We start from the raw sequence: 143,348 nt of genomic DNA, 5'->3' as shown, positions 1-143,348 counted from the left end.
TTTAAAGCAGCATACACTGGCTTGAGGATTGGCTTGTGTAATATGAGCTTGAGACAAAAGGTGGCACTGAGTGCTCATTTGCATGTCATTTCCCAGAATCCCTTGCTGCAGTGGAAGCGCTGTATGCTGGGTGACAATGGGGAAAGACAGGGTTGCAGACCTGTCTAAGACATGCAAATGAACATACAGTAATATTTACAGTTGCTATATATATATATATATATATATATATATATATATATATATATATATATATATATTTTTTTTTTAAGTTATGGTGGGTGACAAAGGCGTCAAAAAACCTCCACCGTTGGCATATAGCCAATAAAGAATATCACTTGTGAGCACATTCACATGTCTTAGACAGGTCTGCAACCCTGCCTTTCCCCATTATCACCTAGCATACCGTGCTGCCACTGCAGCAAGGGATTCTGGGAAATAGTGCCACCTTTTGCCTGAAATCAATTTTTACATCGAACCCTTATAAGCAAATGCTGTGCTGTTCACACAGCTTTTAAGTACAGCGTGGGATGAGATGCAAAGCCAGTAAACCTACTCACAGGCAGCTTCTTTTAAAAAAAAAATGTATTCCCTCCCCTGTGAACTCAAGCCGCTTTAGCATCTGTCCTCCCGAAGTCAAACAAGTCCTGTTACTCCTCCCAAGGATCTTCAGCCTGATGGCCAGGAATCTCCTCGGGCTCTTTGACGACGTCCACCTCTTCCTTCGGCCAGAAGGCCAGCAAGAAAGTCCAATACTTAGGTTTTCGGCCGGAGCTCACTCACCCAGGTCGTTTTGTCACCGAAGAGAGACGGTGACAAGCCGTGCATCACTGCATCTCCTCCGCACACACACACACAAAGTAAGTGCTGTGTAAAGTGGGTGCACTGCTACAGTGACCATAGCAGGACACCAAGTGCAGCGTGCCTGTCCCGGAGCACCCCGGCCAAAGGCCGGGCAGGTACAAAGATATTCAGCTTCCTCCCGGCCAAAAGGCCCAGGGAGGTGCAAGTGCAGGAAACGTAAAAGTCTCCCCCAATCTGGCGTGCGGGTGCCAGGTGCTCTGGTGATGCCAGTACAATATCACAACCCAAAGGTGCAGCGGCATGGACCTCCCTCCGCCAGACTTACAACACCTGGGGTGCCACAGACTTCAAAAGCTCCAGCTTCCCTGTGTCCGCCTTCCCAGCCGTGGCCATCACCTACCACAGACGGAGATCAGCGTGAGAGGCAGTTTCAAACATTTCAAACATGATCCTGGTAGCTACACGGGGCACGAGCTGCCGGCCTGATCTGCCTGATCTGCCGACATCGCAAACAGTGCGGACTTAACCTACGATCCAGCCCCATCTGGGAAGCCCGTTCCTGGGGCTGCTTCGGGCTGCTGCCGGTGGTCTGCCTCCGATGCGCCGGGGTTGGGACCGTTCTCCGTTCTTTAGTGACGGCAAGCAGAGATTTGTCTCTCAAACGCGAGTTACCCGTCCCCCCTCGTGAGTGCAGGTCCTGGTGACTTTCTCCTGTGTGCATTACATTATTTTAACTTTGTTACGTGATGGAGCTTGTGCTTCTCTCTCTCTCTCTTTTTAAATATGTATAAAGTATATAACAGCAAAACAGGACAGGCACTCCTACTGTATGTTCAAAATAGTGCGATTTATTAGCTCAACGTTTGTGTCCTCACTCCATTCTTTCTCCAGAGCTCTTGGGAAAGGATTCAGTGGGAACCGAAACATTGCGCTAATAAATCTCACTATTTTGACAATAGGCGTGCCTGTCCTGTTTTGCTTTTTCGCGTACTTTTTACACGGTGTGCACGGGCTCCACGCGAGAGACGCTCCCTCGGAGGGAAAGGAATAGTGGCGTTCGTGGTATTAGTGCTCCCTCTGCTGGCCGGCACAGGAATGAACCATTGTTAATTTTTGACACGACTGGAAGCTAAAAATATCACTGTAGCGTGTGACGTCACTCGTGCTCACTGCAGCTTGCAGGCTTCAGACACCCGGGGCTTCTCATTACAGGCGGGACTGAGGGCAGACACCCGGGGCTTCTCATTACAGGCGGGACTGAGGGCAGACACCCGGGGCTTCTCATTACAGGGGGACTGAGGGCAGACACCCGGGGCTTCTCATTACAGGCTGGACTGAGGGCAGACACCCGGGGCTTCTCATTACAGGCGGGACTGAGGGCAGACACCCGGGGCTTCTCATTACAGGCGGGGCTGCAGACACCCGGGGCTTCTCATTACAGGCGGGACTGAGGGCAGACACCCGGGGCTTCTCATTACAGGCTGGACTGAGGGCAGACACCCAGGGCTTCTCATTACAGGCGGGACTGAGGGCAGACACCCGGGGCTTCTCATTACAGGCGGGGCTGAGGGCAGACACCCGGGGCTTCTCATTACAGGCTGGGCTGAGGGCAAACACCCGGGGCTTCTCATTACAGGCTGGGCTGAGGGCAGACACCCGGGGCTTCTCATTACAGGCGGGACTGAGGGCAGACACCCGGGGCTTCTCATTACAGGTGGGACTGAGGGCAGACACCCGGGGCTTCTCATTACAGGCGGGACTGAGAGCAGACACCCGGGGCTTCTCATTACAGGCGGGACTGAAGGCAGACACCCGGGGCTTCTCATTACAGGCGGGACTGAGGGCAGACACCCGGGGCTTCTCATTACAGGCGGGACTGAAGGCAGACACCCGGGGCTTCTCATTACAGGTGGGACTGAGGGCAGACACCCGGGGCTTCTCATTACAGGCGGGACTGAGGGCAGACACCCGGGGCTTCTCATTACAGGCTGGGCTGAGGGCAGACACCCGGGGCTTCTCATTACAGCGGGACTGAGGGCAGACACCCGGGGCTTCTCATTACAGGCTGGGCTGAGGGCAGACACCCGGGGCTTCTCATTACAGGCGGGACTGAGGGCAGACACCCGGGGCTTCTCATTACAGGCGGGACTGAGGGCAGACACCCGGGGCTTCTCATTACAGGCTGGGCTGAGGGCAGACACCCGGGGCTTCTCATTACAGGCGGGACTGAGGGCAGACACCCGGGGCTTCTCATTACAGGCGGGACTGAGGTCAGACACCCGGGGCTTCTCATTACAGGCTGGGCTGAGGGCAGACACCCGGGGCTTCTCATTACAGGCGGGGCTGAAGGCAGACACCCGGGGCTTCTCATTACAGGCGGGACTGAGGGCAGACACCCGGGGCTTCTCATTACAGGCGGGACTGAGGGCAGACACCCGGGGCTTCTCATTACAGGGGGACTGAACACCCGGGGCTTCTCATTACAGGCGGGACTGAAGGCAGACACCCGGGGCTTCTCATTACAGGCGGGACTGAGGGCAGACACCCGGGGCTTCTCATTACAGGCGGGACTGAAGGCAGACACCCGGGGCTTCTCATTACAGGTGGGACTGAGGGCAGACACCCGGGGCTTCTCATTACAGGCGGGACTGAGGGCAGACACCCGGGGCTTCTCATTACAGGCTGGGCTGAGGGCAGACACCCGGGGCTTCTCATTACAGCGGGACTGAGGGCAGACACCCGGGGCTTCTCATTACAGGCTGGGCTGAGGGCAGACACCCGGGGCTTCTCATTACAGGCGGGACTGAGGGCAGACACCCGGGGCTTCTCATTACAGGCGGGACTGAGGGCAGACACCCGGGGCTTCTCATTACAGGCTGGGCTGAGGGCAGACACCCGGGGCTTCTCATTACAGGCGGGACTGAGGGCAGACACCCGGGGCTTCTCATTACAGGCGGGACTGAGGTCAGACACCCGGGGCTTCTCATTACAGGCTGGGCTGAGGGCAGACACCCGGGGCTTCTCATTACAGGCGGGGCTGAAGGCAGACACCCGGGGCTTCTCATTACAGGCGGGACTGAGGGCAGACACCCGGGGCTTCTCATTACAGGCGGGACTGAGGGCAGACACCCGGGGCTTCTCATTACAGGGGGACTGAACACCCGGGGCTTCTCATTACAGGCGGGACTGAAGGCAGACACCCGGGGCTTCTCATTACAGGCGGGACTGAGGGCAGACACCCGGGGCTTCTCATTACAGGCGGGACTGAGGGCAGACACCCGGGGCTTCTCATTACAGGCTGGGCTGAGGGCAGACACCCGGGGCTTCTCATTACAGGCGGGACTGAGGGCAGACACCCGGGGCTTCTCATTACAGGCTGGGCTGAGGGCAGACACCCGGGGCTTCTCATTACAGCGGGACTGAGGGCAGACACCCGGGGCTTCTCATTACAGGCGGGACTGAGGGCAGACACCCGGGGCTTCTCATTACAGGCGGGACTGAGGGCAGACACCCGGGGCTTCTCATTACAGGCTGGGCTGAGGGCAGACACCCGGGGCTTCTCATTACAGGCGGGACTGAGGGCAGACACCCGGGGCTTCTCATTACAGGCGGGACTGAGGTCAGACACCCGGGGCTTCTCATTACAGGCTGGGCTGAGGGCAGACACCCGGGGCTTCTCATTACAGGCGGGACTGAGGGCAGACACCCGGGGCTTCTCATTACAGGCTGGGCTGAGGGCAAACACCCGGGGCTTCTCATTACAGGCTGGGCTGAGGGCAGACACCCGGGGCTTCTCATTACAGGCGGGACTGAGGGCAGACACCCGGGGCTTCTCATTACAGGTGGGACTGAGGGCAGACACCCGGGGCTTCTCATTACAGGCGGGACTGAGAGCAGACACCCGGGGCTTCTCATTACAGGCGGGACTGAAGGCAGACACCCGGGGCTTCTCATTACAGGCGGGACTGAGGGCAGACACCCGGGGCTTCTCATTACAGGCGGGACTGAAGGCAGACACCCGGGGCTTCTCATTACAGGTGGGACTGAGGGCAGACACCCGGGGCTTCTCATTACAGGCGGGACTGAGGGCAGACACCCGGGGCTTCTCATTACAGGCTGGGCTGAGGGCAGACACCCGGGGCTTCTCATTACAGCGGGACTGAGGGCAGACACCCGGGGCTTCTCATTACAGGCTGGGCTGAGGGCAGACACCCGGGGCTTCTCATTACAGGCGGGACTGAGGGCAGACACCCGGGGCTTCTCATTACAGGCGGGACTGAGGGCAGACACCCGGGGCTTCTCATTACAGGCTGGGCTGAGGGCAGACACCCGGGGCTTCTCATTACAGGCGGGACTGAGGGCAGACACCCGGGGCTTCTCATTACAGGCGGGACTGAGGTCAGACACCCGGGGCTTCTCATTACAGGCTGGGCTGAGGGCAGACACCCGGGGCTTCTCATTACAGGCGGGGCTGAAGGCAGACACCCGGGGCTTCTCATTACAGGCGGGACTGAGGGCAGACACCCGGGGCTTCTCATTACAGGCGGGACTGAGGGCAGACACCCGGGGCTTCTCATTACAGGGGGACTGAACACCCGGGGCTTCTCATTACAGGCGGGACTGAAGGCAGACACCCGGGGCTTCTCATTACAGGCGGGACTGAGGGCAGACACCCGGGGCTTCTCATTACAGGCGGGACTGAAGGCAGACACCCGGGGCTTCTCATTACAGGTGGGACTGAGGGCAGACACCCGGGGCTTCTCATTACAGGCGGGACTGAGGGCAGACACCCGGGGCTTCTCATTACAGGCTGGGCTGAGGGCAGACACCCGGGGCTTCTCATTACAGCGGGACTGAGGGCAGACACCCGGGGCTTCTCATTACAGGCTGGGCTGAGGGCAGACACCCGGGGCTTCTCATTACAGGCGGGACTGAGGGCAGACACCCGGGGCTTCTCATTATAGGCGGGACTGAGGGCAGACACCCGGGGCTTCTCATTACAGGCTGGGCTGAGGGCAGACACCCGGGGCTTCTCATTACAGGCGGGACTGAGGGCAGACACCCGGGGCTTCTCATTACAGGCGGGACTGAGGTCAGACACCCGGGGCTTCTCATTACAGGCTGGGCTGAGGGCAGACACCCGGGGCTTCTCATTACAGGCGGGGCTGAAGGCAGACACCCGGGGCTTCTCATTACAGGCGGGACTGAGGGCAGACACCCGGGGCTTCTCATTACAGGCGGGACTGAGGGCAGACACCCGGGGCTTCTCATTACAGGGGGACTGAACACCCGGGGCTTCTCATTACAGGCGGGACTGAAGGCAGACACCCGGGGCTTCTCATTACAGGCGGGACTGAGGGCAGACACCCGGGGCTTCTCATTACAGGCGGGACTGAGGGCAGACACCCGGGGCTTCTCATTACAGGCTGGGCTGAGGGCAGACACCCGGGGCTTCTCATTACAGGCGGGACTGAGGGCAGACACCCGGGGCTTCTCATTACAGGCTGGGCTGAGGGCAGACACCCGGGGCTTCTCATTACAGCGGGACTGAGGGCAGACACCCGGGGCTTCTCATTACAGGCGGGACTGAGGGCAGACACCCGGGGCTTCTCATTACAGGCGGGACTGAGGGCAGACACCCGGGGCTTCTCATTACAGGCTGGGCTGAGGGCAGACACCCGGGGCTTCTCATTACAGGCGGGACTGAGGGCAGACACCCGGGGCTTCTCATTACAGGCGGGACTGAGGTCAGACACCCGGGGCTTCTCATTACAGGCTGGGCTGAGGGCAGACACCCGGGGCTTCTCATTACAGGCGGGGCTGAAGGCAGACACCCGGGGCTTCTCATTACAGGCGGGACTGAGGGCAGACACCCGGGGCTTCTCATTACAGGCGGGACTGAGGGCAGACACCCGGGGCTTCTCATTACAGGGGGACTGAACACCCGGGGCTTCTCATTACAGGCGGGACTGAAGGCAGACACCCGGGGCTTCTCATTACAGGCGGGACTGAGGGCAGACACCCGGGGCTTCTCATTACAGGCGGGACTGAGGGCAGACACCCGGGGCTTCTCATTACAGGGGGACTGAACACCCGGGGTTTCTCATTACAGGTGGGACTGAAGGCAGACACCCGGGGCTTCTCATTACAGGCGGGACTGAGGTCAGACACCCGGGGCTTCTCATTACAGGCGGGGCTGCAGACACCCGGGGCTTCTCATTACAGGCGGGACTGAGGGCAGACACCCGGGGCTTCTCATTACAGGTGAGACTGAGGGCAGACACCCGGGGCTTCTCATTACAGGGGGACTGAACACCCGGGGCTTCTCATTACAGGCGGGACTGAGGGCAGACACCCGGGGCTTCTCATTACAGGGGGACTGCAGACACCCGGGGCTTCCCATTACAGGCGGGACTGAGGGCAGACACCCGGGGCTTCTCATTACAGGTGGGACTGAGGGCAGACACCCGGGGCTTCTCATTACAGGCGGGACTGAGGGCAGACACCCGGGGCTTCTCATTACAGGTGGGACTGAGGGCAGACACCCGGGGCTTCTCATTACAGGCGGGGCTGAGGGCAGACACCCGGGGCTTCTCATTACAGACGGGACTGAAGGCAGACACCCGGGGCTTCTCATTACAGGCGGGACTGAGGGCAGACACCCGGGGCTTCTCATTACAGGCGGGACTGAAGGCAGACACCCGGGGCTTCTCATTACAGGCGGGACTGGGGGCAGACACCCGGGGCTTCTCATTACAGGCGGGACTGAGGGCAGACACCCGGGGCTTTTCATTACAGGGGGACTGAGGGCAGACACCCGGGGCTTCTCATTACAGGCGGGACTGAGGGCAGACACCCGGGGCTTCTCATTACAGGCGGGACTGAGGGCAGACACCCGGGGCTTCTCATTACAGGCGGGACTGAGAGCAGACACCCGGGGCTTCTCATTACAGGCGGGACTGAGGGCAGACACCCGGGGCTTCTCATTACAGGCGGGACTGAGGGCAGACACCCGGGGCTTCTCATTACAGGCGGGACTGAGGGCAGACACCCGGGGCTTCTCATTACAGGCGGGGCTGCAGACACCCGGGGCTTCTCATTACAGGCGGGACTGAGGGCAGACACCCGGGGCTTCTCATTACAGGCGGGACTGAGAGCAGACACCCGGGGCTTCTCATTACAGGCGGGACTGAGGGCAGACACCCGGGGCTTCTCATTACAGACGGGACTGAGGGCAGACACCCGGGGCTTCTCATTACAGGCGGGGCTGCAGACACCCGGGGCTTCTCATTACAGGCTGGGCTGAGGGCAGACACCCGGGGCTTCTCATTACAGGCGGGACTGAGGGCAGACACCCGGGGCTTCTCATTACAGGCGGGACTGAGGTCAGACACCCGGGGCTTCTCATTACAGGCTGGGCTGAGGGCAGACACCCGGGGCTTCTCATTACAGGCGGGGCTGAAGGCAGACACCCGGGGCTTCTCATTACAGGCGGGACTGAGGGCAGACACCCGGGGCTTCTCATTACAGGCGGGACTGAGGGCAGACACCCGGGGCTTCTCATTACAGGGGGACTGAACACCCGGGGCTTCTCATTACAGGCGGGACTGAAGGCAGACACCCGGGGCTTCTCATTACAGGCGGGACTGAGGGCAGACACCCGGGGCTTCTCATTACAGGCGGGACTGAGGGCAGACACCCGGGGCTTCTCATTACAGGGGGACTGAACACCCGGGGTTTCTCATTACAGGTGGGACTGAAGGCAGACACCCGGGGCTTCTCATTACAGGCGGGACTGAGGTCAGACACCCGGGGCTTCTCATTACAGGCGGGGCTGCAGACACCCGGGGCTTCTCATTACAGGCGGGACTGAGGGCAGACACCCGGGGCTTCTCATTACAGGTGAGACTGAGGGCAGACACCCGGGGCTTCTCATTACAGGGGGACTGAACACCCGGGGCTTCTCATTACAGGCGGGACTGAGGGCAGACACCCGGGGCTTCTCATTACAGGGGGACTGCAGACACCCGGGGCATCCCATTACAGGCGGGACTGAGGGCAGACACCCGGGGCTTCTCATTACAGGTGGGACTGAGGGCAGACACCCGGGGCTTCTCATTACAGGCGGGACTGAGGGCAGACACCCGGGGCTTCTCATTACAGGTGGGACTGAGGGCAGACACCCGGGGCTTCTCATTACAGGCGGGGCTGAGGGCAGACACCCGGGGCTTCTCATTACAGACGGGACTGAAGGCAGACACCCGGGGCTTCTCATTACAGGCGGGACTGAGGGCAGACACCCGGGGCTTCTCATTACAGGCGGGACTGAAGGCAGACACCCGGGGCTTCTCATTACAGGCGGGACTGGGGGCAGACACCCGGGGCTTCTCATTACAGGCGGGACTGAGGGCAGACACCCGGGGCTTTTCATTACAGGGGGACTGAGGGCAGACACCCGGGGCTTCTCATTACAGGCGGGACTGAGGGCAGACACCCGGGGCTTCTCATTACAGGCGGGACTGAGGGCAGACACCCGGGGCTTCTCATTACAGGCGGGACTGAGAGCAGACACCCGGGGCTTCTCATTACAGGCGGGACTGAGGGCAGACACCCGGGGCTTCTCATTACAGGCGGGACTGAGGGCAGACACCCGGGGCTTCTCATTACAGGCGGGACTGAGGGCAGACACCCGGGGCTTCTCATTACAGGCGGGGCTGCAGACACCCGGGGCTTCTCATTACAGGCGGGACTGAGGGCAGACACCCGGGGCTTCTCATTACAGGCGGGACTGAGAGCAGACACCCGGGGCTTCTCATTACAGGCGGGACTGAGGGCAGACACCCGGGGCTTCTCATTACAGACGGGACTGAGGGCAGACACCCGGGGCTTCTCATTACAGGCGGGGCTGCAGACACCCGGGGCTTCTCATTACAGGGGGACTGAAGGCAGACACCCGGGGCTTCTCATTACAGGCGGGACTGAGGGCAGACACCCGGGGCTTCTAATTACAGGGGGACTGAGGGCAGACACCCGAGCATTTTCATTACAGGCGGGGCTGCAGACACCCGGGGCTTCTCATTACAGGCGGGACTGAGGGCAGACACCCGGGGCTTCTCATTACAGGCGGGACTGAGGGCAGACACCCGGGGCTTCTCATTACAGGCGGGACTGAAGGCAGACACCCGGGGCTTCTCATTACAGGCGGGACTGAGGGCAGACACCCGGGGCTTCTCATTACAGGCGGGACTGAGGGCAGACACCCGGGGCTTCTCATTACAGGCGGTACTGAGGGCAGACACCCGGGGCTTCTCATTACAGGGGGACTGAGGGCAGACACCCGGGGCTTCTCATTACAGGCGGAGCTGCAGACACCCGGGGCTTCTCAATACAGGCGGGACTGAGGGCAGACACCCGGGGCTTCTTATTACAGGCGGGACTGAGGGCAGACACCCGGGGCTTCTCATTACAGGCGGGACTAAGGGCAGACACCCGGGGCTTCTCATTACAGGGGGACTGAGGGCAGACACCCGGGGCTTCTCATTACAGGCGGGACTGAGGGCAGACACCCGAGGCTTCTCATTACAGGCGGGACTGAAGGCAGACACCCGGGGCTTCTCATTACAGGCGGGACTGAGGGCAGACACCCGGGGCTTCTCATTACAGGCGGGACTGAGAGCAGACACCCGGGGCGTCTCATTACAGGCGGGACTGAGGGCAGACACCCGGGGCTTCTCATTACAGGCGGGACTGAGGGCAGACACCCGGGGCTTCTCATTACAGGCGGGACTGAGGGCAGACACCCGGGGCTTCTCATTACAGGCGGGACTGAGGGCAGACACCCGGGGCTTCTCATTACAGGCGGGACTGAGGGCAGACACCCGGGGCTTCACATTACAGGCGGGGCTGCATTCACCCGGGGCTTCTCATTACAGGCGGGGCTGCAGACACCCGGGGCTTCTCATTACAGGCGGGACTGAAGGCAGACCCCCGGGGCTTCTCATTACAGGCGGGACTGAGGGCAGACACCCGGGGCTTCTCATTACAGGCGGGGCTGCAGACACCCGGGGCTTCTCATTACAGGGGGACTGAAGGCAGACACCCGGGGCTTCTCATTACAGGCGGGACTGAGGGCAGACACCCGGGGCTTCTAATTACAGGGGGACTGAGGGCAGACACCCGGGGCTTCTCATTACAGGCGGGGCTGCAGACACCCGGGGCTTCTCATTACAGGCGGGACTGAGGGCAGACACCCGGGGCTTCTCATTACAGGCGGGACTGAGGGCAGACACCCGGGGCTTCTCATTACAGGCGGGACTGAAGGCAGACACCCGGGGCTTCTCATTACAGGCGGGACTGAGGGCAGACACCCGGGGCTTCTCATTACAGGCGGGACTGAAGGCAGACACCCGGGGCTTCTCATTACAGGCGGTACTGAGGGCAGACACCCGGGGCTTCTAATTACAGGGGGACTGAGGGCAGACACCCGGGGCTTCTCATTACAGGCGGAGCTGCAGACACCCGGGGCTTCTCAATACAGGCGGGACTGAGGGCAGACACCCGGGGCTTCTTATTACAGGCGGGACTGAGGGCAGACACCCGGGGCTTCTCATTACAGGCGGGACTAAGGGCAGACACCCGGGGCTTCTCATTACAGGGGGACTGAGGGCAGACACCCGGGGCTTCTCATTACAGGCGGGACTGAGGGCAGACACCCGAGGCTTCTCATTACAGGCGGGACTGAAGGCAGACACCCGGGGCTTCTCATTACAGGCGGGACTGAGGGCAGACACCCGGGGCTTCTCATTACAGGCGGGACTGAGAGCAGACACCCGGGGCGTCTCATTACAGGCGGGACTGAGGGCAGACACCCGGGGCTTCTCATTACAGGCGGGACTGAGGGCAGACACCCGGGGCTTCTCATTACAGGCGGGACTGAGGGCAGACACCCGGGGCTTCTCATTACAGGCGGGACTGAGGGCAGACACCCGGGGCTTCTCATTACAGGCGGGACTGAGGGCAGACACCCGGGGCTTCACATTACAGGCGGGGCTGCATTCACCCGGGGCTTCTCATTACAGGCGGGGCTGCAGACACCCGGGGCTTCTCATTACAGGCGGGACTGAAGGCAGACCCCCGGGGCTTCTCATTACAGGCGGGACTGAGGGCAGACACCCGGGGCTTCTCATTACAGGCGGGGCTGAAGGCAGACACCCGGGGCTTCTCATTACAGGCTGGGCTGAGGGCAGACACCCAGGGCTTCTCATTACAGGCGGGACTGAGGGCAAACACCCGGGGCTTCTAATTACAGGGGGACTGAGGGCAGACACCCGGGGCTTCTCATTACAGGCGGGGCTGCAGACACCCGGGGCTTCTCATTACAGGCGGGACTGAGGGCAGACACCCGGGGCTTCTCATTACAGGCGGGACTGAGGGCAGACACCCGGGGCTTCTCATTACAGGCGGGACTGAGGGCAGACACCCGGGGCTTCTCATTACAGGGGGACTGAGGGCAGACACCCGGGGCTTCTCATTACAGGCGGGACTGAGGGCAGACACCCGAGGCTTCTCATTACAGGCGGGACTGAAGGCAGACACCCGGGGCTTCTCATTACAGGCGGGACTGAGGGCAGACACCCGGGGCTTCTCATTACAGGCGGGACTGAGAGCAGACATCCGGGGCGTCTCATTACAGGCGGGACTGAGGGCAGACACCCGGGGCTTCTCATTACAGGCGGGACTGAGGGCAGACACCCGGGGCTTCTCATTACAGGCGGGACTGAGGGCAGACACCCGGGGCTTCTCATTACAGGCGGGACTGAGGGCAGACACCCGGGGCTTCTCATTACAGGCGGGACTGAGGGCAGACACCCGGGGCTTCACATTACTGGCGGGGCTGCATTCACCCGGGGCTTCTCATTACAGGCGGGGCTGCAGACACCCGGGGCTTCTCATTACAGGCGGGACTGAAGGCAGACCCCCGGGGCTTCTCATTACAGGCGGGACTGAGGGCAGACACCCGGGGCTTCTCATTACAGGCGGGGCTGAAGGCAGACACCCGGGGCTTCTCATTACAGGCTGGGCTGAGGGCAGACACCCGGGGCTTCTCATTACAGGCGGGACTGAGGGCAGACACCCGGGGCTTCTCATTACAGGCGGGACTGAGGGCAGACACCCGGGGCTTCTCATTACAGGCGGGACTGAGGGCAGACACCCGGGGCTTCTCATTACAGGCAGTACTGAGGGCAGACACCCGGGACTTCTCATTACAGGCGGGACTGAGGGCAGACACCCGGGGCTTCTCATTACAGGTGGGACTGAGGGCAGACACCCAGGGCTTCTCATTACAGGCGGGACTGAGGGCAGACACCCAGGGCTTCTCATTACAGGGGGACTGAAGGCAGACACCCGGGGCTTCTCATTACAGGCTGGGCTGAGGGCAGACACCCGGGGCTTCTCATTACAGGGGGACTGAGGGCAGACACCCGGGGCTTCTCATTACAGGCGGGACTGAGGGCAGACACCCGGGGCTTCTCATTACAGGCGGGACTGAGAGCAGACACCCGGGGCTTCTCATTACAGGCGGGACTGAGGGCAGACACCCGGGGCTTCTCATTACAGGCGGGACTGAGGGCAGACACGGGCTTCTCATTACAGGCGGGACTGAAGGCAGACACCCGGGGCTTCTCATTACAGGCGGGACTGAGGGCAGACACCCGGGGCTTCTCATTACAGGCGGGACTGAGGGCAGACACCCGGGGCTTCTCATTACAGGCGGGGCTGCAGACACCCGGGGCTTCTCATTACAGGCGGGACTGAGGGCAGACACGGGCTTCTCATTACAGGCGGGACTGAGAGCAGACACCCGGGGCTTCTCATTACAGGCGGGACTGAGGGCAGACACCCGGGGCTTCTCATTACAGGCGGGACTGAGGGCAGACACCCGGGGCTTCTCATTACAGGCGGGACTGAGAGCAGACACCCGGGGCTTCTCATTACAGGCGGGACTGAGGGCAGACACCCGGGGCTTCTCATTACAGGCGGGACTGAGGGCAGACACGGGCTTCTCATTACAGGCGGGACTGAGAGCAGACACCCGGGGCTTCTCATTACAGGCGGGACTGAGGGCAGACACCCGGGGCTTCTCATTACAGGCTGGGCTGAGGGCAGACACCCAGGGCTTCTCATTACAGGCGGGACTGAAGGTAGACACCCGGGGCTTCTCATTACAGGCGGGGCTGCAGACACCCGGGGCTTCTCATTACAGGCGGGACTGAGGGCAGACACCCGGGGCTTCTAATTACAGGTGGTACTGAGGGCAGACACCCGGGGCTTCTCATTACAGGCGGGACTGAGGGCAGACACCCGGGGCTTCTCATTACAGGCGGGGCTGCAGACACCCGGGGCTTCTCATTACAGGCGGGACTGAGGGCAGACACGGGCTTCTCATTACAGGCGGGACTGAGAGCAGACACCCGGGGCTTCTCATTACAGGCGGGACTGAGGGCTGACACCCGGGGCTTCTCATTACAGGCGGGACTGAGGGCAGACACCCGGGGCTTCTCATTACAGGCGGGACTGAGAGCAGACACCCGGGGCTTCTCATTACAGGCGGGACTGAGGGCAGACACCCGGGGCTTCTCATTACAGGCGGGACTGAGGGCAGACACGGGCTTCTCATTACAGGCGGGACTGAAGGCAGACACCCGGGGCTTCTCATTACAGGCGGGACTGAGGGCAGACACCCGGGGCTTTTCATTACAGGTGGGACTGAGGGCAGACACCCGGGGCTACTCATTACAGGCGGGACTGAGGGCAGACACCCGGGGCTTCTCATTACAGGCGGTGCTGCAGACACCCGGGGCTTCTCATTACAGGCGGGACTGAGGGCAGACACGGGCTTCTCATTACAGGCGGGACTGAGAGCAGACACCCGGGGCTTCTCATTACAGGCGGGACTGAGGGCAGACACCCGGGGCTTCTCATTACAGGCGGGGCTGCAGACACCCGGGGCTTCTCATTACAGGTGGGACTGAGGGCAGACACCCGGGGCTTCTCATTACAGGCGGGACTGAGGGCAGACACCCGGGGCTTCTCATTACAGGCGGGACTGAAGGCAGACACCCGGGGCTTCTCATTACAGGCGGGACTGAGGGCAGACACCCGGGGCTTCTCATTACAGGGGGACTGAGGGCAGACACCCGGGGCTTCTCATTACAGGCGGGGCTGCAGACACCCGGGGCTTCTCATTACAGGCGGGACTGAGGGCAGACACCCGGGGCTTCTCATTACAGGCGGGACTGAGGGCAGACACCCGGGGCTTCTCATTACAGGCGGGGCTGCAGACACCCGGGGCTTCTCATTACAGGGGGACTGAAGGCAGACACCCGGGGCTTCTCATTACAGGCGGGACTGAGGGCAGACACGCGGGGCTTCTCATTACAGGCGGGACTGAGGGCAGACACCCGGGGCTTCTCATTACAGGCTGGGCTGAGGGCAGACACCCAGGTCTTCTCATTACAGGGGGACTGAAGGCAGACACCCGGGGCTTCTCATTACAGGCGGGACTGAGGGCAGACATGCGGGGCTTCTCATTACAGGCGGGACTGAGGGCAGACACCCGGGGCTTCTCATTACAGGCTGGGCTGAGGGCAGACACCCAGGGCTTCTCATTACAGGCGGGACTGAAGGTAGACACCCGGGGCTTCTCATTACAGGCGGGGCTGCAGACACCCGGGGCTTCTCATTACAGGCGGGACTGAGGGCAGACACCCGGGGCTTCTAATTACAGGTGGTACTGAGGGCAGACACCCGGGGCTTCTCATTACAGGCGGGACTGAGGGCAGACACCCGGGGCTTCTCATTACAGGCGGGGCTGCAGACACCCGGGGCTTCTCATTACAGGCGGGACTGAGGGCAGACACGGGCTTCTCATTACAGGCGGGACTGAGAGCAGACACCCGGGGCTTCTCATTACAGGCGGGACTGAGGGCAGACACCCGGGGCTTCTCATTACAGGCGGGACTGAGGGCAGACACCCGGGGCTTCTCATTACAGGCGGGACTGAGAGCAGACACCCGGGGCTTCTCATTACAGGCGGGACTGAGGGCAGACACCCGGGGCTTCTCATTACAGGCGGGACTGAGGGCAGACACGGGCTTCTCATTACAGGCGGGACTGAAGGCAGACACCCGGGGCTTCTCATTACAGGCGGGACTGAAGGTAGACACCCGGGGCTTCTCATTACAGGCGGGGCTGCAGACACCCGGGGCTTCTCATTACAGGCGGGACTGAGGGCAGACACCCGGGGCTTCTAATTACAGGTGGTACTGAGGGCAGACACCCGGGGCTTCTCATTACAGGCGGGACTGAGGGCAGACACCCGGGGCTTCTCATTACAGGCGGGGCTGCAGACACCCGGGGCTTCTCATTACAGGCGGGACTGAGGGCAGACACGGGCTTCTCATTACAGGCGGGACTGAGAGCAGACACCCGGGGCTTCTCATTACAGGCGGGACTGAGGGCAGACACCCGGGGCTTCTCATTACAGGCGGGACTGAGGGCAGACACCCGGGGCTTCTCATTACAGGCGGGGCTGCAGACACCCGGGGCTTCTCATTACAGGGGGACTGAACGCAGACACCCGGGGCTTCTCATTACAGGCGGGACTGAGGGCAGACACCCGGGGCTTCTAATTACAGGGGGACTGAGGGCAGACACCCGGGGCTTCTCATTACAGGCGGGGCTGCAGACACCCGGGGCTTCTCATTACAGGTGGGACTGAGAGCAGACACCCGGGGCTTCTCATTACAGGCGGGACTGAGGGCAGACACCCGGGGCTTCTCATTACAGGCGGGACTGAAGGCAGACACCCGGGGCTTCTCATTACAGGCGGGACTGAGGGCAGACACCCGGGGCTTCTAATTACAGGGGGACTGAGGGCAGACACCCGGGGCTTCTCATTACAGGCGGGGCTGCAGACACCCGGGGCTTCTCATTACAGGCGGGACTGAGGGCAGACACCCGGGGCTTCTCATTACAGGCGGGACTGAGGGCAGACACCCGGGGCTTCTCATTACAAGCGGGGCTGCAGACACCCGGGGCTTCTCATTACAGGGGGACTGAAGGCAGACACCCGGGGCTTCTCATTACAGGCGGGACTGAAGGCAGACACCCGGGGCTTCTCATTACAGGCGGGACTGAGGGCAGACACCCGGGGCTTCTCATTACAGGCGGGACTGAGAGCAGACACCCGGGGCGTCTCATTACAGGCGGGACTGAGGGCAGACACCCGGGGCTACTCGTTACAGACGGGACTGAGGGCAGACACCCGGGGCTTCTCATTACAGGTGGGACTGAGGGCAGACACCCAGGGCTTCTCATTACAGGCGGGACTGAGGGCAGACACCCAGGGCTTCTCATTACAGGCGGGACTGAGGGCAGACACCCGGGGCTTCTCATTACAGGCGGGACTGAGGGCAGACACCCGGGGCTTCTCATTAGAGGCGGGACTGAAGGCAGACACCCGGGGCTTCTCATTACAGGCGGGACTGAGGGCAGACACCCGGGGCTTCTCATTACAGGCGGGACTGAAGGTAGACACCCGGGGCTTCTCATTACAGGCGGGGCTGCAGACACCCGGGGCTTCTCATTACAGGCGGGACTGAGGGCAGACACCCGGGGCTTCTCATTACAGGCGGGGCTGCAGACACCCGGGGCTTCTAATTACAGGTGGTACTGAGGGCAGACACCCGGGGCTTCTCATTACAGGCTGGGCTGAAGGCAGACACCCGGGGCTTCTCATTACAGGCGGGACTGAGGGCAGACACCCGGGGCTTCTCATTACAGGCGGGGCTGCAGACACCCGGGGCTTCTCATTACAGGCGGGACTGAGGGCAGACACCATGGGCTTCTCATTACAGGCGGGACTGAGGGCAGACACCCGGGGCTTCTCATTACAGGCGGGGCTGCAGACACCCGGGGCTTCTAATTAGAGGTGGGACTGAGGGCAGACACCTGGGGCTTCTCATTACAGGGGGACTGAGGGCAGACACCCGGGGCTTCTCATTACAGGCGGGGCTGAAGGCAGACACCCGGGGCTTCTCATTACAGGCGGGACTGAGGGCAGACACCTGGGGCTTCTCATTACAGGCGGGACTGGGGGCAGACACCCGGGGCTTCTCATTACAGGCGGGGCTGCAGACACCCGGGGCTTCTCATTACAGGCGGGACTGAAGGCAGACACCCGGGGCTTCTCATTACAGGCGGGACTGAAGGCAGACACCCAGGGCTTCTCATTACAGGCGGGGCTGAAGGCAGACACCCGGGGCTTCTAATTACAGGCGGGGCTGAAGGCAGACACCCGGGGCTTCTCATTACAGGGGGACTGAAGGCAGACACCCGGGGCTTCTCATTACAGGCGGGACTGAGGGCAGACACCCGGGGCTTCTCATTACAGGGGGACTGAGGGCAGACACCCGGGGCTTCTCATTACAGGCGGGACTGAGGTCAGACACCCGGGGCTTCTCATTACAGGCGGGACTGAGGGCAGACACCCGGGGCTTCTCATTACAGGCGGGACTGAGGGCAGACACCCGGGGCTTCTCATTACAGGTGGGACTGAAGGCAGACACCCGGGACTTCTCATTACAGGCGGGACTGAGGGCAGACACCCGGGGCTTCTCATTACAGGCGGGACTGAGGGCAGACACCCGGGGCTTCTCATTACAGGTGGGACTGAAGGCAGACACCCGGGGCTTCTCATTACAGGCAGGACTGAGGGCAGACACCCGGGGCTTCTCATTACAGGTGGGACTGAGGGCAGACACCCGGGGCTTCTCATTACAGGGGGACTGAGGGCAGACACCCGGGGCTTCTCATTACAGGCGGGACAATAACATGCAGAGATCCCAACGCCTGCTACCTACCCTAATCTCCTGCACATGACGTGGCCATTTACACCTTCTAGGGACCAATTCCTCGTGCCAGCGTGCTGTGCTTGCTATGTACTTGTGGAACTTTGTATATTATCCCCCAACACAAAACCATTCTGCATATGAATTGGGAACTGTTTTGTGGGTGGTGTGCTGTACAGTACATACAAAATCAGTAACATATATACATTACCATCATGTCAAAATGTATAAGCGTTCGGGGGCTAGAGAACCCCCCTCACCCCCCTAGTACTAAACCCAAACCTAGCTTGTTCTTATTGGAAAACAGAAAACATTACGGGAGTCCTCTTCAAAAATGGTATTTGGAGACTCGGACGACGGCTCTCACCTTCTCGCAGATAGAATAACCAGTGTTATGCAGAAGGTCTCTGGTGTTATCCTCCTCAAATACATTCCATATTATCTACAAACTACACCTGCCTGTTTTTACGGGGTGCCAGCAGGGGGGGGGGGCTGAGCCTGGCGTGTCGTACCCAAGCTTGGCCTGCCGGGTTCACCCATGCATGCTCCGAACAAACTGCTCCTTCCCTTACTTGTACAACTCGGCTCGGGGCCCAAGTACAGGATGTAGACCTTGTCCCCAGGGAAGCCGTCAGTGGGCCCGCCTCTCTATGCTGCTCCGAGAGCTGCTTTCCTGGTCTGCTCTTCTTAAAGCGGCAATCCGAGCGCGTGATTTTGTTGGCTAATATTTTTGCTCTTTTTAACATAGGATTGAAGTAGGGGGTCTCCGAAGCTGAACCCCATTCAGCTCAGCTCCAGGGACCCCTGCTTCCAGAGATGTTTACTGTCACGATAGCTTATGACAGGTTGTAATTTACACCAAAATATATATATAACTGGGTTGAACTGGTACGAGACTTAGATATGATAAAATATAATTTATTCCTTGATAAAGGTGAACACACAAGATATACAAATAACAGGCAAAATATAGACACTTACTTAAGATGGAATGATGAAACAGTCATATCTGGACTGGCAGTTCATACAGCAATCTTCATAATCACCAAGACACGAAAAACATGAAAGACAATAGATATAGGCTGAGCCTGGTTCTTTTACAATTATTTCCCATTGAACACAACCTAAACCCAGCCCCTCTCATAAATCAGTGGTGAGGTTGACAGTTTTCCTCAGAGTAAAACTCCTCCCACCCAAGGACGTTTACAAACTGCTTTTCCTATCTAAATAACTTCATAACTTCAGTTCAGTAATACTCACTGGCACGCGAGACATATTAATACATTCCGGAACGCATGACACTCCCAACGAGACTAAATATTACAGTGTAATATTAAAATTAAGAGAGATATTAATATCTGTCTCTTCGAACCGGCTAAACCTCAGGTGTCTGTATTCGTTAGTTGGGGCTTGGTCCCACGAATACACATATGTAACTCTTAGCATGTTCAACCGAGGACATCTCATAATATTCTTATATTTAATAAGGTCACTCGTTCTGATCTCTCCTTGGGTAACCGCACCCCTGGCCCCCATCAATAAATCTCTTTGAAGCAGATTTTGGCTTCCATTGAAGTGTGAAGTATCACACTTAAAAAACATTCAGTTTCTTGGTTCCTGCCTCCAACATAAACAATTAGGGCAGTTACCTTTTGGTCACTGGTGCTATGTTTCACACCCAATGCCCCAGCCTGGGTCTAGCTGTCTCTAGCAATATACTGTATGTTAACATACACCAAACCCCCTCTATACCTTTTTCACACCCAACTTCAATCAAGCCTGTTGAAGCCCAAATTTTTCTGAAAAGACACACCACATTTGTATTTTCTTAAACTATAGCTCATTAACCCCTTAAGCCCCAGTGTGTGTGGTGCTGACACTGGCCCAGAAACAATACATTTATACACATTTGGATATTGAAGCAAGGCAAAACACATTACTGGACCTCAGTCCAGTTAACCCCTTGCTTCCCAGGTGAGAGTAGAGGGTGGCCAAATGGGGGTGTAACCCCTTTAATCCCGGGCCAAATCCTCTCTATCGTCACACTTACCTCCATAGGCATTGGCGCATTTTAAAATCCGACGCCCCTAGCTCTGCCTGCCGCCTCCATGCTGCCGCCCTGCTTCTCCTATGGAATCCCCGCGTCAAATTACGCAGCGGACGTCACCAACGTGCATGGCGTCATGTTGCCATGAAAATGCAACATCATGATGTCACGTTGGTCACGTCGCGCGGCATCCATTTGACGCCGGGTTCCAAAGGAGAAGCCGGTGCGGCAGCATGGAGGCGGCAGGCAGAGGTAAGCGCCTTCCCATTAGGTCCGATAGGTCCGTGAGCGCGGGGAGAGGACATGGGGCGGCAGGCAGAGGTAAGCGCCTTCCCATTAGGTCCGATAGGTCCGTGAGCGCGGGGAGAGGACATGGGGCGGCAGGCAGAGGTAAGCGCCTTCCCATTAGGTCCGATAGGTACGTGAGCGCAGGGAGAGGACATGGGGCGGCAGGCAGAGGTAAGCGCCTTCCCATTAGGTCCGATAGGTCTGTGAGCGCGGGGAGAGGACATGGGGCGGCAGGCAGAGGTAAGCGCCTTCCCATTAGGTCCGATAGGTCTGTGAGCGCGGGGAGAGGACATGGGGGCGGCAGGCAGAGGTAAGCGCCTTCCCATTAGGTCCGATAGGTCCGTGAGCGCGGGGAGAGGACATGGAGGTGGCAGGCAGAGGTAAGCGCCTTCCCATTAGGTCCGATAGGTCCGTGAGTGCGGGGAGAGGACATGGAGGCGGCAGGCAGAGGTAAGCGCCTTCCCATTAGGTCCGATAGGTCCGTGAGCGCGGGGAGAGGACATGGGGCGGCAGGCAGAGGTAAGCGCCTTCCCATTAGGTCCGATAGGTCCGTGAGCGCGGGGAGAGGACATGGGGCGGCAGGCAGAGGTAAGCGCCTTCCCATTAGGTCCGATAGGTCCGTGAGCGCGGGGAGAGGACATGGGGCGGCAGGCAGAGGTAAGCGCCTTCCCATTAGGTCCGATAGGTCTGTGAGCGCGGGGAGAGGACATGGGGGCGGCAGGCAGAGGTAAGCGCCTTCCCATTAGGTCCGATAGGTCCGTGAGCGCGGGGAGAGGACATGGGGCGGCAATTGCCGCCCTGGGTCTAATGGGAAATCTGACACTGTCCATAGGGGGCGCCGGTCGCCGCTCCGCTTGGGTAGTTGGGATCATATAATGGCGGAGTTTCAAAGCTCCCGCGTCCTGTGGGCCAATAGGAAGCCGTGATGTCATTAGGTCCGGCTTCCTATTGGAACGCCTAACGCGGGCGCTTTAAACTTTGCCGTGATACCGGCACCCCCTTTGGAGGTAAATATCTCGGGATGCAGGGGGCCCCGGAGCTGAAATTAATGGGGTTCAGCTCCCTTAATGCTGCCAACTGTGTCCATTATTCAATGACGGTCCCACCTGCAGTCTGTTTCTCACAACCTCCCACCTGTGAAACCCTCTCCCACTCACATCCCACCTGTGAAACCCTCTCCCACTCACATTCCACCTCTAAAACCCTCTCCCACTCACATTCCACCTCTAAAACCCTCTCCCACTCACATTCCACTTCTAAAACCCTCTCCCACTCACATCCCACCTGTGAAACCCTCTCCCACTCACATCCCACCTCTAAAACCCTCTCCCACTCACATCCCACCTCTGAAACCCTCTCCTACTCACATTCCACCTCTTAAACACACTGCCACTCACATTCCACCTCTAAACCCCTCTCCCACTCACATACCACCTCTAAAACATTCTCCCACTCACTTTCACCTCTAAAACCCTCTCTCACTCACTTTTCACCTCTAAAACCCTCTCCCACTCACATTCCACCTGTGAAACCCTCTCCCACTCACATTCCACCTGTGAAACCCTCTCCCACTCACATTCCACCTCTAAAACATTCTCCCACTCACATCCCACCTCTAAAACCCTCTCACTCACATTCCACCTCTAAAACCCTCTCACTCACATTCCACCTCTAAAAACCTCTCCCACTCACATTCCACCTCTAAAACCCTCTCCCACTCACATTCCACCTCTAAAACCCTCTCACTCACATTCCACCTCTAAAACACTCTGCCACTCACATTCCACCTCTAAAACCCTCTCCCACTCTCATTCCACCTCTAAAACCCTCTCCCACTCACATTCCACCTCTAAAACACTCTGCCACTCACATTCCACCTCTAAAACCCTCTCCCAGTCACATTCCACCTCTAAAACACCCTGCCCCTCACATTCCACCTCTAAAACACTCTGCCACTCACATTCCACCTCTAAACCCCTCTCCCACTCACATCCCACCTCTAAAACATTCTCCCACTCACTTTTCACCTCTAAAACCCTCTCTCACTCACTTTTTACCTCTATAACCCTCTCCCACTCACAGTCCACCTCTAAAACACTCTGCCACTCACATTCCACCTCTAAAACCCTCTCCCACTCACAGTCCACCTCTAAAACCATCTCCCACTCACATTCCACCTCTAAAAACCTCTCCCACTCACATTCCACCTCTAAAACACTCTGCCACTCACATTCCACCTCTAAAACCCTCTCCCACTCACAGTCCACCTCTAAAACCATCTCCCACTCACATTCCACCTCTAAAACCCTCTCCCACTCACATTCCACCTCTAAAACACTCTGCCACTCACATTCCACCTCTGAAACATTCTCCCACTCACTGTCCACCTCTGACACTCACTTTCCACCAAGCTCCCTCGTTCCCCATGTACAAAACTGGCCGGAAGTGAAGCTTTCCCTTATCACTGGAAGGTCACTTCATGGCCCAATATACAGTATGCACATTTCCTCTTTTCACCTCTAACTATAAGATGTGCACTTCAATGTCTCTGTATGTCTCCGGAGTCCTGGCACGCCAGTGAAATTGCCACACTGCCATGGTTCCCTTTCCCCAATGTTTAATTATGTAGCATGCACTTATTTGTATTAATTTCCCTGTATTATGTATTTTTACTAAGCAAAGTGCTACACGGTCTTACTAATTTGGGGCCCCTATTTGCCAAAATAGTAGGTAAAGCTACACATATCTGGTATAAGGGTACTCGGTTAGGGTCGATGGGAGGCTTCTCCAAAAATATTGGACACATTGGTGAAAGGTGCGATGGCTCGACACACAAACGCACACACCCCTCTCACTTCTCTGCTCCTTGCTGTTTCCTCCTCTCCTTGGCCCCACCCCCAGGCTCCTGACACCTCTTCCTGATTGGCTGCATTACCCAGCAGCAGCCAATCAGGATGGAGGAAGATGCCCAGCCCCCTAGCAGCAGCCCTGCTCTCTCCCTGAAATCCTGCGGGACCCCCAAGCCGGTCAGGTCACTATGTACAGAGTGGTAATACCGGTATACACATACATGTCCAGAGAAGTAATACCGGTATACACATACATGTCCAGAGAAGTAATACCGGTCTTACATGTCCAGAGAGGTAATACCGGTCTTACATGTCCAGAGAGGTAATACAGGTCACATACATGTCCAGAGAGGTAATACCGGTCACATACATGTCCAGTATTACCTCAAATTGTTTACTGGACAGTGTCCATATACAGGACAGTCCGGTTCAATACTGGCCACCTGGCCACCTTACACTAGGCTTACACTGAACGTGTGGGAGGAAATGTGATGCAAAGTCCGAAGTTAGTGGTCTTGACATTAGTATCATAAATTTACACCGTGTACAACAAAAATCCCCGTCCAGCAACTGCTTTTGTGGAAACGTGCTACCCATGTCTAATCTCCTTCAGGTATGTATTTTCAGAAAATATATACTTTTAAGCGGGTATTTTTACTCTAGAGGGTAGTTTTGCCTTTCCAATGATGTCGAGAACATTTTGGATTCAGCCATGAAGAGCCTTGCACATTCTTACTCATTTGGGACCTCTTTTTGCCCAAATAGTATGTAATATGATACATGCCTGGTATCCGTGTGCTCAGCGGACAAAGGGCAATACCATTTAGCATTCATTTCCAACATTACCCTGAGTAGGTTTGAGAAAGTGTGATGCAAAGTCTGACGTTAGCGGTTTTTATATTGTTCTCATACATATATTTTTTTTAAACTCTTTATCTAAAGTTTTTACATGTGATATAACAATAAGACAATAATGTAGAAAGCACAAGGGAAGGTAGGGGAAGGGTTAGGTGGGGGAATATGGGTGGATCCAGTACCACAAGAATACTTATCAGATTATATATTATACATTGTATATTTAAGCAAGAACATTACATCAGCAGCCTACATAGTTTGATACAGTCTTCTAGTATTCTATTCTTATGCATATCCCAATTGGTTAACTAGCTCTCCATATAAATGATCAAGTAAAACTAGTCAGAAATGGCTTAATTCTTTTGCGTTCCTGAAGACAAAGGGTCTCCCACGCCTATAAGAAACCTTTTGGATGTGTCAGTAAGATAGCTTGACAAACTTTCCATAAGCATTACGTGAGAGAAGAGATCAGTTTGTGGACTTGCTTACAGGGTGTGGCAGCGCGTTCTGCCTCCAGAAGCCATCACACATTTGGTAGTGTAGAGGATGTGCTAAATCAATTTAGCCTCATGTCTGTTTACCCCTCCATGGGTTTATTTAAAAGTGGGGACCATGGGTCTTTGGGCACAGAAATGTCCACCTTGTTATAGATGAACTGTATATTCTATCCCAAAGAGATTGAATTATAGGACATTCAAGCCAGATGTGAGACAGGGGCCCCCGTATTCGCAGTTTCTCCTGCACAAGTGAGATACATTTGGGTTCATGGCATGCAACTTCACTGGGGTTCTGTACCATCAATACAATAACTGAAATTAATTTGCTTTGATTTGTGTACGGGCTGATCTCTTAGAGGCTTCCAAGATCTCCGCATTCCTTCTCCCAAGCCAGCATGTATCGGTCGTTCTCAAGATCATCATCATCATCGAGGAGAAGTTATAATAGAGAAGAAATGTTCATTTACTGTAGTTTGATTTTCTGAGTGTAAGCACGTTCTCAAACAAGGAGATATGGTATACTGTTTCGGCTGAATTTGTTGTTAATAACGTGTCTGATCTGTAAGTACAGGTATCTCTAAAAGTGTGTCTTTGGTAGAGAGAACAGTTGTTGTAGATCCTCAAAATTACTTTAGTGCAAAATTTGCAAATACATCTTTAAACCTTTTGCTATCCAATAATTAATATAGGCTTCAGTGGGGAATGCATGGGAATACATGGTTATTCACCAAAGTTGTAATTGAAGATGGTTTAGATATAAGTTTGAATTTCAGCTTGAATAAATTCCAAACATTACACAAGTGTTTCAATTCTGGATTCTCTAAGATAGCTTTGTGCCAGGAGGTAGCCAATTTCAGTTCTCAAGAGCTACTAACAGCCGGGCCGGCGTGATGGCGGTGCTATTGGTGCCACTGCATCAACCCATGCGGTTACAGAGACCGCAACAATTAAACTGATTGCAGGCGGAGAGCGCCAGGCCTCTGTAACGCTTACCTTCTCCTGCGCGATCTCTTCCTGCCAGTGATCCCTCTTCATGGCGCCACGACATCAAATGGCGTCTCGTTGTCATGGCAATGCGAATGAGAAGGAACACTGGCAGGAAAAGATCTCACAGGAGAAGGTAAGAGGCCCCGCACCACTGCCCTGCACTGAGCCTCGCAATTTCCCTTGCCAGCCATGACCAATAGGTCAGGTTTTCAGGATAACCTTGCTTCAGCACAGGTAGCTCAATCAAAGACTGATTCATTTTAAAGCCAGATAAAGCCCCAAACTGAGAGATTATCTGAAACAAATTAGGAAGAGATATTAAGGGTTTTGTAATGGTCTATATTATGTCATCCACAAAGAGGGCTAATTTCAATTCCTCTGAAGCTACTTTGAACCAAGAGAAGCCAGGACTGTCTCTAATGATGGTCCTAAGGCCACGGTCATAGTGTGAGCGCACACGCGAGCAACAGGCCGGACCTCTGTGAAGCAGGCCATAGAGTGTGCGCGATGAAGCGTGACAGCACAGCAGCGTTTTCAGCAGACAAGAGAATGTTTTTGTTTCGCGACGGCCGGGTCACGTGAGCGGTTTCGCCAATGACAACAAACCAGCCTCGTGACATCACAACCACGCCTCCCCGTCGCTGTGGATCTGAGGCCACCGATCGCTCGGCCAACAGGCACTCATGATGCCTTGAGCTCCAGCGCGCGTCCACTATATCCGAGGCCTAAGGGGTTCTATGGACATTGCGAATAGCAGGGGTGAAAGGGGACAACTTTGTCTGGTTTCATTTGTTATGGAGAATCTATCTGATTGTAAGCGAGGCTGAGGGGCCCATATCCCTCTTATAAAAATCTTTCCAAACACAAACATTGAGAGTGTTTTTAACATAAAATCCCAGTTCAACCTGCCAAAATCTTTCTCCAGGGCAAGGCCCAATACTATCAATGGATAATTATTTGATTGTGCAAGCTGGATTATATTGAATCCTATGATAATTAAAGGCTTACCACACACTGATGAATCCCACCTGATCTGGGTGTATGATTTTAGGCAAGACTACTTTTATTCTGTTGGCTAAAATGTTTCCATAGATTTTGATGTCAGAATTTAGAAGGGATATAGGGCAATAGCTACTGCAATTTGTGGGGTCTTTCCCTTCTTTAGGGATTAGTGTTATAGTTACATGTGACATTTCAGGAACTCCCTCAGTTAGGAGGGGGTGGACATGACCAGCGAGGGCCAGATAGCACTCGGGTAGGCAAGTGAAGTTACTTAAAGGGGGGCACTAGGGTACTTACGGGGTGAGGGAGTGGAACCACCTGCAGGAAAATGGAGGGAAAACAGTCTGCTTTGGAGGAGGAAGAGCTTGAGCGTGCACAGGCTCATCGTCATGGCGCTGGCTGAAGCCCCACGTGGGGGGCGGAATTTCAGCTGGCATAGCAAGGGAAGACGCCAGCCATCTCCACGTGGCATCAGGTCTGGTCTCATCTAACCTCAGCTGCAATTAAAGCCGGACTACACAATAATAACTCTAAAAAACTGGGGAGTACATATACATCCAGAAAATGGAGACTTTATGAGCCACTAATTTGTAACTCTGAAATTGTTGAGGAAATAAGTCACAAACTAATGGTTTACTTTAGTATTAATGATGGGTCTATAATCACCGTGGGATGCACATAAATTGGTAATTAGAGGTAAACTGATCTCAATTGGGTCATATGCAGGACTGATGGAGATCAATAGATTTGTCCCTACAGTTAAAAAATGCGGACAAACGCTGGGACGAAACGGACTATTTGGACAGACTGAGACCCCTAGACAGAGATAGATACATACTTTCCAGCAGGTCATGGGTGACGCGAGGAGAGCACTCGGTCTCCCCGGACGCAGAGAGCCAGCAGGCGCAAAGCAATAAGCGGAACCATGGCAGGAGGACCCCCCCCTTTTCCCTGGGGGCTGTGATGTATGTATGTCTGTATCTGTAAGTACCTATATGTGGTTGATTTTTACCAACTGGAGGTTGTTCCCATGTTACAACTGTATGCCATGTATGTAAACCATGTACGTTCTTAATAAAATTTAAGTTGGGAAAAAAAAAAAATGCAGACAAAGACACATTAGTTCCTTCAGACGCTCTTTTTAATAACTTACTTAAAATTAAGGAAGAAAATTCCTTATCACTGGATGGAGAAAGCCATGCGATGGAAATAACAAAAATGTTAACAAAAAAGGGAACAGGCTGCCGGAGGACCGCTCGTCAAGGTAAGTCCCCAGAACCTTTTTTTTACGGGGGCAGTTACATAATTGGTACTATTTTTACCAAGCGTTTTTTTTTCCTAAACATTCACATGGCAATTATTTGTCATTCATGTTTCATCTATTGATATTATATGTATATTGCTTCATTCATTTAACCCTTTAGGCACTTTCACATATTCCACCAAGTTCTGTCCAAGAAGAAATAATATACATTCAGTGTAGGTACCGGCTATATTGGGAGTTCGCCGTGACACGGTTAGCAGGCTTCAATCATTTTCTGATCAAAAGATCTAAACGACTCCTGTTATTAGACTCGTTAGGATCAGCGTGTAGAATTTCAGCCAGTTTGGGAGGAGCGCTGGGGTTGTGTATGGGATTTCCATGTTTACATATATATATATATATAGTAGTTATTCTGCCCAACTTTGATCTATTGCATTTGCACAGCCTCACACTGAAGAGACCCAAAAGGTCGAAGCAGCTGTCTGTGAGTCGGGCTACTTCCAATTCACTTCTTTAACCCAGGCTGTGCTGAAAAGCTGTGTAATACGGTAGGCATAAGCTTGTAGGGTCCCATGTCAAAATGGATTTGAAGTAAATGGTGACAGTGTGTGCACATTTGCATGCTATTTCCCAGAATCCCTTGCTGCAGTGGAAGCACTGTATGACAGTGAAAAGCAGGGTTTCAGACCTGTCTGAGACATGTTAATGTGCGCCTAAGTAAAACAATGCACCTGTGTTTGCGTCAGTGCGAGTGTCCAGAAGGGTTTTAATTTGTAAATGGAAAACTTTTTCATTTATAACTATTTGTAGTGCACTATAATAGCACGGATTTCCAATCATTAGAATATACATTTTACACAGGTATGTTCTGTAACTAATTGCGTTATCAGGTATAACACACGCAGAGTGCTTGTAATTGCGTTATCAGGTATAACACACGCAGAGTGCTTGTAATTGCGTTATCAGGTATAACACACGCAGAGTGCTTGTAATTGCGTTATCAGGTATAACACACGCAGAGTGCTTGTAATTGCGTTATCAGGTATAACACACGCAGAGTGCTTGTAATTGCGTTATCAGGTATAACACACGCAGAGTGCTTGTAATTGCGTTATCAGGTATAACACACGCAGAGTGCTTGATGCGGACTTGCCTTTAACGGCCTATTGGACGTCGTATTTCTTTCTTCCTTGTTGCACTTATTTCTTGATTTAAACTTTACACTTTAAAGGGCCAATCCAAGCGGCCCTATTTTTATTCATTATTACATAGGTTTGAAGCAGGGGGTTTTCAGACCTGAACCCCATTTCAGCTCCGGGGACACCCTGCTTAAGCAGACACAGACCTCTGAAGTGGATGCCAGTATCTCGAAAAAGTTTAAAGCTCCCGCGTCACGTGGGCCAATAGGAAACCGGACCTGATGACGTCAAGGCTTCTTATTGGCCTGCAGGCGCTTTGAAACTCTGACATTATGTGATCCCATCCAGTGAGCCTAAGCAGCTACCCACACCCGCTATGGAGGTATCTCGGGAACCCCCACAGCTGAAATTAATGGGGTTCAGTTCTGGAGAACATCCGTTCAACACAATGTAAAAAAAATAAATAAATGGGGGTAAAACCAGCCGCTTGGATTCCTGCTTTCCGTGCACTTGTGCGGGGATCCAGCACCCGGCTTCAATCTTTTGCAAATCTCCAACTAATATTTAGGGGGGGGAAAGAGTTCTAGCAGGATATTCCTCTACAACTCATTGGCTGTTTCCCGGATCCCTTTCACCAGCAGCCCCACCCTTCTCTACCCGTTTCTTGTTCGTATGTGCTCCCCCTTGAGGAGTGCTGCATCCATCGCACCGGGAGGGAGACGGCGCTCCAACTGCATTTTTTGGTAACTTACCTCCACCTAATGCGGATATACTCGCTAAACCAAAATAGCAGCTAGTTACTGTTACCAGCCATTCAATCGAATGCCTATTAGCGATCACGAATAGCCGGTTACTGCATAACCACTAGTGATCTCTGGTATCTACAACCACAGCCAAGGTAATATTCCATCTTCCCATGTTTTGATGGGCGATAAGTTGTGGTTTTCTGAGGTGATGGGGCTGGTTTTGAAGGATGGGCGGAATCTCACTTCTGTAGATACACTGGCAAGTGGAATCTTTTAATTGCCGCACTGTTCTAAGTGTCTCCTTACAAGACTATTTGATGTGCTGTTTATTTGCAGAATTATAGCACACAACGTTTTCTGTGTTCTCCCTTCCTCAGGATGACCATTCACACGGGATGTAGAGATTTCAGCCGAGGAAAGGAGATCCCCGAAACGTTGCTGGAAAATTCTACTTTCCAGTGAAGCTACAACCACTGTAAAAATGAGAAAGTTAGCAGAGAGCGCGCCTGCCGGGGGGAGCGGAAACTAATAATGCAGATAATGACATTGAAATGTGTCCCCTGACAAAACACTTTAGAAGAAAACATTACAAGTTTATTGTGTATAAAGACAAGAAAAAGGTTTCCGTTGTTCTACTAGAAAAAACACGAAACAAATCAAGGTCAAAGCAGCATATAATACTGAACCAATTCAAGACCGTGTAGGTAAACAAGTTATATCCCTTTGTTATTCAGAGAAAATAGCACTCGGACATGATAAAAGCGACATCAACCAACAAGTCATAAAATTACACTGAGCTTAAAAAAACCAGAAAACAGTTGTGAGATTCCCGCTGAGATTATTAAATCAGAAATGAGGCTCCAAAATCCACTCGATTCCCTCTTGAAAATTAGGGCCAGGTGGTTTATTTTTTACATCTCGCGGATGCAGAAATGAGTGGTGACAATGCCAACTAGGTCATTTACCGTGCAAACAGGTACAAGGCTCGTTCACAAGCAGCAACCTTCCTGGCCATTTCCACGGAGACAAAGGAGAGGAAATTGAAATGTTTACACGTTTGCTCATCCATTGGAGGCCAGAAACGTATTGCTCTGCCTCTCGTCGTCACCAGAAGAGGCACGCCAAATGGCACAATAAATGTGTCAACGTTTCGGCTTCCCAATGGAGCCGTTTTCAAGAGCTCTTCCAACGTTGAGGTAGTAAAGACACATTTACTGGACCTTCTGCTGTGCCGGCTTTTTTGACGTTGCTACATAGGACAGTTTAAGTTTAATACGTTAGCAGAAGCATCCGCTACAATCTTTTGGAATATATATATATATATATATATATATATATATCAACCAATAACTAAAGGATAACCTTTATTGTGAGTGGCTTAATTAAATATTTTACATTGCTAAAATGTATTCATTAAGGGAGCAGCCCATCCTAAAACCAAGGTGACATGTTAAGGGGTTACATCTGATTAATTGATGCCATTTTGTACTAAATCTCACACCTAGAATTATTTTGAAATAACTCTTTAAAGTTAGTTTAGTAAAATGGTGAGCGGGGACTTGGAAGGGGTTTCATTTCCTCTGGCTACGAACTACCTTTTGTTTTTGTAAAAGTAAAGACCCCCCCCCCGATCTCCTACACTTCCCTTACCATTTTTGGCTCTCGGACAAGGAGGACTAAAAGATAAAGAAAACCTGTGATTGACATTCAGAGGCTCTTAAAATTCAATTTTCATAAAATAAAAAAAGCTTTTAGCACGGTTAGATTAGTGTAAGGAAGCCTGTTATATTGTTACATTCTTTACAAAAAGTTGCTGTTCTATTGCCCGACACCCAACGGAGCAATAACAAGGGGTCATGTGCACAAATATACCGATCCATGAACGCATGTTAACGGAGTTTTCACATTTCTTTTTATACAACCCGGTCAGGTAGAAGCGACAGAAACTAGATGAGGAAGGATTTGATTTTGAATAGGATGGTGATCCTTTAAGGCAGCGGTGCGCAAACTGGGGGGCGCGAGACTGTCTGCGTATGGGGTTGGGGTGACGCGGGGTTTACAGAGGCCCCGCACGCTTACCAAAGGCACTTAAATTAAGTGCCGGGGGAGCGGCGAAGGCCTCTGTAAACCTCACTTACCTTTGCTCCGGCGGCTTCGTACACGTGTCGCCATGGCAACGTGACATCATGACGGCGGCGCCAGAGAAAAGATAAGGGGGGGGGGGGCAGAGAGAGGGGAACTGCCGGCAGGGGGGCGCAGGGAAAAAAGTTTGCGCTCCCCTGCGTTGAGACACGAAGAACGACCATTGCACGGCAGTTACAATCCTACATAGGTCCTTGTAGCGCGTCTCGGACAAAAACTGGATTCTTTGCCAACAGCAAAAACCTTTATAAAACCAACGTGTGTATCACAAACACAGGCTGATGCACAATACCTTCCCAACTGCAGTCCCCAAGAACTCCCAGCAGGTTTTACGGGTATCCCTGCTTCAGCACAGGTGGTCCAGTCTAAATGACTGGGCCACTGATTGAGGCACCGGTGCTGCCGCAGAGATATCTTTAAAACATGACCTGTTGGGGGTTCTTGAGGGCTTCATTTGGGAACCACCGCCTTAAAGGAACCTGGCAAGTCCTTTCATTAATACATTTGTTCCAGTCGCTAATAAAACGCATTCCTGTAATGCAGTCTGTGTCAGGGAGCTCAGCTCCAGTCCTAAAGACCCCCAACAGGCCAGCGTTTAAGGATATCTCTGCTTCAACACAGGTGGCTCAATTAGTCCCTGCTTCAGCACAGGTGACTCAATCAGATGCTCAGTCTTTGATTGAGCCACCTGTGCTGAAGCTGGGATATCCTGAAAACCTGGCCTGTTGGGTGGAGCTTAAGGACGGGAGTTGAGCACGCCTGGTCTAAGCAATACATTGACATACTTGCTCCAACCTCACAAGGGCCAACATATTTAAACTATTGCTGGCATTTCACGCTGGATTAAGGAATGGAAGATTGTTACATCAGGCAAGGTCCCCTCTTATTTGTGACCAATAACTTAATCTGTATGAAATCCTGCGATATCCTTTAATAATTCGTCGGAACCCGTGTTTGCGTGTCCCGGCTGCTGAGAATAAAAGGCACCACGGAAGAGAATCCGCACTCTGTGTATGATCAGCTGTCAGTCCGATGACATCATTCTCTATACCTGGCGTTTCACGCCACATACCGTATTAATGAACCCATATAACCTCAGGAACTAGATGGCCTCCAGCACAGAATATTTGTAGGAGTTAGGTCACACTTGTTTCAAATACAGTGGTTTGCACATTTTGTTAAAAACCTGCACAAATACACAAAGGTTTTTTTATGCAACACTTTTAGATCTTTTTAAGATTAGATACTGTTCTTGCCCAATTTATAACGGCCATTTTATCATATTCTGAAATGAATCGACCTCGTCAGAGATTTGAATTTCTAAAAATATAAGGGTTGCACAGAGGATGTTTCTGACAGCAGAGCCCATCTCTTCTTGTGCTATACACAGAAAGGCAGTAAAAAGTAGTGTGTGAGCGTCTAAATCTAGACTGGGCTTCTAGTGTGTGAGCGTCTAAATCTAGACTGGGCTTCTAGTGTGTGAGCATCTAAATCTAGACTGGGCTTCTAGTGTATGAGCGTCTAAATCTAGACTGGGCTTCTAGTGTATGAGCGTCTAAATCTAGACTGGGCTTCTAGTGTATGAGCGTCTAAATCTAGACTGGGCTTCTAGTGTATGAGCGTCTAAATCTAGACTGGGCTTCTAGTGTATGAGCGTCTAAATCTAGACTGGGCTTCTAGTGTATGAGCGTCTAAATCTAGACTGGGCTTCTAGTGAATGAGCGTCTAAATCTAGACTGGGCTTCTAGTGTGTGAGCGTCTAAATCTAGACTGGGCTTCTAGTGTATGAGCGTCTAAATCTAGACTGGGCTCCTAGTGTGTGAGCGTCTAAATCTAGACTGGGCTTCTAGTGTATGAGCGTCTAAATCTAGACTGGGCTTCTAGTGTATGAGCGTCTAAATCTAGACTGGGCTTCTAGTGTGTGAGCGTCTAAATCTAGACTGGGCTTCTAGAGTATGAGCGTCTAAATCTAGACTGGGCTTCTAGTGTGTGAGCGTCTAAATCTAGACTGGGCTTCTAGTGTGTGAGCGTCTAAATCTAGACTGGGCTTCTAGTGTGTGAGCATCTAAATCTAGACTGGGCTTCTAGTGTATGAGCGTCTAAATCTAGACTGGGCTTCTAGTGTATGAGCGTCTAAATCTAGACTGGGCTTCTAGTGTATGAGCGTCTAAATCTAGACTGGGCTTCTAGTGTATGAGCGTCTAAATCTAGACTGGGCTTCTAGTGTATGAGCGTCTAAATCTAGACTGGGCTTCTAGTGAATGAGCGTCTAAATCTAGACTGGGCTTCTAGTGTGTGAGCGTCTAAATCTAGACTGGGCTTCTAGTGTATGAGCGTCTAAATCTAGACTGGGCTCCTAGTGTGTGAGCGTCTAAATCTAGACTGGGCTTCTAGTGTATGAGCGTCTAAATCTAGACTGGGCTTCTAGTGTGTGAGCGTCTAAATCTAGACTGGGCTTCTAGAGTATGAGCGTCTAAATCTAGACTGGGCTTCTAGTGTGTGAGCGTCTAAATCTAGACTGGGCTTCATGTATGAGTGTTCAAATCTAAACTGGGCTTCTAGTGTCATTATTGATGAAGCTCTTAGGCACGATTCACAGGCTGGCCCATACATTTAGGAAGTGTAAGGAAGCACTGGAGAGTTTTTCTTTCAAATCCAAAAGGGGAGACAGCAATCAGGGAGTAAGGCAAGAAGGTCCCGTCGAAAGGGTATTTCCATGTTTCTTTGAGGAGCTGTTGTTCGTGACAGCCGGGGGAGGGCTGGGGAGGGTTTTCAAAGCTTTAGATAACAGGAACAAGTTCTAGAATAACAGATATTGATTAAATCACAATATTGCAGTTGTAACTCACAAGTCTAACAACGTTAACAGATCTGCATTCAAAACTCGTGTTGTGGGATTGATCACATGTACAATTAGTTTAATAATACACTATTGAAAGCATTTAGCCTTTAACTTTTTTTCAATATGTGGGGGAGAAGCTGGTGAGGAAGGGAACATGTGGGGAGAGGCTGGAGAGGAGGGGAGCATGTGGGGAAGCTGATGAGGAGGGGAGCATGTGGGGAGAAGCTGGAGAGGAGTTGAGCATGTGGGGGAGAAACTGGAGAGGAGGGGAGCATGTGTGGGGGAGAAGCTGGTGAGGAGGGGAGCATGTGTGGGAGAGAAGCTGGTGAGAAGGGGAACATGCGGGGGAGAAGCTAATGAGGGGAGTATGTGGGGAGAAGCTGGTGAGGAGGGGAACATGCGGGGGAGAAGCTAATGAGGGGAGTATGTGGGGAGAAGCTGGTGAGGAGGGGAACATGCGGGGGAGAAGCTAATGAGGAGGGGAACATGCGGGGAGAAGCTGGTGAGGAGGGGAACATGCGGGGAGAAGCTGGTGAGGAGGGGAACATGCGGGGGAGAAGCTGGTGAGGACGGGAACATGCGGGGGAGAAGCTGGTGAGGAGGGGAACATGCGGGGGAGAAGCTGGTGAGGAGGGGAGCATGCGGGGGAGAAGCTGGTGAGGAAGGGAACATGTGGGGGAGAAGCTGGTGAGGAAGGGGACATGTGGGGAGAAGCTGGAGAGGAGGGGAGCATGTGGGGAGAGGCTGGAGAGGAGGGGAGCATGTGGGGAGAAGCTGGTGAGGACGGGAACATGCGGGGGAGAAGCTGGAGAGGATGGGAGCATGTGGGGAGAGGCTGGAGAGGAGGGGAGCAGAGGGGAGCATGTGAAGAAGCTGACGAGGAGGGGAGCATGTGGGAGAGAAGCTGGTGGGGAGAGAAGCTGGTGAGGCTGGGAGCATGTGGGAGAGAAGCTGGTGAGGAGGGGAGCATGTGGGGGAGAAGCTGGAGAGGAGGGGAGCATGTGGGGGAGAAGCTGGAGAGGAGGGGAGCATGTGTGGGGGAGAAGCTGGTGATGAGGGGAGCATGTGTGGGGGAGAATCTGGTGAGAAGGGGAGCATGCGGGGGAGAAGCTCGTGAGGAGGGGAGCATGTGGGGAGAAGCTGGTGAGGAGGGCAGCATGTGGGTGAGAAGCTGGAGAGGAGAGGAGCATGTGAGGAGAAGCTGGTGAAGAGGGGAACATGCTGGGGAGAAGCTGGTGAGGAGGGGAGCATGCGGGGGAGAAGCTGGTGAGGAGGGGAGCATGTGGGGGAGAAGCTGGTGAGATGGGGAGCATGTGGGGGAGAAGCTGGTGAGGAGGGGAGCATGTGAGGGAGAAGCTGGTGAGGAGGGGGGCATGTGGGGAGAAGCTGGAGAGGAGGTGAGCATGTGGGGGAGAAGCTGGTGAGGAGGGGAGCATGTGGGGAGAAGCTGGAGAGGAGGTGAGCATGTGGGGAGAAGCTGGAGAGGAGGTGAGCATGTGGGGAGAAGCTGGAGAGGAGGTGAGCATGTGGGGGAGAAGCTGGTGAGGAGGGGAGCATGTGGGGAGAAGCTGGAGAGGAGGTGAGCATGTGGGGGAGAAGCTGGTGAGAAGGGGAGCATGTGGGGGAGAAGCTGGTGAGGAGGGGAGCATGTGGGGGAGAAGCTGGTGAGGAGGGGAGCATGCGGGGGAGAAGCTGGTGAGAAGGGGAGCATGCGGGGGAGAAGCTGGTGAGAAGGGGAGCATGCGGGGGAGAAGCTGGTGAGAAGGGGAGTATGTGTGGAGAAGCTGGTGAGGAGGGGAACATGCGGCGAGAAGCTGGTGAGGAGGGGAACATGCGGGGGAGAAGCTGGTGAGGAGGGGAGTATGTGGGGGAGAAGCTGGTGAGGAGGGGAGCATGCGGAGGAGAAGCTGGTGAGGAGGGGAGCATGCGAGGGAGAAGCTGGTGAGGAGGGCAGCATGCGGGGGTGAAGATGGAGAGGAGGGCAGCATGCGGGGGAGAAGCTGGTGAGGAGGGCAGCATGCGGGGGAGAAGCTGGTGAGGAGGGGAACATGCGGGGGAGAAGCTGGTTAGGAGGGGAGCATGCGGAGGAGAAGCTGGTGAGGAGGGCAGCATGTGGGGGAGAAGCTGGAGAGGAGGGCAGCATGTGGGGGAGAAGCTGGAGAGGAGGGCAGCATGTGGGGGAGAAGCTGGAGAGGAGGGCAGCATGTGGGGGAGAAGCTGGAGAGGAGGGGAGCATGTGGGGGAGAAACTGGCGAGGAGGGCAGCATGAATGTAGCATAGAACCGACTACTATGTATTATTTGCGTGCTGGACATTTCTGGTACAGAACATACGGCATGAATACAGTACAATGACATGTAAATCAGGCCCCTCATATGAAGCGAGTTTGACGCCCCTGCCAGAGGTCTGGGAAGCACTGCCATATAGGAGGAAGCTTTCTACTGTCCACCAAAGTGAGGCAGACTGGCGCCCATATTATGCCCAGCGGGTAAGTATCCTGGTCCGGTGATAAAAACAGCAGATCTCAGGGACCGGGAGATCAGCTTAACGACTAAAACATAAAATACAAAAACCCAGCAGCGCATATTGCTGCACATGAGTTATATTACATGGAGGGATTTAGCTGGCTTTTAAATAACAACCTTATGTAAAAAAAGTAAAAAATTCTAAACTGTTTTTAGATTGGTTTGGCTGCTGTAATGTATTTGGTACAAGCTGCATTTGCGAGGGGCCTCTGAAAGAGACGGTATTTGGCATTCAAGTGGTTTCCTTACCCCCTCCCAGACCACCCTTTTCAGAGGGCATGTGCAAACTATTGCTGAACACGGAAAAATCACGCAAACGGGAGCAGCAAGAGGGAATTAACCCCCTCCCAAACCTCAGCTCCCAAAGAAATACCTACAGGCGCCAGACTTTGGGAAAGAGGCATCACCCGAATCTAAGCCATCAAACATGCCACTGCCATGCGTACAGAGGAGTTCTAGGAACGCGCGTCCCCCGAGAGCAGCAATACAGCTTTCACTGGTCTCCGGAGCGTAACCGCACTGATTTCAGCTCTGGGGACCCCGCGCTTCCAGAGATACTTACCTCCCTAGGGGGCGCCGGTATCTCTGGCAAGTTTAAAGGTCCTGATCACACCGGCCAATAGGAAGCCGCACAGATGACGTCACTGCTTCCTATTGGCCCCGATATGACACACAGTTCCCTGGCTGCAGAGATACCGGCGCCCCCTACGGAGGTAAGTATCTCTGGAAGCAGGGGGTCCGCAGAGCTTAAAGGAATACGGCTCAGCTCCGGAGACCCCCTGCGTAAATCCTGGAATAAAAACTAAAACAAAAAAACTAAAAACTTGGATTGCTGCATTACATGCACAAAGCAAAGAGTGATGCGCTGTGAGTGCTCATTTGCATGTCATTACCCAGAATCCCTGGCTGCTGTGAAAGCACTGTTTGCCAAGAGATAATGGGGAAAGGCAGGTTGAAGACCGGTCAGACACGTGAATGTGCTCACAGGTGGGATTTGTATTTGCTGCGCGTTACATGACCGCACTCAGAGTAAAGTATTTGGATTGTGCCCGTAGAGTAGCCGTACCTCCATCGCTGTGACTGCGGTTACACCATCTCGTACTGGTTGTTCGTTATGTAACGGGACAGACAGCAGGCCAGGAACATTCCTATGAGCTAACAGAACAAAAACAAACAATATCACAAAGGTGTTACAGTGACAGAAAAATACTCAACTCCTGCAACAGAAGAGGCAGATCACAGCGTGCACACACATCCCACACCAAGAAAAGGCAGATCACAGCGTGCACACACATCCCACACCAAGAAAAGGCAGATCACAGCGTGCACACACATCCCACACCAAGAAAAGGCAGATCACAGCGTGCACACACATCCCACACCAAGAAAAGGCAGATCACAGCGTGCACACACATCCCACACCAAGAAAAGGCAGATCACAGCGTGCACACACATCCCACACCAAGAAAAGGCAGATCACAGCGTGCACACACATCCCACACCAAGAAAAGGCAGATCACAGCGTGCACACACATCCCACACCAAGAAAAGGCAGATCACAGCGTGCACACACATCCCACACCAAGAAAAGGCAGATCACAGCGTGCACACACATCCCACACCAAGAAAAGGCAGATCACAGCGTGCACACACATCCCACACCAAGAAAAGGCAGATCACAGCGTGCACACACATCCCACACCAAGAAAAGGCAGATCACAGCGTGCACACACATCCCACACCAAGAAAAGGCAGATCACAGCGTGCACACACATCCCACACCAAGAAAAGGCAGATCACAGCGTGCACACACATCCCACACCAAGAAAAGGCAGATCACAGCGTGCACACACATCCCACACCAAGAAAAGGCAGATCACAGCGTGCACACACATCCCACACCAAGAAAAGGCAGATCACAGCGTGCACACACATCCCACACCAAGAAAAGGCAGATCACAGCGTGCACACACATCCCACACCAAGAAAAGGCAGATCACAGCGTGCACACACATCCCACACCAAGAAAAGGCAGATCACAGCGTGCACACACATCCCACACCAAGAAAAGGAAGATCACAGCGTGCACACACATCCCACACCAAGAAAAGGCAGATCACAGCGTGCACACACATCCCACACCAAGAAAAGGCAGATCACAGCGTGCACACACATCCCACACCAAGAAAAGGCAGATCACAGCGTGCACACACATCCCACACCAAGAAAAGGCAGATCACAGCGTGCACACACATCCCACACCAAGAAAAGGCAGATCACAGCGTGCACACACATCCCACACCAAGAAAAGGCAGATCACAGCGTGCACACACATCCCACACCAAGAAAAGGCAGATCACAGCGTGCACACACATCCCACACCAAGAAAAGGCAGATCACAGCGTGCACACACATCCCACACCAAGAAAAGGCAGATCACAGCGTGCACACACATCCCACACCAAGAAAAGGCAGATCACAGCGTGCACACACATCCCACACCAAGAAAAGGAAGATCACAGCGTGCACACACATCCCACACCAAGAAAAGGCAGATCACAGCGTGCACACACATCCCACACCAAGAAAAGGCAGATCACAGCGTGCACACACATCCCACACCAAGAAAAGGCAGATCACAGCGTGCACACACATCCCACACCAAGAAAAGGCAGATCACAGCGTGCACACACATCCCACACCAAGAAAAGGCAGATCACAGCGTGCACACACATCCCACACCAAGAAAAGGCAGATCACAGCGTGCACACACATCCCACACCAAGAAAAGGCAGATCACAGCGTGCACACACATCCCACACCAAGAAAAGGCAGATCACAGCGTGCACACACATCCCACACCAAGAAAAGGCAGATCACAGCGTGCACACACATCCCACACCAAGAAAAGTCAATAAGGCTAATTTTCAGTGGAACAATCTCAACATTTCCAATCTTCATCTATCTTTATTTTATTTAATGTGTACGGAAGCGTGAGCGTGTGCGTGTGCAGGGCAGCGTGAGCGTGTGCAGGGCAGCGTGAGCGTGTGCAGGGACGCGTGAGCGTGTGCAGGGACGCGTGAGCGTGTGCAGGGCAGCGCGAGCGTGTGCAGGGCAGCGCGAGATTGTGCAGGGCAACGCGAGATTGTGCAGGGCAGCGTGAGCGTGTGCAGGGCAGCGTGAGATTGTGCCGGGCAGCGTGAGCGTGTGCAGGGCAGCGTGAGATTGTGCCGGGCAGCGTGAGGTTGTGCAGGGCAGCGTTAGGTTGTGCAGGGCAGCGTTAGCGTGTGCCGGGCAGCGTGAGCGTGTGCAGGGCAGCGTGAGATTGTGCAGGGCAGCGTGAGATTGTGCAGGGCAGCGTGAGGTTGTGCAGGGCAGCGTGAGGTTGTGCAGGGCAGCGTGAGCGTGTGCAGGGCAGCGTGAGCGTGTGCAGGGCAGCGTGAGCGTGTGCAGGGCAGCATGAGATTGTGCAGGGCAGCGCGAGCGTGTGCAGGGCAGCGTGAGATTGTGCAGGGCAGCGTGAGATTGTGCAGGGCAGCGTGAGATTGTGCCGGGCAGCGTGAGATTGTGCAGGGCAGCGTGAGCGTGTGCAGGGCAGCGTGAGCGTGTGCAGGGCAGCGTGAGGTTGTGCAGGGCAGCGTGAGGTTGTGCAGGGCAGCGTGAGCGTGTGCAGGGCAGCGTGAGATTGTGCAGGGAAGCGTGAGATTGTGCAGGGCAGCGTGAGGTTGTGCAGGGCAGCGTGAGCGTGTGCAGGGCAGCGTGAGCGTGTGCAGGGCAGCGTGAGCGTGTGCAGGGCAGCGTGAGGTTGTGCAGGGCAGCGTGAGGTTGTGCAGGGCAGCGTGAGCGTGTGCAGGGCAGCGTGAGATTGTGCAGGGCAGCGTGAGATTGTGCAGGGCAGCGTGAGATTGTGCAGGGCAGCGTGAGATTGTGCAGGGCAGCGTGAGATTGTGCAGGGCAGCGTGAGATTGTGCAGGGCAGCGTGAGCGTGTGCAGGGCAGCGTGAGCGTGTGCAGGGCAGCGTGAGATTGGGCAGGGCAGCGTGAGATTGTGCAGGGCAGCGTGAGATTGTGCAGGGCAGCGTGAGCGTGTGCAGGGCAGCGTGAGATTGTGCAGGGCAGCGCGAGCGTGTGCAGGGCAGCGCGAGCGTGTGCAGGGCAGCGCGAGCGTGTGCAGGGCAGCGTGAGATTGTGCAGGGCAGCGTGAGCGTGTGCAGGGCAGCGTGAGCGTGTGCAGGGCAGCGTGAGGTTGTGCAGGGCAGCGTGAGGTTGTGCAGGGCAGCGTGAGATTGTGCAGGGCAGCGCGAGCGTGTGCAGGGCAGCGCGAGGTTGTGCAGGGCAGCGCGAGCGTGTGCAGGGCAGCGTGAGCGTGTGCAGGGCAGCGTGAGATTGTGCAGGGCAGCGCGAGCGTGTGCAGGGCAGCGTGAGGTTGTGCAGGGCAGCGTGAGATTGTGCCGGGCAGCGTGAGATTGTGCAGGGCAGCGTGAGCATGTGCAGGGCAGCGTGAGCATGTGCAGGGCAGCGTGAGATTGTGCAGGGCAGCGTGAGATTGTGCAGGGCAGCGTGAGCGTGTGCAGGGCAGCGTGAGATTGTGCAGGGCAGCGCGAGCGTGTGCAGGGCAGCGCGAGCGTGTGCAGGGCAGCGCGAGCGTGTGCAGGGCAGCGTGAGATTGTGCAGGGCAGCGTGAGCGTGTGCAGGGCAGCGTGAGCGTGTGCAGGGCAGCGTGAGGTTGTGCAGGGCAGCGTGAGGTTGTGCAGGGCAGCGTGAGATTGTGCAGGGCAGCGCGAGCGTGTGCAGGGCAGCGCGAGGTTGTGCAGGGCAGCGCGAGCGTGTGCAGGGCAGCGTGAGCGTGTGCAGGGCAGCGTGAGATTGTGCAGGGCAGCGCGAGCGTGTGCAGGGCAGCGTGAGGTTGTGCAGGGCAGCGTGAGATTGTGCCGGGCAGCGTGAGATTGTGCAGGGCAGCGTGAGCATGTGCAGGGCAGCGTGAGCGTGTGCAGGGCAGCGTGAGATTGTGCAGGGCAGCGTGAGATTGTGCAGGGCAGCGTGAGATTGTGCAGGGCAGCGTGAGATTGTGCAGGGCAGCGTGAGATTGTGCAGGGCAGCGTGAGCGTGTGCAGGGCAGCGTGAGATTGTGCAGGGCAGCGTGAGATTGTGCAGGGCAGCGTGAGATTGTGCAGGGCAGCGTGAGATTGTGCAGGGCAGCGTGAGATTGTGCAGGGCAGCGTGAGATTGTGCAGGGCAGCGTGAGATTGTGCAGGGCAGCGTGAGATTGTGCAGGGCAGCGCGAGCGTGTGCAGGGCAGCGTGAGATTGTGCAGGGCAGCGTGAGATTGTGCAGGGCAGCGCGAGGTTGTGCAGGGCAGCGCGAGCGTGTGCAGGGCAGCGTGAGCGTGTGCAGGGCAGCGTGAGATTGTGCCGGGCAGCGTGAGATTGTGCCGGGCAGCGTGAGATTGTGCCGGGCAGCGTGAGATTGTGCCGGGCAGCGTGAGCGTGTGCCGGGCAGCGTGAGATTGTGCCGGGCAGCGTGAGATTGTGCAGGGCAGCGTGAGGTTGTGCAGGGCAGCGTGAGATTGTGCAGGGCAGCGCGAGGTTGTGCAGGGCAGCGTGAGTGTGTGCAGGGCAGCGTGAGCGTGTGCAGGGCAGCGTGAGATTGTGCAGGGCAGCGTGAGATTGTGCAGGGCAGCGTGAGGTTGTGCAGGGCAGCGTGAGCGTGTGCAGGGCAGCGTGAGATTGTGCAGGGCAGCGTGAGCGTGTGCAGGGCAGCGTGAGATTGTGCAGGGCAGCGTGAGATTGTGCAGGGCAGCGTGAGGTTGTGCAGGGCAGCGTGAGCGTGTGCAGGGCAGCGTGAGGTTGTGCAGGGCAGCGTGAGATTGTGCAGGGCAGCGTGAGATTGTGCAGGGCAGCGTGAGATTGTGCAGGGCAGCGTGAGATTGTGCAGGGCAGCGTGAGATTGTGCAGGGCAGCGTGAGTGTGTGCAGGGCAGCGTGAGATTGTGCAGGGCAGCGTGAGATTGTGCCGGGCAGCGTGAGATTGTGCAGGGCAGCGTGAGATTGTGCAGGGCAGCGTGAGATTGTGCAGGGCAGCGTGAGCGTGTGCAGGGCAGCGTGAGATTGTGCTGGGCAGCGTGAGATTGTGCAGGGCAGCGTGAGGTTGTGCAGGGCAGCGTGAGCGTGTGCAGGGCAGCGTGAGATTGTGCTGGGCAGCGTGAGATTGTGCCGGGCAGCGTGAGATTGTGCAGGGCAGCGTGAGCGTGTGCAGGGCAGCGTGAGGTTGTGCAGGGCAGCGTGAGCGTGTGCAGGGCAGCGTGAGGTTGTGCAGGGCAGCGTGAGCGTGTGCAGGGCAGCGCGAGCGTGTGCAGGGCAGCGTGAGGTTGTGCAGGGCAGCGTGAGCGTGTGCAGGGCAGCGCGAGCGTGTGCAGGGCAGCGTGAGGTTGTGCAGGGCAGCGTGAGCGTGTGCAGGGCAGCGTGAGGTTGTGCAGGGCAGCGTGAGCGTGTGCAGGGCAGCGCGAGCGTGTGCAGGGCAGCGTGAGGTTGTGCAGGGCAGCGTGAGATTGTGCAGGGCAGCGTGAGATTGTGCAGGGCAGCGTGAGATTGTGCTGGGCAGCGTGAGATTGTGCAGGGCAGCGTGAGATTGTGCCGGGCAGCGTGAGATTGTGCAGGGCAGCGTGAGCGTGTGCAGGCCAGCGTGAGATTGTGCAGGCCAGCGTGAGATTGTGCAGGGCAGCGTGAGATTGTGCCGGGCAGCGTGAGATTGTGCAGGGCAGCGTGAGATTGTGCAGGGCAGCGTGAGATTGTGCAGGGCAGCGTGAGATTGTGCAGGGCAGCGTGAGATTGTGCAGGGCAGCGTGAGATTGTGCAGGGCAGCGTGAGCGTGTGCAGGGCAGCGTGAGATTGTGCTGGGCAGCGTGAGATTGTGCAGGGCAGCGTGAGCGTGTGCAGGGCAGCGTGAGGTTGTGCAGGGCAGCGTGAGCGTGTGCAGGGCAGCGCGAGCGTGTGCAGGGCAGCGTGAGATTGTGCCGGGCAGCGTGAGATTGTGCAGGGCAGCGTGAGGTTGTGCAGGGCAGCGTGAGCGTGTGCAGGGCAGCGTGAGGTTGTGCAGGGCAGCGTGAGCGTGTGCAGGGCAGCGCGAGCGTGTGCAGGGCAGCGTGAGATTGTGCTGGGCAGCGTGAGATTGTGCTGGGCAGCGTGAGATTGTGCCGGGCAGCGTGAGATTGTGCAGGGCAGCGTGAGCGTGTGCAGGGCAGCGTGAGCGTGTGCAGGGCAGCGTGAGATTGTGCAGGGCAGCGTGAGATTGTGCAGGGCAGCGTGAGATTGTGCCGGGCAGCGTGAGTGTGTGCAGGGCAGCGTGAGATTGTGCCGGGCAGCGTGAGATTGTGCCGGGCAGCGTGAGATTGTGCAGGGCAGCGTGAGATTGTGCAGGGCAGCGTGAGATTGTGCAGGGCAGCGTGAGCGTGTGCAGGGCAGCGTGAGGTTGTGCAGGGCAGCGTGAGCGTGTGCCGGGCAGCGTGAGATTGTGCAGGGCAGCGTGAGATTGTGCAGGGCAGCGTGAGATTGTGCAGGGCAGCGTGAGGTTGTGCAGGGCAGCGTGAGGTTGTGCAGGGCAGCGTGAGCGTGTGCAGGGCAGCGTGAGATTGTGCAGGGCAGCGTGAGATTGTGCAGGGCAGCGTGAGGTTGTGCAGGGCAGCGTGAGCGTGTGCAGGGCAGCGTGAGCGTGTGCAGGGCAGCGTGAGGTTGTGCCGGGCAGCGTGAGATTGTGCAGGGCAGCGTGAGATTGTGCAGGGCAGCGTGAGGTTGTGCAGGGCAGCGTGAGGTTGTGCAGGGCAGCGTGAGATTGTGCAGGGCAGCGTGAGCGTGTGCAGGGCAGCGTGAGGTTGTGCAGGGCAGCGTGAATGTGTGCAGGGCAGCGTGAGATTGTGCAGGGCAGCGTGAGCGTGTGCAGGGCAGCGTGAGATTGTGCAGGGCAGCGTGAGATTGTGCAGGGCAGCGTGAGATTGTGCAGGGCAGCGTGAGATTGTGCAGGGCAGCGTGAGCGTGTGCAGGGCAGCGTGAGCGTGTGCAGGGCAGCGTGAGCGTGTGCAGGGCAGCGTGAGCGTGTGCAGGGCAGCGTGAGGTTGTGCAGGGCAGCGTGAGCGTGTGCAGGGCAGCGTGAGGTTGTGCAGGGCAGCGTGAGATTGTGCAGGGCAGCGTGAGATTGTGCAGGGCAGCGTGAGCGTGTGCAGGGCAGCGTGAGGTTGTGCAGGGCAGCGTGAGATTGTGCAGGGCAGCGTGAGATTGTGCAGGGCAGCGTGAGATTGTGCAGGGCAGCGTGAGATTGTGCAGGGCAGCGTGAGATTGTGCAGGGCAGCGTGAGGTTGTGCAGGGCAGCGTGAGATTGTGCAGGGCAGCGTGAGGTTGTGCAGGGCAGCGTGAGGTTGTGCAGGGCAGCGTGAGGTTGTGCAGGGCAGCGTGAGATTGTGCAGGGCAGCGTGAGATTGTGCCGGGCAGCGTGAGATTGTGCAGGGCAGCGTGAGATTGTGCAGGGCAGCGTGAGATTGTGCAGGGCAGCGTGAGATTGTGCCGGGCAGCGTGAGCGTGTGCCGGGCAGCGTGTGCAGGGCAGCGTGAGATTGTGCAGGGCAGCGTGAGGTTGTGCAGGGCAGCGTGAGATTGTGCAGGGCAGCGTGAGCGTGTGCAGGGCAGCGTGAGTGTGTGCAGGGCAGCGTGAGATTGTGCAGGGCAGCGTGAGATTGTGCAGGGCAGCGTGAGGTTGTGCAGGGCAGCGTGAGATTGTGCAGGGCAGCGTGAGCGTGTGCAGGGCAGCGTGAGCGTGTGCAGGGCAGCGTGAGATTGTGCAGGGCAGCGTGAGCGTGTGCAGGGCAGCGTGAGATTGTGCAGGGCAGCGTGAGATTGTGCAGGGCAGCGTGAGATTGTGCCGGGCAGCGTGAGATTGTGCAGGGCAGCGTGAGCGTGTGCAGGGCAGCGTGAGGTTGTGCAGGGCAGCGTGAGGTTGTGCAGGGCAGCGTGAGATTGTGCAGGGCAGCGTGAGCGTGTGCAGGGCAGCGTGAGGTTGTGCAGGGCAGCGTGAGATTGTGCCGGGCAGCGTGAGATTGTGCAGGGCAGCGTGAGCGTGTGCAGGGCAGCGTGAGCGTGTGCAGGGCAGCGTGAGGTTGTGCAGGGCAGCGTGAGATTGTGCAGGGCAGCGTGAGATTGTGCAGGGCAGCGTGAGATTGTGCCGGGCAGCGTGAGGTTGTGCAGGGCAGCGTGAGATTGTGCAGGGCAGCGTGAGATTGTGCAGGGCAGCGTGAGATTGTGCAGGGCAGTGTGAGCGTGTGCAGGGCAGCTTGAGGTTGTGCAGGGCAGCGTGAGATTGTGCCGGGCAGCGTGAGCGTGTGCAGGGCAGCGTGAGTGTGTGCAGGGCAGTGTGAGCGTGTGCAGGGCAGCGTGAGCGTGTGCAGGGCAGCGTGAGCGTGTGCAGGGCAGCGTGAGATTGTGCAGGGCAGCGTGAGATTGTGCAGGGCAGCGTGAGATTGTGCAGGGCAGCGTGAGCGTGTGCAGGGCAGCGTGAGATTGTGCAGGGCAGCGTGAGATTGTGCTGGGCAGCGTGAGGTTGTGCAGGGCAGCGTGAGATTGTGCAGGGCAGCGTGAGATTGTGCAGGGCAGCGTGAGATTGTGCAGGGCAGCGTGAGCGTGTGCAGGGCAGCGTGAGATTGTGCAGGGCAGCGTGAGCGTGTGCAGGGCAGCGTGAGCGTGTGCAGGGCAGCGTGAGATTGTGCAGGGCAGCGTGAGCGTGTGCAGGGCAGCGTGAGATTGTGCCGGGCAGCGTGAGGTTGTGCAGGGCAGCGTGAGCGTGTGCAGGGCAGCGTGAGATTGTGCAGGGCAGCGTGAGATTGTGCAGGGCAGCGTGAGCGTGTGCAGGGCAGCGTGAGATTGTGCAGGGCAGCGTGAGGTTGTGCAGGGCAGCGTGAGATTGTGCAGGGCAGCGTGAGATTGTGCTGGGCAGCGTGAGATTGTGCAGGGCAGCGTGAGATTGTGCCGGGCAGCGTGAGATTGTGCTGGGCAGCGTGAGATTGTGCAGGGCAGCGTGAGATTGTGCCGGGCAGCGTGAGATTGTGCAGGGCAGCGTGAGATTGTGCAGGGCAGCGTGAGATTGTGCAGGGCAGCGTGAGATTGTGCAGGGCAGCGTGAGATTGTGCAGGGCAGCGTGAGATTGTGCAGGGCAGCGTGAGCGTGTGCAGGGCAGCGTGAGATTGTGCTGGGCAGCGTGAGATTGTGCAGGGCAGCGTGAGCGTGTGCAGGGCAGCGTGAGGTTGTGCAGGGCAGCGTGAGCGTGTGCAGGGCAGCGCGAGCGTGTGCAGGGCAGCGTGAGATTGTGCCGGGCAGCGTGAGATTGTGCAGGGCAGCGTGAGGTTGTGCAGGGCAGCGTGAGCGTGTGCAGGGCAGCGTGAGGTTGTGCAGGGCAGCGTGAGCGTGTGCAGGGCAGCGCGAGCGTGTGCAGGGCAGCGTGAGATTGTGCTGGGCAGCGTGAGATTGTGCTGGGCAGCGTGAGATTGTGCCGGGCAGCGTGAGATTGTGCAGGGCAGCGTGAGCGTGTGCAGGGCAGCGTGAGCGTGTGCAGGGCAGCGTGAGATTGTGCAGGGCAGCGTGAGATTGTGCAGGGCAGCGTGAGATTGTGCCGGGCAGCGTGAGTGTGTGCAGGGCAGCGTGAGATTGTGCTGGGCAGCGTGAGATTGTGCCGGGCAGCGTGAGATTGTGCAGGGCAGCGTGAGATTGTGCAGGGCAGCGTGAGATTGTGCAGGGCAGCGTGAGCGTGTGCAGGGCAGCGTGAGGTTGTGCAGGGCAGCGTGAGCGTGTGCCGGGCAGCGTGAGATTGTGCAGGGCAGCGTGAGATTGTGCAGGGCAGCGTGAGATTGTGCAGGGCAGCGTGAGGTTGTGCAGGGCAGCGTGAGGTTGTGCAGGGCAGCGTGAGCGTGTGCAGGGCAGCGTGAGATTGTGCAGGGCAGCGTGAGATTGTGCAGGGCAGCGTGAGGTTGTGCAGGGCAGCGTGAGCGTGTGCAGGGCAGCGTGAGCGTGTGCAGGGCAGCGTGAGGTTGTGCCGGGCAGCGTGAGATTGTGCAGGGCAGCGTGAGATTGTGCAGGGCAGCGTGAGGTTGTGCAGGGCAGCGTGAGGTTGTGCAGGGCAGCGTGAGATTGTGCAGGGCAGCGTGAGCGTGTGCAGGGCAGCGTGAGGTTGTGCAGGGCAGCGTGAATGTGTGCAGGGCAGCGTGAGATTGTGCAGGGCAGCGTGAGCGTGTGCAGGGCAGCGTGAGATTGTGCAGGGCAGCGTGAGATTGTGCAGGGCAGCGTGAGATTGTGCAGGGCAGCGTGAGATTGTGCAGGGCAGCGTGAGCGTGTGCAGGGCAGCGTGAGCGTGTGCAGGGCAGCGTGAGCGTGTGCAGGGCAGCGTGAGCGTGTGCAGGGCAGCGTGAGGTTGTGCAGGGCAGCGTGAGCGTGTGCAGGGCAGCGTGAGGTTGTGCAGGGCAGCGTGAGATTGTGCAGGGCAGCGTGAGATTGTGCAGGGCAGCGTGAGCGTGTGCAGGGCAGCGTGAGGTTGTGCAGGGCAGCGTGAGATTGTGCAGGGCAGCGTGAGATTGTGCAGGGCAGCGTGAGATTGTGCAGGGCAGCGTGAGATTGTGCAGGGCAGCGTGAGATTGTGCAGGGCAGCGTGAGGTTGTGCAGGGCAGCGTGAGATTGTGCAGGGCAGCGTGAGGTTGTGCAGGGCAGCGTGAGGTTGTGCAGGGCAGCGTGAGGTTGTGCAGGGCAGCGTGAGATTGTGCAGGGCAGCGTGAGATTGTGCCGGGCAGCGTGAGATTGTGCAGGGCAGCGTGAGATTGTGCAGGGCAGCGTGAGATTGTGCAGGGCAGCGTGAGATTGTGCCGGGCAGCGTGAGCGTGTGCCGGGCAGCGTGTGCAGGGCAGCGTGAGATTGTGCAGGGCAGCGTGAGGTTGTGCAGGGCAGCGTGAGATTGTGCAGGGCAGCGTGAGCGTGTGCAGGGCAGCGTGAGTGTGTGCAGGGCAGCGTGAGATTGTGCAGGGCAGCGTGAGATTGTGCAGGGCAGCGTGAGGTTGTGCAGGGCAGCGTGAGATTGTGCAGGGCAGCGTGAGCGTGTGCAGGGCAGCGTGAGCGTGTGCAGGGCAGCGTGAGATTGTGCAGGGCAGCGTGAGCGTGTGCAGGGCAGCGTGAGATTGTGCAGGGCAGCGTGAGATTGTGCAGGGCAGCGTGAGATTGTGCCGGGCAGCGTGAGATTGTGCAGGGCAGCGTGAGCGTGTGCAGGGCAGCGTGAGGTTGTGCAGGGCAGCGTGAGGTTGTGCAGGGCAGCGTGAGATTGTGCAGGGCAGCGTGAGCGTGTGCAGGGCAGCGTGAGGTTGTGCAGGGCAGCGTGAGATTGTGCCGGGCAGCGTGAGATTGTGCAGGGCAGCGTGAGCGTGTGCAGGGCAGCGTGAGCGTGTGCAGGGCAGCGTGAGGTTGTGCAGGGCAGCGTGAGATTGTGCAGGGCAGCGTGAGATTGTGCAGGGCAGCGTGAGATTGTGCCGGGCAGCGTGAGGTTGTGCAGGGCAGCGTGAGATTGTGCAGGGCAGCGTGAGATTGTGCAGGGCAGCGTGAGATTGTGCAGGGCAGTGTGAGCGTGTGCAGGGCAGCTTGAGGTTGTGCAGGGCAGCGTGAGGTTGTGCCGGGCAGCGTGAGCGTGTGCAGGGCAGCGTGAGTGTGTGCAGGGCAGTGTGAGCGTGTGCAGGGCAGCGTGAGCGTGTGCAGGGCAGCGTGAGCGTGTGCAGGGCAGCGTGAGATTGTGCAGGGCAGCGTGAGATTGTGCAGGGCAGCGTGAGATTGTGCAGGGCAGCGTGAGCGTGTGCAGGGCAGCGTGAGATTGTGCAGGGCAGCGTGAGATTGTGCTGGGCAGCGTGAGGTTGTGCAGGGCAGCGTGAGATTGTGCAGGGCAGCGTGAGATTGTGCAGGGCAGCGTGAGATTGTGCAGGGCAGCGTGAGCGTGTGCAGGGCAGCGTGAGATTGTGCAGGGCAGCGTGAGCGTGTGCAGGGCAGCGTGAGCGTGTGCAGGGCAGCGTGAGATTGTGCAGGGCAGCGTGAGCGTGTGCAGGGCAGCGTGAGATTGTGCCGGGCAGCGTGAGGTTGTGCAGGGCAGCGTGAGCGTGTGCAGGGCAGCGTGAGATTGTGCAGGGCAGCGTGAGATTGTGCAGGGCAGCGTGAGCGTGTGCAGGGCAGCGTGAGATTGTGCAGGGCAGCGTGAGGTTGTGCAGGGCAGCGTGAGATTGTGCAGGGCAGCGTGAGATTGTGCTGGGCAGCGTGAGATTGTGCAGGGCAGCGTGAGCGTGTGCAGGGCAGCGTGAGATTGTGCAGGGCAGCGTGAGCGTGTGCAGGGCAGCGTGAGATTGTGCAGGGCAGCGTGAGATTGTGCAGGGCAGCGTGAGATTGTGCAGGGCAGCGTGAGATTGTGCAGGGCAGCGTGAGGTTGTGCAGGGCAGCGTGAGATTGTGCAGGGCAGCGTGAGTGTGTGCAGGGCAGCGTGAGATTGTGCAGGGCAGCGTGAGCGTGTGCAGGGCAGCGTGAGATTGTGCAGGGCAGCGTGAGCGTGTGCAGGGCAGCGTGAGATTGTGCAGGGCAGCGTGAGATTGTGCAGGGCAGCGTGAGCGTGTGCAGGGCAGCGTGAGATTGTGCAGGGCAGCGTGAGCGTGTGCAGGGCAGCGTGAGGTTGTGCAGGGCAGCGTGAGATTGTGCAGCGTGAGATTGTGCAGGGCAGCGTGAGCGTGTGCAGGGCAGCGTGAGATTGTGCTGGGCAGCGTGAGATTGTGCAGGGCAGCGTGAGATTGTGCAGGGCAGCGTGAGCGTGTGCAGGGCAGCGTGAGATTGTGCAGGGCAGCGTGAGCGTGTGCAGGGCAGCGTGAGGTTGTGCAGGGCAGCGTGAGATTGTGCAGGGCAGCGTGAGCGTGTGCAGGGCAGCGTGAGATTGTGCTGGGCAGCGTGAGCGTGTGCAGGGCAGCGTGAGCGTGTGCAGGGCAGCGTGAGGTTGTGCCGGGCAGCGTGAGATTGTGCAGGGCAGCGTGAGACTGTGCAGGGCAGCGTGAGATTGTGCAGGGCAGCGGGAGATTGTGCAGGGCAGCGTGAGCGTGTGCAGGGCAGCGTGAGATTGTGCAGGGCAGCGTGAGATTGTGCAGGGCAGCGTGAGATTGTGCAGGGCAGCGTGAGATTGTGCCGGGCAGCGTGAGCGTGTGCAGGGCAGCGTGAGATTGTGCCGGGCAGCGTGAGATTGTGCCGGGCAGCGTGAGGTTGTGCAGGGCAGCGTGAGATTGTGCAGGGCAGCGTGAGATTGTGCCGGGCAGCGTGAGATTGTGCAGGGCAGCGTGAGATTGTGCCGGGCAGCGTGAGCGTGTGCAGGGCAGCGTGAGATTGTGCAGGGCAGCGTGAGATTGTGCAGGGCACCGTGAGATTGTGCAGGGCAGCGTGAGATTGTGCAGGGCACCGTGAGATTGTGCAGGGCAGCGTGAGATTGTGCAGGGCAGCGTGAGATTGTGCAGGGCAGCGTGAGATTGTGCCGGGCAGCGTGAGATTGTGCAGGGCAGCGTGAGATTGTGCAGGGCAGCGTGAGCGTGTGCAGGGCAGCGTGAGATTGTGCAGGGCAGCGTGAGCGTGTGCAGGGCAGCGTGAGATTGTGCAGGGCAGCGTGAGATTGTGCAGGGCAGCGTGAGGTTGTGCAGGGCAGCGTGAGCGTGTGCAGGGCAGCGTGAGATTGTGCAGGGCAGCGTGAGCGTGTGCAGGGCAGCGTGAGCGTGTGCAGGGCAGCGTGAGGTTGTGCAGGGCAGCGTGAGATTGTGCCGGGCAGCGTGAGCGTGTGCAGGGCAGCGTGAGATTGTGCCGGGCAGCGTGAGATTGTGCAGGGCAGCGTGAGCGTGTGCAGGGCAGCGTGAGATTGTGCAGGGCAGCGTGAGATTGTGCAGGGCAGCGTGAGCGTGTGCAGGGCAGCGTGAGATTGTGCCGGGCAGCGTGAGATTGTGCAGGGCAGCGTGAGATTGTGCAGGGCAGCGCGAGATTGTGCAGGGCAGCGTGAGATTGTGCTGGGCAGCGTGAGATTGTGCAGGGCAGCGTGAGCGTGTGCCGGGCAGCGTGAGATTGTGCAGGGCAGCGTGAGGTTGTGCAGGGCAGCGTGAGATTGTGCAGGGCAGCGTGAGTGTGTGCAGGGCAGCGTGAGATTGTGCCGGGCAGCGTGAGATTGTGCCGGGCAGCGTGAGATTGTGCAGGGCAGCGTGAGATTGTGCAGGGCAGCGTGAGCGTGTGCAGGGCAGCGTGAGATTGTGCCGGGCAGCGTGAGATTGTGCAGGGCAGCGTGAGATTGTGCAGGGCAGCGTGAGATTGTGCAGGGCAGCGTGAGCGTGTGCAGGGCAGCGTGAGATTGTGCAGGGCAGCGTGAGGTTGTGCAGGGCAGCGTGAGATTGTGCCGGGCAGCGTGAGGTTGTGCAGGGCAGCGCGAGATTGTGCAGGGCAGCGTGAGATTGTGCTGGGCAGCGTGAGATTGTGCAGGGCAGCGTGAGATTGTGCAGGGCAGCGTGAGATTGTGCAGGGCAGCGTGAGATTGTGCAGGGCAGCGTGAGCGTGTGCAGGGCAGCGTGAGATTGTGCAGGGCAGCGTGAGGTTGTGCAGGGCAGCGTGAGATTGTGCCGGGCAGCGTGAGCGTGTGCAGGGCAGCGTGAGATTGTGCCGGGCAGCGTGAGATTGTGCCGGGCAGCGTGAGGTTGTGCAGGGCAGCGTGAGATTGTGCAGGGCAGCGTGAGATTGTGCAGGGCAGCGTGAGATTGTGCCGGGCAGCGTGAGATTGTGCAGGGCAGCGTGAGATTGTGCCGGGCAGCGTGAGCGTGTGCAGGGCAGCGTGAGATTGTGCAGGGCAGCGTGAGATTGTGCAGGGCACCGTGAGATTGTGCAGGGCAGCGTGAGATTGTGCAGGGCACCGTGAGATTGTGCAGGGCAGCGTGAGATTGTGCAGGGCAGCGTGAGATTGTGCAGGGCAGCGTGAGATTGTGCCGGGCAGCGTGAGATTGTGCAGGGCAGCGTGAGATTGTGCAGGGCAGCGTGAGCGTGTGCAGGGCAGCGTGAGATTGTGCAGGGCAGCGTGAGCGTGTACAGGGCAGCGTGAGATTGTGCAGGGCAGCGTGAGATTGTGCAGGGCAGCGTGAGGTTGTGCAGGGCAGCGTGAGCGTGTGCAGGGCAGCGTGAGATTGTGCAGGGCAGCGTGAGCGTGTGCAGGGCAGCGTGAGCGTGTGCAGGGCAGCGTGAGGTTGTGCAGGGCAGCGTGAGATTGTGCCGGGCAGCGTGAGCGTGTGCAGGGCAGCGTGAGATTGTGCCGGGCAGCGTGAGATTGTGCAGGGCAGCGTGAGCGTGTGCAGGGCAGCGTGAGATTGTGCAGGGCAGCGTGAGATTGTGCCGGGCAGCGTGAGATTGTGCAGGGCAGCGTGAGATTGTGCAGGGCAGCGCGAGATTGTGCAGGGCAGCGTGAGATTGTGCTGGGCAGCGTGAGATTGTGCAGGGCAGCGTGAGCGTGTGCCGGGCAGCGTGAGATTGTGCAGGGCAGCGTGAGGTTGTGCAGGGCAGCGTGAGATTGTGCAGGGCAGCGTGAGTGTGTGCAGGGCAGCGTGAGATTGTGCCGGGCAGCGTGAGATTGTGCCGGGCAGCGTGAGATTGTGCAGGGCAGCGTGAGATTGTGCAGGGCAGCGTGAGCGTGTGCAGGGCAGCGTGAGATTGTGCCGGGCAGCGTGAGATTGTGCAGGGCAGCGTGAGATTATGCAGGGCAGCGTGAGATTGTGCAGGGCAGCGTGAGCGTGTGCAGGGCAGCGTGAGATTGTGCAGGGCAGCGTGAGGTTGTGCAGGGCAGCGTGAGATTGTGCCGGGCAGCGTGAGGTTGTGCAGGGCAGCGCGAGATTGTGCAGGGCAGCGTGAGATTGTGCTGGGCAGCGTGAGATTGTGCAGGGCAGCGTGAGATTGTGCAGGGCAGCGTGAGATTGTGCAGGGCAGCGTGAGCGTGTGCAGGGCAGCGTGAGATTGTGCAGGGCAGCGTGAGATTGTGCCGGGCAGCGTGAGCGTGTGCAGGGCAGCGTGAGATTGTGCAGGGCAGCGTGAGGTTGTGCAGGGCAGCGTGAGCGTGTGCAGGGCAGCGTGAGCGTGTGCAGGGCAGCGTGAGCGTGTGCAGGGCAGCGTGAGGTTGTGCCGGGCAGCGTGAGATTGTGCAGGGCAGCGTGAGATTGTGCAGGGCAGCGTGAGGTTGTGCAGGGCAGCGTGAGGTTGTGCAGGGCAGCGTGAGATTGTGCAGGGCAGCGTGAGCGTGTGCAGGGCAGCGTGAGGTTGTGCAGGGCAGCGTGAATGTGTGCAGGGCAGCGTGAGATTGTGCAGGGCAGCGTGAGCGTGTGCAGGGCAGCGTGAGATTGTGCAGGGCAGCGTGAGATTGTGCAGGGCAGCGTGAGATTGTGCAGGGCAGCGTGAGCGTGTGCAGGGCAGCGTGAGCGTGTGCAGGGCAGCGTGAGCGTGTGCAGGGCAGCGTGAGCGTGTGCAGGGCAGCGTGAGGTTGTGCAGGGCAGCGTGAGCGTGTGCAGGGCAGCGTGAGCGTGTGCAGGGCAGCGTGAGGTTGTGCAGGGCAGCGTGAGATTGTGCAGGGCAGCGTGAGATTGTGCAGGGCAGCGTGAGCGTGTGCAGGGCAGCGTGAGGTTGTGCAGGGCAGCGTGAGATTGTGCAGGGCAGCGTGAGATTGTGCAGGGCAGCGTGAGATAGTGCAGGGCAGCGTGAGCGTGTGCAGGGCAGCGTGAGATTGTGCAGGGCAGCGTGAGATTGTGCAGGGCAGCGTGAGATTGTGCAGGGCAGCGTGAGATTGTGCAGGGCAGCGTGAGGTTGTGCAGGGCAGCGTGAGATTGTGCAGGGCAGCGTGAGATTGTGCAGGGCAGCGTGAGATTGTGCAGGGCAGCGTGAGCGTGTGCAGGGCAGCGTGAGATTGTGCAGGGCAGCGTGAGCGTGTGCAGGGCAGCGTGAGCGTGTGCAGGGCAGCGTGAGATTGTGCAGGGCAGCGTGAGCGTGTGCAGGGCAGCGTGAGGTTGTGCAGGGCAGCGTGAGCGTGTGCAGGGCAGCGTGAGATTGTGCAGGGCAGCGTGAGATTGTGCCGGGCAGCGTGAGATTGTGCAGGGCAGCGTGAGATTGTGCAGGGCAGCGTGAGCGTGTGCAGGGCAGCGTGAGGTTGTGCAGGGCAGCGTGAGCGTGTGCAGGGCAGCGTGAGATTGTGCAGGGCAGCGTGAGCGTGTGCAGGGCAGCGTGAGGTTGTGCAGGGCAGCGTGAGATTGTGCCGGGCAGCGTGAGATTGTGCAGGGCAGCGTGAGCGTGTGCAGGGCAGCGTGAGCGTGTGCAGGGCAGCGTGAGGTTGTGCAGGGCAGCGTGAGATTGTGCAGGGCAGCGTGAGATTGTGCAGGGCAGCGTGAGATTGTGCCGGGCAGCGTGAGCGTGTGCAGGGCAGCGTGAGATTGTGCCGGGCAGCGTGAGGTTGTGCAGGGCAGCGTGAGTGTGTGCAGGGCAGCGTGAGCGTGTGCAGGGCAGCGTGAGCGTGTGCAGGGCAGCGTGAGATTGTGCCGGGCAGCGTGAGCGTGTGCAGGGCAGCGTGAGATTGTGCAGGGCAGCGTGAGATTGTGCAGGGCAGCGTGAGATTGTGCCGGGCAGCGTGTGCAGGGCAGCGTGAGATTGTGCCGGGCAGCGTGAGATTGTGCTGGGCAGCGTGAGGTTGTGCAGGGCAGCGTGAGATTGTGCAGGGCAGCGTGAGATTGTGCAGGGCAGCGTGAGCGTGTGCAGGGCAGCGTGAGATTGTGCAGGGCAGCGTGAGATTGTGCAGGGCAGCGTGAGCGTGTGCAGGGCAGCGTGAGATTGTGCCGGGCAGCGTGAGATTGTGCAGGGCAGCGTGAGTGTGTGCAGGGCAGCGTGAGATTGTGCAGGGCAGCGTGAGCGTGTGCAGGGCAGCGTGAGATTGTGCAGGGCAGCGTGAGCGTGTGCAGGGCAGCGTGAGATTGTGCAGGGCAGCGTGAGATTGTGCAGGGCAGCGTGAGATTGTGCAGGGCAGCGTGAGATTGTGCAGGGCAGCGTGAGGTTGTGCAGGGCAGCGTGAGATTGTGCAGGGCAGCGTGAGTGTGTGCAGGGCAGCGTGAGATTGTGCAGGGCAGCGTGAGCGTGTGCAGGGCAGCGTGAGATTGTGCAGGGCAGCGTGAGCGTGTGCAGGGCAGCGTGAGATTGTGCAGGGCAGCGTGAGCGTGTGCAGGGCAGCGTGAGATTGTGCAGGGCAGCGTGAGCGTGTGCAGGGCAGCGTGAGATTGTGCAGGGCAGCGTGAGATTGTGCAGGGCAGCGTGAGCGTGTGCAGGGCAGCGTGAGATTGTGCTGGGCAGCGTGAGCGTGTGCAGGGCAGCGTGAGATTGTGCAGGGCAGCGTGAGATTGTGCAGGGCAGCGTGAGCGTGTGCAGGGCAGCGTGAGATTGTGCTGGGCAGCGTGAGCGTGTGCAGGGCAGCGTGAGCGTGTGCAGGGCAGCGTGAGGTTGTGCCGGGCAGCGTGAGATTGTGCAGGGCAGCGTGAGACTGTGCAGGGCAGCGTGAGACTGTGCAGGGCAGCGTGAGATTGTGCAGGGCAGCGGGAGATTGTGCAGGGCAGCGTGAGATTGTGCAGGGCAGCGTGAGGTTGTGCCGGGCAGCGTGAGATTGTGCAGGGCAGCGTGAGATTGTGCCGGGCAGCGTGAGCGTGTGCAGGGCAGCGTGAGATTGTGCCGGGCAGCGTGAGATTGTGCAGGGCAGCGTGAGCGTGTGCAGGGCAGCGTGAGATTGTGCAGGGCAGCGTGAGATTGTGCCGGGCAGCGTGAGATTGTGCAGGGCAGCGTGAGATTGTGCAGGGCAGCGCGAGATTGTGCAGGGCAGCGTGAGATTGTGCTGGGCAGCGTGAGATTGTGCAGGGCAGCGTGAGCGTGTGCCGGGCAGCGTGAGATTGTGCAGGGCAGCGTGAGGTTGTGCAGGGCAGCGTGAGATTGTGCAGGGCAGCGTGAGTGTGTGCAGGGCAGCGTGAGATTGTGCCGGGCAGCGTGAGATTGTGCCGGGCAGCGTGAGATTGTGCAGGGCAGCGTGAGATTGTGCAGGGCAGCGTGAGCGTGTGCAGGGCAGCGTGAGATTGTGCCGGGCAGCGTGAGATTGTGCAGGGCAGCGTGAGATTATGCAGGGCAGCGTGAGATTGTGCAGGGCAGCGTGAGCGTGTGCAGGGCAGCGTGAGATTGTGCAGGGCAGCGTGAGGTTGTGCAGGGCAGCGTGAGATTGTGCCGGGCAGCGTGAGGTTGTGCAGGGCAGCGCGAGATTGTGCAGGGCAGCGTGAGATTGTGCTGGGCAGCGTGAGATTGTGCAGGGCAGCGTGAGATTGTGCAGGGCAGCGTGAGATTGTGCAGGGCAGCGTGAGCGTGTGCAGGGCAGCGTGAGATTGTGCAGGGCAGCGTGAGATTGTGCCGGGCAGCGTGAGCGTGTGCAGGGCAGCGTGAGATTGTGCAGGGCAGCGTGAGGTTGTGCAGGGCAGCGTGAGCGTGTGCAGGGCAGCGTGAGCGTGTGCAGGGCAGCGTGAGCGTGTGCAGGGCAGCGTGAGGTTGTGCCGGGCAGCGTGAGATTGTGCAGGGCAGCGTGAGATTGTGCAGGGCAGCGTGAGGTTGTGCAGGGCAGCGTGAGGTTGTGCAGGGCAGCGTGAGATTGTGCAGGGCAGCGTGAGCGTGTGCAGGGCAGCGTGAGGTTGTGCAGGGCAGCGTGAATGTGTGCAGGGCAGCGTGAGATTGTGCAGGGCAGCGTGAGCGTGTGCAGGGCAGCGTGAGATTGTGCAGGGCAGCGTGAGATTGTGCAGGGCAGCGTGAGATTGTGCAGGGCAGCGTGAGCGTGTGCAGGGCAGCGTGAGCGTGTGCAGGGCAGCGTGAGCGTGTGCAGGGCAGCGTGAGCGTGTGCAGGGCAGCGTGAGGTTGTGCAGGGCAGCGTGAGCGTGTGCAGGGCAGCGTGAGCGTGTGCAGGGCAGCGTGAGGTTGTGCAGGGCAGCGTGAGATTGTGCAGGGCAGCGTGAGATTGTGCAGGGCAGCGTGAGCGTGTGCAGGGCAGCGTGAGGTTGTGCAGGGCAGCGTGAGATTGTGCAGGGCAGCGTGAGATTGTGCAGGGCAGCGTGAGATAGTGCAGGGCAGCGTGAGCGTGTGCAGGGCAGCGTGAGATTGTGCAGGGCAGCGTGAGATTGTGCAGGGCAGCGTGAGATTGTGCAGGGCAGCGTGAGATTGTGCAGGGCAGCGTGAGGTTGTGCAGGGCAGCGTGAGATTGTGCAGGGCAGCGTGAGATTGTGCAGGGCAGCGTGAGATTGTGCAGGGCAGCGTGAGCGTGTGCAGGGCAGCGTGAGATTGTGCAGGGCAGCGTGAGCGTGTGCAGGGCAGCGTGAGCGTGTGCAGGGCAGCGTGAGATTGTGCAGGGCAGCGTGAGCGTGTGCAGGGCAGCGTGAGGTTGTGCAGGGCAGCGTGAGCGTGTGCAGGGCAGCGTGAGATTGTGCAGGGCAGCGTGAGATTGTGCCGGGCAGCGTGAGATTGTGCAGGGCAGCGTGAGATTGTGCAGGGCAGCGTGAGCGTGTGCAGGGCAGCGTGAGGTTGTGCAGGGCAGCGTGAGCGTGTGCAGGGCAGCGTGAGATTGTGCAGGGCAGCGTGAGCGTGTGCAGGGCAGCGTGAGGTTGTGCAGGGCAGCGTGAGATTGTGCCGGGCAGCGTGAGATTGTGCAGGGCAGCGTGAGCGTGTGCAGGGCAGCGTGAGCGTGTGCAGGGCAGCGTGAGGTTGTGCAGGGCAGCGTGAGATTGTGCAGGGCAGCGTGAGATTGTGCAGGGCAGCGTGAGATTGTGCCGGGCAGCGTGAGCGTGTGCAGGGCAGCGTGAGATTGTGCCGGGCAGCGTGAGGTTGTGCAGGGCAGCGTGAGTGTGTGCAGGGCAGCGTGAGCGTGTGCAGGGCAGCGTGAGCGTGTGCAGGGCAGCGTGAGATTGTGCCGGGCAGCGTGAGCGTGTGCAGGGCAGCGTGAGATTGTGCAGGGCAGCGTGAGATTGTGCAGGGCAGCGTGAGATTGTGCCGGGCAGCGTGTGCAGGGCAGCGTGAGATTGTGCCGGGCAGCGTGAGATTGTGCTGGGCAGCGTGAGGTTGTGCAGGGCAGCGTGAGATTGTGCAGGGCAGCGTGAGATTGTGCAGGGCAGCGTGAGCGTGTGCAGGGCAGCGTGAGATTGTGCAGGGCAGCGTGAGATTGTGCAGGGCAGCGTGAGCGTGTGCAGGGCAGCGTGAGATTGTGCCGGGCAGCGTGAGATTGTGCAGGGCAGCGTGAGTGTGTGCAGGGCAGCGTGAGATTGTGCAGGGCAGCGTGAGCGTGTGCAGGGCAGCGTGAGATTGTGCAGGGCAGCGTGAGCGTGTGCAGGGCAGCGTGAGATTGTGCAGGGCAGCGTGAGATTGTGCAGGGCAGCGTGAGATTGTGCAGGGCAGCGTGAGATTGTGCAGGGCAGCGTGAGGTTGTGCAGGGCAGCGTGAGATTGTGCAGGGCAGCGTGAGTGTGTGCAGGGCAGCGTGAGATTGTGCAGGGCAGCGTGAGCGTGTGCAGGGCAGCGTGAGATTGTGCAGGGCAGCGTGAGCGTGTGCAGGGCAGCGTGAGATTGTGCAGGGCAGCGTGAGCGTGTGCAGGGCAGCGTGAGATTGTGCAGGGCAGCGTGAGCGTGTGCAGGGCAGCGTGAGATTGTGCAGGGCAGCGTGAGATTGTGCAGGGCAGCGTGAGCGTGTGCAGGGCAGCGTGAGATTGTGCTGGGCAGCGTGAGCGTGTGCAGGGCAGCGTGAGATTGTGCAGGGCAGCGTGAGATTGTGCAGGGCAGCGTGAGCGTGTGCAGGGCAGCGTGAGATTGTGCTGGGCAGCGTGAGCGTGTGCAGGGCAGCGTGAGCGTGTGCAGGGCAGCGTGAGGTTGTGCCGGGCAGCGTGAGATTGTGCAGGGCAGCGTGAGACTGTGCAGGGCAGCGTGAGACTGTGCAGGGCAGCGTGAGATTGTGCAGGGCAGCGGGAGATTGTGCAGGGCAGCGTGAGATTGTGCAGGGCAGCGTGAGGTTGTGCCGGGCAGCGTGAGATTGTGCAGGGCAGCGTGAGCGTGTGCAGGGCAGCGTGAGCGTGTGCAGGGCAGCGTGAGATTGTGCAGGGCAGCGTGAGATTGTGCAGGGCAGCGTGAGATTGTGCCGGGCAGCGTGAGATTGTGCAGGGCAGCGTGAGATTGTGCAGGGCAGCGTGAGCGTGTGCAGGGCAGCGTGAGATTGTGCAGGGCAGCGTGAGATTGTGCAGGGCAGCGTGAGATTGTGCCGGGCAGCGTGAGATTGTGCAGGGCAGCGTGAGCGTGTGCAGGGCAGCGTGAGCGTGTGCAGGGCAGCGTGAGATTGTGCTGGGCAGCGTGAGATTGTGCAGGGCAGCGTGAGGTTGTGCCGGGCAGCGTGAGATTGTGCAGGGCAGCGTGAGATTGTGCAGGGCAGCGTGAGATTGTGCAGGGCAGCGTGAGTGTGTGCAGGGCAGCGTGAGTGTGTGCAGGGCAGCGTGAGATTGTGCAGGGCAGCGTGAGATTGTGCAGGGCAGCGTGAGTGTGTGCAGGGCAGCGTGAGATTGTGCAGGGCAGCGTGAGATTGTGCAGGGCAGCGTGAGTGTGTGCAGGGCAGCGTGAGTGTGTGCAGGGCAGCGTGAGATTGTGCAGGGCAGCGTGAGTGTGTGCAGGGCAGCGTGAGATTGTGCAGGGCAGCGTGAGATTGTGCAGGGCAGCGTGAGTGTGTGCAGGGCAGCGTGAGTGTGTGCAGGGCAGCGTGAGATTGTGCAGGGCAGCGTGAGATTGTGCAGGGCAGCGTGAGATTGTGCAGGGCAGCGTGAGATTGTGCAGGGCAGCGTGAGCGTGTGCAGGGCAGCGTGAGATTGTGCAGGGCACCGTGAGATTGTGCAGGGCAGCGTGAGATTGTGCCGGGCAGCGTGAGATTGTGCAGGGCAGCGTGAGATTGTGCAGGGCAGCGTGAGATTGTGCAGGGCAGCGTGAGGTTGTGCAGGGCAGCGTGAGATTGTGCCGGGCAGCGTGAGATTGTGCAGGGCAGCGTGAGATTGTGCAGGGCAGCGTGAGCGTGTGCAGGGCAGCGTGAGATTGTGCCGGGCAGCGTGAGCGTGTGCCGGGCAGCGTGAGATTGTGCAGGGCAGCGTGAGATTGTGCAGGGCAGCGCGAGATTGTGCAGGGCAGCGTGAGATTGTGCCGGGCAGCGTGAGCGTGTGCAGGGCAGCGTGAGATTGTGCAGGGCAGCGTGAGGTTGTGCAGGGCAGCGTGAGCGTGTGCAGGGCAGCGTGAGCGTGTGCAGGGCAGCGTGAGCGTGTGCAGGGCAGCGTGAGCGTGTGCAGGGCAGCGTGAGCGTGTGCAGGGCAGCGTGAGATTGTGCAGGGCAGCGTGAGATTGTGCAGGGCAGCGTGAGATTGTGCAGGGCAGCGTGAGATTGTGCAGGGCAGCGTGAGATTGTGCAGGGCAGCGTGAGATTGTGCAGGGCAGCGTGAGCGTGTGCAGGGCAGCGTGAGATTGTGCAGGGCAGCGTGAGATTGTGCAGGGCAGCGTGAGATTGTGCAGGGCAGCGTGAGATTGTGCAGGGCAGCGTGAGATTGTGCCGGGCAGCGTGAGCGTGTGCAGGGCAGCGTGAGATTGTGCAGGGCAGCGTGAGGTTGTGCAGGGCAGCGTGAGCGTGTGCAGGGCAGCGTGAGCGTGTGCAGGGCAGCGTGAGCGTGTGCAGGGCAGCGTGAGATTGTGCAGGCCAGCGTGAGATTGTGCAGGGCAGCGTGAGATTGTGCAGGGCAGCGTGAGGTTGTGCAGGGCAGCGTGAGGTTGTGCAGGGCAGCGTGAGGTTGTGCAGGGCAGCGTGAGCGTGTGCAGGGCAGCGTGAGATTGTGCAGGGCAGCGTGAGCGTGTGCAGGGCAGCGTGAGATTGTGCAGGGCAGCGTGAGCGTGTGCAGGGCAGCGTGAGATTGTGCAGGGCAGCGTGAGGTTGTGCAGGGCAGCGTGAGCGTGTGCAGGGCAGCGTGAGATTGTGCAGGGCAGCGTGAGCGTGTGCAGGGCAGCGTGAGATTGTGCAGGGCAGCGTGAGGTTGTGCAGGGCAGCGTGAGCGTGTGCAGGGCAGCGTGAGATTGTGCAGGGCAGCGTGAGCGTGTGCAGGGCAGCGTGAGGTTGTGCAGGGCAGCGTGAGCGTGTGCAGGGCAGCGTGAGATTGTGCAGGGCAGCGTGAGGTTGTGCAGGGCAGCGTGAGCGTGTGCAGGGCAGCGTGAGATTGTGCAGGGCAGCGTGAGCGTGTGCAGGGCAGCGTGAGATTGTGCAGGGCAGCGTGAGATTGTGCAGGGCAGCGTGAGGTTGTGCAGGGCAGCGTGAGGTTGTGCAGGGCAGCGTGAGCGTGTGCAGGGCAGCGTGAGGTTGTGCAGGGCAGCGTGAGGTTGTGCCGGGCAGCGTGAGATTGTGCCGGGCAGCGTGAGATTGTGCAGGGCAGCGTGAGATTGTGCAGGGCAGCGTGAGATAGTGCAGGGCAGCGTGAGATTGTGCAGGGCAGCGTGAGATTGTGCAGGGCAGCGTGAGCGTGTGCAGGGCAGCGTGAGCGTGTGCAGGGCAGCGTGAGATTGTGCCGGGCAGCGTGAGCGTGTGCAGGACAGCGTGAGCGTGTGCAGGGCAGCGTGAGCGTGTGCAGGGCAGCGTGAGATTGTGCCGGGCAGCGTGAGATTGTGCAGGGCAGCGTGAGCGTGTGCAGGGCAGCGTGAGATTGTGCAGGGCAGCGTGAGATTGTGCAGGGCAGCGTGAGCGTGTGCAGGGCAGCGTGAGCGTGTGCAGGGCAGCGTGAGATTGTGCAGGGCAGCGTGAGCGTGTGCAGGGCAGCGTGAGTGTGTGCAGGGCAGCGTGAGATTGTGCAGGGCAGCGTGAGATTGTGCAGGCCAGCGTGAGATTGTGCAGGGCAGCGTGAGATTGTGCAGGGCAGCGTGAGCGTGTGCCGGGCAGCGTGAGATTGTGCCGGGCAGCGTGAGCGTGTGCAGGGCAGCGTGAGATTGTGCAGGGCAGCGTGAGATTGTGCAGGGCAGCGTGAGATTGTGCAGGGCAGCGTGAGATTGTGCAGGGCAGCGTGAGCGTGTGCAGGGCAGCGTGAGATTGTGCAGGGCAGCGTGAGATTGTGCAGGGCAGCGTGAGCGTGTGCAGGGCAGCGTGAGCGTGTGCAGGGCAGCGTGAGATTGTGCCGGGCAGCGTGAGCGTGTGCCGGGCAGCGTGAGCGTGTGCCGGGCAGCGTGAGATTGTGCAGGGCAGCGTGAGATTGTGCAGGGCAGCGTGAGATTGTGCAGGGCAGCGTGAGATTGTGCAGGGCAGCGTGAGCGTGTGCAGGGCAGCGTGAGCGTGTGCAGGGCAGCGTGAGATTGTGCAGGGCAGCGTGAGATTGTGCCGGGCAGCGTGAGCGTGTGCAGGGCAGCGTGAGATTGTGCAGGGCAGCGTGAGATTGTGCAGGGCAGCGTGAGATTGTGCAGGGCAGCGTGAGATTGTGCCGGGCAGCGTGAGCGTGTGCAGGGCAGCGTGAGATTGTGCAGGGCAGCGTGAGATTGTGCAGGGCAGCGTGAGCGTGTGCAGGGCAGCGTGAGATTGTGCAGGGCAGCGTGAGCGTGTGCAGGGCAGCGTGAGGTTGTGCAGGGCAGCGTGAGATTGTGCAGGGCAGCGTGAGATTATGCAGGGCAGCGTGAGCGTGTGCAGGGCAGCGTGAGATTGTGCAGGGCAGCGTGAGATTGTGCAGGGCAGCGTGAGCGTGTGCAGGGCAGCGTGAGATTGTGCAGGGCAGCGTGAGCGTGTGCAGGGCAGCGTGAGATTATGCAGGGCAGCGTGAGATTGTGCAGGGCAGCGTGAGCGTGTGCAGGGCAGCGTGAGATTGTGCAGGGCAGCGTGAGATTGTGCAGGGCAGCGTGAGATTGTGCAGGGCAGCGTGAGATTGTGCCGGGCAGCGTGAGCGTGTGCAGGGCAGCGTGAGATTGTGCAGGGCAGCGTGAGATTGTGCAGGGCAGCGTGAGATTGTGCAGGGCAGCGTGAGATTGTGCAGGGCAGCGTGAGATTGTGCAGGGCAGCGTGAGCGTGTGCAGGGCAGCGTGAGATTGTGCAGCGTGAGATTGTGCAGGGCAGCGTGAGTGTGTGCAGGGCAGCGTGAGATTGTGCAGGGCAGCGTGAGTGTGTGCAGGGCAGCGTGAGTGTGTGCAGGGCAGCGTGAGATTGTGCCGGGCAGCGTGAGATTGTGCAGGGCAGCGTGAGATTATGCAGGGCAGCGTGAGATTGTGCAGGGCAGCGTGAGCGTGTGCAGGGCAGCGTGAGATTGTGCAGGGCAGCGTGAGCGTGTGCAGGGCAGCGTGAGCGTGTGCAGGGCAGCGTGAGATTGTGCAGGGCAGCGTGAGATTGTGCAGGGCAGCGTGAGATTGTGCAGGGCAGCGTGAGTGTGTGCAGGGCAGCGTGAGATTGTGCAGGGCAGCGTGAGATTGTGCAGGGCAGCGTGAGTGTGTGCAGGGCAGCGTGAGATTGTGCCGGGCAGCGTGAGATTGTGCAGGGCAGCGTGAGATTATGCAGGGCAGCGTGAGATTGTGCAGGGCAGCGTGAGCGTGTGCAGGGCAGCGTGAGATTGTGCAGGGCAGCGTGAGCGTGTGCAGGGCAGCGTGAGCGTGTGCAGGGCAGCGTGAGATTGTGCAGGGCAGCGTGAGATTGTGCAGGGCAGCGTGAGATTGTGCAGGGCAGCGTGAGATTGTGCAGGGCAGCGTGAGATTGTGCAGGGCAGCGTGAGATTGTGCAGGGCAGCGTGAGATTGTGCCGGGCAGCGTGAGAGTGTGCAGGGCAGCGTGAGAGTGTGCAGGGCAGCGTGAGATTGTGCAGGGCAGCGTGAGATTGTGCAGGGCAGCGTGAGATTGTGCAGGGCAGCGTGAGATTGTGCAGGGCAGCGTGAGATTGTGCAGGGCAGCGTGAGATTGTGCCGGGCAGCGTGAGATTGTGCAGGGCAGCGTGAGATTGTGCAGGGCAGCGTGAGGTTGTGCAGGGCAGCGTGAGCGTGTGCAGGGCAGCGTGAGCGTGTGCAGGGCAGCGTGAGCGTGTGCAGGGCAGCGTGAGATTGTGCAGGGCAGCGTGAGATTGTGCAGGGCAGCGTGAGCGTGTGCAGGGCAGCGTGAGCGTGTGCAGGGCAGCGTGAGATTGTGCAGGGCAGCGTGAGATTGTGCAGGGCAGCGTGAGCGTGTGCAGGGCAGCGTGAGCGTGTGCAGGGCAGCGTGAGATTGTGCAGGGCAGCGTGAGATTGTGCCGGGCAGCGTGAGATTGTGCAGGGCAGCGTGAGATTGTGCAGGGCAGCGTGAGATTGTGCAGGGCAGCGTGAGATTGTGCAGGGCAGCGTGAGATTGTGCCGGGCAGCGTGAGATTGTGCAGGGCAGCGTGAGATTGTGCAGGGCAGCGTGAGGTTGTGCAGGGCAGCGTGAGCGTGTGCAGGGCAGCGTGAGCGTGTGCAGGGCAGCGTGAGCGTGTGCAGGCCAGCGTGAGATTGTGCAGGCCAGCGTGAGATTGTGCAGGGCAGCGTGAGATTGTGCAGGGCAGCGTGAGGTTGTGCAGGGCAGCGTGAGATTGTGCAGGGCAGCGTGAGATTGTGCAGGGCAGCGTGAGGTTGTGCAGGGCAGCGTGAGATTGTGCAGGGCAGCGTGAGATTGTGCAGGGCAGCGTGAGCGTGTGCAGGGCAGCGTGAGTGTGTGCAGGGCAGCGTGAGATTGTGCAGGGCAGCGTGAGGTTGTGCAGGGCAGCGTGAGGTTGTGCAGGGCAGCGTGAGATTGTGCAGGGCAGCGTGAGCGTGTGCAGGGCAGCGTGAGCGTGTGCAGGGCAGCGTGAGATTGTGCAGGGCAGCGTGAGATTGTGCCGGGCAGCGTGAGATTGTGCAGGGCAGCGTGAGATTGTGCAGGGCAGCGTGAGATAGTGCAGGGCAGCGTGAGATTGTGCAGGGCAGCGTGAGATTGTGCAGGGCAGCGTGAGCGTGTGCAGGGCAGCGTGAGCGTGTGCAGGGCAGCGTGAGATTGTGCAGGGCAGCGTGAGCGTGTGCAGGGCAGCGTGAGCGTGTGCAGGGCAGCGTGAGATTGTGCAGGGCAGCGTGAGCGTGTGCAGGGCAGCGTGAGCGTGTGCAGGGCAGCGTGAGCGTGTGCAGGGCAGCGTGAGATTGTGCAGGGCAGCGTGAGATTGTGCAGGGCAGCGTGAGGTTGTGCAGGGCAGCGTGAGATTGTGCAGGGCAGCGTGAGCGTGTGCAGGGCAGCGTGAGATTGTGCAGGGCAGCGTGAGCGTGTGCAGGGCAGCGTGAGTGTGTGCAGGGCAGCGTGAGATTGTGCAGGGCAGCGTGAGATTGTGCCGGGCAGCGTGAGATTGTGCAGGGCAGCGTGAGATTGTGCAGGGCAGCGTGAGGTTGTGCAGGGCAGCGTGAGCGTGTGCAGGGCAGCGTGAGCGTGTGCAGGGCAGCGTGAGCGTGTGCAGGGCAGCGTGAGATTGTGCAGGCCAGCGTGAGATTGTGCAGGGCAGCGTGAGATTGTGCAGGGCAGCGTGAGGTTGTGCAGGGCAGCGTGAGATTGTGCAGGGCAGCGTGAGATTGTGCAGGGCAGCGTGAGATTGTGCAGGGCAGCGTGAGGTTGTGCCGGGCAGCGTGAGATTGTGCAGGGCAGCGTGAGATTGTGCAGGGCAGCGTGAGATTGTGCAGGGCAGCGTGAGGTTGTGCAGGGCAGCGTGAGATTGTGCAGGGCAGCGTGAGATTGTGCAGGGCAGCGTGAGGTTGTGCAGGGCAGCGTGAGATTGTGCAGGGCAGCGTGAGATTGTGCAGGGCAGCGTGAGCGTGTGCAGGGCAGCGTGAGATTGTGCAGGGCAGCGTGAGATTGTGCAGGGCAGCGTGAGATTGTGCAGGGCAGCGTGAGATTGTGCAGGGCAGCGTGAGATTGTGCAGGGCAGCGTGAGATTGTGCCGGGCAGCGTGAGATTGTGCAGGGCAGCGTGAGATTGTGCAGGGCAGCGTGAGATTGTGCAGGGCAGCGTGAGATAGTGCAGGGCAGCGTGAGATTGTGCAGGGCAGCGTGAGATTGTGCAGGGCAGCGTGAGCGTGTGCAGGGCAGCGTGAGCGTGTGCAGGGCAGCGTGAGATTGTGCCGGGCAGCGTGAGCGTGTGCAGGACAGCGTGAGCGTGTGCAGGGCAGCGTGAGCGTGTGCAGGGCAGCGTGAGATTGTGCCGGGCAGCGTGAGATTGTGCAGGGCAGCGTGAGCTTGTGCAGGGCAGCGTGAGATTGTGCAGGGCAGCGTGAGATTGTGCAGGGCAGCGTGAGATTGTGCAGGGCAGCGTGAGCGTGTGCAGGGCAGCGTGAGCGTGTGCCGGGCAGCGTGAGATTGTGCCGGGCAGCGTGAGATTGTGCAGGGCAGCGTGAGATTGTGCAGGGCAGCGTGAGATTGTGCCGGGCAGCGTGAGATTGTGCCGGGCAGCGTGAGCGTGTGCAGGGCAGCGTGAGATTGTGCAGGGCAGCGTGAGATTGTGCAGGGCAGCGTGAGCGTGTGCCGGGCAGCGTGAGATTGTGCCGGGCAGCGTGAGCGTGTGCAGGGCAGCGTGAGATTGTGCAGGGCAGCGTGAGATTGTGCAGGGCAGCGTGAGATTGTGCAGGGCAGCGTGAGATTGTGCAGGGCAGCGTGAGCGTGTGCAGGGCAGCGTGAGATTGTGCAGGGCAGCGTGAGGTTGTGCAGGGCAGCGTGAGATTGTGCAGGGCAGCGTGAGCGTGTGCAGGGCAGCGTGAGCGTGTGCAGGGCAGCGTGAGATTGTGCCGGGCAGCGTGAGCGTGTGCCGGGCAGCGTGAGATTGTGCCGGGCAGCGTGAGATTGTGCCGGGCAGCGTGAGATTGTGCAGGGCAGCGTGAGATTGTGCAGGGCAGCGTGAGATTGTGCAGGGCAGCGTGAGATTGTGCAGGGCAGCGTGAGCGTGTGCAGGGCAGCGTGAGATTGTGCAGGGCAGCGTGAGATTGTGCAGGGCAGCGTGAGCGTGTGCAGGGCAGCGTGAGATTGTGCAGGGCAGCGTGAGGTTGTGCAGGGCAGCGTGAGATTGTGCAGGGCAGCGTGAGATTGTGCAGGGCAGCGTGAGCGTGTGCAGGGCAGCGTGAGCGTGTGCAGGGCAGCGTGAGATTGTGCAGGGCAGCGTGAGGTTGTGCAGGGCAGCGTGAGATTGTGCAGGGCAGCGTGAGATTGTGCAGGGCAGAGTGAGATTGTGCAGGGCAGCGTGAGATTGTGCAGGGCAGCGTGAGGTTGTGCAGGGCAGCGTGAGGTTGTGCAGGGCAGCGTGAGCGTGTGCAGGGCAGCGTGAGCGTGTGCAGGGCAGCGTGAGATTGTGCAGGGCAGCGTGAGGTTGTGCAGGGCAGCGTGAGATTGTGCAGGACAGCGTGAGCGTGTGCAGGGCAGCGTGAGATTGTGCAGGGCAGCGTGAGATTGTGCCGGGCAGCGTGAGCGTGTGCAGGGCAGCGTGAGGTTGTGCAGGGCAGCGTGAGATTGTGCCGGGCAGCGTGAGATTGTGCAGGGCAGCGTGAGATTGTGCAGGGCAGCGTGAGATTGTGCAGGGCAGCGTGAGCGTGTGCAGGGCAGCGTGAGCGTGTGCAGGGCAGCGTGAGATTGTGCAGGGCAGCGTGAGCGTGTGCAGGGCAGCGTGAGCGTGTGCAGGGCAGCGTGAGATTGTGCAGGGCAGCGTGAGGTTGTGCAGGGCAGCGTGAGATTGTGCAGGGCAGCGTGAGGTTGTGCAGGGCAGCGTGAGCGTGTGCAGGGCAGCGTGAGATTGTGCAGGGCAGCGTGAGATTGTGCAGGGCAGCGTGAGGTTGTGCAGGGCAGCGTGAGATTGTGCAGGGCAGCGTGAGGTTGTGCAGGGCAGCGTGAGCGTGTGCAGGGCAGCGTGAGATTGTGCAGGGCAGCGTGAGCGTGTGCAGGGCAGCGTGAGATTGTGCCGGGCAGCGTGAGCGTGTGCAGGGCAGCGTGAGGTTGTGCAGGGCAGCGTGAGATTGTGCCGGGCAGCGTGAGATTGTGCCGGGCAGCGTGAGATTGTGCAGGGCAGCGTGAGCGTGTGCAGGGCAGCGTGAGATTGTGCCGGGCAGCGTGAGATTGTGCAGGGCAGCGTGAGATTGTGCTGGGCAGCGTGAGATTGTGCAGGGCAGCGTGAGCGTGTGCAGGGCAGCGTGAGATTGTGCCGGGCAGCGTGAGATTGTGCAGGACAGCGTGAGCGTGTGCAGGGCAGCGTGAGATTGTGCAGGGCAGCGTGAGCGTGTGCAGGGCAGCGTGAGATTGTGCCGGGCAGCGTGAGCGTGTGCAGGGCAGCGTGAGGTTGTGCAGGGCAGCGTGAGATTGTGCAGGGCAGCGTGAGCGTGTGCAGGGCAGCGTGAGCGTGTGCAGGGCAGCGTGAGATTGTGCAGGACAGCGTGAGCGTGTGCAGGGCAGCGTGAGATTGTGCAGGGCAGCGTGAGTGTGTGCAGGGCAGCGTGAGATTGTGCAGGGCAGCGTGAGATTGTGCCGGGCAGCGTGAGATTGTGCCGGGCAGCGTGAGCGTGTGCAGGGCAGCGTGAGATTGTGCAGGGCAGCGTGAGATTGTGCAGGGCAGCGTGAGCGTGTGCAGGGCAGCGTGAGCGTGTGCAGGGCAGCGTGAGGTTGTGCAGGGCAGCGTGAGCGTGTGCCGGGCAGCGTGAGATTGTGCAGGGCAGCGTGAGATTGTGCAGGGCAGCGTGAGCGTGTGCAGGGCAGCGTGAGATTGTGCAGGGCAGCGTGAGGTTGTGCAGGGCAGCGTGAGATTGTGCAGGGCAGCGTGAGCGTGTGCAGGGCAGCGTGAGATTGTGCAGGGCAGCGTGAGGTTGTGCCGGGCAGCGTGAGATTGTGCAGGGCAGCGTGAGCGTGTGCAGGGCAGCGTGAGCGTGTGCAGGGCAGCGTGAGATTGTGCAGGGCAGCGTGAGATTGTGCAGGGCAGCGTGAGCGTGTGCAGGGCAGCGTGAGATTGTGCAGGGCAGCGTGAGATTGTGCAGGGCAGCGTGAGATTGTGCAGGGCAGCGTGAGCGTGTGCCGGGCAGCGTGAGATTGTGCCGGGCAGCGTGAGATTGTGCCGGGCAGCGTGAGATTGTGCAGGGCAGCGTGAGATTGTGCAGGGCAGCGTGAGGTTGTGCAGGGCAGCGTGAGCGTGTGCAGGGCAGCGTGAGATTGTGCAGGGCAGCGTGAGGTTGTGCCGGGCAGCGTGAGGTTGTGCAGGGCAGCGTGAGATTGTGCAGGGCAGCGTGAGATTGTGCAGGGCAGCGTGAGCGTGTGCAGGGCAGCGTGAGCGTGTGCAGGGCAGCGTGAGATTGTGCAGGGCAGCGTGAGATTGTGCAGGGCAGCGTGAGGTTGTGCAGGGCAGCGTGAGATTGTGCCGGGCAGCGTGAGATTGTGCAGGGCAGCGTGAGATTGTGCAGGGCAGCGTGAGCGTGTGCAGGGCAGCGTGAGATTGTGCAGGGCAGCGTGAGCGTGTGCAGGGCAGCGTGAGATTGTGCAGGGCAGCGTGAGCGTGTGCAGGGCAGCGTGAGATTGTGCAGGGCAGCGTGAGATTGTGCAGGGCAGCGTGAGCGTGTGAAGGGCAGCGTGAGCGTGTGCAGGGCAGCGTGAGATTGTGCAGGGCAGCGTGAGCGTGTGCAGGGCAGCGTGAGATTGTGCCGGGCAGCGTGAGATTGTGCAGGGCAGCGTGAGATTGTGCAGGGCAGCGTGAGATTGTGCAGGGCAGCGTGAGGTTGTGCAGGGCAGCGTGAGATTGTGCAGGGCAGCGTGAGATTGTGCAGGGCAGCGTGAGCGTGTGCAGGGCAGCGTGAGCGTGTGCAGGGCAGCGTGAGGTTGTGCCGGGCAGCGTGAGATTGTGCAGGGCAGCGTGAGATTGTGCAGGGCAGCGTGAGCGTGTGCAGGGCAGCGTGAGCGTGTGCAGGGCAGCGTGAGATTGTGCAGGGCAGCGTGAGATTGTGCAGGGCAGCGTGAGTGTGTGCAGGGCAGCGTGAGATTGTGCAGGGCAGCGTGAGATTGTGCAGGGCAGCGTGAGATTGTGCAGGGCAGCGTGAGATTGTGCCGGGCAGCGTGATCGTGTGCAGGGCAGCGTGAGATTGTGCCGGGCAGCGTGATCGTGTGCAGGGCAGCGTGAGATTGTGCAGGGCAGCGTGAGATTGTGCAGGGCAGCGTGAGATTGTGCAGGGCAGCGTGAGATTGTGCAGGGCAGCGTGAGCGTGTGCAGGGCAGCGTGAGATTGTGCAGGGCAGCGTGAGATTGTGCAGGGCAGCGTGAGATTGTGCAGGGCAGCGTGAGTGTGTGCAGGGCAGCGTGAGGTTGTGCAGGGCAGCGTGAGATTGTGCAGGGCAGCGTGAGTGTGTGCAGGGCAGCGTGAGATTGTGCAGGGCAGCGTGAGATTGTGCCGGGCAGCGTGAGATTGTGCCGGGCAGCGTGAGCGTGTGCAGGGCAGCGTGAGATTGTGCCGGGCAGCGTGAGCGTGTGCAGGGCAGCGTGAGATTGTGCGATTGTGCAGGGCAGCGTGAGATTGTGCAGGGCAGCGTGAGATTGTGCAGGGCAGCGTGAGATTGTGCAGGGCAGCGTGAGATTGTGCAGGGCAGCGTGAGATTGTGCAGGGCAGCGTGAGATTGTGCAGGGCAGCGTGAGATTGTGCAGGGCAGCGTGAGATTGTGCAGGGCAGCGTGAGCGTGTGCAGGGCAGCGTGAGCGTGTGCAGGGCAGCGTGAGATTGTGCAGGGCAGAGTGAGATTGTGCAGGGCAGCGTGAGCGTGTGCAGGGCAGCGTGAGATTGTGCCGGGCAGCGTGAGCGTGTGCAGGGCAGCGTGAGCGTGTGCAGGGCAGCGTGAGGTTGTGCCGGGCAGCGTGAGATTGTGCAGGGCAGCGTGAGATTGTGCAGGGCAGCGTGAGATTGTGCAGGGCAGCGTGAGCGTGTGCAGGGCAGCGTGAGATTGTGCAGGGCAGCGTGAGCGTGTGCAGGGCAGCGTGAGCGTGTGCAGGGCAGCGTGAGATTGTGCAGGGCAGCGTGAGGTTGTGCAGGGCAGTGTGAGATTGTGCCGGGCAGCGTGAGATTGTGCTGGGCAGCGTGAGATTGTGCAGGGCAGCGTGAGATTGTGCAGGGCAGCGTGAGCGTGTGCAGGGCAGTGTGAGATTGTGCCGGGCAGCGTGAGATTGTGCAGGGCAGCGTGAGCGTGTGCAGGGCAGCGTGAGATTGTGCAGGGCAGAGTGAGATTGTGCAGGGCAGCGTGAGCGTGTGCAGGGCAGCGTGAGATTGTGCCGGGCAGCGTGAGCGTGTGCAGGGCAGCGTGAGCGTGTGCAGGGCAGCGTGAGGTTGTGCAGGGCAGCGTGAGATTGTGCAGGGCAGCGTGAGATTGTGCAGGGCAGCGTGAGGTTGTGCAGGGCAGCGTGAGGTTGTGCCGGGCAGCGTGAGGTTGTGCAGGGCAGCGTGAGATTGTGCAGGGCAGCGTGAGATTGTGCAGGGCAGCGTGAGATTGTGCAGGGCAGCGTGAGGTTGTGCAGGGCAGCGTGAGATTGTGCAGGGCAGCGTGAGATTGTGCAGGGCAGCGTGAGCGTGTGCAGGGCAGCGTGAGCGTGTGCAGGGCAGCGTGAGGTTGTGCAGGGCAGCGTGAGATTGTGCAGGGCAGCGTGAGATTGTGCCGGGCAGCGTGAGATTGTGCAGGGCAGCGTGAGATTGTGCAGGGCAGCGTGAGCGTGTGCAGGGCAGCGTGAGCGTGTGCAGGGCAGCGTGAGCGTGTGCAGGGCAGCGTGAGATTGTGCCGGGCAGCGTGAGATTGTGCAGGGCAGCGTGAGCGTGTGCAGGGCAGCGTGAGTTTGTGCCGGGCAGCGTGAGATTGTGCCGGGCAGCGTGAGATTGTGCAGGGCAGCGTGAGATTGTGCCGGGCAGCGTGAGCGTGTGCAGGGCAGCGTGAGATTGTGCCGGGCAGCGTGAGCGTGTGCCGGGCAGCGTGAGATTGTGCAGGGCAGCGTGAGATTGTGCAGGGCAGCGTGAGATTGTGCAGGGCAGCGTGAGGTTGTGCCGGGCAGCGTGAGGTTGTGCAGGGCAGCGTGAGATTGTGCAGGGCAGCGTGAGATTGTGCAGGGCAGCGTGAGCGTGTGCAGGGCAGCGTGAGCGTGTGCAGGGCAGCGTGAGATTGTGCAGGGCAGCGTGAGATTGTGCAGGGCAGCGTGAGATTGTGCAGGGCAGCGTGAGATTGTGCAGGGCAGCGTGAGATTGTGCAGGGCAGCGTGAGCGTGTGCAGGGCAGCGTGAGATTGTGCAGCGTGAGCGTGTGCAGGGCAGCGTGAGGTTGTGCAGGGCAGCGTGAGATTGTGCCGGGCAGCGTGAGATTGTGCAGGGCAGCGTGAGCGTGTGCAGGGCAGCGTGAGATTGTGCAGGGCAGCGTGAGCGTGTGCAGGGCAGCGTGAGATTGTGCAGGGCAGCGTGAGCGTGTGCAGGGCAGCGTGAGATTGTGCAGGGCAGCGTGAGATTGTGCCGGGCAGCGTGAGATTGTGCAGGGCAGCGTGAGCGTGTGCAGGGCAGCGTGAGATTGTGCAGGGCAGCGTGAGCGTGTGCAGGGCAGCGTGAGATTGTGCAGGGCAGCGTGAGATTGTGCAGGGCAGCGTGAGCGTGTGCAGGGCAGCGTGAGGTTGTGCAGGGCAGCGTGAGCGTGTGCAGGGCAGCGTGAGGTTGTGCAGGGCAGCGTGAGATTGTGCAGGGCAGCGTGAGCGTGTGCAGGGCAGCGTGAGCGTGTGCCGGGCAGCGTGAGCGTGTGCCGGGCAGCGTGAGCGTGTGCAGGGCAGCGTGAGCGTGTGCAGGGCAGCGTGAGATTGTGCAGGGCAGCGTGAGATTGTGCCGGGCAGCGTGAGCGTGTGCAGGGCAGCGTGAGATTGTGCAGGGCAGCGTGAGATTGTGCAGGGCAGCGTGAGCAGGGCAGCGTGAGATTGTGCAGGGCAGCGTGAGATTGTGCAGGGCAGCGTGAGATTGTGCAGGGCAGCGTGAGATTGTGCAGGGCAGCGTGAGGTTGTGCCGGGCAGCGTGAGATTGTGCCGGGCAGCGTGAGATTGTGCAGGGCAGCGTGAGATTGTGCAGGGCAGCGTGAGATTGTGCAGGGCAGCGTGAGATTGTGCAGGGCAGCGTGAGATTGTGCAGGGCAGCGTGAGCGTGTGCAGGGCAGCGTGAGATTGTGCAGGACAGCGTGAGCGTGTGCAGGGCAGCGTGAGGTTGTGCAGGGCAGCGTGAGCGTGTGCAGGGCAGTGTGAGTGTGTGCAGGGCAGTGTGAGATTGTGCAGGGCAGCGTGAGATTGTGCAGGGCAGCGTGAGCGTGTGCAGGGCAGCGTGAGCGTGTGCAGGGCAGCGTGAGATTGTGCCGGGCAGCGTGAGCGTGTGCAGGGCAGCGTGAGATTGTGCAGGGCAGCGTGAGATTGTGCAGGGCAGTGTGAGTGTGTGCAGGGCAGTGTGAGATTGTGCAGGGCAGCGTGAGATTGTGCAGGGCAGCGTGAGCGTGTGCAGGGCAGCGTGAGGTTGTGCAGGGCAGCGTGAGATTGTGCAGGGCAGCGTGAGGTTGTGCAGGGCAGCGTGAGATTGTGCAGGGCAGCGTGAGATTGTGCCGGGCAGCGTGAGATTGTGCAGGGCAGCGTGAGCGTGTGCAGGGCAGCGTGAGATTGTGCCGGGTAGCGTGAGATTGTGCAGGGCAGCGTGAGATTGTGCCGGGCAGCGTGAGCGTGTGCAGGGCAGCGTGAGATTGTGCAGGGCAGCGTGTGCAGGGCAGCGTGAGCGTGTGCAGGGCAGCGTGAGATTGTGCAGGGCAGCGTGAGATTGTGCAGGGCAGCGTGAGATTGTGCAGGGCAGCGTGAGCGTGTGCAGGGCAGCGTGAGATTGTGCAGGGCAGCGTGAGATTGTGCCGGGCAGCGTGAGCGTGTGCAGGGCAGCGTGAGATTGTGCAGGGCAGCGTGAGATTGTGCAGGGCAGCGTGAGCGTGTGCAGGGCAGCGTGAGATTGTGCAGGGCAGCGTGAGATTGTGCAGGGCAGCGTGAGATTGTGCAGGGCAGCGTGAGTGTGTGCAGGGCAGCGTGAGTGTGTGCAGGGCAGCGTGAGATTGTGCAGGGCAGCGTGAGTGTGTGCAGGGCACCGTGAGATTGTGCAGGGCAGCGTGAGCGTGTGCAGGGCAGCGTGAGATTGTGCCGGGCAGCGTGAGATTGTGCAGGGCAGCGTGAGTGTGTGCAGGGCAGCGTGAGATTGTGCAGGGCAGCGTGAGTGTGTGCAGGGCAGCGTGAGATTGTGCAGGGCAGCGTGAGCGTGTGCAGGGCAGCGTGAGATTGTGCAGGGCAGCGTGAGCGTGTGCCGGGCAGCGTGAGATTGTGCCGGGCAGCGTGAGATTGTGCAGGGCAGCGTGAGCGTGTGCAGGGCAGCGTCAGATTGTGCAGGGCAGCGTGAGCGTGTGCAGGGCAGCGTGAGATTGTGCAGGGCAGCGTGAGATTGTGCAGGGCAGCGTGAGGTTGTGCAGGGCAGCGTGAGATTGTGCAGGGCAGCGTGAGATTGTGCCGGGCAGCGTGAGATTGTGCAGGGCAGCGTGAGCGTGTGCAGGGCAGCGTGAGCGTGTGCCGGGCAGCGTGAGATTGTGCAGGGCAGCGTGAGATTGTGCCGGGCAGCGTGAGATTGTGCAGGGCAGCGTGAGATTGTGCCGGGCAGCGTGAGATTGTGCAAGGAAGCGTGAGATTGTGCAGGGCAGCGTGAGATTGTGCAAGGAAGCGTGAGATTGTGCAGGGCAGCGTGAGGTTGTGCAGGGCAGCGTGAGATTGTGCAGGGCAGCGTGAGATTGTGCAGGGCAGCGTGAGCGTGTGCAGGGCAGCGTGAGATTGTGCAGGGCAGCGTGAGGTTGTGCAGGGCAGCGTGAGGTTGTGCAGGGCAGCGTGAGATTGTGCAGGGCAGCGTGAGGTTGTGCAGGGCAGCGTGAGATTGTGCAGGGCAGCGTGAGATTGTGCAGGGCAGCGTGAGGTTGTGCAGGGCAGCGTGAGATTGTGCAGGGCAGCGTGAGATTGTGCAGGGCAGCGTGAGATTGTGCAGGGCAGCGTGAGATTGTGCAGGGCAGCGTGAGTGTGTGCAGGGCAGCGTGAGCGTGTGCAGGGCAGCGTGAGATTGTGCAGGGCAGCGTGAGGTTGTGCAGGGCAGCGTGAGATTGTGCAGGGCAGCGTGAGATTGTGCAGGGCAGCGTGAGTGTGTGCAGGGCAGCGTGAGCGTGTGCCGGGCAGCGTGAGATTGTGCAGGGCAGCGTGAGATTGTGCCGGGCAGCGTGAGATTGTGCCGGGCAGCGTGAGATTGTGCAAGGAAGCGTGAGATTGTGCAGGGCAGCGTGAGATTGTGCAAGGAAGCGTGAGATTGTGCAGGGCAGCGTGAGGTTGTGCAGGGCAGCGTGAGATTGTGCAGGGCAGCGTGAGATTGTGCAGGGCAGCGTGAGTGTGTGCAGGGCAGCGTGAGATTGTGCCGGGCAGCGTGAGATTGTGCAGGGCAGCGTGAGATTGTGCAGGGCAGCGTGAGATTGTGCCGGGCAGCGTGAGATTGTGCCGGGCAGCGTGAGATTGTGCAGGGCAGCGTGAGCGTGTGCCGGGCAGCGTGAGCGTGTGCAGGGCAGCGTGAGATTGTGCAGGGCAGCGTGAGATTGTGCAGGACAGCGTGAGCGTGTGCAGGGCAGCGTGAGATTGTGCAGGGCAGCGTGAGCGTGTGCAGGGCAGCGTGAGATTGTGCAGGGCAGCGTGAGATTGTGCCGGGCAGCGTGAGATTGTGCAGGGCAGCGTGAGATTGTGCAGGGCAGCGTGAGATTGTGCAGGGCAGCGTGAGATTGTGCAGGGCAGCGTGAGATTGTGCAGGGCAGCGTGAGCGTGTGCAGGGCAGCGTGAGATTGTGCAGGGCAGCGTGAGATTGTGCCGGGCAGCGTGAGATTGTGCAGGGCAGCGTGAGCGTGTGCAGGGCAGCGTGAGATTGTGCAGGGCAGCGTGAGCGTGTGCAGGGCAGCGTGAGATTGTGCAGGGCAGCGTGAGATTGTGCAGGGCAGCGTGAGCGTGTGCAGGGCAGCGTGAGATTGTGCAGGGCAGCGTGAGATTGTGCAGGGCAGCGTGAGATTGTGCAGGGCAGCGTGAGATTGTGCAGGGCAGCGTGAGATTGTGCAGGGCAGCGTGAGATTGTGCAGGGCAGCGTGAGATTGTGCAGGGCAGCGTGAGATTGTGCAGGGCAAAGTGTGCGTGTGTGTACGGCAGCGTGAGCGTGTGCAGGGCAATGTGAGTGTGTAGAGCAACTGGCCAATCCAATAAAGATAAAAAAAGCTAGCGCAGCCAATCCTGATAATTGGATAAACATGACAAGACAAATGAATAGAGTACAGGGAGTCCTCGGTTATCCAACGGAATACGTTCTGGAAGTAGCGCTGGATAGTGAAACCGTTGTAAAGCGAGTCCCATGTTAATCAGTGGTGGTGTGCGTTGGATAACGCATTCAGGGGTCGAAAAATAGCCCTTAGGGAGGCATTTTAAAGCGTTGGATCTGCCATTCGTTGTAAAGTGAAACGTTGGATAGCGAGGACTACCTTTGGTTATACAAAACATTGGAGGCTGAGGGAGGAATTGAACATACGACTGTGCCTCTAATGTTTTGTATGAGTGAAGGCAAACTACTCTGTTCATCTAGGTTCAGTAATTTGTATAATGTACTCTACGTGATTCCAATCCATGACACCCTATGGCTGCGGACATGGTGCCGCAGTTCATGCGGAGACGCGCGGAGCACCCGCTTTCCCTGGCCATAGTACTCGGGCCGTGGGGGGCGTTCCTAGTGATGTCATGGAACTGGTTCGCCCTCATTGGGCGAACCGCTCACGTGACCTCCCTGTCGCGCGAGAAATCATTTTTAACGGATTTCTGGCGCATCGCGCGCCCCCTCCTGCCTCCGAGCGCATGCACGCAAACACTGCGTTAAGGCAGTCTGTTCGCTCAGCGTGCGGACGCGTCCGCGCGGTCTTAGGTGCCATGAACGCAGCCTACGACGCCTTCACCGAAATGGGCAATAAGGTGTTTCACAGCCTTGCCATGCTTAGTAAATATCGCACCATACTGGTAAGCGGTATGTGAAATGTAGGGGGGAAGGGGGGAAAGGCAGAACAATTCCAAATATAATAGAAAGTACATGAACATGAGTATTGGTGCACAGAATTTACTAAAACAGAAACATGTAGAAAAGGTATTTCCAGCACAATATGATATAAAGATATAGATAGATAGATATAGAGAGAGAGAGCAAGATATATCTATCTATATCAGGAAAAAACAGCGCTAATAACAAAATAAATGAAGCATATAAAATAAATGAAGCATATAAAATAAATGAAGCATATAAAATAAATGAAGCATATAATAAATATTCATAAATGAAAAGACTTTATAGATACAAGTCCTGTCCAGGAGAAAAAAATGTATATGGATAGTCCCAATAATAGAGGTCTATTATAGCCACAATGCAGGTATGGGGGCAGCGGTATCTGGGAGGAGCACTCCCCAAGAAGAATCTGTAGAAAAAACAAGACAACAGCGCAGAACCCTAGTGCATTACCAAAACAATGTCATTTATTATAAAAAGTACAGGGGAAGACAATGGCCACTTCCAAGAAGAATAACATTGGAATTCACATAAAGGTATCTTGGAATCGGTACCGTTTAAATACCCTCCGCCAGCTGGGAAAACCTCCGGATCAGAGAAAACTTCAAAAGCCTCCTGCCTGCTGTACATACACGCCGCTATGGGAAAGCGGAGTCCTGCGACAGCAATGCGGACAGCTGTGAGAAACAGTCACTGCGGCTATGAAGATGCAGGGCGATCCGTTCCTCTCGCGTGAGGAGGGTGTTTAAACGGTACCGCTATACAGATACCTTTATGTGAATTCCAATTTTAGTCTTCTTCTAAGTGGCCATTGTCTTCCCCTCTACTACTTATAATAAACTACATTGTTTTTGGTAATGCACAAGGGTTGTGCGCGGTTTTCTTGAGAAATATATATATCTCACAGAGACAGAGAGCGATCTATTGATCTATGGACATACATATACACATATACAGTGTAGAAAGGCGAGTACTCCAAAACATCAAATTAACATTTTAATTAAGCAAAAAAAATACTACAAAATAAACTGTATAAACAAACGTTTGAAAAAAATATCACAAAATCTCAGTGAGTTTTTATACCACACAAAGCATTGTCCGTGGTTTTTGCCGATAAAAGCCTTTTCCGAAGCCGTGACAGGCTGATATTTTCGGAGATTTTTTCTAGTGTTTATTTATATACTTTATTTAGTAGTCATGTTTTGCTTGATTCAAATGTTAATGTGATATTGCTTTACGTTTCGTAATGCTCTCCCTGCTATATTGTATATATCATAGTGTGCTAAAAATACCAACTTTTCTCCAAATTACATTATTCTGGGACGAAATAGGAATACATATCTGAACTAAAGAAACATCGTTATACACAATTGGTAATTACAGACGGATTTACCTGGAAACAGGCGACTCCAAAGGAAATCCCAGCTACAATACCCATTCTTGACTCCATAACTGTAGTTACCAAAGCAACACAGCCCTAAAAACACACGGGGAAAAACAACTCATAAGCAAACTAGGAACATTAAGCAGACATGTTTTAGGAGCTCAGGAAAAAAACACATTGCGCAGGCAATGGGTCACCTTTTTTATATATATATATATATATATATATATAATATATATATATATATATATATATATATATATATATAATATATATGTCTTTATTTATATAGCGCTTCACAGTAGTAATACACGTGACAATCATATACTGTAAATAACAAATAATACAAATAACAGATCATGGGAATAAGTGCTTCAGACAAAAAGTAACATTGTAGAAAAGGAGTCCCTGCTCCGAAGAGCTTACACTCTAATTGGTAGGTAGGAAGAACGTACAGAGACAGTAGGAGGGCGTTCTGATAAATGCGTCTGCAGGGGGCCAAGCTTTATGCATCATGTGTATAGTATTATCCCAGGTGCTACTCATATGCTTCTTTAAGCAATTGTGTCTTAAGGTGGGTCTTAAAGGTGGATAGAGAGGGTGCTAGTCGGGTACTGAGGGGAAGGGCATTCCAGAGATGTGGGTCAGTCAGTGAAAAAGGTTTAAGGCGGGAGAGGGCTTTAGATACAAAGGGGGTAGAAAGAAGACATCCTTGAGAAGAACGCAAGAGTCGTGATGGTGCATAGCGAGAAATTAGGGCTGAGATGTAAGGAGGGGCAGAAGAGTGTAAAGCTTTAAAAGTGAGGAGAAGAATGGAGTGTGAGATGCGGGATTTGATCGGAAGCCAGGAGAGGGATTTCATGAGGGGAGATGCTGAGACAGATCTAGGAAAGAGTCGAGTGATTCTGGCAGCAGCGTTTAGGATAGATTGTAGGGGAGACAGGTGAGAGGCAGGAAGGCCGGACAGCAGGAGGTTACAGTAATCGAGACGGGAGAGAATGAGGGACTTTGTCAAAGTTTTAGCAGTCGAGCAACAGAGGAAAGGGCGTATCTTTGTAATATTGCAGAGGAAATATATAGGAGGTATATAGGAGGTAATTTTCAAAAAGATTGTATTAGAGTAGGTGGCACAAATGCCAACGTTTCAGTCCTCACAGAGGGACCTTTCTCAAGCAGTGGTATAGATAAAGTTTTACCAGGAAGTAATACATTGAAAGTTACCTCTTGTTTTCAAGTATGTCCTGGGCACAGAGATATGATGACAAATACATGGTTACAAATACATAGTTACATTAAGTGAGCCGAGTATACATTATATACAAGACATTTTATGCACAGTTAGAGATAATATATATTATAGGCGTATGTAACAGTTACAGACCAGATTAAAAAGTGAGACAGCTTTAATTTTGAAAGAACTTAGACTGGTGGTAGATGTGAGAGTCTCCGGTAGACTGTTCCAGTTTTGGGGTGTACGGTGAGAGAAGGAGGATTGGCCGGATACTTTGTTGAACCTTGGCACCGTGAACAGTCTTTTGGAGTCAGATCTCAGATGATAAGTGCTGCATGTGGTAGGGGTGAGGAGCTTGTTCAGATAGCTGGGTAGCTTGCCCAGAAAGTATTTGAAGGCAAGACAGGAAAGATGAACTTTGCACCTAGACTCGAGTGATGATCAATCTAGTTCTTTGAGCATTTCGCAGTGATGTGTGTTGTAGTTACATTGGAGGACAAAGCGGCATATTGAATTTTAGAGGGTATCAAGTTTGCCAAGGTGAGTTTGGGGTTCCGTGCCATATACTATGTCCCCATAGTGTATAATTGGCATTAGCATCTGCTGTGCGGTGCAATGCACATTCTGACCAGCAGACTTGGGGAGGATTTTTTCCTGTATAGTACACCTAGTTTGGCATAGGTTTTGGATGTCAGGGTATCAATGTGCAACCCAAATGTTAAATAGGTGTCAAACCATATGCCCAAATATTTAAACTAGGAACAGGAGTTAGGCCTTGGACATAGTAAGCGCTTAGGTGCTGCCGCTCGCTCTCGCTTGCTGCCGCTCGCTCTACCAGGAGCTTTTTGCTGTCCTTGCAGAGGAGACAGCAAGCGCTTGGGAGGCGGGTATCACTGTGTGTGTGTCACTTTGAAGTGGTCTGTGTGTCACTGGGGAACGTGTGTGTGTGTGTGTGTGTGTGTGTGTGTGTGTGTGTGTGTGTGTGTGTGTGTGTGTGTGTGTGTGTGTGTGTGTGTGTGTGTGTGTGTGTGTGTGTGTGTGTGTATATTATATAATATTTTAAAAATTAAAAAAAAGACATGTGAGAATAAATTATTTATTAACATTGTACAATTTTGATAAATATATTCGCGCACACGCATCACACACCACACAGACACATACACACTGGTACACACGCACGCACGCACACGCATATACACACACACATACATGCACACACACGCACACGCACACATGCACATACATACACACATACATGCACACACACACATACACATACATGCACACACACACATACACATACATGCACACACACACATACACATACATGCACACACACACATACATGCACACACACACACGGGGCAGAAGAGGGCACATCACCCGCTCCCCCCCCCCCCCGGCAGCGCAAGCCCCCTCCATCTCCCGCAGGCTGACAGCCACAGGGATCGGGCAGATGGAGGCACATCACCCGCTCCCCCCCCCCGGCAGCGCAAGCCCCCTCCATCTCCCACAGGCTGACAGCCACAGGAATCGGGCAGATGGAGGCACATCACCCGCTCCCCCCCCCGGCAGCGCAAGCCCCCTCCATCTCCCGCAGGCTGACAGCCACAGGAATCGGGCAGATGGAGGCACATCACCCGCTCCCCCCCCGGCAGCGCAAGCCCCCTCCATCTCCCGCAGGCTGACAGCCACAGGAATCGGGCAGATGGAGGCACATCACCCGCTCCCCCCCCGGCAGCGCAAGCCCCCTCCATCTCCCGCAGGCTGACAGCACCACACATCAACACACACACGCACATCAACACACACACACACACACACTCCACTGGCGCCAGACAATAAGTACCACATTCACATTTCCCTGCTCTCCTTCCATTGGTTGCTGAGGCGTCACGTGAGCGGAGTCAGCGCGTGAATTTAAAATTTCACTGTCGGCTCTGTTCAAGCGCGCCTCAGCAAGCAAGGGAAAGCATGCGCGAGCCCCTACTAAAGCCGCTTTAATTGCGGCTGTAGGGGCTCAGTGGCAAGCAGCAGCAAGCAAGCAGTAACCATGCCCTGGGCCTTAGGGTGGTGTTAGCGTTGGTTCTGATCGGAGCTCATTCACTGGAAGCTTTAGAAATTTAGCCTTGGTCCCAAATATCATTGTTACAGTCTTGTCAGTGTTTAAAAACCGTTCGTTTTGTGAAATCCAATTTTCAAGTCACAAAAAGTCAGATTAAAGTACGTGTCCAAGGTCGGAGAGGCTTTGGCTGTGTGCATATAAGATTGTACATCTGCATACATGTGTATTGAAGCTCCCTTACAAGCTGTAGGATGATCGTTGATGAACACTGAGAAGAGTAGGTGCCCCAGAACAGAGCCTTGCGGGACCCACAGGTGATATCCAGGGGGTTGGAGTTAGAGCCCAGAGATAGACACATTGGGATCTACCTGATAGGTAGGACTGAAACCAGTTTAAAGCATGCTTCTCTATTCCAGAGCTCTGGAGTTTGTTAAGCAGGATAAAATGATCAACTGTGTCAAAAGCCTTTGCAAAATCTAGGAATACTGCACCAGTGAGTTGTCCCCGTTCCATTCCACACTGGATCTCATTGCAAATTTTAAGCAGGGTAGTTACGGTGGAGTGTTTGGGACGAAAGCCAGATTGGAATTGGCTAGGGAAATGTGTCTTGGTGTAGAAATCGCTTAGTTGGGAGTGGACACATTTTCCATGACTTTGGATAGGATTGGGAGATTGGCCTGCAGTTTGAGACAGTGTTTTTGTCCCCACTTTTGAAGATTTGGACAACTCTGGCAGTTTTCCAGGTCTCTGGCATCGGCCGCGGCTGCGCGCATGATGGCGTGTGTGAATAAGCGCACAAAGAGCAATGTGCTACCCCCTTTGCCAAAAGACCAGATTTTTGTCTTTTGTCGCAGCGGCCGAGCATTGGCCATGTCACGGCAGTGGTTCAACCAATGAGAGCGAACCAGCCACGTGACATGGCCGCACCTCACACACCTCCCCGTTGCCAGTTACCTGGAGTCCATGAGGTCGCGCTGATGCAGGAAATGACTGCCGCTAGGCACCCCGTAGCGCGCACAACGGGGCCATTGGGATATGGCCTGCAGACTGAATAGAGTTGATTAGGGAAGCAAGCAGTTTGGCAATGGCTGGGGCACCAAGTCGTAGGAATTTAGATTGCAGAATGTCAGGTCCACATTGGCTGCTCAGTTTTAGTTTGAGGAGCGCTTGTGTAATCTCTTCTTCAGATACTGGGACAAATTGAAAGTTGTGGGCAGTGTTGGGAGGGGGTGGGGCTATGTGTGTACTCCCAGGATGAGATTCATGTTTGTTGTTTGGGTTGCGTTTCGCTAATAAGTTAGTGGCACACCCCACAAAGTAATCAGTGAATGCATTTGCAATGTCAGTGGGGTTTGTCAGACTAATATGCTCATTAATGATATTACATTGTTGTTGATGACTAAAAGGCTGGAATATGTTGTTGATAACCTTCCAGAGGTTAGCTGGATTTTATGTATTCTGAAGATTGTCAGAGTAATATTGTGCTTTTGCTAGTCTTGTTTGCCTTGTGCACATATTCCACATGTATCTGTAGTTATTAAGATCCTTGGTAGTGCCAGTTACTTTGTAGCTTTTCCACAAAGCATCCCTAAGCTGCTAGAGAGTGATACAAGGTCTGTTGTAACCCACGTAAGGTGGCCCCCGTACTCTTATTCTGCGTTGTGGAGCATGCGTATCAGTGTTTTAAGAACTCGGATTGGAAACAGTTGAATGTGGAATCAGGGTCAGGAATTAAGTCAATTCTGTACCAAGGGCAGTAGGTAAGGTCAGCCAGAAACTGTTGTGGGTTAAAGTTTCTAAATGTTCTAGTGAGGAGAACTTTAGGGCTTGATTGGGGTGGTCTGATTTTTATTACACAGTACACTATTGCATGGTCACTGAAAATGTCACAAAGGATGCCAGTGGATTGGATTCTGCTGGGACTACAGGATAGAATCCAGTCAAGCAAGGAATGGTTATGAGATTTCAGGTTTGTCCGTGTGAGTTGGGAAATTTGTTGCGTTAGGTTAAGCGATTTGAGTTGTATCTGGATTTTCTTGTTTTTAGAGTCGAGCCAATTGTACTTGAAATCCACAAGAACTACCAGATCACGCTTCTCGTTCTGAGAGGAAATTGAGCCAAGAATCTGGGTGATATCAGTCAGAGATTGTAGTGGGGCTTTAGGGGAGCAGTAGATGCCATCAATAAGAACGGGCTTGGAAAAGGGGAGGGAGATTTTGTCAACAAGGATTTTAAAAAAGAGGGTGGGCTTAAGGGGCAATTTAGCAGGGTAAATTGTAAGATGCCTGCAATATAAAATAACACCCCTCCTCTCTTTGACCTGTCTTTCCTAGAAATGGAGTATCCCCGAATGGCGATATTTGCATTGAGGGTTTTAGGGGTTAGCCATGTTTCTGTGAGAATGATGGCTTTGGGTTTATGCACAAGGCAAAATGTCCAGAGGGTGAATTGTATACAGCGCTTAAACACTAAAAATGCCTGTATAAGTGGCAAAAGTTAATGATACATTTACGACACTCAGAGTGATATAAGTGATGAAAATTATTATTATGTGAAAAAATAATTCTGTGGTGAATAAATTAATATAAAGAATTAGCTTATGCCATGGTGATTTATGAAATCTCACCACCACTGGTGGGAATGTTTCCAAAAATTCCCTTTGACGTACACACTCTCCAGGGTCAGAGGGAGCATATACACGGATCACCCCAAGAAAGAAAAAAAGATATATAGTGTACAAAATGTTTTGAAAATCTGAGATAGGTAAATCTTGGCTCTTTCAGATGTCCTACTTAGTGTGTAGGAATTAAAAGGGCAGATATCTCCAAAATGTGGCAAGAGTCTTCATATGACAGGTGTTACATAGTTACATAGTAGAGGAGGTCGAAAAAAGACATGCGTCCATAAAGTTCCACCTATGCTAAATTTAGATTTAGATGAATAGTTATTTTGAAAGCTCCTTGTATTGTCCCCGATTAAATTTGTATATAGTTATCATATCCCCTCTTAGACGCCTCTTTTCTAATGTAAATTAATCTAATTTGGCTAGCCTCTCCTCATAAGTTAAAATGTCCATCCCCTTTATTAATTTGGTGGCTCTTCTCTCCACTCCCTCTAGTTCCAGAATGTCTTTTCTAAGGATTGGTGCCCAAAATTGTACTCCATATTCAAGGTGTGGTCTTACTAATGCTTTGTAAAGAGGCATAATTATGTTTACTTCCCTTCCATCCATTGCCTGTTTAATGCAAGATAAGTTCTTGTTTGCCTTTGCAGCTACTGCATGACTTGCACTCCTAAATCCTTCTCCATCAACGATTCCCCAAATTTATCCCCATTTAATTTTTAAGTCGCCTGTTTATTCTTACTTCCCAAATGCATAAACTTACATTTATCTGTATTAAACCTCATCTGCCATTTACCTGGCCACGTTTCCAATCTCTCCAAGTCCTTCTGAAGAGAAATTACATCCTGCTCCGATTCTATTACCTTACACAATTTAGTATCATCAGCAAAGATGGAGACGTTGCTCTCGATCCCAACCTCAAGGTCATTAATAAACAAGTTAAAAAGCAGGGGCCCCAGTACCGATCCCTGAGGAACTCCACTCACGACTTTAGCCCAACCTGAAAAAGTTCAATTTATGACAACTCTCTGTTGTCTGTCCTTCAACCAGTTTTCAACCCAGGTGCATATACAGTAGCACACTAGTTATACGCGTTTCGCTGATTTATCAGCTTCCTCGGGAGAAATCCTGTGCTACTGTGAGACGCTATGAACATTCGGAGGCTGCCGCATCTGTGCCGCTTCCGGATAGAAGAATACCGGGTGTGACGTCGACCCGACCAGAAGTGACGAGAGACGCGAAGCCACAAAGCACCCAAAGAAGCAGAGGGACAGTCAGCGGCGAAAGCAATGACACTATGGCGCGCGAACACGGTGCCCGAAACCGCGATTCTCCACATTCATACTACATGCATGAACTAAATGTACAAAATGTGAGTACATTTACATATGTTTTATTCTCATAAAATGTTATACTGGTCTGCACCATGATATGTCTCTTCATCTAGAGATAACATCTTGTCAAGCCACACACCTGTCATATGAAGACTCTTTTGTCACATTTTGGAGATATCTGCCCTTTTTATTCCTACACACTAAGTAGGACATCTGAAAGAGCAAAGATTCACCTCTCAGTTTTTCCAAACATTTGTGCACTGTATATTTCTTTTGTGGGGTGATCCTTCTATAATGCTCCCTCTGGACCCGGGAGAGTGTTAATGCATAAGGAACCGTGCCCTTAGTTCATCCAGTATGGGCAGCAGGCTCCGGATATTTATATGGGCGACAAATAGACCTTTTTGGAAGTTGAAAGAGGTATTCTCAGGGATATGAGACAGAGTTGAAAAGGGAGGGCCTGGGTTAAGTTCAATAATCAGTAACAGTATAAATAGAAATTTGAGTAGTTTGCAAGTTACATTTGTGATGTTTGCCATTAGAGTGAGCAGTGGTTGGTGTGCTGGTTTTCAGAGTTCTCCACCAACATTCAGTAGATAGAACAAAGCTTTTGAGTAATCTAGGGTGGATGATGATATTGGGTGTGGAGGGAGGTTTGTAATGGATAGAGATAGTAACATTTCCATGAAGTCACAATAAAGAACAGAGTTGAGATAAGTAGCAGGTTCATTATCAAAGGTAGGTAACGTTGCATGAAGCTGTTGTGATCCAAGTGAGTGAGAGTGTTTGATTTCTGTAGTGGATTCCTCCCATCTCAACTTCCTCTTCACACCTTTAATTATTTAATAATCTCACCACTAATTTTAATTTAGCTAATTATTTAATTAGATCAATACAGGTTAAGTTTTATCAGCTATTACAGCCAGGTGTGCTCTCTAGTGGACCTCTCTAAGTCTCGTCATTAGCCGTGCCCTGATAAAATAATCTATGCCATTCATTTTGAGATGCGTTGGTTGGCCCCCTGGAAGTAACAAGACAGAACAGGTAATTATCTGAGGGGTTCATTATCCCCTCGAGTGCTGGAGGGGCAGCGTGGCCCCTCAAGCAGCTTGTGATGACGTGACCACTTTTCTGAGCAATCACGTAATCGTGACTGATGAGGCGAACAGAAGAGGAATCAACCTCTTCCGGCCAGATCCAGTTCAGTGCTTCACAGGAGGCGATCTTCCCTAGAGAACAAGCGGAAAGCTCATTATGTCGTCAGTACACCGTCATGGGAACCCTGGAGTGTGAGACCTCATAATCACGGGGTACTCCGGGATCATACTGTGGCAGGGATATGAGAATGAGACCTCATTACTACGGGGCACACCGGGATCATACTATGGCAGGGATATGAGAATGAGACCTCATTACTATGGGGCACACCGGGATTATACTATGGCAGGGATAGGAGTGTGTGACCTCGTTATCACGGGGTACACTAGGATCATACTATGGCAGGGATAGGAGTGTGAGACCTCGTTATCACGGGGTACTCCGGGATCATACTATGGCAGGGATATGAGTATGAGACCTCGTTACTACGGGGCACACCGGGATCATACTATGGCAGGGATAGGAGTGTGAGACCTCGTTATCACGGGGCACACCGGGATCATACTGTGGCAGGGATATGAGTATGAGACCTCGTTACTACGGGGCACACCAGAATCATACTATGGCAGGGATACGAGTGTGAGACCTCGTTACTACGGGGCACACCAGGATCATACAATGGCAGGGATATGAGTATGAGACCTCGTTACTACGGGGCACACCAGGATCATACAATGGCAGGGATAGGAGTGTGAGACCTCATTATCACGGAGTACACCAGGATCATACTGTGGCAGGGATATGAGTATGAGACCTCGTTACTACGGGGCACACCGGGATCATACTATGGCAGGGATATGAGTGTGAGACCTCATTATCACGGTGTACTCCGGGATCATACTATGGCAGGGATATGGGTGTGAGACCTCGTTATCACGGGGCACACCGGGATCATACTATGTCAGGGATATGGGTGCGAGACCTCGTTATCACGGGGCACTCCGGGATCATACTATGGCAGGGATATGGGTGTCAGACCTCATGATCTTAGGTCCCTCCGGGATCATACTATGGCAGGACACTTACCCTTTCCAAACCAATGTTCATTCCACGGTAACCCTTCTACCACCACTTACATGTGTAAACACTTTGCTGCGGGCTTTCACCATGTCCTTCAGATCACTTTCTGTGCAGTTGCCTGGAACACTGCAGCAGCTCTGGGGTATCCCGTTCTGCTTGTAGTATGGGGTATCTCCCCAGTCTGTGTATGCCTTAACTCCGCAACAATTCAGCTGCACAGCAGAGAGAAGGTAACAGGACACAAATACTCAGCTTACATCTAGTATTATTTGTGCAGTGAAATCTCAGATATCAATACTGTGAGTACCCCATAATGATGTAATAATCAGTTAACAAAATGTGAAGATTCAAAGCAAATGAACAGGTTATTAAATACTTAAAGCAGCAATTAATCTTTATAACTGGGGCCCCCTACTCAAAAGCATTTATTTTGCCTGTGGCCCCTGTTCTGTATTTGGTGCACAAAGAAAGATGGCCAAGATTTAGGGATAAATCCTTCCTAGCCGCTCCAAAAATGCATGTATGCATGTATGTATGTATGTATATACATACATACATACATACATACATACATACAGCTCAACCCCGTTATAGCGCGATTCGCTATAACGCGGTTTGAGCATGGACCCACACTGCACACCACTCACTGCACACCACTCACTGCACACCACTCACTGGACACTGCACACACTCACTGGACACTGCACACACTGCTCACTGGACACTGCACACACTGCTCACTGGACACTGCAAACACTGCTCACTGGACACTGCACACACTGCTCACTGGACACTGCACACACTACTCACTGGACACTGCACACACTGCTCACTGGACACTGCACACACTGCTCACTGCACACACTGCTCACTGGACACTGCACACACTGCTCACTGGACACTGCACACACTGCTCACTGGACACTGCACACACTGCTCACTGGACACTGCACACACTGCTCACTGGACACTGCACACACTGGACACTGCACACACTGCTCACACTGGACACTGCACACACTGCTCACTGGACACTGCACACACTGCTCACTGGACACTGGACACTGCACACACTGCTCACTGGACACTGCACACACTGCTCACTGGACACTGCACACACTGCTCACTGGACACTGCACACACTGCTCACTGGACACTGCACACACTGCTCACTGGACACTGCACACACTGCTCACTGGACACTGCACACACTGCTCACTGGACACTGCTCACTGGACACACACACTCACTGCACACACACACTCACTGCACACACACACTCACTGCACACACACACTCACTGCACACACACACACATACTCACTGCACACACACACTCACTGCACACACACACACACTCACTGCACACACACACTCACTGCACACACACACTCACTGCACACACACACTCACTGCACACACACACTCACTGCACACACACACTCACTGCACACACACACTCACAGCACACACAGCACACACACACACACACAGCACACACACACACACACAGCACACACACTCACAGCACACACACTCACAGCACACACACTCACAGCACACACACTCACAGCACACACACTCACAGCACACACACTCACAGCACACACTCCCCCCCCCCCTATCTCTGGTGTCAGCGGCTATCTCCTAAATCACTCTTGCACACAGAAGGATAGAATGTCTGTGGTGTAGAGCAGGAGAAGCTATCAGGAACAAGAGAACACACAGACACACAGACACACAGACACACAGAGACACAGAGACACAGAGACACACAGACACCGAGACACAGAGACACACACACCTCTCTCCCTAGACAGGGCAGTCTCCCCCGGTGTCCCTGAAAAGTTTGCCAGTGAGAGCAGGAGAAGCTGCTGTGCGGGTAATCAGTGGCCAGGGACATGTGAGTAAAATTGGCATGGAGAGGAGGCTGCAGCCCTGAGCCTCGCACTCTCCTAGCACTGCCAGCAGCTCTCTGACTGCTGGGGACACGGGAGGAGGGAGGAGGGAGGGGAGAGGAGGCTGCAGCCCTGCGCCTCGCACTCTCCTAGCACTGCCAGCAGCTCTCTGACTGCTGGGGACACGGGAGGAGGGAGGAGGGAGGGGAGAGGAGGCTGCAGCCCTGCGCCTCGCACTCTCCTAGCACTGCCAGCAGCTCTCTGACTGCTGGAGACACGGGAGGAGGGAGGAGGGAGGGAAGAGGAGGCTGCAGCCCTGAGCCTCGCACTCTCCTAGCACTGCCAGCAGCTCTCTGACTGCTGGGGACACGGGAGGAGGGAGGAAGGGAAGGAGGTGTAGCACAGTGCGATCCCAGCTCTCCCCCCTCCGTAGACACGGAACCCCGGGCGCGGCGGCCATTTTTTTAATTTTTTATTAATTTAATTTAATTAGCGCGACCCGGTTTGTAGCGCGGTCGGATCGGGTGGTCCCCGAGGACCGCGCTATAACGGGGCTGAGCTATATTATATATATATATATACACACACACAGATATCACAATTAGAATGAGTTTTCCCACAGCAATAACCCAAATAATATACATCACTAAAGCTCTTTATGACCCGCCCTTCCTGTTTATTTGGCAGTCAATGTCCCTTTTTCTCTGCCACTTTTCATATCTCCCAGTGCGTATGTCGCTCTGAGACCCCCTTGTAAGTTTCCCGGGACCCCAGCTGCCCAAGTTCGGAAAGACGCTTAGGCATTTTGCCACACCGCCTGAGTCTTCTGGTTTAATATGGGTAAATGATTGTATGTTTACAGCATCAAAGGGTCCAACACGTGGTTGCAGCTTAACATGTTTGGGCCAAACAATATAACTAGAGGACCAAGGCGCAGGGATTTCCTGTTCGATTTTATTTGTTGCACCTATAACAAACGATCCGTGCATCACACAGCGTTACCCCGAAGTCTCCATGTTGAGAACCCCTCTCTTTCCCCAGTGTCACTGCTACTCACCTTCCTCTGGATGGTATCCACTGCGTGGCTTCTCGGATCGCTTGTGGAGTTGTACTCTGTGACCGCTTGCTTGAAGTTCTTCTCAAAACTGCCCCTAATCTGTCAGGAGTCAAAACCGGTGAAAAAGCTTATGTGAGCGTGAGCGCGGGAAATCCAGCCCGAGAGAAGCCTACGGGGAAACCGTGCTTTCTGCCGCAACACAAAGACGAGAAGAGACTTTGTGTACAAACAGACATTACCGCACAGTAAGACGCACTGGAGGTGAAATAAATGTGAAGCCCGCACCGTGTGCCCAGCTTATTCTGCAGTAATAATATAGGATGTTTACGGACCACACACAGCCCCTGCTCAGAGTTTCCGCAAAAAAAGAAGACGAATGCTGGATTTATGCAGTTTTTACTATTAATCTTTCAAATGTAACCCAGTGCGTAACTTTTGCGTGCCGAAGCCCCTCCCGCACATGGCGATCATGTGATTGCGGCGTCACCGATGACAGAACGGAAGAGTCCTCGTCTGTTCCTGCTCTGGCCAGGTGGCTTTCAACGCTCAACAGGAACGCAAAGTCCTTAGAAAAACCTACTCAAAATCCATGAAGTGGCCTCTACATCAGAGGTGACCAACTCCAGGGCTCAAGGGTCACCAACCGGTCAGGTGTTCAGAATATCCCTGCTTCAGCACAGGTGGCTGAGTCAGAATGACTGAGCCACCTGTGCTGAAGCAGGGAACTCCTGAAAATCTGACCTGTTGGTGGCCCTTGAGGACTGGAGTTGGCTGCCTCCGCTCTAAATCACGGGGCCCCCGGAGTAAAGGGTTAATGCACTGCGACCCTTTGCATGTCTTCTTGCAGCAAGTTACTTTACCTAATAAATGACAGTAATGTCGGTGAGCATGCGGTCATTAATATTGGTTGTTACACGTGATCTTTGAGTCAACTTCTTGACCACAGGTTCTCCAGCCAACACGAACCATTGAAGAGAAATGATTGCTAAACACGGTAAAGTGGAATTCAACGTTATGTTTTGGGATTTGCCTAATATTATATATTTGTTTTCTGCTCTGAAACATCTGCGTAAAAAGCCGATGGCAAAAGAAGACTCACCTCATGTCTGAAGACTAAGCCCACAATGGCTGCCACCAGCTCAATCAAGAAAATGACTGACAGGAACATGGCATACTAAGCAACAAATGACAGAGAGAAAGCATCAATATTTAGCAGGAGCGTAGTATTTATTTATAAAATGTGTTACCAGGAAGTAATACATTGAGAGTCATTTCTCGCTTTCACGTATGTCCTGGGCACAGAGTTATGATGACAGATACATGGTTACATTAAGTGAGCAGGGTTATATATTCTATATAAATACATTGCATGCACAGTGAGAGATAATATATGTTATAGGCGTATGTAATTAGTAATCTATGACCCGTACCACACGCAAAAACACACACACACACACACACACCTAAATATATATAATTATATTTACACACAAAGGAACTTGTTTCATTGTTACATCATATACATTGTAGAAAATTAAGACGTGTGATCCCATAGTCAGCAAACAAAAGTGATCAACAGAGAAACAGCAGCCAAACAATTGCACGGGAAGCTAACGTTTTCATATCCTTTTCTTACACGCCTCTTTTCTAATGTAAACAAATCTAATTTAGCTAGCCTCTCCTCATAAATCAGATTATCTATCACCTTCATTAATTTGGTGGCTCTTCTCTGCACTCTCTCTAGTTCCATAAATGTCTTTTTCTGAAGTGGTGCCCAAAATTGTACTCCATATTCAAGGTGTGGTCTTACTAATGCTTTGTAAAGGGGCATAATTATGTTTACTTCCCTTCCATCCATTGCCCGTTTGATGCAAGATAAGATCTTGTTTGCCTTTGCAGCTACTGCATGACATTGGGCACTATTGCTAAGCCTGCTCTCTACAAGCACTCCTAAATCCTTCTCCATCAAAGATTCCCCCAATTTATCCCCATTTAATTTGTAGGTCGCCTTTTTATTCTTGCATCCCTTCTGCCATTTACCTGCCCATTTAATTTGAATGCCTTCGGGGGAAGCGCAGGGCCTCTGTAACCGCCGCTCTCCCCTCCCCCCCAGAAAGTCTTGCGCCCCCCCCCCACTTTGCACACCCCTGCCCTAGCCTAAATTCTTACATACCTCCTCCAAGAAGTTAGTTCCTCAGAGAACCCAAAGCAAATTAGATAAAAGGTCTATTCCTTGGACTCCATTCCCTTAAAAGGAAAAAGAAGGACTTACCAGTTTCAACATCCATGTGCTCCCGCGGCATGTGGCAAAGCAGCCGAAGGTGCCCAGGAGGATGATGACAGCACCGGTGCCAATGAGAACGTAGGGAATATTGGTGGCATTCTCGTTGAAAAGTGCGAAGTAGACATCCAGGCCAACTTTGCCCCAAACACCAACAGCCAACAGGATAACACCTGTGAACTGAAGTTATAAGAGGGAATCAAGCCAAGCTCACAATAACATTTACTGACAGGGACAATATGCTATCCAAATAGTGTGAATTTACCTATTTTGATCTGTATACATTTCCGAAACAGAACACACACATTCTCAATCAGGATCTTGACGGAGGTTAATTATTGACTTTTACGTGATACTGTAAGTATAGAACCTTACAGCAGCAGTCCAAGCTGACGTTTTTTTTAATTTTATTATTTTTTCCCTTTAATAGGTGCATCAATACAATCCACGCAATAAGTAATTAGCCAAGTTGACAAATAAGTAATTAGCTATGTTGCCGATATTCCGTTCTCCTGTGATCGATCGGCGAAGATTTGGCTAGGGGGGGCTTCACAAATGGCTGTCAGTGCAGCAGAAGAGAACCAAAGAAGAAAAGTTCTGTGGGGAAGATCATGTGACCAGGCAGTCACTAGATACAATTGGTGCACTGCTAGAGAGAGGGCAGGGCTCAAAAAGGGATGTGCCAGAGCCTGTTTCAGGAGAGGAAGGGGATGTGACTTTGTAAATGGTTGCTATAGAAACAAAAAATGCTTGTCACATTATAATACATTGAAAATGTATTTCACAGTTGTTTAAAATAAATGCTACAAGTATATTCTCATAGTACAGAACTGATTAAAAACACATGTAGGATATTGCTTGGTCTACAGCTTTAAAGGTTATTTCTTTGTGGCCTCATTCTTTGACAGTTATATACTTCTATTAAATTCTATGGGCCGGTTTAACACCTGGTAATGCTGATGTGGTAAACAAGAAGCAAAAGAGCTGTAGGCGCCTCTGATACTCAATGACTTAAGGGAGTCTACACAGTGTCTACTGTATGTCCGATGGTTGAAGGCTACAGGGCTGCATGACCAGAAGTGTTCAGTGGCAACAGCTCTACTATAGCAATGTCCTAAATGGGAACAGGTTAGACCTGTGTGTGTGTACATACATTCAGTACGCAAACTTCATAATCATTCTGTAAATTACATACAATTCTCCATAAAGTCCTGAATATACACACAAAAGCTCTCACGGTGCCAGAAATACACAGATACACATATATATGTATGCCTGTATTGTTATATACAAATAACAAAATACATACTCTATGTAGGGTTGAGCAATAACAAAACATTTCTTATGGTAACAATATTAAGATAGTTATCGTGATAAATATCTTCAATAGGATGCATAGAACAGAAGGCATCAATAACAATTCACATGAAGAATGTTTTCATAAGAAATGTGAAACGTATTCACTTTGAACCTTTGATAGAAATGTAAATGTGTATTTAAATAAACGCCAATTTAGAACATATACGATACCCTCACGTCTCCCTAACCCATGACATCACAGATAGGGGTAAGGACGGGAATTAGGGGGTTCACAAGGCGACCCTGGAAAGAGAGGAGTGCTGCCGCTATCCGGCTTACACGGGAAGCTCTGTCTTCTTTAAAGCGGCTACGTCTTAAAGACCAAAGTCACCAGCTGTCTGTGCAATGTGAATGACTCCCGTGGTTATCAGCAATACCGCAATAATACAAACCGGTAATACCGGCATTCCTTACTGCGATACCATCATATCGTGTCTACCGCCCAAATCTAGCAACCAAGTGCTTACACGCACGGGGCGACGATCACATATGTGCTGTGCTATCCTGCAGATCAGGGTGGCCAGCTGTCGGTTGGTTGGTCTTGAGGACTGGTCAGGTTTTAAGGATATCCCTGCTTCAGCACAGGTGGCTCAATCAGTGGCTCGGTCAATGACTGATTGACTGACCACTGATTGAGCCACCTGTGCTGAAGCAGGGATATCCTTAAAACCTGACCTGTTGGTGGCGATTGAGGACTAGAGCTAGCAATCCCTGCTGTAGATACAGTTCTAAGAGTAAGGCTTTGGTCCCGCTGCGTCCGGCGGTGCGCGCGTGCGTGCTACTCACCATCTGATGGTGTCCTCCCGAGCAGGTCCCAGTCCCCCCTCCCTGCAGAGCTCACTATACGCTGTGACGTGTCAGCCGCCAGGGGATGCAAGAGAATTGTAATCCCAAGCGGCGACGCGTCACGTGGTGTGGCTGTGAGCCAATGAGGAGAGGAGGAGGGCTTCGGGGAGCGGGGAGGAGAGGGGGGGGGAAAGCAGCTGCAGCACCAAGGGAGCCCCCCTGCTCCCTCCCACAGACACTCTCCTCATACTGTCAGCAGATGCAGGGAGAGGGGGGGGGGAAGGAACCCCTGGCACAGACAGTGTGATGGCCCCACCCCCGATGTCATTGCCGCGCCCATCCGGCCCGTTTTGGCCACGCCCCCCGCCCCAGCTCTCTACAGACCGCAGATAGTGGTCAAGTGCCTCTCCACGCGCCGCCTGCCTGCAGTGCGGGAGCGTGGTCTGTGGCAGCGGGGCCTTAGCCTAAGGCTGCGATTATACCAAAAACCGACCGTGGCGTCTCCCGTAGCGACACCACCCGGCGGAAAAACACATTTTGAAAAAGCTTAAACTGTCCCCAGCTTTGCAGCAGCGATCGGGGAGACCGCTGAATTCGGTATAGCCGCGTATCACGTTTCTATGAAACTTGTTTTTTCACCACGGGTGTTTTTTCGTATAAATCGCAGCCTAAGAACTGTATAGTTTTGTAGCAGTGTGGAGAGTCTGCGTCCCTGGCTCACACGAGGACCAGAATAGGTACTCCATTTTCCTTGGAACTGTCCTCAGAATCCAATTACACTGTCCATTCATAACGGCTGTGTGCTGCCATCATCGGAACAACCCTGCCACTGGCATTGAAGTCTGTGCCACTCACATGGATGCCACTGGCATTGAAGTCTGTGCCACTCACATGGATGCCACTGGCATTGAAGTCTGTGCCACTCACATGGATGCCACTGGCATTGAAGTCTGTGCCACTCACATGGATGCCACTGGCATTTAAGTCTGTGCCACTCACATGGATGTCACTGGCATTTAAGTCTGTGCCACTCACATGGATGCTATTGGCATTTAAGTCTGTGCCACTCACATGGATGCTATTGGCATTTAAGTCTGTGCCACTCACATGGATGCCACTGGCATTGAAGTCTGTGCCACTCACATGGATGCCACTGGCATTTAAGTCTGTGCCACTCACATGGATACCACTGGCATTTAAGTCTGTGCCACTCACATGGATGCTATTGGCATTGAAGTCTGTGCCACTCACATGGATGCCACTGGCATTTAAGTATGTGCCACTCACATGGATGCCACTGGCATTTAAGTCTGTGCCACTCATATGGATGCCACTGGCATTTAAGTCTGTGCCACTTACATGGATGTCCCTGGCATTTAAGTCTGTGCCACTCACATGCATGTCACTGGCATTTAAGTCTGTGCCACTCACATGCATGCCATTGGCATTTAAGTCTGTGCCACTCACATGGATGTCACTGGCATTTAAGTCTGTGCCACTCACATGGATGTCCCTGGCATTTAAGTCTGTGCCACTCACATGGATGTCACTGGCATTTAAGTCTGTGCCACTCACATGGATGTCCCTGGCATTTAAGTCTGTGCCACTCACATGCATGTCACTGGCATTTAAGTCTGTGCCACTCACATGGATGTCACTGGCATTTAAGTCTGTGCCACTCACATGCATGTCACTGGCATTTAAGTCTGTGCCACTCACATGGATGCCACTGGCATTTAAGTCTGTGCCACTCACATGGATGCCACTGGCATTGAAGTCTGTGCCACTCACATGGATGCCACTGGCATTTAAGTCTGTGCCACTCACATGGATGCCACTGGCATTTAAGTCTGTGCCACTCACATGGATACCACTGGCATTTAAGTCTGTGCCACTCACATGGATGCTATTGGCATTGAAGTCTGTGCCACTCACATGGATGCCACTGGCATTTAAGTATGTGCCACTCACATGGATGCCACTGGCATTTAAGTCTGTGCCACTCATATGGATGCCACTGGCATTTAAGTCTGTGCCACTTACATGGATGTCCCTGGCATTTAAGTCTGTGCCACTCACATGCATGTCACTGGCATTTAAGTCTGTGCCACTCACATGCATGCCATTGGCATTTAAGTCTGTGCCACTCACATGGATGTCACTGGCATTTAAGTCTGTGCCACTCACATGGATGTCCCTGGCATTTAAGTCTGTGCCACTCACATGGATGTCACTGGCATTTAAGTCTGTGCCACTCACATGGATGTCCCTGGCATTTAAGTCTGTGCCACTCACATGCATGTCACTGGCATTTAAGTCTGTGCCACTCACATGGATGTCACTGGCATTTAAGTCTGTGCCACTCACATGGATGTCACTGGCATTTAAGTCTGTGCCACTCACATGGATGCCACTGGCATTTAAGTCTGTGCCACTCACATGGATGCCACTGGCATTGAAGTCTGTGCCACTCACATGGATGCCACTGGCATTTAAGTCTGTGCCACTCACATGGATGCCACTGGCATTTAAGTCTGTGCCACTCACATGGATGCCACTGGCATTTAAGTCTGTGCCATTCACATGGATGCCACTGGCATTTAAGTCTGTGCCACTCACATGGATGCCACTGGCATTTAAGTCTGTGCCACTCACATGGATGCCACTGGCATTTAAGTCTGTGCCACTCACATGGATGCCACTGGCATTTAAGTGTGTGCCACTCACATGGATGCCACTGGCATTTAAGTCTGTGCCACTCACATGGATGCCACTGGCATTTAAGTGTGTGCCACTCACATGCATGTCACTGGCATTTAAGTCTGTGCCACTCACATGCATGCCATTGGCATTTAAGTCTGTGCCACTCACATGGATGTCACTGGCATTTAAGTCTGTGCCACTCACATGGATGTCCCTGGCATTTAAGTCTGTGCCACTCACATGGATGTCACTGGCATTTAAGTCTGTGCCACTCACATGGATGTCCCTGGCATTTAAGTCTGTGCCACTCACATGCATGTCACTGGCATTTAAGTCTGTGCCACTCACATGGATGTCACTGGCATTTAAGTCTGTGCCACTCACATGCATGTCACTGGCATTTAAGTCTGTGCCACTCACATGGATGCCACTGGCATTTAAGTCTGTGCCACTCACATGGATGCCACTGGCATTGAAGTCTGTGCCACTCACATGGATGCCACTGGCATTTAAGTCTGTGCCACTCACATGGATGCCACTGGCATTTAAGTCTGTGCCACTCACATGGATACCACTGGCATTTAAGTCTGTGCCACTCACATGGATGCTATTGGCATTGAAGTCTGTGCCACTCACATGGATGCCACTGGCATTTAAGTATGTGCCACTCACATGGATGCCACTGGCATTTAAGTCTGTGCCACTCATATGGATGCCACTGGCATTTAAGTCTGTGCCACTTACATGGATGTCCCTGGCATTTAAGTCTGTGCCACTCACATGCATGTCACTGGCATTTAAGTCTGTGCCACTCACATGCATGCCATTGGCATTTAAGTCTGTGCCACTCACATGGATGTCACTGGCATTTAAGTCTGTGCCACTCACATGGATGTCCCTGGCATTTAAGTCTGTGCCACTCACATGGATGTCACTGGCATTTAAGTCTGTGCCACTCACATGGATGTCCCTGGCATTTAAGTCTGTGCCACTCACATGCATGTCACTGGCATTTAAGTCTGTGCCACTCACATGGATGTCACTGGCATTTAAGTCTGTGCCACTCACATGGATGTCACTGGCATTTAAGTCTGTGCCACTCACATGGATGCCACTGGCATTTAAGTCTGTGCCACTCACATGGATGCCACTGGCATTGAAGTCTGTGCCACTCACATGGATGCCACTGGCATTTAAGTCTGTGCCACTCACATGGATGCCACTGGCATTTAAGTCTGTGCCACTCACATGGATGCCACTGGCATTTAAGTCTGTGCCATTCACATGGATGCCACTGGCATTTAAGTCTGTGCCACTCACATGGATGCCACTGGCATTTAAGTCTGTGCCACTCACATGGATGCCACTGGCATTTAAGTCTGTGCCACTCACATGGATGCCACTGGCATTTAAGTGTGTGCCACTCACATGGATGCCACTGGCATTTAAGTCTGTGCCACTCACATGGATGCCACTGGCATTGAAGTCTGTGCCACTCACATGGATGCCACTGGCATTTAAGTCTGTGCCACTCACATGGATGCCACTGGCATTTAAGTCTGTGCCACTCACATGGATGCCACTGGCATTTAAGTCTGTGCCATTCACATGGATGCCACTGGCATTTAAGTCTGTGCCACTCACATGGATGCCACTGGCATTTAAGTCTGTGCCACTCACATGGATGCCACTGGCATTTAAGTCTGTGCCACTCACATGGATGCCACTGGCATTTAAGTGTGTGCCACTCACATGGATGCCACTGGCATTTAAGTCTGTGCCACTCACTGGCAACATCCATATGATGGAACTTGCTCATTTATTTTAACTCTGTTCCCTCCGAGCAAACACAATAAAACACTTATCTACTTTTTTTATTCCCAAACTATCCTCAACGGGTGTTAATTTCTCCTTTTCTGCCGCCAATACGTGCGATAAAGGCTCTCAACTGTGTTTCCAAGCAATTCCAGCTGAACCAGAAATCACGAAGAAAAAAAAGCTGGGTAATTATTAACACAGATAAGAAAATAATCATTAACTTTTTGAGGTTCACAATCCTGCTGCTTCAGTCGCACACCAGTGATTCTTTCAATAATACGAGTTTATTACTCAATTTCACCTCAAATATTATTGGCTGTGTCAAGACCCTTTTCAATGGCTTACAGCGGGCCCGTGATCGGGAAGAAACATCGGTGATCAAATGAAGCAATACATTCACGTGTTTGCAATTATGCAGAAATAGCTAATGCATGCACACAGCTTCGTTTCAAACAAGCAACATTGCAATTCAAATGTACTAGGAACGGCACCATCTAGTGCAGGGGTGGGGAACGTCAGCCCTCAAGGCCCAACAGGTCAGGTTTTTAGGATATCCCTGCTTCGGCACAGGTGGCTCAATCAGCCACTGATAAAGCCACCTGTGCTGAAGCAGAGATATCCTGAAAACCTGACCTGTTGGTGGGCCTTGAGGACTGGTGTTTCCCACTCCTGCTCTAGTGACTAAATAGTAAACCCTTTTGCAGCCAGAGGCGCTAGCAACGTACGGCTGTCCATACTTTGAATATAATTAAGGTCGGTGGTAATGGAAGAAAGGAAGAAAGTCTTTTTCTACTTCCTAAGCACTGTATAAATGTTTCAGAAATATGCAACTTTTGCTATTAAAGCTGCAGTTCAAGTTTTTTTATTTCATTCAATATGTGAATCCAATCTACACACTGACAAGTGATTAGATAAGTTGCCGATCGATCCGTTCTCCTGTAATCGATCGCTGAAGATTCGGCTCGGGGTTCACTAAATCAGCGGTGCGCAAAATGGGGGGCACGCAAGATTGTTCAGGTGGGCGCGGCGGGTTGCAGAGGCCCCCTGCTCTTCCCCTAAGGCATTTAAATTAATGCTGGGGATCGCGTGAGGCCTCTGCAACTTCACTTACCTTCTCTTCGGCGACACGTCACCATGGCAACGCGGCGTCATGCCGCCGCGGGGGCATGTGACATCACGTGACCCTGCGGCGTCATTTGACACCGGAGAGGAGATTGCGCACCTCTGCACTAAATGCATCTTGGGTCCCCTTCTGCTGCACTAACAGACAAAGTTCTGTGAGAAAGATCATGTGACCAGGCAGGCACTAGATTCAATTGGTTCACTGCTAAAAAACGGTGATGCTGTTTCAGAAGGGGAAGGGGATGGGACTTTGTAAATGGTTGCTATAGGAACAAAAATGATTGTTACTTTAGAATACATTAAAAAAAATCTTTAAATTTTTTTTTTAATTTTTTTAAATGCTACAAGTATTTTCTCATAGTACAGAACAGATTTATTTAAAAAAAACACATATGTAGGATATTGCTTGAACTGCCGCTTTAAGGCATGAGAAATACATGACGGTAACAGCACACATTGTATCATGCAACGCGCACTTACCCATGTGAGGATGTTCCAGCCAAGGAAGCAGAGACATGAAAGAGGAGAGACAATTATTACCCGCTTACGATAATATATTTCTTATATGACCATGCAGTGGGAAACCCAACGCGTTATATCTTACACACACGTGTGTGTGTGTGTGTGTGTGTGTGTGTGTGTGTGTGTGTGTGTGTATCTGTGCAGATGGAAGACCACCAGCTGAATGATCTGTTTCTTATGGAGAGCCAACAATGTACAGTATAGGTACACAGTCACCAACAGGTCCCAAACAGCGACGCCTCATTCATTCCCACAGGAGGTCAGCCTTTTCTACATCATTTGTAACCAGATGCCAAACTGGACAGACGGTCACACAGCAAATGCCTTTTTTCAGTGCAAATTGCCTATTGGTTGGCATCTTGTACACGGGCAGTACCACTTAGCAGCACACACACAGCTGCAGTACGGCTCCAATGAGAACTGCATTGTTTCCAAGTACAGTGCCCCCAAAATATTATTGTGTGCGCTCCGTGTGATGCCTTTAAAAGCAGGATTACCAAGCGTAACTTTTTCTCTAGCTGTTTGCTTTACTTTTGTTTAAAGTACCATTGGGGAGCAGAGGCCCTGGAGCTGGACGTGACGGTCCCGCGTTATTGCACATCTTCAGGCTCCACACCTCCTGTGTTATTTGTTGTTGTTTGAAGAAGGGGGTATCCGGATATGTAACCGAGTTCATTTCCGTTCCGAGGACCCCTCGCTTCCCCAGATACTGACCTCCGGAGGGGGCACCGGTATCTCTCTGCTGTTTAAAGGTCCCGTGTCACGCGGACCAATAGGAAGCCGCAAGGGATGATGTCACAACTTCCTATTGGCCGTGAGACCATTAGACATTCTCTGTGCCCGGCCGGAGCTGCTGCCGGCACCACCTTCAGATCTTAGTATCTCGGGACGTATGAGCCCCCCGGAGCTGAAATCAATGCGGCAGCTCCAGAGACCCCCTGCTTCAACCTATGAAACAAACAAGGGTATAAAGCCCGAGAATCTGCAGGAAAGTGCTGTGGTCCACACAAACTACAAAGAGGCTTATAACAAAAAAAGTACTGTACCCTCTTCTCAGATACGTTTCTTTGAGAACTACTAATGTCAGAGGGGCTTAGCAGCCAGATTTATTTAGGTTTTGGATTTTTTTAGGAATAAAATACAGTTTAAAAAAATGGTGAAAAACGATATCCTAATATCCAGTATTGTGAAGAAATCTTACTAAAAATACATACAAGGGAACGGCAACATCAACAGCTTAACCCTGCCTTTGTTGGGCAGTAGTTCGGGTTCATAATTAACCTCGAGTTTGGAGACAGAATAAGGCAGTCACAACACAGAGTATTTCACACCGCTCACTTCTAAATAAACATAATCAATAGTTATAATTTTCAAGTGTTAAATAACACAAAATGAGTGCTACCTATGTACAGAAGTTAATAGTATTAACAATTGAATGATCGCGTGATATAGACACAAGAACATTCACAGAAGTACATTTAGGGTGCACATCACAATAATCATTTTTAATTTTCTTACATAGCTATAGTGAAAAACCAAAGTGAATAAGTCAGTGATCTGACAATGTAATAAATCACCTTTTATGAACCCTTGCAATATTTACACAATGACTTTGATATAAAAAGCTACAAACAGGATTAATATCATTCCACACTGAAGTATTTGATCAGGTAAAACAAAAGGAGAAAAATAATTATTTGGAATAACATTATATAAGTCTGGGGGGCGCAAACGTTTTTTCCCTGCACCCCACTCCCGGCGGTCCCTTCACCTCCGTGCCCCCCCTCACCAGCGTCATGTTGCCATAGCAACGTGACGTCACATGACCTATCGGCGTCATTTGACGCCGCGTTGCCATGGCGACGGTTGTGCGAAGCCACCGGAGCCAAGGTAAGTTAGGTTTACAGAGGCCCTGCAGCTCCCCCGGCACTTAATTTAAGTGCCTTCGGGAAGCGCGCGGGGCCTCTGTAAACCCCGCCCCCCCCCCCCCCCGCACTCAGTCTCGCGCCCCCCAGTTTGCGCACCGCTGATATAAGTGATGGCGGGCAAAAAAGTCACGACACGTCTCCACCGTACAGTGTACAGAAAATAACAATTTCACTCGTGAGCACATTCACACATCCGACATGTCTGCAACCTGCCATTCCCCATTATTGACTGCAGCCAGGGATTCTGGGTAATGACATGCAAATGAGCACTCAGTGTGCCACCTATTACTTAATGTCCATGTTAACAGGGCCCCCTATAAGCGTATGCCTGCCACCTTACACAGCTTTTCAGCACAGCCTGGGTTACAGAAGTGCAGAGCCGATAACCCCACTCACAGACAGCTTTCGACCTTTTGGGTCTCAGCAGTGTGATGATGGTTATACTGGCTTTGCAAGGTGACGGTGGGATAGGTTTAGTTAATGTATTAATAATAGTATACATACACTATGGAAGCAGGATAGTACGATAGCACATTTAAATAAATAACAATAGTGAATGACCATTTTAAAAGGAGCAGTCCAAACGCCGCTTCCATGTCTGCTCCGCGGACCCCGTGGCTCCCGACACACCTACCGGGAATGGCAGCGCCGGTCGGTATGTCCGTGTATTTAAACCTACGCGGTCCCACGGGCCAGTGGGAAGCCACGACAGATGACATGGTGGCTTCCTATTGGCCAAGTTCCATTGTGTTTTGTTGGTGAAGACAGTGCCTGTGCTACACTTACAGGTACGTGCCCCGTGGGGCAGGGAGACCCCGGGGAGAGAAGGGAGACTCCGGGGGGAGCAGGGAGACCCCGGGGGGAGCAGGGAGACCCCGGGGGGAGCAGGGAGACCCCGGGGGAGCAGGAAATAGCTAGTTACAAATAATATAGTAGGGAGAACAGCTATTTTTTTTTTTTTTTTTTACTTAGGAGTCTTCCTTATATTTGATTTTTCTCATTATTAAACAGCAGTAAAAAAAATATATATATATTTAAATATATTACTGTGCAAAAGCTAATTAAATACTTTAACCAATGAAAACCTGAACCACATGCACATTTCAGCTTCAAATACCTGTGTAGCAGGAAGTTTTTGGTATGAAATCAGAATATTTTGAAACTGCTAAAGACCAAAATGTTTTCTTTCGGTTCTACAAAATCCTGGATTTTTCTTAAGCCCTGGTCTGTTTTTACTCAACGAAAAATGTTCGGCTTGTGACATCATCAGAAAATCGCCAAGGCAGTTGTTTAATGATGTCACAAGCACAACAACAGCACACCATCTGCTCTCAGTCATAACAGGATGGTTAAAACTGGCCCCAACCAGCAAAAGGAGGCGAAGGGAGCAGGAACTCACACACCCAAAACAAAGGAATGTTTACAGCCTCCCAGCCCGGTGTTATTCCTGTGCCACAGCCTCCCAGCCCGGTGTTATCCCTCTGTGCCACAGCCTCCCAGCCCGGTGTTATCCCTCTGTGCCACAGCCTCCCAGCCCGGTGTTATCCCTCTGTGCCACTGCCTCCCAGCCCGGTGTTATCCCTCTGTGCCACAGCCTCCCAGCCCAGCCCGGTGTTATCCCTCTGTGCCACAGCCTCCCAGCCCGGTGTTATCCCTCTGTGCCACAGCCTCCCAGCCCGGTGTTATCCCTCTGTGCCACAGCCTCCCAGCCCGGTGTTATTCCTCTGTGCCACAGCCTCCCAGCCCGGTGTTATCCCTCTGTGCCACAGCCTCCCAGCCCGGTGTTATCCCTCTGTGCCACAGCCTCCCAGCCCGGTGTTATCCCTCTGTGCCACAGCCTCCCAGCCCGGTGTTATTCCTGTGCCACAGCCTCCCAGCCCGGTGTTATCCCTCTGTGCCACAGCCTCCCAGCCCGGTGTTATCCCTCTGTGCCACAGCCTCCCAGCCCGGTGTTATCCCTCTGTGCCACAGCCTCCCAGCCCGGTGTTATTCCTCTGTGCCACAGCCTCCCAGCCCGGTGTTATCCCTCTGTGCCACAGCCTCCCAGCCCGGTGTTATCCCTCTGTGCCACAGCCTCCCAGCCCGGTGTTATCCCTCTGTGCCACAGCCTCCCAGCCCGGTGTTATTCCTGTGCCACAGCCTCCCAGCCCGGTGTTATCCCTCTGTGCCACAGCCTCCCAGCCCGGTGTTATCCCTCTGTGCCACTGCCTCCCAGCCCGGTGTTATCCCTCTGTGCCACAGCCTCCCAGCCCGGTGTTATCCCTCTGTGCCACAGCCTCCCAGCCCGGTGTTATCCCTCTGTGCCACAGCCTCCCAGCCCGGTGTTATTCCTCTGTGCCACAGCCTCCCAGCCCGGTGTTATCCCTCTGTGCCACAGCCTCCCAGCCCGGTGTTATCCCTCTGTGCCACAGCCTCCCAGCCCGGTGTTATTCCTCTGTGCCACAGCCTCCCAGCCCGGTGTTATCCCTCTGTGCCACAGCCTCCCAGCCCGGTGTTATTCCTCTGTGCCACAGCCTCCCAGCCCGGTGTTATCCCTCTGTGCCACAGCCTCCCAGCCCGGTGTTATCCCTCTGTGCCACAGCCTCCCAGCCCGGTGTTATCCCTCTGTGCCACAGCCTCCCAGCCCGGTGTTATCCCTCTGTGCCACAGCCTCCCAGCCCGGTGTTATCCCTCTGTGCCACAGCCTCCCAGCCCGGTGTTATTCCTCTGTACCACTGCCTCCCAGCCCGGTGTTATTCCTCTGTGCCACAGCCTCCCAGCCCGGTGTTATCCCTCTGTGCCACAGCCTCCCAGCCCGGTGTTATCCCTCTGTGCCACTGCCTCCCAGCCCGGTGTTATCCTCTGTGCCACAGCCTCCCAGCCCGGTGTTATCCCTCTGTGCCACAGCCTCCCAGCCCGGTGTTATCCCTCTGTGCCACAGCCTCCCAGCCCGGTGTTATCCCTCTGTGCCACAGCCTCCCAGCCCGGTGTTATCCCTCTGTGCCACAGCCTCCCAGCCCGGTGTTATCCCTCTGTGCCACAGCCTCCCAGCCCGGTGTTATCCTCTGTGCCACAGCCTCCCAGCCCGGTGTTATCCTCTGTGCCACAGCCTCCCAGCCCGGTGTTATCCCTCTGTGCCACAGCCTCCCAGCCCGGTGTTATCCCTCTGTGCCACAGCCTCCCAGCCCGGTGTTATCCCTCTGTGCCACAGCCTCCCAGCCCGGTGTTATCCCTCTGTGCCACAGCCTCCCAGCCCGGTGTTATCCCTCTGTGCCACAGCCTCCCAGCCCGGTGTTATCCCTCTGTGCCACAGCCTCCCAGCCCGGTGTTATCCCTCTGTGCCATCAGCCTCCCAGCCCGGTGTTATCCCTCTGTGCCACAGCCTCCCAGCCCGGTGTTATCCCTCTGTGCCACAGCCTCCCAGCCCGGTGTTATCCCTCTGTGCCACAGCCTCCCAGCCGGTGTTATCCCTCTGTGCCACAGCCTCCCAGCCCGGTGTTATCCCTCTGTGCCACAGCCTCCCAGCCCGGTGTTATCCCTCTGTGCCACAGCCTCCCAGCCCGGTGTTATCCCTCTGTGCCACAGCCTCCCAGCCCGGTGTTATTCCTCTGTGCCATAGCCTCCCAGCCCGGTGTTATCCCTCTGTGCCACAGCCTCCCAGCCCGGTGTTATCCCTCTGTGCCACAGCCTCCCAGCCCGGTGTTATCCCTCTGTGCCACAGCCTCCCAGCCCGGTGTTATCCCTCTGTGCCACAGCCTCCAGCCCGGTGTTATCCTCTGTGCCACAGCCTCCCAGCCCGGTGTTATCCCTCTGTGCCACTGCCTCCCAGCCCGGTGTTATCCCTCTGTGCCACAGCCTCCCAGCCCGGTGTTATCCCTCTGTGCCACAGCCTCCCAGCCCGGTGTTATCCCTCTGTGCCACAGCCTCCCAGCCCGGTGTTATCCCTCTGTGCCACAGCCTCCCAGCCCGGTGTTATCCCTCTGTGCCACAGCCTCCCAGCCCGGTGTTATCCCTCTGTGCCACAGCCTCCCAGCCCGGTGTTATCCCTCTGTGCCACAGCCTCCCAGCCCGGTGTTATCCCTCTGTGCCACAGCCTCCCAGCCCGGTGTTATCCCTCTGTGCCACAGCCTCCCAGCCCGGTGTTATTCCTCTGTGCCACAGCCTCCCAGCCCGGTGTTATCCCTCTGTGCCACAGCCTCCCAGCCCGGTGTTATCCCTCTGTGCCACAGCCTCCCAGCCCGGTGTTATCCCTCTGTGCCACAGCCTCCCAGCCCGGTGTTATCCCTCTGTGCCACAGCCTCCCAGCCCGGTGTTATCCCTCTGTGCCACAGCCTCCCAGCCCGGTGTTATCCCTCTGTGCCACAGCCTCCCAGCCCGGTGTTATCCCTCTGTGCCACAGCCTCCCAGCCCGGTGTTATCCCTCTGTGCCACAGCCTCCAGCCCGGTGTTATTCCGCTGTGCCACAGCCTCCCAGCCCGGTGTTATCCCTCTGTGCCATAGCCTCCCAGCCCGGTGTTATCCCTCTGTGCCACAGCCTCCCAGCCCGGTGTTATCCCTCTGTGCCACAGCCTCCCAGCCCGGTGTTATCCCTCTGTGCCACAGCCTCCCAGCCCGGTGTTATCCCTCTGTGCCACAGCCTCCCAGCCCGGTGTTATCCCTCTGTGCCACAGCCTCCCAGCCCGGTGTTATCCCTCTGTGCCACAGCCTCCCAGCCCGGTGTTATCCCTCTGTGCCACAGCCTCCCAGCCCGGTGTTATCCCTCTGTGCCACAGCCTCCCAGCCCGGTGTTATCCCTCTGTGCCACAGCCTCCCAGCCCGGTGTTATCCCTCTGTGCCACAGCCTCCAGCCCGGTGTTATCCTCTGTGCCACTGCCTCCCAGCCCGGTGTTATCCCTCTGTGCCACAGCCTCCCAGCCCGGTGTTATCCCTCTGTGCCACAGCCTCCCAGCCCGGTGTTATTCCTCTGTGCCACAGCCTCCCAGCCCGGTGTTATCCCTCTGTGCCACAGCCTCCCAGCCCGGTGTTATCCCTCTGTGCCATAGCCTCCCAGCCCGGTGTTATCCCTCTGTGCCACAGCCTCCCAGCCCGGTGTTATCCCTCTGTGCCACAGCCTCCCAGCCCGGTGTTATCCCTCTGTGCCACAGCCTCCCAGCCCGGTGTTATTCCTCTGTGCCACAGCCTCCCAGCCCGGTGTTATCCCTCTGTGCCACAGCCTCCCAGCCCGGTGTTATCCCTCTGTGCCACAGCCTCCCAGCCCGGTGTTATTCCTCTGTGCCACAGCCTCCAGCCCGGTGTTATCCCTCTGTGCCACAGCCTCCCAGCCCGGTGTTATCCCTCTGTGCCACAGCCTCCCAGCCCGGTGTTATTCCTCTGTGCCACAGCCTCCCAGCCCGGTGTTATTCCTCTGTGCCATAGCCTCCCAGCCCGGTGTTATCCCTCTGTGCCACAGCCTCCAGCCCGGTGTTATTCCTCTGTGCCATAGCCTCCCAGCCCGGTGTTATCCCTCTGTGCCACAGCCTCCCAGCCCGGTGTTATCCCTCTGTGCCACAGCCTCCCAGCCCGGTGTTATCCCTCTGTGCCACAGCCTCCCAGCCCCGGTGTTATCCCTCTGTGCCACAGCCTCCCAGCCCGGTGTTATCCCTCTGTGCCACAGCCTCCCAGCCCGGTGTTATCCCTCTGTGCCACAGCCTCCCAGCCCGGTGTTATTCCTCTGTGCCACAGCCTCCCAGCCCGGTGTTATCCCTCTGTGCCACAGCCTCCCAGCCCGGTGTTATCCCTCTGTGCCACAGCCTCCCAGCCCGGTGTTATCCCTCTGTGCCACAGCCTCCCAGCCCGGTGTTATCCCTCTGTGCCACAGCTCCCAGCCCGGTGTTATCCCTCTGTGCCACAGCCTCCCAGCCCGGTGTTATCCCTCTGTGCCACAGCCTCCCAGCCCGGTGTTATTCCTCTGTGCCATAGCCTCCCAGCCCGGTGTTATCCCTCTGTGCCACAGCCTCCCAGCCCGGTGTTATCCCTCTGTGCCACAGCCTCCCAGCCCGTGTTATCCCTCTGTGCCACAGCCTCCCAGCCCGGTGTTATCCCTCTGTGCCACAGCCTCCCAGCCCGGTGTTATCCCTCTGTGCCACAGCCTCCCAGCCCGGTGTTATCCCTCTGTGCCACAGCCTCCCAGCCCGGTGTTATCCCTCTGTGCCACAGCCTCCCAGCCCGGTGTTATCCCTCTGTGCCACAGCCTCCCAGCCCGGTGTTATCCCTCTGTGCCACAGCCTCCCAGCCCGGTGTTATCCCTCTGTGCCACAGCCCTCCCAGCCCGGTGTTATCCCTCTGTGCCACAGCCTCCCAGCCCGGTGTTATCCCTCTGTGCCACAGCCTCCCAGCCCGGTGTTATCCCTCTGTGCCACTGCCTCCCAGCCCGGTGTTATCCCTCTGTGCCACAGCCTCCCAGCCCGGTGTTATCCCTCTGTGCCACTGCCTCCCAGCCCGGTGTTATCCCTCTGTGCCACTGCCTCCCAGCCCGGTGTTATCCCTCTGTGCCACAGCCTCCCAGCCCGGTGTTATCCCTCTGTGCCACAGCCTCCCAGCCCGGTGTTATCCCTCTGTGCCACAGCCTCCCAGCCCGGTGTTATCCCTCTGTGCCACAGCCTCCCAGCCCGGTGTTATCCCTCTGTGCCACAGCCTCCCAGCCCGGTGTTATCCCTCTGTGCCACAGCCTCCCAGCCCGGTGTTATCCCTCTGTGCCACAGCCTCCCAGCCCGGTGTTATCCCTCTGTGCCACAGCCTCCCAGCCCGGTGTTATCCCTCTGTGCCACAGCCTCCCAGCCCGGTGTTATCCCTCTGTGCCACAGCCTCCCAGCCCGGTGTTATCCCTCTGTGCCACAGCCTCCCAGCCCGGTGTTATCCCTCTGTGCCACAGCCTCCCAGCCCGGTGTTATCCCTCTGTGCCACAGCCTCCCAGCCCGGTGTTATCCCTCTGTGCCACTGCCTCCCAGCCCGGTGTTATCCCTCTGTGCCACAGCCTCCCAGCCCGGTGTTATCCCTCTGTGCCACTGCCTCCCAGCCCGGTGTTATCCCTCTGTGCCACTGCCTCCCAGCCCGGTGTTATCCCTCTGTGCCACAGCCTCCCAGCCCGGTGTTATCCCTCTGTGCCACAGCCTCCCAGCCCGGTGTTATCCCTCTGTGCCACAGCCTCCCAGCCCGGTGTTATCCTCTGTGCCACAGCCTCCCAGCCCGGTGTTATCCCTCTGTGCCACAGCCTCCCAGCCCGGTGTTATCCCTCTGTGCCACAGCCTCCCAGCCCGGTGTTATCCCTCTGTGCCACAGCCTCCCAGCCCGGTGTTATCCCTCTGTGCCACAGCCCTCCCAGCCCGGTGTTATCCCTCTGTGCCACAGCCTCCCAGCCCGGTGTTATCCCTCTGTGCCACAGCCTCCCAGCCCGGTGTTATTCCTCTGTGCCACAGCCTCACAGCCCGGTGTTATCCCTCTGTGCCACAGCCTCCCAGCCCGGTGTTATCCCTCTGTGCCACAGCCTCCCAGCCCGGTGTTATCCCTCTGTGCCACAGCCTCCCAGCCCGGTGTTATCCCTCTGTGCCACAGCCTCCCAGCCCGGTGTTATCCCTCTGTGCCACAGCCTCCCAGCCCGGTGTTATCCCTCTGTGCCACAGCCTCCCAGCCCGGTGTTATCCCTCTGTGCCACAGCCTCCCAGCCCGGTGTTATCCCTCTGTGCCACAGCCTCCCAGCCCGGTGTTATCCCTCTGTGCCACAGCCTCCCAGCCCGGTGTTATCCCTCTGTGCCACAGCCTCCCAGCCCGGTGTTATCCCTCTGTGCCACAGCCTCCCAGCCCGGTGTTATCCCTCTGTGCCACAGCCTCCCAGCCCGGTGTTATCCCTCTGTGCCACAGCCTCCCAGCCCGGTGTTATTCCTCTGTGCCACAGCCTCCCAGCCCGGTGTTATCCCTCTGTGCCACAGCCTCCCAGCCCGGTGTTATCCCTCTGTGCCACAGCCTCCCAGCCCGGTGTTATCCCTCTGTGCCACAGCCTCCCAGCCCGGTGTTATCCCTCTGTGCCACAGCCTCCCAGCCCGGTGTTATCCCTCTGTGCCACAGCCTCCCAGCCCGGTGTTATCCCTCTGTGCCACAGCCTCCCAGCCCGGTGTTATCCCTCTGTGCCACTGCCTCCCAGCCCGGTGTTATCCCTCTGTGCCACAGCCTCCCAGCCCGGTGTTATCCCTCTGTGCCACTGCCTCCCAGCCCGGTGTTATCCCTCTGTGCCACTGCCTCCCAGCCCGGTGTTATCCCTCTGTGCCACAGCCTCCCAGCCCGGTGTTATCCCTCTGTGCCACAGCCTCCCAGCCCGGTGTTATCCCTCTGTGCCACAGCCTCCCAGCCCGGTGTTATCCCTCTGTGCCACAGCCTCCCAGCCCGGTGTTATCCCTCTGTGCCACAGCCTCCCAGCCCGGTGTTATCCCTCTGTGCCACAGCCTCCCAGCCCGGTGTTATCCCTCTGTGCCACAGCCTCCCAGCCCGGTGTTATCCCTCTGTGCCACAGCCTCCCAGCCCGGTGTTATCCCTCTGTGCCACAGCCTCCCAGCCCGGTGTTATCCCTCTGTGCCACAGCCTCCCAGCCCGGTGTTATTCCTCTGTGCCACAGCCTCACAGCCCGGTGTTATCCCTCTGTGCCACAGCCTCCCAGCCCGGTGTTATCCCTCTGTGCCACAGCCTCCCAGCCCGGTGTTATCCCTCTGTGCCACAGCCTCCCAGCCCGGTGTTATCCCTCTGTGCCACAGCCTCCCAGCCCGGTGTTATCCCTCTGTGCCACAGCCTCCCAGCCCGGTGTTATCCCTCTGTGCCACAGCCTCCCAGCCCGGTGTTATCCCTCTGTGCCACAGCCTCCCAGCCCGGTGTTATCCCTCTGTGCCACAGCCTCCCAGCCCGGTGTTATCCCTCTGTGCCACAGCCTCCCAGCCCGGTGTTATCCCTCTGTGCCACAGCCTCCCAGCCCGGTGTTATCCCTCTGTGCCACTGCCTCCCAGCCCGGTGTTATCCCTCTGTGCCACAGCCTCCCAGCCCGGTGTTATCCCTCTGTGCCACTGCCTCCCAGCCCGGTGTTATCCCTCTGTGCCACTGCCTCCCAGCCCGGTGTTATCCCTCTGTGCCACAGCCTCCCAGCCCGGTGTTATCCCTCTGTGCCACAGCCTCCCAGCCCGGTGTTATCCCTCTGTGCCACAGCCTCCCAGCCCGGTGTTATCCCTCTGTGCCACAGCCTCCCAGCCCGGTGTTATCCCTCTGTGCCACAGCCTCCCAGCCCGGTGTTATCCCTCTGTGCCACAGCCTCCCAGCCCGGTGTTATCCCTCTGTGCCACAGCCTCCCAGCCCGGTGTTATCCCTCTGTGCCACAGCCTCCCAGCCCGGTGTTATCCCTCTGTGCCACAGCCTCCCAGCCCGGTGTTATCCCTCTGTGCCACAGCCTCCCAGCCCGGTGTTATTCCTCTGTGCCACAGCCTCACAGCCCGGTGTTATCCCTCTGTGCCACAGCCTCCCAGCCCGGTGTTATCCCTCTGTGCCACAGCCTCCCAGCCCGGTGTTATCCCTCTGTGCCACAGCCTCCCAGCCCGGTGTTATCCCTCTGTGCCACAGCCTCCCAGCCCGGTGTTATCCCTCTGTGCCACAGCCTCCCAGCCCGGTGTTATCCCTCTGTGCCACAGCCTCCCAGCCCGGTGTTATCCCTCTGTGCCACAGCCTCCCAGCCCGGTGTTATCCCTCTGTGCCACAGCCTCCCAGCCCGGTGTTATCCCTCTGTGCCACAGCCTCCCAGCCCGGTGTTATCCCTCTGTGCCACAGCCTCCCAGCCCGGTGTTATCCCTCTGTGCCACAGCCTCCCAGCCCGGTGTTATCCCTCTGTGCCACAGCCTCCCAGCCCGGTGTTATCCCTCTGTGCCACAGCCTCCCAGCCCGGTGTTATTCCTCTGTGCCACAGCCTCCCAGCCCGGTGTTATTCCTCTGTGCCACTGCGTCTGCTGTGGGTTATCTATATAAATCACTGCTTGCTGACATGAATAAAGCAAGAATCTTTTATTAAGCCAATCGGTGCGCCACGTCTGTGCACATGAATCTATCCCACTTTGCAGCACTCACATTTCAGTTTCAGTAAACAGAAAGCACTCAACCTTAGAACACTTTTGCGACAATTTTTTATGTTTCATAATTTGAGATTCGTTTTTACAGACTTCAAAACCTCACCGTGAAAGCTACAATATGCGCACGCAATGCTGACTTTGTAAACTCGCTGCTCAATATTTGCAACATATGGTTTACCCCGTGGTTAGCTGGCAGCACAATGTACTCACGCCATTTTTAATATCCCTTGCAAAAGAAAGAAACCTTGGTGTGAAGTAGCGGTCTGCCATCTGCAGGCACCTCCCAGCTATGTGCGGCCAATAAAGATTCCTGGGGGCGAGGGTCATGTTAGATTTGGCAGTGCTGTGACCGGGACGCGTTCCGCAGCCTCAGACACCTCTGCACAAAATGCCTCTCCCATTTTGATGACAGCAAACTGATGTGTGTTGGGTGACAAAACAAAGTGTACAGGGGAACACGGTTGACACTGTTTAATAGTTTCATTTTGAATTTGCTTCAATATGTAAATCAATTAACTGAAAGCTTTAAACGATGAATAAAAAACACAAAAATGTAAATGGGAGACAAACTGGCCCCGAATTAAAAAAAAATAAAAAATCGACATCTATATATTTTCACAATAGAAAGCATACAAGGAAGTATGATCTGGATGAAATAATAAAAGAAAGCTAGAGGCTGTCAAAATCACCAAGGGACATATCTCATTGCATTCTACTAGTGCAGTGGTTAAAAAAAAAAAAAAAAAAAACCTTAAAGTTTAGCAACCCTATGGTGAAATTCTGTGGAACCCCAACCCTCTCTAATAGCGCGTCTGAGATCAGATGCATTGTAAGGAACCCCAACCCTCTTTAATAGCGCGTCTGAGATCAGATGCATTGTAAGGAACCCCAACCCTCTCTAATAGCGCGTCAGATCAGATGCATTGTAAGGACCCCAACCCTCTCTAATAGTGCGTCAGATCAGATACATGGTAAATTCTTCTGTATTTGGTACAATTTTAAAATGACCTGAAAATTACAGGGTATCTTTAGGGATGGAGTGGGACGTTTGGCTGCGACCAAATCGCCACCGGCACCACAAGTCGCTGCCAGGACCACTCACCACAGGACACCGTACCGCCGATCGGATCTCCCCGACGGTCGCCGCCATCTTTAAAAAGGTCCACTCGGCCGCCGGCATCTTTAAAAGTCCTCCGACGTCATTTGTGCGTGTGCATAGCAGGACACTCCGCACCCCTCAAACCCCCCCCACCGCCCAGGAATTTCCCACGGGGAGACCCGCACGGTGGCGAAATGTTCAGGGGTGGTGTCCTGTGGCAAGTAATCCCGGCGGCGACTTGTGTTGCGGCCACAGGTCCTGGACCACTTAAGGGATGCCCAGGGAAACAAAACACTGAACTAGGTGGTATTATACTGGAAAGTTAGGGACTGCTCATGCAATATCTGCCAACAAAAACATTCATCTGGGTGGTAATATTAAAGTATTCTCACTTTCATTTTTGCATTTATCCACAAACTAAGGTTTCTGTTTAATAATATAATTTAGTTTTCTGTATTTGTATAACATGTGTATTAATAGTGTTTATTTACTGTTCTCTCGTCTCCCTCAGACTGTTATCTTGTTTGTTTTTGTACATCTGTGTGTAACTCCTGGAATATTTTGGAAATCAGAACTGGCTGTCCTAAGGAAGGGAGGAGAACTCGCGAAACCTTGTCTTATAAACCCAAATAAAAAAGGTATCCGCTAATACTGAAATACTCATTTATTCTATATTAATATTACATTGTGTTTGATGTTTGCTGTGAGGTGCATGTATATATATAATTTTGCTTGGGTTCTTAATGACATGTTTTGTGAAAAACAATCTAAATAATCTTAATGCAAAGGCAGATCTTTTGAGAAAAGCGACGTGGGCTGTTCATCTGCATGGACGAAGTGGAACTTTTTTTTTGTAACATGTATACTGAAATTTCAATTAACTTTGCAATGAAAGTCAGGCCCAGTGGCACTGAGGAATGCAACAACTTAGTCTCACATTTAACATTTGCTTCCTAATTTAGAGTCCCCTTGATAGCTCTTCACACTTCATCTTGAAAGCCTCTCTGGGACCACGTCTGTAAATAAAGCTGCAGCTCCACTAATCTGCTGTAAAAAAACAGTATTGCCTCTGCTTGTCCTATTTTATTCCCGATCACGTACAGTACTCCCTGTGACATCGCAATGTATATTATGAGATGTCTATTGGAGGACATAATGTGCAGAGAGAGAGGTATCTACTTTCTATGCACTTCCAAGGACACAGACAAGAATATGGAGACTTTGACACACACACACACACACACACACACACACACACACACACACACACACAGACAAAGACACACAGACAAAGACACACACACACTCTGACACCTCGTAACTTTCTACTAATGCAAACCCTAAATTAGCTGCTAGAATGGTTAAAAAGATGTTACAGGGCTGAGTGACTCCACTTTAATGCAGCTTCTCTGAGACATCGTAGCGGACAATTTTCCTAATATTTATTTACAAATACATGTATAATATAACCCTTACCAAACGTATTCTAAACGGGCATTCATTTTAATAAACATACATATACACTGCAGTGGCACTCCTGCTACATGCCTGGGTGCTCGCTCTGTATATATACTGCAGTGGCACTCCTGCTACATGCCTGGGTGCTCGCTCTGTATATATACTGCAGTGGCACTCCTGCTACATGCCTGGGTGCTACCTCTGTATATACACTGCAGTGGCACTCCTGCTACATGCCTGGGTGCTCGCTCTGTATATACACTGCAGTGGCACTCCTGCTACATGCCTGGGTGCTCGCTCTGTATATACACTGCAGTGGCACTCCTGCTACATGCCTGGGTGCTCGCTCTGTGTATATACTGCAGTGGTACTCCTGCTACATGCCTGGGTACTCGCTCTGTATATACACTGCAGTGGCACTCCTGCTACATGCCTGGGTGCTCGCTCTGTATATATACTGCAGTGGCACATGCCTGGGTACTCGCTCTGTATATACACTGCAGTGGCACTCCTGCTACATGCCTGGGTGCTCGCTCTGTATATACACTGCAGTGGCACTCCTGCTACATGCCTGGGTGCTCGCTCTGTATATATACTGCAGTGGCACATGCCTGGGTGCTCGCTCTGTATATATACTGCAGTGGCACTCCTGCTAAATGCCTGGGTGCTCGCTCTGTATATACACTGCAGTGGCACTCCTGCTACATGCCTGGGTGCTCGCTCTGTATATACACTGCAGTGGCACTCCTGCTACATGCCTGGGTGCTCGCTCTGTATATATACTGCAGTGGCACTCCTGCTACATGCCTGGGTGCTCGCTCTGTATATACACTGCAGTGGCACTCCTGCTACATGCCTGGGTGCTCGCTCTGTATATACTGCAGTGGCACTCCTGCTACATGCCTGGGTGCTCGCTCTGTATATATACTGCAGTGGCACTCCTGCTACATGCCTGGGTGCTCGCACTGTATATATACTGCAGTAGCACTCCTGCTACATGCCAGGGTACTCGCTCTGTATATATACTGCAGTGGCACTCCTGCTACATGCCTGGGTGCTCGCTCTGTATATATACTGCAGTGGCACTCCTGCTACATGCCTGGGTGCTCGCTCTGTATATATACTGCAGTGGCACTCCTGCTACATGCCTGGGTGCTCGCTCTGTATATATACTGCAGTGGCACTCCTGCTACATGCCTGGGTGCTCGCTCTGTATATACACTGCAGTGGCACTCCTGCTACATGCCTGGGTGCTCGCTCTGTATATACACTGCAGTGGCACTCCTGCTACATGCCTGGGTGCTCGCTCTGTATATATACTGCAGTGGCACTCCTGCTACATGCCTGGGTGCTCGCTCTGTATATACACTGCAGTGGCACTCCTGCTACATGCCTGGGTGCTACCTCTGTATATACACTGCAGTGGCACTCCTGCTACATGCCTGGGTGCTACCTCTGTATATACACTGCAGTGGCACTCCTGCTACATGCCTGGGAGCTTCCTCTGTTTATATACTGCAGTGGCACTCCTGCTACATGCCTGGGTGCTCGCTCTGTGTATATACTGCAGTGGCACTCCTGCTACATGCCTGGGTGCTCGCTCTGTATATATACTGCAGTGGCACTCCTGCTACATGCCTGGGTGCTCGCTCTGTATATACACTGCAGTGGCACTCCTGCTACATGCCTGGGTGCTCGCTCTGTATATACACTGCAGTGGCACTCCTGCTACATGCCTGGGTGCCCGCTCTGTATACACACTGCAGTGGCACTCCTGCTACATGCCTGGGTGCTCGCTCTGTATATACACTGCAGTGGCACTCCTGCTACATGCCTGGGTGCTCGCTCTGTATATATATACTGCAGTGGCACTCCTGCTACATGCCTGGGTGCTCGCTCTGTATATACACTGCAGTGGCACTCCTGCTACATGCCTGGGTGCTTCCTCTGTATATATACTGCAGTGGCCCTCCTGCTACATGCCTGGGTGCTCGCTCTGTATATACACTGCAGTGGCCCTCCTGCTACATGCCTGAGTGCTTCCTCTGTATATACACTGCAGTGGCCCTCCTGCTACATGCCTGGGTGCTCGCTCTGTATATACACTGCAGTGGCACTCCTGCTACATGCCTGGGTGCTCGCTCTGTATATACACTGCAGTGGCACTCCTGCTACATGCCTGGGTGCTCGCTCTGTATATACACTGCAGTGGCACTCCTGCTACATGCCTGGGTGCTCGCTCTGTATATACACTGCAGTGGCACTCCTGCTACATGCCTGGGTGCTCGCTCTGTATATACACTGCAGTGGCACTCCTGCTACATGCCTGGGTGCTCGCTCTGTATATACACTGCAGTGGCACTCCTGCTACATGCCTGGGTGCTCGCTCTGTATATACACTGCAGTGGCACTCCTGCTACATGCCTGGGTGCTACCTCTGTATATATACTGCAGTGGCACTCCTGCTGAATGCCTGGGTGCTACCTCTGTATATATACTGCAGTGGCACTCCTGCTACATGCCTGGGTGCTCGCTCTGTATATATACTGCAGTGGCACTCCTGCTACATGCCTGGGTGCTACCTCTGTATATATACTGCAGTGGCACTCCTGCTACATGCCTGGGTGCTACCTCTGTATATATACTGCAGTGGCACTCCTGCTACATGCCTGGGTGCTACCTCTGTATATATACTGCAGTGGCACTCCTGCTACATGCCTGGGTGCTGAAAGGAAGACACAATCGCCACTATCTTATCAAATAGGAATTGTTTAGTAATAAAGTTCAATGTTTCTGTACTTTGTGGAGATATTTCTTGCCAAATGTTTCTTCAAGGTATCCAAGAGTGATTATCTATATCTATCTATATATATATCTAAATGTAAATACAACTGTATGCTCATCTGCATGTCTTAGGCAGGTCTGCAACACACACATACACACACACATATATATATATATATATATATATATATATATATATATATATATATATATATATTATATATACACACTATATACCTATGAATATTGAAATATATATATATTATTTTTTTCCCCCAACATTTCTGTGCTCATCCATGGAAATATTTTTAGAAGACGAGTGCGTTCTCATTCCATTATTATTATAAAGTGATTCTAGATCAGTCCATACACTGTATTGTACACACACCATATACTGATCAGGCATCACTTGAAATATATACACACATACACATATTATATACACACAGCATAGCAGCAGGAAAAGGGAAATATATACACACACATTATAAACACACATATTATATACACACACACACACATTATATACACATACACATTATATACACACATATTATATACACACACACATATTATATACACACACACATATTATATACACACATACACATATTATATACACACATACACATATTATATACACATATTATATACACACATACACATATTATATACACAGCATAGAAGCAGGAAAATGGAAATATATACACACACACATTATATACACACATACACACACATACACATATTATATACACACATACACATATTATATACACAGCATAGCAGCAGGAAAAGGGAAATATATACACACATACACATATTATATACACACATACACATATTATATACACATATTATATACACACACACATTATATACACACATACACATATTATATACACAGCATAGCAGCAGGAAAAGGGAAATATATACACACATACACATATTATATACACACATACACATTATATACACACATACACATATTATATACACATATTATATACACACACACACATTATATACACACATACACATATTATATACACAGCATAGCAGCAGGAAAAGGGAAATATATACACACATACACATATTATATACACACATACACATTATATACACACATACACATTATATACACATATTATATACACACATACACATATTATATATACACACACACACACACACACACACATTATATACACACATACACATTATATACACACATACACATTATATACACACATACACATATTATACACACACATACACACATTATATACACATATATACACAGCATAACAGCAGGAAAATGGAAATATACCCCATGTCATAAATAAAACAATCAAAGTGAGGTGGTGATGCTAGTAATAATGGTAATAATCACAGTAGTAGTAATAATAATAACAGTAACAATTATACGAATAATAATAGTCGTAGTCGTGATAATAATAGTAGTAATACTGTAATGGTAACAGTATTGGTAATAATAATTGTATTAGTAATGATAGTACAAATACAATACGCTGCTGAGTTGCCCCCAGGCGGTGTGTGCCCCTCTCACCCAGAAGATGAAGGTGTAGATGAGCAGGACGCTTTTCAGACACGTTATAACGGGTTTAGTTTGCAGCCTGCGGGAAGGAGACGCCATGTCCGGGGCTGCGGCTCTGCCAACTGTGCGCCTGCAACACCAGCACCAGCGCCGGAAACTGCCGAGCGGGCCCGGAAACTGCCGAGCGGTCACGGAAACTGCCGAGCGTGCACGGAACTGCTGTGAGCGGGCCCGGAAACTGCCGAGCGGTCACGGAAACTGCCGAGCGTGCACGGAACTGCTGTGAGCGGGCACGGAACTGCCGTGAGCGGGCACGGAAACTGGCGAGCAGGTCCGGAAACTGCCGAGAGGGCACGGAAACTGCCGAGATGGCACGGAAACTGCCGAGCGGCAACGGACACTGCCGAGCACGGTCCTGGAAATCCGAGTCTGTCTCCGGAGATTCCCGAAGTGACCCGAGTTTCTCCGATTCCCAAGGAGACCCGTCTGTCCCCGGAGATTCCCGAAGTGACCCGAGTCTGTGTCCGGAAATTCCCAAGGGGACCCGAGTCTGTCTCTGGAAATTCCTGAGGGGACCGAGTCTGTCTCCGGAGATTCCCGAACTGACCCGAGTCTGTCTCCGGAGATTCCCGAGGGGACCCGACTCTGTCTCCGGAGATTCCCGAGGGGACCCGAGTCTGCTGGTCTCCAGACAAACATGAACATTTCCCAGCTTGCTATGTAACCATATAAAAAACCCTTAAGAAAGTATGTGTGTATTATTATTATTATTATTATTATTATTATTATTATTATGTGTGGGCCACTAGTTATTTGTGGGCTCCTAGGAATTGGAAACATATTTGCTTTGGACGTTGTCTTTATCCTGTGAGAAAAGCGTAAATAAGAAACACAGTCTGAGGTTATTTTGAATCAGAATAACACGTGAATTTATTCAAGTCAAATGCACAACGGAGACAGCTTTTGAAAAAAAAAGCTCTCTAACAATAACACGGTATGCCATATATTTATACCCTAAAACCTAAAGCTCCACCCCTTTATGGGGGGGCTTGCAAGTCACTCATGTAACGGGTATTCCCCCACCCAAGAGCATATGGTATATGTGTGCGGGGAACCTAATGTTACCAGGTGTGGTGCTTTACCTGTCAGGCTCACAGGGGGCCTAAGCCTCCGCCACGGGGAGCCTGGGGCACGTATAATAATAATAGGAGTAACCTTGTACTCGGTGCAGCGCCTCCACCTGCGATGGCTCCCACCGGAGGGGGAGTGATCCTCGCAGGACAATAGATATATATCACACAACAGCATGTAAAACAACCAATAACTTTACTTGTGAGCATAGGAAACGTACTTTTGCATATAACATCAACAGGTGTCCCTCCCTAGAGGAGACACTAACTACTGCGTCTCCCAGGACGCTATCCCCCTTTCACCCGGGTGATCCCACCCCGTGTCCAGTAACCCCACACAATATGTCCTCCACCCGCAAGTGAGATAAATATGTGTGACTGCGCAGCCACTATGTCTTATATGAATAATATAGGATCGTTGGTGCACTTGATGATAGTTACCTGCCGAGCACTCCAGTGCCCGGGCCTGCCAAGGAGCTTCACAAAGGATCCGGAGGCTGACGAATACAGGAACTACCGTCTGGGGCGATCCCACCCGGATGGCTGCAGCAGCCACAGCGGAGGTCTGAGCCCAAACCTCTGGATGGAAACTCAGCGTCCGCTGTGTCCCTAACTGACTCTGCATAATAATAAGGGGCAGGGTCCCTAACCTGGGGCCTGTCCCTACAACACTCAGCTACTGGTGACTCAGGGCTATCTGGGGCCTAGGGGGCTGCTGGCCTAGTGCAGGGAGTCACTGACTCCTGCACCCTACCTCCTTCCCCTAACTGCTCCGGTCACCAACTGCCTAACGTGCTCCAAGCCCGCGAAACGTATCCAATCTCCCCTGCAGGGAGATGCTGTCGCCCTATTGGCTCCCTGGGGTCATGTGGGCGCTCCTAGGCTCATGGGATATGTAGTCCCTTCCAAGAGCCCTCTTTCTATTGGTCCTGGTTGCCGCGCTATCACTGCGCATGCGCGACCTGTCTGTGGGCCTCCCGGCGCTTCTGGCCTTTGCGCATGTGCAACGCACCTTGCAATGGCGGCGCCCTGCACCGCGAGCCGCCGGGACCGCAGCAACGCGACTGCGGCCCTAGCAACGGGCCGCGCGCGTCCCCAGCAACCGGCCACATCCATAGGAGAGGCGCGCTATGCTCGCGCACGCCCCCGCACTTCACCCAGAGCGGCTGCCGTGAGTAACCGGAGGGGGGGTTTGCGCACTGACAGGGGACCTGGCTACACTAATATTACCTCATTTTGTAATACATAACAATACTAAAGCTGATGTCATTTTGTAATACATAATAAAACTGGATAATTGTCTGTCAGCTAAAAACCATTATGGGGTTAAATGTGATGTCAGTTCTGCACTTGGCACATTGTGTGAGAAACAGTTTCTCTGTAAGAATCTGAGCTTATCTCACGGGTTCTCACAACTTCTAGCCTGTTTACACTTTCAATTTGAAGCTGATTGGATGAGGAAAGATCAATAAAGTCAGCTAAGAGCGAAAACATTCCATTCTCTGCGTCACATGTTTGTTCATACAGAAATGAAACACAGAAATTAAGACTCACACAGACAAGACAAAATGGCGGATTGAAATATTCAAACAAAATGGCTTCATCCTAAATGCTGTTAAGTTGTTATGTCAGACCCCCTAATGTCTCAACTTCGTCAGTCCCTCCTCTAATTCTTTAAAACATTGTTTTTTGAGAATTATTGGTATGATTTTAGTCCAGAAACAAACACGTTGGGAGGCACAAGGGTGCTCCATCATCTCATAATGCTGCTTGAGGGAATAGGACAGTGCACAAGGGTGCCTGCCAAATGTAATCATAGTCTCGTAGTATGGCGTTATAGCCAAATTCTTTTCCAGAGTTAGAACATTGTACTTGGCATCTTCTTTCTTCAAGGGACTGCTGTAAATTGGTTCTGCAAACAATGGCATTATGTCTGCAGAGGGGGTGCACATTTGTGGATCATGCCTTTGACAAACGTAACACAAACATAGATGACAACGAGTATCACAATCACACACATTACCGCATTCAAAAATTTCGCTCCTAGTGATCCTACCAATCCACCCAGCCCCAAAGGGTCCCAGTCTGTGAACTTCTCTTCCTAAGTCTTTCTTGAATTTCTTCTATGTTGTCTAACTTATGCTGTACCTTGCCACTCTGATCTTGGATGAAAACACAACATTGTTCTTTAATTAGGGCACCTACACTTCCTTTTGATGCTAAAATGTAATCTAAAGCCATTCTGTTTTGTAAGGCCATAAGCCTGATCTGAACCTGTTCTTGGTTTAGTGATGCAATAGCTCTAGTGGTATGATTGAGGACATCATCTAACACATCTGTTAATGTATTAAGCCTGTCATATAGTAACCCAACTCCTACATTTGGAAATAAACTAGCCCAAAATTGTTCTTTCCATAAACTACTTTTCAGCCCTGAAATATTTGGTGTTTTTCTCTTGTTTCTGGTTGTTGGAGGCACTTGACCCATAAATGATTGGTGTTGCCAGTGTGTAAAAATGGATACAAAAAATACTAAAAACCTTATTTTAGGCAAGTGACCTTTCTGCTGCTAGCTAAAGAAAAATAGCATCTATCTCTACCATCATATATTTTGAGAATTAGCACAACATTCTATTACTGAGAATTGAGGGGGTTTGGTGTCTGTGGAAGTGAAATGCATGATCATCACTCCTGCACGCATCATATACATCATTCACTCAGAAAAACAGAACAAAAAATGTCTGCGATGGTCAAAAATGGCTGACTTGTGATCCTTTCCTTGTGGCTGACACACGCCCCTGGGTGACCTCCTCCTCTCGGTGGGTGTGCAACACACTTCTGGATCAAAGTTTTGCTGCACATGACACATACATAGAGAGTGATGAGTACTGCCAAAACACATACAAGAGCATTCACAAGCTTCACTTCCAGGGAACCAATGAACTTTGTGATGTTTGTGGGTGAGATGCTTAGTGTAGTGTTACCTTGACCATGGTGATAGATATCTGCGATGTATAAGGAACACAGGCAGATGAGTATTGCTGACAAGGCTCTGTAGAGCATCATGATGACAATCCTGTCATCTCTCTGTGGGTTATACCTTCGCAGACCTAATGGTGCATACATCTTAAAATTCTAACTTATACACACTATTAAAGAATAAAAATATTGAGTCTTTGAAAAAATGAAATGTTCTGAGTCTTTGAAAAAATAAAATGTTCTGAGTCTTTGAAAAAATAAAATGTTCTGATAAGACCAGGCCTCAGCCTGGTGTCTTATTTTCCTCGTTGGTTAACGGTCAAAGTTTATGTCTCGTCAAAACGTTAACTTGATGCGGCTGTGCTTTAGATGCCTTTGTCTTTGGTGGAGCTGGAATGAGTTTTATGTGAGCCACGTGGATCCAGGAATCTCTGCCACTTTAATTGCTTTATTGGTGGTTAGTATGGGCCTTTTCATCTGGGATGAAGAGCATGCTTGCGTAGGAAATATTTAAATATTAACCCCTTCTCGAGTAGGTGCACTTTCAACTTTGCCTAGAGAGACTCAAAAAATGTATTAGTGGCATACAATACTTATTAATTGTTTTATTACCAATAGATGGTCCTTAATTTGTTCCTTTGAACTACTGATACTCATAAGTCATTCCATAAGTGTCTCATAGGGAGATAATTTATACCTAGGAATAAATTCTTGTGTCAATGTGTTTACTACTGTCTTAACTTCCGCATATAGACAAAGGTATCTCCTATTAATGCTCCTCATATTTAAAACTAAGCAGCTAATGTGGACTTGACTGTATTACAATCTAAATTCCTAAGACTTTGGGCCTCATCCATTGTCAAACCAATTGCTTCCATAATCAACTCTATCCTTTCTGCAGGCCACATCCCTAAGACCTGGAAAACTACCAGAGCTGTCCCAATCTTGAAAAGTGGGGACAAAAGCACGGTCTCAAACTACAGACCAATATCTTTTCTCCCCATACACACTTGCTCTCATTCATGTCTCACTGTCATCTCCTCCGATGCAAATGGTATCAACCTTTTCATTAAATTCTAACGAACCTTAAAACTTGCCCCACAAATTAAACATCCCAATAGCCTGCACTCATGGCTCTTATCACACACCCAGTCACTCCTACCTACCACGCCCATTGTGGCTACGCACTGCCATCTACAGCACTTATTCCATCCTGCTATCTCTGTACATTCCCCTCAAACCTTAGATTGTAAGCTCTTAAGGGCAGGGATTTCCTTTCCTATTGTCTGATTTTGCTGCACTTACTATTCTCTCATAATTCCCTCTACTATATTCTTTGTGAAGTGCTGAGTACATTTTTGACGCTATATATATAAATAAAGTCATAATACACTACAATACTATCCAAAGTCATGGACAAAAATGTGTTCACTCCCAATTAAACAATTACTATACTAAGACAAACGCCCCTAGCCAATTACAGTCTGGCCTCTACCCCAAACACTCCATTGTAACTATTCTGCTAAAAATGTGAAATGCCTTGCATATAATGTATACCCTGCTCACTTATGTAACTGTATTTGCAACTATGTATCACCTGTCCTTTAACTCTATACCCAGGACACACCCATAAACAAAACGAGAGGTGACTCCCAGTGCACCACTTCCTGGCAAAACATTCTACAAATAAATAATAAATTAGCAACTAGGATGTTGTTTGCTTAATCAGCAGAATTAGAATGATATTTTATACAGTGATTTTAACAGTAATTACTGCTTATAATAAAATAGGACACCTATGGAAAAAATAAATGGTTAAAAGTTATAAAATACATCACATATTCAGATAATAGTCAAATGCTTTTGTATAGGACTTCACACTACATTTCTAGTAATATAATCTCTTTGCACAGTGCCGAACACACTGACAGCGTTATTTTTTTAAAGACACTCGGAGAACAATTTCAGAGCTTGTTTATCTAGGCAATTAGCCAGCCCGGGCATTTCGCCAAAAAGACCTTGAGAGTGCCGAGCAGATAACAAAACAGTTTCTCAGTCTTCTAAATATTAATTACTGGATTGTAATAAAAATGGAGTTCTCTCCACAGCAATAAAAACGAAAAAATTTATGGCCTCTCAAAAAATAAAAATATGGCCTCTCAAAAATAAAAATATGGCCTCTCAAAAAATAAAAATATGGCCTCTCAAAAATAAAAATATGGCCTCAAAAATAAAAATGTGGCCTCAAAAAAAAAAAAGTGGCCTCTCAAAAATAAAAATGTGGCCTCTCAAAAATAAAAATATGGCCTCTCAAAAATAAAAATAGGACAATTAACTAAACTGAGGTTAGATCAATTTATGAACACACCATATATAATTTAAACAATACGTGCGAGCTTAAAATCTCTTTGCAACATATCCTAATCCTATGGAAATGCAATTGACGTGTTTTTACTGGTTTACACACAATACAGAAATTCCAATACAGACACACAAAGAACATAGACACAAACTTCTCTCCTACACAGCGGATCAACTTCTCATAAATAACCTGTTTTTAAAACTAATTTTTTTTTATGCTCCGGAGCTTTTGAGTTAACTTTTCATATCTTTTGCACATTCCTTTAAAGAAAAAGGGGGGTTTTGGCGCGGTCTGTGCTGCCGTTATTCTGATTCTCTTTCTAGTTGCCATTAGAACAGAAGGAAAAATAATATTTTCTGGTTTAAAAGACCTATTCGTGTGGCCAGTACGAACAAACCTTTTCATTTTTACCAGTTACAGGGCTACTCCCATTCTTTCCCGTTCTCTTCTCTCTCTTAGGGCTGCTCTGCAATTACTAGCAAAAATGTCCTGCCCTTTTTTTTTTACAATTATAACACTTTCTGTCCCTTCCAAACAATATACACAGTCTCTAATTGTATCCCAATTTCTGCATATAAACCTTTCATAAAAATAACCCTCAATATCTACTTCCTCAACACCATCGTATGCCTTGATTATCTATCGGCAAATTCACTTGCTATTTCTTTCCTATTCACTTTCTTTTTCACTTGTTATTATATTAACTTCTGTCCTGGCAATGGTAAAAATTAATGCAGCGGGACTCTTCTGTCCCTCAACAGAATTCTTTTGACCCATATTAACGTAAGGTATGTTTCCCTGTGGGATTCAAAAACACACGAGACGGCGCTCCCTGAGCTTATCAATCCTACAGAAAAAGACCCCTCTTTCATTTAAACATCTGCGCAAATTGTTGATAATAGTACAAACAGTGCCATTCTCTGGCCAACAAAATATATTTATATTGTCTCTTTTCGTTCTCTGTATTCATTCTTTATTATTTTCGTCTGCAGACACACAATCCTTTGAGAATTTTTGGTTTCCCATTATTCCCCTGTTACAGAAATCAAATTTAATTGACCTGTACAATACTTCTTCGGCTACAGAAATCAAATTTAATTGACCTGTACAATACTTCGGCTACAGCAATCAACTGTTAATTGACCTGTACAATTTAGCGTTACAATAATCAGCGCAAGCTGATAACGTACAACACTTTTGGCATGTTATTGTTCTAAATAGTGTAAATATGCAAATAAGGACCTGTCACAAGACTGTTCCCCAATCACATTTTCTCACCATAACTATACCAAAGAAAAACTTGAATCACTTCAGCGGGTCCAACCCAGTCCTGATAAACCTTATACTTTTATAACATGGATACAGATAAGACCTTCTAACCAGATATCCATGAATAATTCACCTAGTATGTTAATGACAAGTTTAACTACCATTAGTCCTTGTTACATAGTTACGTGTGTGTACGTGTGTGTACGTGTGTGTACATGTACAGTAGCGACATACTTTATCGCACTAAATGCCGGCGGCATGCCGGGATCTACCCCAGCTGCCGCCAGTAATATCCGCGCGCCGCCGCGTTTCCCACACGCACCCCCCCTCCACCTCGCGCGCAATTTATTATCCTTCCGGACCCCGAGCCCGGCTTCTGCTCTGCCCTTCTGCTTCCCCGCACCCCCGCTTACCTTAATTTGATGTCCAGGGGTGTCGGGGAAGCCTGGGGAAGCCGGGGAAGACGGGGAAGCCGGGCGCGCCTGTGACTGTGACGTCACAGTGCGCCGCCACGCGCCGCGGCTACCCGCTTTCCAGCCTCATACAGCCAGCGGCATTTGCTCGAATAAGAGCTGCCGCTGCTGTACGTGTACGTGCGTGCATGCGTGTGTGTGTGTCGGATGACGTCACTAATCGAACAAAAAAAAAGCCAGATGTGAATGATTCTGAACCCATTAACCAGTGTCAGGACGCCCCCTCTTCACAATTTCTAAAGCAGCAATCCCACCTGGGATCTTACCTGATCCGCAGTCCCTCAAGGTACTATACAAGAAGGGAGGTGTTCCCTACCTGTCTTCCGATGTCTCCCGTGTGAAACTTGAGTCAGATCTGGAAGAAAGCAGGATAAGTTATTTTGGTGTAGGTATACGGCAGTTAAGATAAGACAGAGAGAGTGGGTGACAGAGTGAGTGAGTGAGAGAGACAGGGAGAGAGAGAGACAGTGACAGAGAGAGAGACAGTGACAGAGAGAGAGAGACAGTGACAGAGAGAGAGAGACAGTGACAGAGAGAGACAGTAACAGAGAGAGAGACAGTGACAGAGAGAGAGAGAGACAGTGACAGAGAGAGACAGTAACACACAGAGAGAGAGAGAGACAGTTACAAAGAGAGAGAGAGACAGTGACAGAGAGAGAGAGACAGTGACAGAGAGAGGGAGACAGTGACAGAGAGAGAGAGAGACAGTGACAGAGAGACAGCGACAGAGAGAGAGAGATACAGTGACACAGAGAGCGACAGTGAGAGACAGTGACAGAGAGAGACAGTGACAGAGAGAGTGACAGTGACAGAGAGTGACAGTGACAGAGAGAGTGACAGAGAGAGAGAGTGACAGTGACAGAGAGACAGACAGTGCCAGAGAGAGAGAGAGAGAGAGAGAGAGACAGTGCCAGAGAGAGAGAGACAGTGCCAGACAGAGAGACAGTGACAGAGACAGAGAGACAGTGACAGAGAGAGACAGTGACAGAGAGACAGTGACAAAGAGAGACAGTGACAGAGACAGAGAGACAGTGACAGAGAGACAGTGACAGAGAGACAGAGAGACAGTGACAGAGAGACAGTGACAGAGAGACATTGACAGAGAGACAGTGACAGAAAGACAGTGACAGAGAGACAGTGACAGAGAGACAGTGACAGAGAGAGACAGTGACAGAGAGACAGTGACGAGAGACAGTGACAGAGAGGGACAGTGACAGAGAGACAGTGACAGAGAGACAGTGACAGAGAGACAGTGACAGAGAGACAGTGACAGAGAGACAGGAGGACAGAGAGACAGGAGGACAGAGAGACCGGAGGACAGAACAGAGAGACAGAACGAGAGACAGAGGACAAAGAGACAAACAGAGAGACAGAGAGAGAGAGACAGACAGATGAGAGACAGATGACAGACAGATGATAGATGACAGAGAGATGACAGATGACAGACAGATGACAGATGACAGACAGATGACAGATGACAGACAGATGACAGACAGATGACAGACAGATGACAGATGACAGACAGATGACAGATGACAGACAGATGACAGATGAGAGACAGAACAGAGAGAACAAAGAGAACAGAGACAGAGAGACAGAGACAGAGAGAGACAGACAGAGAGAGAGAGATAGACAGACAGAGAGAGACAGACAGAGAGAGACAGACAGACAGAGAGAGACAGACAGACAGACAGAGACAGACAGAGAGAGACAGACAGAGAGAGAGAGACAGACATACAGAGAGAGACAGACAGAGAGAGACATACAGAGAGAGACAGACCAACAGACAGAGAGACAGAGACAGACAGACAGAGACAGACAGAGAGACAGAGACAGACAGGCAGACAGAGAGAGACAGACAGAGAGAGACAGACAGAGAGAGAGACAGACAGAGAGAGACAGACAGAGAGCGACAGACAGAGAGAGACAGACAGACAGAGAGAGACAGACAGAGAGAGACAGACAGACAGACAGAGAGAGACAGGCAGAGAGAGACAGACAGAGAGAGACAGACAGAGGGAGACAGACAAACATACAGAAAGAGAGAGACGACTGATTGACTGACACTTGGGTGGGGGACTGACGGACTGACTGACTGACACTTGGGTGGGTGGGTGGGGGACTGACTGACTGACACTTGGGTGGGTGGGTGGGGGACTGACTGACTGACACTTGGGTGGGTGGGGGACTGACTGACTGACACTTGGGTGGGTGGGTGACTGACTGACATGGGTTTGACTGACTGACACTTGGATGGGTGGGTGACTGACTGACACTTGGGTGGGTGGGTGACTGACTGACACTTGGGTGTGTGGGTGGGTGACTGACTGACACTTGGGTGTGTGGGTGGGTGACTGACTGACTGACACTGACTGACTGACACTTTGGGTGACTGACTGACACTTTGACTGCCTGACACGTGCCTGACACGTGGGTGCGTGGGTGACTGCCTGACACGTGGGTGGGTGGGTACATAGAGTGCCTGACACGTGGGTGGGTGGGTGACTGCCTGACACTTGGGTGGGTGACTGCCTGACACTTGGGTTGACTGCCTGACACTTGACTGCCTGACACTTGGGTGGGTGACTGCCTGACACTTGGGTTGACTGCCTGATACTTGGGTGGGTGCATATCTGGTTGGAAGATCCCAGATTAAACCTCCACGGCAGCTTCAGGACTACCTACTCTCTAGGACTGTATCCCAGGTTTTGTTTTTCCTGTTTGTTCAATATTGTTGCACTAGCGCTTGTATACACTTATTTTTTACACGTTTGGGTGGGTGACTGCCTGACACTTGGGTGGGTGGGTGTGTGACTGCCTGACACTGGGGTGGGTGGGTGACTGCCTGACACTTGGGTGGGTGGGTGATTGCCTGACACTTGGGTGGGTGGGTGGGTGGGTGGGTGTGTGACTGCCTGACACTGGGGTGGGTGGGTGACTGCCTGACACTTGGGTGGGTGGGTGATTGCCTGACACTTGGGTGGGTGGGTGGGTGGGTGTGTGACTGCCTGACACTGGGGTGGGTGATTGCCTGACACTTGTTGACTGCCTGACACTTGGGTTGACTGCCTGACACTTGGGTGGGTGGGTGACTGCCTGACACTTGGGTGGGTGGGTGACTGCCTGACACTTATGTCGGGTGGGTGGGTGTGTGACTGCCTGACACTGGGGTGGGTGGGTGACTGCCTGACACTTGGGTGGGGGGGTGATTGCCTGACACTTTTTGACTGCCTGACACTTGGCTGCCTGACACTTGGGTTGACTGCCTGACACTTGGGTGGGTGACTGCCTGACACACTTGACTGCCTGACACTTTGACTGCCTGACACTTGGGTGGGTGGGTGACTGCCTGACACTTGACTGCCTGACACTTGGGTGGGTGGGAGACTGACTGCCACATGGGTGGTTGGGTGACTGACTGCCACGTGGGTGGTTGGGTGACTGACTGCCACGTGGGTGGGTGACTGAATGCCACGTGTGTGGGTGACTGACTGCCACGTGGGTGGGTGACTGACTGCCACGTGGGTGGGTGACTGACTGACACGTGGGTGGGTGACGGACTGCCACGTGGGTGGGTGACGAACTGCCACGTGGGTGGGTGACTAACTGCCATGTGGGTGGATGACTGACTTCCACATGGGTGGGTTGCCACGTGGCTGGGTTGCCACGTGGCTGGGTGCCACGTGGCTGGGTGACTGACTGCCACATAGGTGGGTGACTGACTGCCACGTGGGTGGGTGACTGACTGCCACGTGGGTGGGTGACTGACTGACTGCCATGTGGGTGGGTGACTGACTGACACGTGGGTGGGTGGATGACTGACGTGTTTGACTGACACGTGGGTGTCTGGGTTGGTGTCTGTATACACACTGTCACTGATACACACAGACACTGGGAGGGGGCAGTCACACACAGACGGGAGGGGGGCAGTCACACACAGACGGGAGGGGGGCAGTCACACACACACACAGAATGGGAGGGGGCAGATACACACACACAGAATGGGAGGGGGGCAGTCACACACACACACACACACACACACACACACACACACACACACACACACACACACACACAGACACACACACACACACACACACACACACACACACACACACACACACACACACACACACACACACACACACACACACACACACACAGACACACACACACACACACACACACACACACACACACACACACACACACACACACTGGGAGGGGGCAGTGACATATACACACAAAGACTGGGAGGGGGGTAGACACACACACTGGGAAGGACACACACACACAGGCGTCATGGGGCTTACCGGTGAGTGTAGTGCCACTGTATGGAGCCAGAAGTAGTGAGGCTTTTTTAGAGTCTGCCGGCAGTTTCAGTTGCCAGCTGTGAGCCTTCCTTCTGGTGAAAACACACACACACACGCACACACACACACAAGCACACGCACACGCACACGCACACGCACACGCACACACACACACACACACACACACTTCAACTCACTACATCCTCCCCCGATACTAAGCCCCGTCCCCAGCATACCCTGACCTCCAACCAATCCCCTGCTTCTACTCTAAAACCCCGCCCCCCGGCATCTTGCTATTGGGGGGAAAAAAAAAACTCACGGCTGCCGCCCCCGAGCACCGCCGCCGACTCGCGCACGGGACCAGTCACCAGGGTCAAAACCCGGGACATTTCGGGGACGGACCGTCACCCGGGACAGCCCAGAAAAAACAGGGACTGTCCCGGCAAAACCGGGACGAATGGTCACCCTAAGTCTTGGGTCCAACGTGTGACCTGAGGAGGGAACTGTGGTGTCTCTGGACCAGCGCAGCATTGGGGAGAAAGAAATAGAAGAAAGGCTCTCCCTCTTGCGCATTTAGCGCCTAAAGGCACTTGGTTAAGGATAGGGTTACCAGGTGTCCTGTATTTGGACACTCTGTCCAGTAAAAAATGAGAGGTAATACTGGACATGTATGTGTATACCGGTATTACCTCTCTGGACATAGTGACCTGACCGGCTTGGGGGCGGGCACAGGATTTCCCAGAGCAGGGCTGTTGCTAGGGGGCTGGGCAGCTTCCTCTGTCCTGATTGGCTGCATTACCCACCAGTGGCCAATCAGGATGAGGGGTCAGGAGCCTTGGTGTGTGGTCAAGGAGAGGAGGAAACAGCATGGAGCGGTGACGTGTGTGTGAGTCTTGAGCACCTTGCACCTTTCACCATTGTGTCCAGTATTTTTGGAGAAGCCACCTGGTTGCCCTAGTCAAGGAGTGGCAGGAAGAACAGAACAAAGTTCCAAACACCTGTGCTTCAGAATAATGGACCAGCAGCCATGTAATAATAAGGCTGATTTTGAAGACAGAAAGTCATTCACGTGAGTATAGATAATGTGATATGTATGTTGATTGCTCAGACAATTGGGATATGTATATAAGCCAGGATAAGGAGGGTAATGGAGCCAATGTCTGCCTGTGAGGACAGCTATGGCTTGTTCTGCTCCTATTCTCAAGCAAACAATAAGTAGAGCATAAGATATACTTTGTAAACCTTCATCCCATTCAAAAGAAATCAGAATCACAGGGATAGTACTCACAATTGGTGACGTCCATCTTCTTGTGCGTGCATCCAGCTGACAAACATCGGTAAGCGGATCCAGAAAGGTGGAGAAAAAAAAGCGGAGAACTGCGAATAAAGATTGGGGCTATGCAAAAACATTTAAGATTAAAAACAACTTTAAGAGTGGTCCTCACACTGCCGTCCATGCTGTCACCCACCCAATAAAGTGGTTTTTAATCTTTACATTTTGTGCATTGCCCCAATCTTTATTCGCAGGGCTCTGCTTTTTTCTCCACCTTTCTGGATCCGCGTACCTAGTCAAGGAGGGACAAAGGCGCAGAATGTGTAAGAGGGAGCATCTCTTTTGTCAATTTTTAAAGATGATTTAATAGTAGTAAACAAGTATTTACATATATTGTTTTGCTTCTCTGGTCTCCTGAGCACAATTACTTCCTGGGACTGCATTGCAGAAACTTCCAAAGGAGCCTGAAATTTGAGTTTCAGTCAGCATGCCATGCGGGACAGTATTACAGACACTAACGCCACGAGACAAGGAGGTTTCAACCCTGAACATCCCGGGTTCACCACAAGAGGTCGATAGCTACTCACCATTGTGAGGCCTGGGTAGGGATTTTTTTCCGTTTATCCCTGCTTTTATTATAATGGTTATTTACCTGATTATGGGTGGATATACTTGGAGCACTAGCAATACTGCACCCGATATACAGCAAAATAATACCCTACTCCTGCGTTCTGCTCAATTATGTCTTCTGTCTATCCCTTTCAGATCTAAAGCCCTCTCCCACCTAAAAGCTCTCACTGACTGCCCCACACCTCTGGAATTACCTTCCCCTCAATCTCTGACTGGCACCCTCTTGTAATGCTGTGCTCACCACAAACAAGGCGGGACCCGGTACTGAGGTGGGAATGTGTATAAACGCCACCCACAGCCATGGGAGCAAGTCTGGAGTGCGGATGGTCAGGCAGCCGGGTCAGGATTGGAGTGAGTACAATGGTTAGGTACTTGCCGAGGTCTGAGGTAGGAGCCGGTAGAATGGTCAGTGTCCATTTAGCTGTGGTCAGGGGTTGGAGCCAGTAGGAGCGTAGAGGTCCGTAAGTCGTTGTCAAGATTGGAGAGATGCGGAAGGTCAGAGGTAAGCCGGGGTCGGTAAGCCAGAAGTGCAGAGTCCAAAGTAATAGCCGGGTCGGTACACAAGAGGTCAATCTGAAACAAGGAGCAAGGAGACAAGGCAAGGCAGGACAAAGAACCAGGAAGTGGGTGAACAGCGCTAACTGGAACTATGCTCAGCCAAAGTGCAAGTGGCACTGCTGAGCATATATGGGAGAGCATGACCAATGAGAGAGGGGGGCGGACTGGAGGCGCGGCCTCCGTGGAGGCACAGATAGGAGGAGACACAGGAGACAGTTGGGCATGATTAAGAAAGTTGACACGCAGCTTGGGAGCGGTGCACACACGTCACGTGTGCGCACCGCATGACGCTGATGCGCGTCACAATTGGGGGGTGGAGCCAGACTCCGCAACGTCTAGAAAGCTCCTGCGGGAGGGGGGCGCGCTGTAAGGACAGCAGGGTTGCGCGAGACATCAGGTAAGAAGTGAGTGCGCCACGGGGGACGCGCTGCCCGATTCCTTACAGTACCCCCCCTTTGAGGAGCGTCCTCTGGGCGACTCCAATATGGCTTGAGAGGGTACTTTGCGTGAAGCCGCTTAATGAGGTTGGCAGCATGTATTTGGTGATGAGGTATCCAAGATCTTTCTTCTGGACCAAATCCCTTCCAAAAGTAGGAGAAACTCCCAAAATTCTGTGCTCAGCTATATTTGACCATTAGAAACAATAATGTCTTAGACAATGTTATTGGTCAGCTTGAGGAGCAACTTTGATCCAGCCTTGTGAGTAATCAATGATCCAGTATGCCTTAATTCAACTCCTAAATGTGGGGACAAATGGTGTGTAGCTTCCCAACATAAGGAAAATGTGTATAAAAACAAATCCTGTGTGGACACCAATAGCATGAATAGTCACCCTGGAGAATGGCATAAGCAAACGTAGAATGAACTCCCAATCCTTAATGTGAAGGAGAGGGGTACTCACAATTTGAAGACAGTCATTCCGTCGGCGTGCATCACGCTGATAAGCAGGAACAGCAGAAGGTTTTCACGGAGGAATAAAGCGGAGCACAGCAAAGAACTTGGGGGCTAGAGACCAGCAGGTGAGGAGTTAAAAATGCTTTATTCCATGGTAGACATCATGGTTGGTGGCCAGTGGTATCTCTAACGCATTTCGGGCAATGGCCCTTTGTCAAAGAGATACCACTGGCCACCAACCATGATGTCTACCATGGAATAAAGCATTTTTAACTCCTCACCTGCTGGTCTCTAGCCCCCAAGTTCTTTGCTGTGCTCCGCTTTTTTCCTCCGTGAAAACCTTCTGCAAATCCCTTCCAATGTACCAAATACTGTACCACTCCTCTAGAAATTCTTGAATCAATAATACATTGTACCTCGTATTCTTCTTGTCCTTGATCGATAACTGGAGCAGGAGTAAAAGAGGTATCTGGGAAGAGAGAACTTTGGAAAACAGGCTTCAAGAGAAAGATATGGAAGACGGATGGTATCCTCGTAGAAGAGGGAAGTTGAAGGCGGTACACTGGCGACACACTTTATTGAAGTGTGGCCAGTTCCGCAAGCCGGGAGATTTCCCGGCTTGCAAGTGGCAGCCCCTCGGCGTGCCGCGCGTCACCGATGCGCGGTCACGCATCATCGGGTGCCTGCGCCCCCTGCACGCGCGTCCAGGGCTCCCCGAGGGAGCCCTGGTGTCCCGCGATGTGGGGGACGGCGGCAGGGGGTTCCGGGGGACCCGGCGGACCCGGAGAGGAGAGGGGGAAGCCGCGATCGGCGGGCCTCTCCTCCGCTGCTTCGGCGCGCGCCCGGCACCCTCCGGCGCACGCCAGGTAACTGCTGCGGCCGAGAACGGGCAAATGCTCGAATAAACTCGGCCGCAGCAGTATGCAACCGGATTAATCTTCTCCAGGACGGTGTATGGACCCAAAAACCTTGGGGCCAATATGAGAGTTGATGTCTTGAGCCTGATGTTCCTTGAGGAAAGCCACACCCTGTCTCCTGGTTTGAACTCCGGTACCTTGCACCGATGACGATCCGCATGAGATTTTTGCCTGCGAGTGACCTCTTTAAGAGTCTTTTGTATTCACCTCCAGGATTCTTGTAGAGAATTGATTGTGTTGTCGGTCGCTGGGTCCCCGGATGAAGAGGAAGAGATGGGAAAGCGTGCAGGATGGAATCCGTAGTTAACGAAAAATGGGGATTCCTGAGTTGACTCATTCCTTAGGGAATTGTGGGTGAATTCAGCTCAGGGAAAAATATCCACCCAGTCGTCTTCGGCGTCGGAAATAAAACATCTCAAGTATTGCTCCAGAGTTTGATTTGTCCTCTCGGTCTGAGCATTGGTCTGAGGGTGGTACCCGGACGAAAAATTTAGAGAGATGCCCATCCTCTGGGAAAAAAATCGACAACATTTGGAAACGTATTGTGAGCCTCGATCAGAGACTATGTTCGAGGGCACTCCATGGATGCGAAAGATTTCCTTGGTGAAAAATCGTCCAGGGTGGCCGAGTTGGGAAGACCTTTTAAAGGGATGAAATGAGAATGTTTAGAGAAACGGTCAACAACAATGAGGATAGTAGTCATCCCTTTGCAGGGAGGTAATTCAATAATAAAGTACATGGACTAGCGACTGCAAGGGCAGTCTGGTATGGGCAGAGGGCGTAAGACTCCAGGTGGTCTATTGCGAGAGCTCTTGTTACGAGCACATGTGAAACAAGACTTAACAAACAGTTCAGTGTCCTTCTGCATGGTGAGCCACCAAAAAGTACGTTTGATAAGATCGGTTGTCCTTCGGGTGTCGGGATGGCCTGCAGATTTAGATGAATGGCTCCATTCCAAAATTTTCTTGCAAATACGTGGTGCCGCATACAGACATCCATCCGGAACCTCTAGATTTTCCGGAATATGTGATTGGTTTGCCAATATGTCATCCAGGACTTCGAAAGAATTGGCGGACAGGATGTATTTAGATGGAAGAATAGTCTCGGATTGACACTCAGTTTTGTCTTCGGCTATGAACTGGCGGGATAAGGCATCCACTTTAAGATTTTTTTGACCCCGGAATAAAAGAGATAATGTAATTAAAATGTGAAAAAAAAGTGACCAACGGGCCTGACGGGCTCCAAGACGACGGGCACTCTCAATGTACAGCAAGATTTTGTGGTCTGTAAGAATGGGGATAGGTTGTTCCGTACCTTCCAGGAAGTGTCTCCATTCCTGTAGGGCGCGTTTTATGGCTAATAATTCCCGATTACCGACGTCATAGTTCTGTTCTGCTGACGAAAAATGTTTGGGGAAAAAAGCACACGGATGTAGCTTGGCCTGGGGTGTCTGTCTCCGGCACCGGCCCCAACATCGGAAGCATCCACTTCCAAGGTGAAGGGAAGTTTGGGGTCAGGATGGACTAAAATGGGAGCAGAGACTAAAGTCTTTTTGAGAAGATCAAACGCCTGGAGTGCAGCGGGTGGCCAAGAAACAGCGTCTTCCCCTTTCTTAGTTAAGGTTGTGATTGGGGCTTCTGTGGTGGAGAAATTTCTAATGAATCTACGATAGTAGTTTGCAAATCCTAAAAAACGCTGGATTGCTTTGAGAGAAGTAGGTTGTGGCCAGTCCAGAACTGCCTTAAGCTTGGCAGGATCCATGGCAAAACCAGAGTCTGAAATAATGTATCCTAGAAATGTGGTAGAAGTCTGATGAAAATGGCATTTCTCCAATTTGGCATAAAGGTGATTTTCACGAAGACGGATAAGACCATTTTAGTGTGTTTGATATGTTCAGAGAGAGATTTAGAAAAGATTAGAATATCATCAAGGTAGACGATAACAAAAAGATTCAGGAGGTCCAGAAAAATCTCGTTAACAAATTCTTGAAAAACGGCCGGGGCATTACACAGCCCAAAGGGCATGACTAAATATTTGTAATGGCCGTCTCTGGTATTAAAGGCTGTCCTCCACTCGTCGCCTTGTCTCATCCGTACAAGATTATAAGCACCACGCAAATCTAATTTAGAAAAGATGGTTGCTCCTTAGAGGTGATCAAAAAGCTCGGAGATAAGGGGAAGCGGGTAGCGGTTCTTTAAGGTGATCTTGTTTAACCCCGTATAGTCAATGCAAGGGCGAAGAGAACCATCTTTTTTCTTAATGAAGAAAAACCCTGCTCCGGCTGGGGATAAGGAATTGCGAATGAAACCTTTCTTTAAATTCTCTTGAATATACTCCGACATGGCTTTGGTTTCAGGTAGAGACAGGGGATAAGATTTTCCTCTGGGTAAGACGGAACCTGGCAAGAGATCAATAGGACAGTCGAAAGCGCGATGAGGTGGAAGAACTTTGGATCGTACCTTATCGAACACATCCTTGAATTCAGCATAGACTTCGGGTAGAACACTCTCATCCTCTTTGGGATTAATTAGACTGCAGATCTGTTGAGTAGAGTGTAAGCAAGTCTTGATGCAACGGGGACTCCATTGGATGGGTTCTTTATCAGTTCAATCAAGTTGCGGATTATGTTGCTGTAACCATGGCAGTCCTAGAATTACCTTAACAGATGGAGTATGGATGACATCCAGGGAAATCTCCTCCTGATGGCCACCTGTAGTAAGAAGGGTAAATTTGCCGTTTTCCAGAGAGATAAAGGCCGGTTGAAGGGGGCGTCCGTCTATGGCTTCCAATCCGACAGGCACGGCTTTACGAATAAGAGGAATATTATGTTTGAGAGCAAAGCTATGGTCAATAAAGTTGCCCCGGAACCCGAATCAATAAAGGCAGAGGTAGTGACCTGGAAGTAGGCCCCTTTGATGGGAAGCATGATCCGAGTAGGACGGATTTCTGGGGAAGTCGGGGAAGGAGAGATAGTGCCCACCGAGATTCCCCAATACCTCATTGAGCGCTGTTATTTCCCGGTTTGAGCGGGCAGGAAAGGACTTGATGGTCGGGGTGACCACAATAGTGACAAAGTCCATTGGTATGTCTGTGCTGCCTTTCCGAGAAGGATAACCGGTGGCTTCCCAGCCGCATGGGTTCCGGATGCGGCGGATCTGTAGGGGAAAAATGAAAAGTTGGTGATCTGTCTGGAAGCGGCCGAGGGCGAGAACGTTTGGCCTTCCTCTCCTGAAGACGTTGGTCCACTCTAATGCAGACAGCAATAAGTTCCTCCAGGTCAGCAGGGCTTTCTAGAGCAGCTAGAAGAGAGCCAGATAAACCTTGAGAGAGTCAGATAAACCTTGCCAAAAGGTGGCCGACAGAGCCTCATTGCTCCAGCCTGTTTCAGCTGCTATGGTATGAAATTCCAGAGCGTAATGAGCGACTGGGCGCGAACCCTGGGAAAGGTGAAATAGAGAAGATGCAGCAGTCACCTTACGGCCTGGAGTGTCAAAGACACGTCTGAATTCCATAGTGAAGTGGTCGAGATTCTGTGTCAGCTCGGGTTTCCGTTCCCAGATGGGGGAAGCCCATGCCAGGGCGTCTCCGGAAAGTAGAGCGATAATGTATGCCACCTTAGATCTTGCAGAGAGGAAGCGAGAAGGGGTTAACTCGAATTGAATAGCACATTGGTTAAGGAAACCCTGACACCCATGGGGATCACCAGAGTAGCGATTAGGAGTAGGCAGATGGGGTTCAGCAGAAGGATGGGTGTCTGGTGATGACAAAAAAGGAGTCGCGGTTCTCAGGGGACTGGCCTGCTGGTGTTGCAAAGTTAGAGCCCCAAAGGATTGCGCAAGGGAAGCAACATGAGTCTCTAGTTGGGAGCATCTGTCCACAACTGAAGACAGGGCCCGATCCACCTCAGTGGGGTCCATGTTTGTGGGGCTGAGCATACTGTAACGCTGTGCTCACCACAAACAAGGCGGGACCCCGGTACTGAGGTGGGAATGGGTATAAATGCCACCCACAGCCAAGGGGCACATCTGGAGTGCGGATGGTCAGGCAGCCGGGTCAGAATTGGATAGAGTAGAATAGAGATCAGATGTATTGTAAGGAACCCC

The 143,348-nt window shown here is 54.2% G+C and overlaps 1 protein-coding gene across 1 annotated transcript; it reads right to left on the bottom strand.

The window, feature by feature from the left end:
* Positions 1-30,962: 30,962 nt before the first annotated feature.
* TSPAN6 (tetraspanin 6) lies at positions 30,963-122,668 on the bottom strand. Its single transcript, XM_075572796.1, has 8 exons — positions 122,461-122,668; positions 95,194-95,382; positions 94,021-94,095; positions 92,922-93,020; positions 90,023-90,178; positions 80,542-80,625; positions 38,966-39,054; positions 30,963-35,332 (listed from the first exon to the last, which is right to left on the bottom strand). Exons 1-7 carry the CDS (start codon positions 122,545-122,547, stop codon positions 38,986-38,988), a joined length of 759 nt encoding a protein of 252 aa, XP_075428911.1. The 5' UTR covers positions 122,548-122,668; the 3' UTR covers positions 30,963-35,332; positions 38,966-38,985.
* Positions 122,669-143,348: the final 20,680 nt, after the last annotated feature.

This window comes from Ascaphus truei, chromosome 16 (assembly GCF_040206685.1).
Source record: "Ascaphus truei isolate aAscTru1 chromosome 16, aAscTru1.hap1, whole genome shotgun sequence".
NCBI lineage: Eukaryota > Metazoa > Chordata > Amphibia > Anura > Ascaphidae > Ascaphus > Ascaphus truei.
This window is presented reverse-complemented; position numbering and strand designations above follow the sequence as displayed.

Excerpts from the sequence above, each read along its gene's own strand:
- TSPAN6 (XM_075572796.1), bottom strand. The coding sequence starts at position 122,547 with ATGGCGTCTCCTTCCCGCAGGCTGCAAACTAAACCCGTTATAACGTGT. Across the intron at positions 90,179-92,921 it reads TGGATACCATCCAGAGGAAG|CTGAATTGTTGCGGAGTTAA; the intron begins GTGAGTAGCAGT and ends TCTGCTGTGCAG. Across the intron at positions 39,055-80,541 it reads TTGGAGTCGCCTGTTTCCAG|CTCATAGGAATGTTCCTGGC; the intron begins GTAAATCCGTCT and ends TTGTTCTGTTAG.